General features: G+C 41.3%; 4 protein-coding genes across 7 annotated transcripts; 1 reads left to right on the forward strand and 3 right to left on the reverse strand.

Annotated features, from left to right (window-relative positions):
* Positions 1-2,648: 2,648 nt before the first annotated feature.
* Positions 2,649-39,480, reverse strand: ssh2a (slingshot protein phosphatase 2a). Of its 2 annotated transcripts, XM_030067393.1 has the most exons (15): positions 39,303-39,480; positions 35,509-35,552; positions 16,178-16,290; positions 15,453-15,517; positions 15,054-15,175; positions 14,603-14,668; positions 14,377-14,442; positions 13,517-13,711; positions 10,762-10,855; positions 8,914-9,042; positions 8,325-8,371; positions 7,691-7,837; positions 7,325-7,525; positions 6,099-7,083; positions 2,649-5,223 (listed from the first exon to the last, which is right to left on the reverse strand). In XM_030067393.1, exons 1-15 carry the CDS (start codon positions 39,363-39,365, stop codon positions 3,391-3,393), a joined length of 4,170 nt encoding a protein of 1,389 aa, XP_029923253.1. In that variant the 5' UTR covers positions 39,366-39,480; the 3' UTR covers positions 2,649-3,390. The 2 variants fall into 2 exon arrangements, with proteins under 2 accessions (XP_029923253.1, XP_029923252.1); XM_030067392.1 differs by lacking the exons at positions 35,509-35,552; positions 39,303-39,480 and adding an exon at positions 25,173-25,739.
* Positions 39,481-47,376: 7,896 nt separating this feature from the next.
* slc6a4a (solute carrier family 6 member 4a) lies at positions 47,377-69,206 on the reverse strand. 2 transcript variants are annotated; one of them, XM_030067694.1, is made up of 14 exons: positions 68,914-69,206; positions 62,580-63,494; positions 60,324-60,458; positions 58,655-58,877; positions 56,432-56,570; positions 54,875-55,009; positions 54,522-54,625; positions 53,886-54,013; positions 53,672-53,784; positions 52,778-52,909; positions 51,712-51,811; positions 51,303-51,403; positions 50,754-50,921; positions 47,377-49,286 (listed from the first exon to the last, which is right to left on the reverse strand). In XM_030067694.1, exons 2-14 carry the CDS (start codon positions 63,055-63,057, stop codon positions 49,212-49,214), a joined length of 2,031 nt encoding a protein of 676 aa, XP_029923554.1. In that variant the 5' UTR covers positions 63,058-63,494; positions 68,914-69,206; the 3' UTR covers positions 47,377-49,211. The 2 variants fall into 2 exon arrangements, with proteins under 2 accessions (XP_029923554.1, XP_029923553.1); XM_030067693.1 differs by lacking the exon at positions 68,914-69,206 and adding an exon at positions 65,915-66,127.
* A 16,205-nt stretch (positions 69,207-85,411) lies between these two features.
* blmh (bleomycin hydrolase) lies at positions 85,412-115,809 on the reverse strand. Its single transcript, XM_030067758.1, has 12 exons — positions 115,676-115,809; positions 112,759-112,956; positions 112,134-112,243; positions 110,649-110,790; positions 109,615-109,703; positions 109,431-109,523; positions 94,665-94,820; positions 94,412-94,570; positions 93,314-93,381; positions 92,256-92,373; positions 91,576-91,642; positions 85,412-85,719 (listed from the first exon to the last, which is right to left on the reverse strand). Exons 1-12 carry the CDS (start codon positions 115,683-115,685, stop codon positions 85,571-85,573), a joined length of 1,359 nt encoding a protein of 452 aa, XP_029923618.1. The 5' UTR covers positions 115,686-115,809; the 3' UTR covers positions 85,412-85,570.
* Positions 115,810-117,540: 1,731 nt separating this feature from the next.
* On the forward strand, positions 117,541-120,752 carry LOC115370791 (uncharacterized). Of its 2 annotated transcripts, none has more exons than XM_030067963.1 (5): positions 117,541-117,843; positions 118,566-118,910; positions 119,482-119,733; positions 119,916-119,944; positions 120,190-120,752. In XM_030067963.1, the coding sequence occupies exons 1-5, from the start codon at positions 117,795-117,797 to the stop codon at positions 120,286-120,288; spliced, it is 774 nt and encodes a 257-aa protein (XP_029923823.1). In that variant the 5' UTR covers positions 117,541-117,794; the 3' UTR covers positions 120,289-120,752. The 2 variants fall into 2 exon arrangements, with proteins under 2 accessions (XP_029923823.1, XP_029923824.1); XM_030067964.1 differs by having other exon boundaries at positions 119,482-119,727.
* Positions 120,753-121,896: the final 1,144 nt, after the last annotated feature.

The following is a 121,896-nucleotide window of genomic DNA, read 5'->3' on the forward strand; positions in this document are numbered from 1 at the left end:
TTGCCTGGTTGATAAGAAAAAAAGGTTCTTTTTTTACTTTTTAAAGGAAAAAAATAGCTTATTTTCTGCAGAGGAGGCAGCAAGCCATTTTTGTGGTGTGGCTGGAAAGTCAACTCAAATAATGACAATAAAAAAACACATCTTTTTGAACAGCAATGTGTTGGCGTATCTCTTGCCTTTTCATTCATGACAGTTTTGACATTTTTTTTTTGTAACTGCAGGCTGATCTTCAGTTGAGCTGAGCAGCGGCACTACGCAGTTTTCTGGAGCTGTTTTTGTCAAGGACAATGGGGGAAGACAATTATTTTCTCACATGAGAAATGGAAGTTGCAGCGTCAGTCAGTCCGTCAGTAAGACAGACAGCTCAGGGAGTAGCAGTGAGAGTTGATCTGTTTTTAGCAGCTTCCACCTCCATCATCTTCACTCTGACGTGGATTCCCAGCGCCTCAGTGGGCTCTGAGGGGGGCTTTTGCCTGCAGTTATTTTAGATTTGAGAGGAAAGGAGAAAGGACAGCTTAGAGACCCTAACCCCCATAAGAAAGCCCACTCAAACGACACTTGACGCACCAAAGCTGATGTGGTAGTAGCGCATTATTTATGTTGATGGATGGTGGTGGTGTGTGGTGTAGGGGGCTGTGAACAGGAGAAAAATGGAATATGAAATCATTTTACCTCCATATGAATCGACAGCGTGCAACTTCTCCACTGCCCGACTCTGACATTATGAATAGCATCAAGACTGTGGAAGCACCGGGCTGCAGGCGTGTGTGAAGTGAATATGTAAAGAGCCAAAGAAATAAAACAAGGTGTGTGTGTCAGAGAGAGAGTGATAAAGAAAATCAGTATGCAAGGAAGAAGGATGCCAATCTGAGCTGCCGCACCCAGAGAGAGAAATACTCACTCAAATCCCTTCTTCTCCCTCGATTGCTTTTACTCCTCGGTATTCCGCCAATTTTCCTGTTTTCACGGCTGTTCCTCTCAAACGGTTCAATTTGGTACACTGTACCAAATGTTTGGATCACCTCCCTGCTGCAGAGTGACACCCGCTTTGGCACATCCCTGTCTCGCTTGTCTGAAAGCTTAGAAACGGACTGAAGAGGATCAGCCTCAGCTCTCGCCTTGATTCACCTGGACAGTCTGTGTCACGGCAAGAGGAGATGGCTTTAATATTTTGTCCTGTCACTAGTGCTGAAACTCCAACAGAATAGGTGGTGCAAGTCATCCGTACTTCAGTTCATGGAGCACAGCTAGCCGTAACTCTGGGCAGCATCACTGACCAGGCACATGGTGCACAGGCCTCTGAGGCCCCAGCTGTTAACTGTCTGGTTATCTTGTGCGTATGTATAAATCTTAAATGCAAAGTTGATTCATTAAAAAAAAAAAAAAAAATAACACAGCCCAGACTAATCTTTTTTTGTGTTATGGAGCCCACAGACACATTTTGGTTGATCATTGCTTCAATTTCTTTAAAATTTTTGGCATTCTGTGGCAGTATGTGGGCCATTTGAAGGTGTACTGGCACGATGTCATGGAGATAGACACCAAATGGAAAAAAAAATGAAGGCAATATTAAACATTGATCTCACAGACATGGATATCTAAAAGGTTTGGATAAAGTTAGGCTAACAGCTGCACTAATTTTCTAAACTCTTAATGTTTTATTTTCCTCATGTTAAGCACCAAGCAGAATTATATTTATAACTGAGTGGGAATATTTGCATGAATGTGTCCAGAAATTATAGCAGCCGATATGAGGGAATTTTACAGTTTTAGCCAGGAAGTGTCAATTAAGATCTACTCCTTTACAATTTTTTTTTTTTTTTTGTTCTTGTTTCAAATCTTTGTAGGAAGAAAACAGACATTTTCATTTCTTTTAGGGGACATTTCAAGTTATTTACAAATGTGTTCAGTTTTGTTTGTAAAAAATAAATTGCATATTCCTTACATTATATATTCCTGCTAAGTCCCAATGGGAAGTTGCCACCTCTGAATATTCTTGAAATTGTTCAACCTTGCCTGCACTCACAGCCTTTATAGTCTTTCAGATCCCTTAATGTCATGTCTGCCCAAGTCTTTCCTTGGTTACCTTGGTCAGTCTTTTCTGTCTACCGTGTGTGTGTGCGTGTCTCACCAGGGGCCGTGGTGGCCTACATCTCAGTATTTAATTACCAACATGAAACAGTAGGTAAAATGTCAGCCTGGAAAACACTAGACTGAGCACTGCTAGGAGATTGACTGGGCTCACTGAGAGAAGAGGGGAACATTTTTGATTATAGCATTGAAGTTAGGCGATTGTTATTAGAGAGGGGTGTGTTTGGCAGCATTGATCTCAGATATCTAAGTATGCAGTGCTATCAGCTTTCAGCATTTACTTCAGGAATCAGGATGCAACCTATTTTACTGGCCATTTTCATGACAATGTCCCCAATTTGTTCACCCTCACTGTTGCCTCTTTGCCTCTCATGTTCAAAGTGTAGTTCTGTGCCTGTCCAGCAGGTGGCTGTACAGTCAGTAATATACTGCAGCTAGTACAAAATCAGGCAGTGTAACAGGTCCATAATGCTGCTCTCATTCCTCATGGTGGTCTAGGCAGAGATTATTGACCTGTACTTAAAACCTAATTCTCTGAACAATGAGCAGAAACTCACTGCAGTCAAAACAAACGCACCATATTTATTTATGGGTACAGCACAGAATAAAAAAACAATATCATCAGCTTTGTCTTGGTTTCAAAATCTGAATAAGGACATGTCTGTCCACTTGACAGTGAAACAAGCATATAGAGAGAAAGCTTGTCTCTACTGAAATCAGTGCAAAAAAATCCTCCCCAGGGTGATAATAGCTTTTAAGAAATGGGTTTTAACTAAAAGGACAAATCTACACTTTAAAAGTAAAGTAAAATTAAAGTGCATGTTTTGAGAAAGAGCCCCCAACTTCGTTGTAGTTTCAGAAAACCCTGAACAGGCAGCGAGGGCCACACACTGAAAACAAACGCACCTAAAAAAGGGACACATATAATGGTACATACTCACAGGTTCAACCATTGTTTGAACATTCATATAAGAGTACATACACACCCATACTACCATAAACACATATTTTCCATGTGATTCCAGTCGGCACACTTGCACACATTCAGTGGTTTACATGCATACACAGGCTCAGCATTCACTTGCTGCTTACAAACTATACATACACTGGAGGTTACACAGGATCTACAGTATATCCACTAATCAGTACTTAGGCATACGACATACACACTGAGACAGTCTGGGTGACTGGGCACAACACCAACACGCACAAATCAGTACACATTCATATACATCATGCCATGTCGTTCACACACTCGCACAGTTCCAGTTGTGTCCGTTCCAGTCCAGTGCAGTGAGGTTACATGGTATTGTATAGCACAGTGACAGTTCTCTGCTTTTTCTCAGCAGATGCTTTACGGGAACGCCTCAACGAGTGACCCCTACCCTGTTGATGGAGTGTTGTCATAGTGACCACGCCATTACCGCTGCCAACTGGCTCCTCCCTCTTGCCGGAGTCCTCTCCCCAACAATGATGAGGGGAAGAGGAGAAGGGGAGAGAGGGTGGTGAGGATGGGTTGTCAGGAGCCCGGCCATGATGGGACAAGCCAGTTCTTTCAGCGTGAGGGATCTGGACCAGCACCCTCTGTTTCTTCAAGGTGTCATCTGGATGAGATGGGAGTATGGAGGAGGGATCCTGGGGCTGTGACAATGGCGTCCTGTTGTGGGGCCTAAGGTCCCAGTCATTGAGGTCATTGGCTGATAGCTCCAGACAGTCCAATTTAGCCAAGGAGGCTGACCTCTTCATGAGGGAAGGGGGAGTGAGGCCCGCCTGGCGGATACGAGCTTCCAGTTCCATGGCTCTCTGCCACCCTGCTGGCTGCGGGAAACTCTTCCCCTGTCTCTCTGCGGGCCCCTGCCCCTGTTCCAGCCCTGGAGCAGCCTGTTCACTGGACTCCCCTTTCCGAGGCTCTGGCTCTGTATCCATTACCTCTCTCAACCTCTGAGGCTGCCCTGGTCCCTGAGCCTGTCTGAGATGACCTTTTTCCGATTGTTCCAGGGTCTCTCTGGTCTCCAGGCCCCCTGCCTCATGGAGAAAGGCCTGCAGCTCTCTGAGTGTCTGCTGGATCCTCTCCAGCTCCTGGCTGCCACGAGAAAGCCTGCTTTGAGCATCACAGCACGGGACATAGTCCACTTGCCTTCCCTGGGAACTAGAACCCAGCCTCTCGTCTGTGTCTGATTCCTGGACCGTCACCCCATCCAATGTCATCTGATTTGAGGAGGCCTGAGGCTGGACTTTAAACTGCTGGTTTTGACTCATAGGCTGTGAATAAGGCTGGGCAGGAAACTTGTTTGGGCTATGGAGTTGGCTCTCTCTCTGGGCCAGGGGCAAAGTATCCAGGAATGAGTCTACTAATAGACTACTAATGGCAAGGGGCCCAGATGATGTCTGGGTCTGTGTCAGTGTATGGCTATCCTCGGATGTATGCACAATTATAGGTGTAGCACCAGAGACTTGGCTGGTATTAGAGTTAGCGGATAATGAAGGGTCTGTGATGGTGTCCATGCCTGAGGAGTTGAGTCTTTGGAGTTCCCTGTGTGACCAAGTTTGCTTCTCTCTGTCTTTGGGCTTAGCATTAGCAGAAGCAGCCGCACTCACTCCCTGACTGAGTCTATCGAGTCTATTTCCTGACAAAAGCGTCTGCTCTGCAGAGTGATGAGGGGAACGAACGGGAGGATTTTCAGTGCTAGGGGAGCTCAGGGAAGTTCGGATGGGAGGATGTTCAGTGCTGGGGGAGTGTAGCGGGGATCGCTGAGGCATGGACATTTCCATTTCCTGCCTCAGCTTCTGCTCAAGCTGCTTGGTGGCCCGCCGCACTGACCCTGATGGCCAATCGCACGGCGGTGTAGAAGGAGACTGTGGGTGTGAGGGCGGAGTTAAGGAACCATGGGTGACCTCAACAGTCTCCCCATCCTCTTGCTGTTCCAGTCGAGTTGGCTGAGGGCTATGAGAGGACGGAGGGGGGGAGGAAGAGGAGGAAGTGGAGGATGTGGGAAGCGAAGAGGTAGGGTGGGATATGGATTCAATCTCAGTGACGATATGGCGCACTGATATCCCGTTGTCGTGGTGAGGGGATTGATGGGATCTGTCAGGGCTGGCTTTGTCAGCAATGTCTTCAGAATATGGAGATACCTGAGAAACAGGGAGTGAGAGACAATTGCGGACATGATTAGCATTTGGTGGTAAAAAAAAAAAAGAAAGAAAGAAAGAAAAAAAAAGTCAATTCTACACTGTAATTTGTATGTAGAATTGTCCTGCCATGATAACAGATATAACTTTAGAAACTATAACAATATTTTTGGATTATTTGACAGAAAAGGAGAAAATCAGAAGAGAGGGATGAGTGATAAGTGTTCAACCCAACTTCTCTTGCCTATACTCTCAATCTCCAGCAGGTGTCAGTACGATAACTGCTGCCAAAGAGTGTGCAGTAAATCTAATTGGCTCAGTCCATTAGCTCCCTTATAGTCCGCTGGCAGACACTGGTCAGAGTTACAATCTGATTAATTGCTCAAGATGTGTCTCTAAATGGCTTTACCAGAGACAGCTGGCTCCCACCTATTGTTATAGACTAAGGTGACAACACAGCAATGAACAACAATCCATGTAATATAGGTAAAAGCAATGCTCTGTCCTCCAAGAAGAGCTGGACAGAAGGAGCGACTGTGTGGAACAATAGACTGACTAAAAGGACCAGCTACAGTAGCTTTTAGCTGAGAAAAGCAAAGGGCAGCTGGGCTTTCATTCATGTTCATCTCCTTTGCATGCTACTCAGTGTGTTTTTGAAGCTTTGATGCCAGTACAGTAGGCTATGCAAACAATGTGACAACTTTTGCTTTGAAGAAAAAAACAAACAAACAAAAAAAAAAACATGTTACACATAGATGGATACATACATACAATTCTGCTTGCTTTGATAAAGCTATGAGGCCTTGTCCATGTAGCAAGTTATATTATCAAAGACAAAAAGTTGAAACAAAAGAAGCTGGTTGTGAATGAGTCCGTACCTGGTTCACTGCCTGACTCATTCGCTTCCCTTGCTCCTCTTCCTCCTTGGTCACTGTTTCTCCAGGGTCCTCTAGGGACAGCGACAGAGGTGCCCTCTGCTGTGTTTGTTCAGAAAGTGTCCTGGTTCTAGTGTCTTGGGCTAAGCCCAGAAATTTTTCTCTGGCACTGAAGAAGTCAATGCTGTCCGTGCTGTGGTTGGACGACCCATCAGCCTCACCACGGCTGTCAAAGGCACTTCCCGTCTGTAACTCACTGGGGTTGTTGTTGTCATCACTGGGACCCGTAGAGAGAACCAGAGGGAGAGGATTGGTAGTTAGAGGGCTGAGGGGGCTAACTTTGTTACTCACTGATTCTGACAGAGAGTGCTCTAGAGAGTCAGAGTCACTGGATCCCACAGTGAGGGGAGAAATGTCCTCGGAGCTGCTCCGCTCAACCAAATTGAGGGACAGTTCCACCGGTTTGCATTCATGCACTGAGCTTAACAGCTGTGTGGGAGGACCCAGGGAAGTGCGCGGGGGTTCGGGTGATGGGGGAAGGATGTGGAACGATGGAGGAGGGTGAGGTACACCCACAGGCAGTGTGACCGCCACCTTCTCCGAGTTATCCATCCTGTTCTCGGGGACTACAGTGGCCGCCCGGGGCCTGGGAAGGGGAGGGAGGAGGGGGTCTTCATGTTGGACACAGTCTGATTTGACCTCGTCCTCTTCCAGTGAATCAAACACACCGTTGGACTGTGTTTGCGGGTGAGAGTTGTGTGCGGAGGTTGATTTGGCATCAGAGTCCAAGGTGGACTCTTGAGGTTCAGCACCGAGAGCCTGCAGAACAGCCACACCCAGGAAGTGATGTAAGGAGGAAGAGGTGTTGTTGTTGTTGTGCGGGTCAGAGCGTCCCAGGGTGTGGGAGGCAGGCTTACACACTGGCTCAGGGCGATCTGATAGGTCACTGTCAGAGTGGGACCGCCATAGCTTATTATGCCTCTGTTTGCTGTGTAAAAAAAGACAGAAAATAAGAACTTGATTAGACTCAGAAACCCAAGAACAATATGGTGAATGCTTTTTTTTTTTTTTTTTTCGCACTTTCCTAAGAGAATTTGCATACAAGTCTGTATATAAATGTTAATTTAGGTAGCAACTGCATGTGTGCCTGTTTAGTGTTTATATGTAAGCTTGGGAAGGGAGTCAAGTTGTGTGTGCATTCTTGTAGCTGTTTGCATATCACTGCGAACCTGGCCAGCAGAATTCCCTGATACTCCTCCAACTGTTTCATAAAGGAAGGGTTTGGCTTAGTGACAGCACGTCTTTCTTTAACATAGTCAAAGGCAGTGTCCAAGTCCCAGCCGTACTCCTTCATAGCGTAGGCAATCACTGTGGAGGCTGAGCGACTCACGCCCATCTTACAGTGAACCAGACACTTAGCACCGGCTTTCCTAATGGGGGGACAGAGGAAGAGAGTGATAGCTTTTAGCTGAACGGAACTACTTTATGGCAGAGAAGACATCATGTATTATGCAGGTAAGGTCACTGATATCCTTGCAAATAGAATGCATTTACAAAATGTATGACAAATTTATGGTTCTAAAACACTTGTGTACTTGGCCTTGGTGATGAACTTGTAGGTCTCGTTCCAGTACTCCAGCAGGTTGGTGGCCTCTTCATCGTACACTCTGATGTTGTGGTATTCGAACATCCCTGGGAAGAAGTTGTCTATCTCCCTGGTCACATTCAGGATGTAACGCACTCTGAGTGAGGAGGAGGAAGAGGATTAACTCAGTGACCTTTCAATATCAATAAAACTGTCAACAATTCATATTTCAGCATGAGTTATTCAGATGCTGAGGGTCCACCCTCCAGATGTTGCTGCAAACTATGTGCTTAGTTCTATGGAAGTATCTAGTGGCTCAAATATACTGTGATGAAACCACCTACAGACACTGATTCTACTGCTGAAACAGATTTTCATTACAGCTTTGATTCACCATGCATTTACACATACATAATCAATGAATACTCTATATAAGTTCAATGCATGAATCCTTTACACTGCAATGCCTCTGCAAAGGAATGCCGCAGTGCTAACAAATTCTTTCATTTGAATGAACCTCCTCTAGCAAACACATTCAATACATCCAGAGTGATTGCTGCATAGGAGATAATTCTTGCTAGTGAAATCAGTGCCTTAGGTTTTTAGCGTAAGTGAGGTATAAATATGTGTCTGCTCTTTCTTACCCGCTGTTCTGTAGCTCCTCTAGGTTAGAGGCATTCCATTCAGAGCCCTGGAGAGAACATAGGTTCAGTCAAATCCATCCAACATGTATGAAAATGTAATGAAGGCATAAGAAAATAAAGTACGGTAAGTCAGAATATAGAAGTTAGGAAAGGGAAAGGAAGAGATGTGTTAGCATGGTTTCTGTGCATTTTTTATTTTAGTTGTCCTAGACTTTTACACTTCAGACAGTAGGCCTCTACATTTACTGCAGTCTCTCCAAGACTCAGTGATCTCAACACTCCCCCGCATGGACAAGTAATTCACAATACATTCATTCTGAACCTTTTCAAAACTTCCCGCATCATGACTGTGTTTTTCCTTGCTTTAAAAGACTTTGAAGCTTTAAAGTCTTTTTCAGACTTTTGAGACCTGTATATTATTAGGACATGTGCATGCAGTGAAATAAGGTATCTGGATTTGAAATACGTCCTAACATGTCTATTTTCTGATGACTGTGGTCAATAAGCAGGACTGCTTGACAAATCAGAGCAATGCCTTGCTTAAAGAGAGCTCCATGGCACAAGAGACCACAGGGCCATTGATTCTTACCAGATATACATGCTCAAAGATCTCAGTAGGGCTATCCATCTGTCCCAGGATGACTATCATCTCGTTGTCAATGAACTCCTTGAACTCCCTCAGGTTACACGCCATCTGCATCTCCAACTCCGTTCGAATCTAAGGATGGACAGAAACAGTTCAGAGAAACAGACCTTTGTGACTGCTGATAACAATTCTGACTAATCATTGCTTGTTTTTGGGATGTTACATGTGGCAGGTGTCATAAAACTTTATTCCTGGGTAAATATGGTTACAGATGACTTTTGCTCATAGAATGTACCAGTGAAAAATACCAGTCAAAAGTTTGGACACTCCCCATACAATGCATGTCCTGCATTATCTTAATTTGTGGAATTTCTTTTTTCATTTATGTCAATCATCTTTGTTGTGACAAGACAGGTTAGGTCCAAATAGCCCCATGTAGCAGTTGGTCATTATTTCTGGTTGTAGTTGTCCATAATATGGCAAGAACACCTTGACTTGGCAAAGACAAACAATAGCTTATCATGCAGGTCAGACAAACCTGATAATACTGAAGACTTTGTGCATGTTAGTGGCAGAAATCATCCAGTCCTGTGATGAATCCAGTTATCATGAGGATCACCACAGGAAAAGGAGACCAAGAGTTACGTCTGCTTTACTAGAGTCAGCATCCTCAAAAATTTCCAATTAAAAGCACTTCAGATTGAATGCTCCACTGAGCTCTACAAACACATCAACATCAAACGTGAAGATGAAATTGCATCAATCAGGCCTTCATGGTAGAATTGCTGCAATGACACCACTACTGAAGGAGAAAAATAAGAAGTACAGACTTGTGTGACAGGACAAAGGGACACACAGTGGACCAGTGAAAATCAGCCAGCAAATTGGTCCGATGAGTCCAAATTCGCGATTTTTGGTTCCAAACACTGAATTCATTTGATGCCTAGAGGGTGAACGGATGATGCCTGGATCTGTGAGCAGGACAATGACCCAAAGAAAATCTCCAGAGTTCTTTTTTTTGCACTTAATATTTACTTCCATAAAAAAAATGAACATACTTACAGTTATACAGACATCACATAACAAACGGAAGCAACAATCTTTTCTCTGGAGAAAAGCTGATCAACAATAACTTGCCCTTTATCTGCCCATTTTCTGGAACTGTTATCTACTTTGCCAGGTAAGAAGTCTGCAATAGCTGCTATTTTTAATGTTCTGGATAGAGAATTTAAACAGTTTAGTTGCTTTCTAATAACCAACCTTGTTACCTCCAGATTGTTTAAGAGCTAACTGACAAATAGAAGAGTGATGGAGTGCTGCATTAGATGACCTGACCTCGACAGTGACCCAATCTAAACTCAACAGAGATGGTTTCAGATAAGTTGGACCGGAGAGTGAGGGCAAAGTAGCCAACAAGTGTTCAGGATATGTGGGAACTGTAGTGAAGGCAAGCCTGTTGGAAAAGAATCCAAACTAGCTGAAAGAATGCCAAGAATGCAAAGCTGTCATCAAGGCAAAGGGTGGCTACTTTGATGAATCAAAATATAACGTAGTCTGGATTTGTTTTATACTTTTTGGTCACTGCATGATTCTATTTGGGTTATTTTGTAGTATTATTTGAAAATGTGGAAAAAGTCCAAATAAAGAAAAAAAAATCCTTCTGTGAGTCAGTGTGTCCAAACTTTTGATTGGTACTGTATAGTCAGTGTTTCCACTACATTAATGCAACAGTGGTGGTCCACTGCAGCAACAAAACTAACGTCAACTGAATTGAAAATGTCTATGTAGATAGTGTGCAGAACCTAAACCAAAATTTCACCGATCCCCATTCTGCGTGTTTGCATCCCATACCTCCTTAGATGTTACGTTCTCCAGGTCTTTCTGCATCATGATCTCTCTGAGCCGCATTTTGATTAACCGCTCTGTTCGCTCCCTTTCTGTGGGCCTGTGGACACAATAAACACAAACACCTTTGTTAAATCTCATACATTTTCACACAGGCTCCAAAGACAATTCTTGACACAAACAACCGCCTTCACAGTCACAGAAATGACACTTGCATTCTGTTCACTGATTCATTTGACTCGGCTCTCAATGAGATTACTTGTTCCCCAAAAAGAATTGGCGCTCTGTCTGATTCTCAGAAACTGGAGAGGGAACAGAAAATGTGAGAGGATTGGCCCATCAGTGATCCACAACAAAGTCCCCTCACAGAACATGCCTGTTGTTGCGCCCGGCTCAGCACAGGTCTTCTGTTTCTAATCACACTGCTGGGGGGACACATTTAGCCTTCGGACGTCATGTTGATGATAGCAGCAAGTGGCCTAATTACCTCTCTGGAGAGGAGCAGTGTGTCTCTGTCTCTCTCAATATTGTCTATTCTTTCTCTTGTTCTCTAATTTTCTGTCTTTCTGTCCTAACCAAATTCTCACTGCAGTAATACACAGGAACCTGGGCCAGCAGTCAAAAAGATGTCAGTGTGACTGGCACAGGCTTGAGTGTGTGTTGCTGTATTAGAACATTGGAAAGAGTCAGCTTGTTTATTTGGATGTCTGACATTCTACTGACCCCAAGAGGAAAAGGCCTCAGGGATGTGTGTGTGTGTGTGTGTGTGTGTGTGTGTGTGTGTGAGAGTGTGTGTGTGAGTCTGTGTGTGAGTGTATGTGTGTGTGAGCAAGATCTAGAACCTGTCCACTCTCTCCAGGAAAGCAGTGCGGATTTAGTTACCGAGACACAGCAACACTTAAACTTTGCGACATGCCTTGACATGCTCTCAGTCCAGAGATGGAGAGACAAACAGACGGTCAGGGAAACAGATGGACAAAAGAAATACTGGACAATGTTAATGAGTAACTCTGAGTCACTGATAGAGAAACAGCTTGCGGGAATTGGACACTAATAAATCCACTAGCATGAAAACATGCCAGCACCAAACCACTTCCTGTTATCTCCAACTTTCATTCAAAAGATAATACAAGAGAAATAAACATTTCAACAACCACCAGCTGTTGATATAACAATGGCATTCACCTTGTACGGGCAGACAAACACTGATTTTGTGATTGATTAATAGCAAGTGTGAGTATAACTTCAAGTTAACAAAGGGATTGGGTGTGTGTGTGTTAATCTTTCAACTCTGCATTCACTTCCAGGAATATGGCAAACCTGGTTTTTCTTGATTGCAAAGTTTAAATTTGGACTTCTACTACCTGAATACATTCACTGGCTAGCCAATTCTCTCCCTCTCTCTCTCTCTCACATACACACACACACACAAACACACACAAACACACACACACACACATACTTCCCCCCTCTCTCCTCTTCACCCGCCACCTGCTACTGTCCATCTCGGTGTTTGTCTACCTATTTGTCTGTCTGGACCCCCATTTTTCCAAAAAGTAAATCAAGCCAGTCCAAAGCTATTTCAGATGCTCCAAGCTCACTAGTGTGTGTGTGTGTGTGTGTGTGTGTGTGTGTGTGTGTGTGTACGTGGGCACGAGGTAGGGAGAAAGAGAGACGCTCCAAATAGGTAGCCAGACACATGAGAGAGCAGTGGGAAGGGGAATTTCCCTGGTAATAGTGAAGACATAAATCGAGCTGCCTGCCGCGTCCTTTGCACTTATTGCACCACCTTGTTGAACTGCTGACAAGCGCAGTAGCCTTGTTGGTGTGTACGTACTTGTGCAATTGCTCCCGTGCGTTCCAGTGTGCCTTGGTTTTTATTTGTGGGTGCTCTCTGTGGCCGGGGGAGGTTGCATTGAGCAGAGAGCCGAGGAGCTACTGCAGTAGTGGTGTGTTGCAGCTACACTATACGAGGTGTGATACAGGGGGGTTGGGCAATGTTTCTGTGAAGATGTGACTGAGCACCTTATTTCTTTTTTGTAAAGATTGTTTTGGCATTTCTGCTTTATTTGATGGTAACAATATAGTGAGACAAGAGGGGCAGGGGCCAGAGAATGGATGACATGAAGTAAAGGGCTCAGTCTGAAACCTGGGCCACTGTGGTAAGGAATTAGCCTTGATATGTGGTACGCACTCTACCAGGTGAGACACCGAGGTGCCCAAAGCACCTTATTTCTGGCCTCAAGAAAACACAGCTACATACATGAAATGCATACGGGCTTCTCAAAATCTGTGATGCAAGTGTGCATGCAGTAGTGTGCACAGAGACCTGACCAAGAAAGACAATAGTACATAAAATAATTTCAGACATGACGTAAAACACAAATAAAGACAACAATCAGAGTAAAAAGCAAAAAACGCCGAGGAAAAATACAATAATCACATAAAACATTTGAAATTAAAAAGATTCAGTGAAAGACACTAAGCTCTGGAGTGTAAGCTCATTTTGAAGCTTATTCCAAGCAGTAGGAGAAGAAAACATTTCTAGGTTGTTTATGTCATTTTAAAGCTCAGAATACTTCTAAAAGTGGTGAAAAGGAATGTGTAACCTGCAATGAATGAGTGTAACAAGTTAATTTATCAAATCCCCTCACATTCCCTCTGTAGTGCATCTCTACAAATTCCATGATATTCCAGAAATTCCACAGCCTGTGAAAACCTGGATGAGTGTGTGTTCATTTTGCCCTCCTGCCCTACTCACACATCGGTGAAGAGGACGGGTGAGTCCGCGCGGTGTGACTCAACATCCTGCATGGCATTCCACTCGTTGATGTAGAATTGGTCAGAGGAGACCCTGCTCTGGTAGTAGCTGACCCAGGTGAGGAACAGGCTACCTGGGTAGTAGTTGTGGCAGCGAGCCACCTCACATGCCTTGTGGAGTGACTGGAGGGCTGACCTGAGACAAGCACAGGGGAAAATGCATCTTTAATCAAGCAGGTAGTTCATCTAAAGGGGAAAAAGTGCCATTGTCAGAGCAGTCTGAGGTTTACTTTTCACGACGTGCTGTGCAGACTGTTTCACAACTTGTTTGCATGATCATCTTATTTGTGAAGACAAGGGTCTTCGTCTTTGGCAATTTTACTCCTACCGTTCACTTCAAGCCTCTGTATAGGGAGAGGTAAAGCTATTCTTGAAATTCTTGACAACAGTATTGAGAAGACGTGGTGCAGAGATATAACCAAAGACAGACCAAGGGATCAGAGGATGTTTAAGAGAGAGGGGGGTCAGAAGAGAAGAAAAGTGATAAAGGGACATAAAAAGAGAGGAAATGAAGACAACAGATAAGGAAATGAAGAAGCAAAAATGGTAGGAAAGACAGGGAGAGATAAGAAGAGAGTGGAAAGCGCAGAGATAACGAGCAAAGGAAGGAGAGAGGGAGGATAAGAAAAAGTGAAAAAGATACAAGGCTGAAGGTCAAAGTCTGCAGGGGCACAAGGGTACATGTAGAGTGCAATGCTACCAGTCTCTTTTTATACCTGTGGCCTTCATGCAACTTAACACATCTATAAATCCTTCACTTCACAGCAGGGACCCATCCCATATCTCTCCAACAGTACTCACCACATGGCCTGGACAGAGACTGGCTTGAAGACATGGACCCTGTTGACCGTTGACACACTGAAACCACTGTGGTGAGAGAGGCAGAAATTTCAATTTAGAAATGGAACAAGCAGCTGACAATAAATCCTATTAACAAACAAATGCCTAAATGACACCAGTATGTAGGTCAGCCCCAGGACCCCCCAGGACCAGGAAGAGGAAGCAGAAGATAGGTGTGGTGACTTACCCATCTCCATCCAAGTGAATCAGCGTGTCACTCCACAGAGGTAGAACCAGCCCCACCGTACAGGAACTGAGCAGGATAAACAACAACAAAGTCAAACAACCGCAAAGCAACACAAAGACACTGCTTCTGTTTAATAATACAGTGATGTGACAATGACACCACAAAAAGTAAAGTAAAAATAAATCATTTCATTTTAGCCACCAGGTAAAATGAAAGTTGGGCTTGCACTTAGGCCAAAACATGTTTTTTAAGCTGCAAGATATAGCTAGGCACCTTACAGGAAATGAATTACAATATAAAACACACTCCTAAACTGTACTTGAAGCTACGGAAGAGAAGCTAAAATGGAGGTTAATATTCTGCCCCTCTTTGCCGTTTGCCGTGCAGTCTGGGATTTTAAGGGAGCTAAAAACAAATTACAGGACAAGTGCACTGTTGTCATGATGCTGACCTGTCAGAGGAGCTGAAGTCAATGCCCAGCACAATGCTCTCCTCAGTGTCTTGTCTGCCGTTGGTGGAAACCACCACCATGTAGCGCGTACACTGGGCGTAGGCGCTCTCCAAACGCACAGCCTGCAAGGGAGGAGAGAAAGGAAAGGGAGAGAGGAGAGGAGAGGAGCAGGGAGTACAGAACATAGGATTGTAATTCAAAGTCTCTACACTCATTTTCCATTTAATCCCAACAAATACAAATTTGTCCAGGTGGCGCATTGTGCAAAGATATACTGACAAACAGGACAGATCGCAGGAAAAAACTAATACCACCACTACACCAGATTGCTGCCCTTTATTGTTTTGTGTGTGTGTGTGTGTGTGTGTGTGTGTGTGTGTGTGTGTGTGTGTTACTGACCAGTCTGATGGTGTCCTCTGGCCGCAGCACAGTGAACATGGTCTGAAGGTGTTGCTGGAGGTCACCTGGACACAGAGGATTTTATCATAATCCTTGAGTCTCATTATTCCTCTTGGATGACATTCATATTTTTAGCAATTAAAGTCCCATGTAAGCATGTTTTAACAAGACCCAAAAGACCACTTCCCCTGGGGCAAATGCTAAGTTTCATGTTTATGTTTCCTTCACTTCACTCCTACCTGATTTCTGACTGGCACAAAGGGGAAGGTTTTTTTCCTGAAACAATCAAATTTCTGATGGTTTTTAGGAGTTGGCATATCTTGCATCACCAAGCTGAAGAAATGAGGCTGCCATTTTCCACAAGAAGCAGCAAGGTGTACATTTCATTACTGTATCATTTTCAAATTTCATTATTATCCAAAACTTTGCACCATTTTTTGGTGTGCATTCCTTGACAGTTTTCTCTGCAACTGAGCCAGCCAGCCAGTTATATACAGCAGTGGACTGTAACTGATCTGGACCAATCCGCCTTGTGCAACAGTTCAAGTAAAGTTAACACCAGCTGTTACAGATGAGGCACAAGTGTAATGTTCACTGGGAAATACATTCTGGTATTTTTCTCCTGATCTATGGGGTTGATTCATGGGACTACAGGCTAAAAGTCAAAAACATTGGAAAGAGGCACTTGGATATGCTCTTGCTGTCATGTGTTTGTATGACTTTACCTGTGTGCTTGTTCCTGCGTTGGCTGATGCGAGGGGCAGAGTTAGGAGTGGGGCTATTACCCCTGGGGAGGAAAAGGGCAGCTCCTTTTACCGTCAGGAAGCTCTCGCTGATACTAGAAGGAACCAGAAGAAAAAATAAACAAAGAGGAAACAAAGATATCAATACAAACCTAACTAGCGTGAGACAGACAGGTACTTTAATTAACCATCCCCATTTGACGTACTTGTAGAATCGGTTATTCTTTCATGCAATTTATATAATTACATGGAAGCACTCCATGTGTGTAATCACTCACGCACACATGCAGAATGTAATATAACAAAACAAGCAGATGAGAGGGACAAGGAACAGACAAGTGCTGTCACTGGGGTGATGTCAGCCTTACAAAGCTCTATTCAGCTGGCCTGCGCCTGTCTGCCGGCTCCCCAAATCAGAGCTGACAGACCAATGTAGGCAAAACAAGATCCAAGCCCCAATGTGAACTCAGAACACAATGTTCTTGCTCCTTTACACAGCTGGATTACACACAGAGACAGAGACACACACGCACACACTCACACACATTCTCCAACAGCTGCCAATAGGGAGGAATTGAGATTGGGAGGAGACTGAGGGTCCTCGAAAGAAGACAGAGCAAGTCCCCTCCTCCACAATGTTTTGCCAGAGGAGATAAAGGCTGGCCAGAGGAGCGCTCCACACTAGGGCAGGTCATATTATGTGTGCCTCTTTTTCTCTCTGGAACACTTAATCTTATTAACTGTGACTGAGGTCACTGCAGAGAAGACGATGACACAGTACAAACTGAGGTCAGTGTTTCAACTGGACACCAAAGTATGAGTTTGCATGTGTGTGAATGATTGGGTTTTTGTTCAGTGTCTTGTGGTGGGACACTAACCCAAACCACTTATAATGCCAATAAAGCAGGCTGGAAGACCTGCTTGTGTGGCTGCTTATGACAGTGACAAGTGACAGCCACGGCATGAGGAAACCATAACCTTAATGACACCAAGATAGGGAAGAGCCTGCTGTGACTCAGGCTCTCGTAGACATGGCCACATGGATGATGGCACCCCCGCAATCACTCAGCAGTGTGGGCACAGAATGCACATGGAAACTGTCACTACTTCTGGAGAAAATGATGCATTCAAAGTACAGCCATCATGACTGGATTTCAACATCACCTCTACATTAAGGAAGAATCCATCGAGAATCATTTTAGTTAAGACAGGCAGTCAAACATGGAATATAAGAGCAATGAGCTGAGTTAATTATTAGAAAGTCTTTCTTATAGCATGGCTGCACTGGAAATTAAAAAAAAAAAAAAAAACTGGTTTCCAACTCTACAGGTCTTCATCAGAATTAAACAGGTGCCTCAGCTGGATCCTATACCGAGTAGAAGGCAAGAATTATTGTTATTAATAAAAAAACAGGTGACAGGATATTAATTCAGAAACAAACATGAATTTGAGAAACTTCTTCACTGGATGAGATAAATGGATGGATGGATAGATCAATAGATAAATGGAGTCCAGCTGAGGTATTTGTGTTCACCTCAAACCCTGATGAGGACATGTACAGGTTGAAACCATTTTTTTTTTTTTAACTTTCAGTGCAGCCATCCTATAATACAGGCTTTTTTAATAACTACCAAAGTTCCTTGCTCCTGTATTCTATTGTGTGCCTTAAGATTTATGTTTTTTTTTTGTTTTGTTTTTTTTGATGCATAAGAACAATTTTAGCTTCACAACTTTTACCACAGCCAAATGTATGGCCACAAATCAAGTGGACATGAACTTATTAGGAACAGGCATATGCAAGCATCTTAACAGCCAGCTACATGTCAGCCTTGCAGTTCAGTGGGTTTGTATAAGGCAAGATTCAAGTTTCAAGTTTGCTAGTCACTGAAACTTTTATTTCAGGTTGACTGAGCGATACTGGTTTTATGTCATTATCATGATATGAGATTATATATCGTCTAGGATTTGGTATCATAATATGGTGCTGTGGCATAAGTGTTGTGTTTTCCTGGTTTAAAAGGCTGCATTACAGTAAAAGAATACAAATTTAAGAAACTATTAAACTGTTCTAGGTGTTTTATTATTTACTTTTACCTGGCTTGATCATCATATTACTAGTGACTGCTCGCCAAAAGTCTGTTGTGAAAGCACCGAAAGCTATCCGTACAATGTTGTAACAAAACTGATAAAGATAGTTGGTCAAAGATATCCTGACATCTGATTTTGTTCGCTCTGCCCAGCCCTAATTTTATTATCTGGCTATGCCTTCTTATAATGTTGTCAATTTGTGTTTTGTTTCTTTTTGGCATTCAACAATAGACTGCTTAGTCAAAGTAAATGTCAAGAAGAGGGTTAGTGCTTGCTGCAATTTGCTCAGAACAAAATTAACTTTGAAATTTGAATAAACACTGCCAGAACAAAAAGTCTTCAGAGGAAATATTATTGGAAATACTTGACAGGCTTGTTCTGTCACACATGACTATAGTGTCTTTGTAGCCTACAGGCTCCAAAACACAGAAGAATAGAAGGATAGAAACACAAATACCGAATCTCACTGAAATATGAGGTGACTGCATCAAGCCGAGTATAACTTTTCTAATTACAGACCGAATTGGTTGGCATGCTCATTTTCACTGGATTTTAAGACTCATATCCTCTCATCCCTATCAACAGGCTGCTGGGCTACACTCAGTGAACCCAGCGTCTACAGTTCTACAGTTTCACGGTCAAGGCAAAAAAAAAAAAAAAAAAAAAAGGCCAGCACTGTCTGCCACTCAGTCTTCCTGTCATGCTCTTGTTGCCTGTAACTTCATCTCTGCATCCTCCCAGCCATCCGTCTGTCCTTCCTGAGTTTTGCTGAGACCGTGGATGTACAGAATCAGGAGGCAAAGAGACAAGAAAAAAACAAAAACATAAAAAGCGCAGACTTGTGCTGAGCTCATTTCCCACAACCCGTCCACCTTTGACCCAGCTGTTTCCTCTCACCCTCCCTTCCATCACTTCCTCTTTATATTTCTCACAACTGCAGTTCTCAACATACATTTCACTTCCCTTACACTCTCTCTTTCTACAGTAGGTCACCACCTATTCTCTTAGTTCATCACTATCTCTCTATGTTCCTTTTTTATATACATCTTAAAATGGAGATGGCACAGTGGCTCCCAAACAAAGGTCACAGTACCCCCTTAGTATCTTGAAGAGATTCATGGAGGTCTCCAGCAAAATGAGTACTGTTTCATTCAGGGAAAGCTGGCATAATGAAAGAAGGTACATGAATTAAGCTTTCTGGGTTACATATTCAATTTGTCTTCAATACACACACATTATTGCCTACCACAAAAAAAAAAAAAAAAAAAAAGATTAAGATTAAGTATCAGCTTGTGGCTCCCTGATATGAAAAGGGTTAGGCAGGTAACCACTTCACCTTGCTCAATTCACTTTAGCAGGTTCAGCAGCACCCAGACCTGCTGTATCAGTGTCTCACTACACTCTAACTAAAGCCCATGTGCTTGGCAATGACCATCTATAGCAGCGCTACTGTACAATGTCATCTGTAATATAACACTAATGGTGTCTCACATACATGTAAGGCTATGCACGTGCATGCACGCAAACACGCCTGCGCATGAACACATATATGCACAGAGATGATGGAATCTAAGCCTAGGAGTCGAAGGAGGGCTGTAAATTACTGTCAGCCGCCATGGCTAAAAATACAGTAGTCCTTTAAAAGTCTCAGCTATTGATAGACTGCATTCAGATGAGCTACCTACCTACTGTCCACCGAAGCTTCTCTTTGACAGGGCAGTGGGTACTCACTGCACAGGTATCAAAGTAAATCCTAGATGTAGCGTAATTATTAGGACTAAGGAACTCTAGGCTCTTTGTCTACAAATACAATTATCAGTGGGGAACATTTAAATTTGACCATTAGCCTACTTCTTTATTTCCTTACAAACATCACATTTTTGATTGTCATTGAATCAAAGAACTTATTATGCATTTAATATAGCCAAAGTTACTATGTCAACTAACATAATAGATCCATTTCTGTCTCTGTAATGCTAACTTGCAATAAGAGAGACTGAGAGAGACTGTTAGCCAGTAAGATGTCTTTTGCAAGTACCCAGTTGCAATATGTGCATGTTCAGCAATTATTTTGGTCCATTTCATACAAGAAACAGCCCTGAAGCCAAAAAAAGGCTCATCTATTTCTGTGCAACATTTTATGACATTACAGATAGAAATTTAAATGAGACAAGTTCTAAAAGGAAGCCTAAACAACCACAGAGGTGCCATTCTCAAACTGGCTAGATGAGTGTGGAGCAAAGGAGCAATGGACAGGGACACTAGTACAAGCTAGAAAGAGAGCATTGAGTGAGTGAGGGAGCATGCAGCTGAGTGATTGAAGGATGGGCAAAGAAGGATGGGGGATTAAGAAAGAGTGAATGTATAACAGTGGGGTGGGTCATCTTTTGGCAGGCAGCAGTCTCGGGCTCTGGGCAGAAGCGGTAGGTACTTGTTAGGGCAACAGCCACAAACACAATCATCACTATGTAAGGACCACTCCACACTGCAGGCAGATAAGTGGGTGACCCCCCTCCTCCCATCCCTGTCCATATTAGTCACTGTGAGGCTGTGAGGAGGGGAGTGGGATAAATATAGTGCCAGGCTGCATGCAGGGCACAGCCCCGCTAAGGCCTTATGAGTTCACACCACAGACAGATACGGGCCATGAGAGACACAGGGAGATTGCTGGTGTTTGTGTGCGTGGAGCAGAGCACGCCACAGTCTAACATGTCCATAGGTGCATATAAGGCCTCGCTGCTTGTGAGGCACACAAATGGAAAACGGTCAGAAACAAAAAGCAGTGACAGATCAATGAGGAAAGAGAAAGAAAGAATAGATGACATCAACTGCAAATTCAAAGCAGATTCTCAGCAAACCACAAGACATGCAAGGCATATTGACTAGGGCTGGGACCACTTAGCGCTAAATATTGATAAATCAATGATAAGCAGGTTGAGTAAGTGAAACTTATTGTTTATTGTGGTTATTATTATCATTTTGTATGAATAAATAAATCTATACACCAATTACTATTTTTAGATCATTCACAGTAATTGACAAAGATATCAGATCAGGACTCAATATCGAAGATATTCAATATTAAGTGACTCTGATTGGAGACAAAAAAGTGTAATGGGACAACCAATCAACTTTTTAAAGAAAAAAGTAGTTGCTAGGCCAAACTAGCAATAGATTTTCTATATCAGCTGGCAGGCGCATGAGTCAGTGTGTAGCCTGAGCCTGTTGACTTGTGTATGTGAGAGGGGAATTACCATAAGATCAGCTACAGCCTCCAGACCAGGGTCAGAATTAAGACTAGCACCAATGCCAGCCACCTCAGTGAACTACACATGCCTGACCCAGACTGCAGGACTATTCTGAGGAGATGGAGAGGGAAATTTCCTTCTAACTTAGAGTATACCCAAACTCTAGTCAGGGAGACAGAGTGGGGGAAGGTCAGTGTGAGATTTGAGAAAGTTGGTTCACTGGGCTGCTGGGTTTACAGCACCAAAAGTAGATAGCGAAGTGGTCCACTGTAACTTAGTTGTTCACTACAGCCTCCAGACATTAATAGTGACAAGGTTAAGGGATTCATTCCCACTGGGGCAGCCTATAACAAAAAAGGAATACAGTCTTTGCACAGCTCTTTTGCTTAGTTCAAATGTGGAAGCTCATAGGAATCCCACACAGGTCAGAAGAAATTAACTTAGCTAGCACACAGGCCGCAAGACAGCATTCCTCAATCTAGATCCCATTTCATGCAGTTTACTAAAATGAAAGACATTAATCAAACACAGCCAGTATTTACTGAATCGATTATGTGGGTTATTTGACTTTAAGTGCATCACACGCAGGCAAACACAAGCAGCGACCTATATCTGCCTTCCCTGTTCAGCTGCCAAAGTCTCTCTCTCACTCAAACACACTTCAGCTTGTCACGTTTCAAGTCTTATCACTTTTCTTTGGAAAATATGTATGAGAAACACTCACACACAAGCACAAACGGAAGAGCAAGGTTTACTGGTATTTCTAAAATTAGTAGGACAACAGTGGAGCTTTAGTGTGTTACCACAGGTAACACTTTATTCCATCAACAGCTTCAAGGCTTGTAATTACTCAAACCCTGGTTAAACATTAAGAGCCCGTCTGACATTCTGGTGAATCTAGGCGTGCACACTACAAACACAGAGACACATATGCTCATGATAAGCATACAGACACATCTGTATACACTCTAAGTACTATATATCAGTTAAAGTTAAAAGATTTTTCTGTCTGGCGTTGGAATAAGGGCTTTTGTTTGTGCATCCTGAGCACTCGAGATGGAAAAAAAGCCTGCTGTCCCAATCACGCCGCATGGCCTAGAAAACAAGGAAGTCAGAGCTTTCCCACATCTGCTGCTGTTTACCAAACCCACGTGCCTGCCAGTATGCAGTGTGTGCGTGTGTTGTGGTAATGTCTTCCCATAAAGGTTCCTTATGCAAACTCAAATTAAATACACCCTTGCTTAATAGCTGGGCCCAGCCCTAATGAAAAAAAAAAAAAAAAAAAAAAAACAACAACGAAATGCTTAGTTTACTCTATAACCTCACCACACAATCATGTATAAACCAACAAAAAACAAAGCCATCAAGAAGCAGTCTATCCTTCATTTTCTGACACCCATGAGGAGGACAATGCTCTTACAGGACAGAGACAAAGACTGACTGATTGATTGTTGTTGAAAATGCAACTAAATCCAGTACAGCCACACACAGCAAAACACAGAAATGCTGTCCAATAGGCAAACCTGACTGACTTGGCGGAAAATGCTGTGATGTTGATTTCTTTAGCTTTTGATCCATTTATGGTAGTTTTTTCACATTTGACAAAAATGCAAGGTTTTATGTGCTACTAGAATAGGCCAGCCTTTAATCCATCATTAAAGGGCAGATTTTCCTCCTAACTCCACATATCAGTGAAGTAACCTGAAATAACCCGCTGACAGAGGCTTTGCATGTCTTGTAGACCGGAAACTCCCGTCTGAGCAGGGGCCAATCAATTGAGGGAGGAGACTGCACTAGTATAAATTTCATAGTATAGTACTAGGTTACAAGGAGATCTGGTGTCATGATGCAGGGCTACAATATACCGAATTGCTTATTGAATTGCTTATTTCTGTAACTGTGAAGACCTAAAGTGGATGCAGGGCAGGCCTGTTGTTGTGGGTCTGCCTATAAGTCATAATATGTTACAATGAGCCTGCGAACTGAGACATTTTGAGCCTTAAATATTGTTTAAAAACATGACATTCCTTTTCTAGAAAGAAATTTCTCAACTTTCAAAAACATATAGGCCTACTTCACTGTTTTTTTTTTTTTTTCACCTTCAGCCAAAAGTTGTCATAATTGTTATTTGGATTGACATAAAAAAAAAAAAAAAAAAAAAAAACATCTTAACTAAAAGAAACCTGTGATCACTGTTTTGTTTTCGTTTCCCCACATATTAAAAAACAATTTTTTTTTTCCACCCAAGTTTTTCTAATTCAAATGTGATGATGCCCTATCAGTGAAACCAGTGTTGTGTATTTAAACCATGATCTGAATGCCGTCATATCGTGAAAATTTGACTCTGTACACACATACACACACACACACACACACACACACACCTGCCTTATAGAACCTTCCTTATAGCTCCTGAGAACATTATCAGTTCTCAGGAGCTATAAGGAAGTTAAAAGGCTGAGAAGTCACATGTCCACACAAACAATATCACAACCACAAATCAATAGGGGAGGGGTGGGGTCTGAATAATCACCACTGAAGCTCTGATATGGAGGTCAGGTGGGGTATGTAACCTGCTTGTCTTTGTGAACCAGTAGCTATATAGCTTTATATAGTCATTTCCATCCAACATTTGTCTGAACCTGAGGGAGAGGTAGAATGATTCACATCTCATGTAGAGCCATTATTTCTCAATATGGTCAGGAAGAAGCACAGGGATGAGTAACACCCTGCAACGTCACCAGGAAATACCACAACATTGATGTTGCAAACTGTTTCAAGTGTATCAGCTTACTGACATTGCTACAGCCAGTGTTTCAATTGTGTTATAAGAATACCACTTTCCCCCAGTATCTACCCTGAGGACTATAATAATTTAGGCCACACTTCAATTCAATAGTAACAGCAAGTTCAATGCAAGCCACAAAATATTCACTGCAAAAAAAAAAAAAAAAATGCCTTCATATCTCAGGGACAGATGTCTAGGTGCCATCAGGTGCCAAGGGAGTGCTAACAAGTTACATTCAGTTACTTCCATCTCGTTTTTGAAGGTGTGCTGATCAGTGAAATCACCTGATGAAGTGTTTTTGTTGGATTGAAAACCTGTATTCTCTTTCACTCCATGGCACCTGGTTGCCTATGACTAAGACACACACAAACACACAAAGAATATGTCTAAAGATATAGTAGGCTTCATTAAAAAAAAAAAAAAAAAAAAAAAAAAATCACCAAAGAGTAAGTTCTTTGCTAATTCAAAAACTCTATAAATTTAATTTGAAGTATATGCTTTGATCAATAAGGTGGAATATTCTATCCTTCAGTCAATTACAGTCATCATCACTAGTATAAAAAAACATGTATTGATTTCGTTTTCCACAAAAACCCTAAAAAATTAAATATTTTCTATGTAAACAATGAATTAATGTCTGACTTGTCTGTCAGCCCAAAGAAACTGGTAAAATATTTTACATAAACTCACTAAACCTTTATCTATTTAAGTGGGTTTACTCCCCACTTCACCCTGAGGGGAAATCTATTTTTGCAGCATGGGGAATGTAGGCTATGGCTTTTTAGTGGAGCATATCGAGTGGGAATTAGGTTTGAGGTTTTATTATCGAGAGGCTGTCAGTTTGTAAACTTACAGCTGGTTGATCTGATTCTGAGAAACAACCGCGTCGTCGCTGAAGTAGGGCACCATCTTCGCCCCGCAGCAGGAGCAGAAGCAGCCCGCCGATGAGCTGCCGGAGGCGGACACTGCGCCGAGGGTCATGCCGACGATGGAACCGTTCAAAGGAACCGGAGAGGGGGCTGTCAAGTGGTCTTGGTCCGTGGGAAAACTCTCACTCTCCCGCGGTCATGTGGACTCCATTGCGAGGAGCCGAATAAACACCTTCCTTCGGTGGCGTAAAAAAATAAAAAAATAAAAACAAAAACTATCCAACACTGTTCTGCAGCAACGTGTGCGTAAACTACAGTGAAGCGATATTTCCCAGTCGCACTGCTGTTTCAATCACAGAGACGTATGGTTTCATTAATGTGAACAGGCGAACCAAATCTAGCACATGATGCCCTCCTCCTCTCCCGACACCAGCGTCTGTCCAGGATCTTCCAAGAAAACGAGGGCGAGGCGAGCGCTGAATCGATTCCCCTACTGTTTTAGCCAAAAATCACATATTTCCATCCCAAGAGAAGAGTTGCTCTTTCCCATGTTCAGTATGAAGACATATGACTTCGGTCAAACTCTCGGCAGTAGAGCAGTCCTGCGAGGGGAGGGGTTTGGAGACATGTGCTTTGGGGAAACGGGGGAGCCAATGAGGACAAGAGGGAAGCACGACGACCCACACCTCTGCATCAACAAAGGCAGGGCTCCCACTTTATGTCAGATTCCATTACTTTTCCATCACTAAACTGTCGACTTTCAATCACCTATATGAACGTAACGTGTTTTCCGAGTACACAATTTTAAACACGACAGATTCAGAGGTCTAATTAAAGCTAATTATTGTTTTATTTAGGATTTATTTGGAATTTATTAGAAAATAAGAATCATGTCTGCTAAATAACTAGATAATAATGCAACCTATAAAAAATAAAATAAATATTAAATAATAAATAACCATAAAGTAAATTTAAAAATAAATTAATAATGAATTCTGTGATATTCCATGATTTGTCCCAAGGATTTATTACATCCTGTGACCAAATTCTATGATTTTCCAGGTATTCCAGGACCCACAGAACCCTGCACAGTAGCCTGTATACTACAAACAGGCAATCACAGGACATGCAGGTTTTCATTCCAACCAAACGCTGCACTAGGTGATTTCACTGCTTACTTCCTTCTATCTGGCTAAGGGTGTGCTGAGCAATAAAATTATTTGGTGCAGCCTTTAGCTGGAATGAAAACCTGCCCACAATTAGTGCTCCATGACACCTGGTTGGTGCTATAACACTTGAAGTCAGAAGTCACGCTTAGTATCCCTATAGCTGTTGAGGATTCAGAAACTGCAAGCCATGACACACAAGTGCCATGTTAAGTCATTCGGTGGCAATGCAAATGGGAAATGTCTTCAGTAATCACAACAAATATCAGGGTCAATCATTGTGGACAGTGTAAAGGACACTGTCTTCCTTGCCTTAAAAGAAGAGTAATGGTAGTGGTATGTCACTGCATTTGATAGCGGAATATAGTGAGTAATGATAAGAGTGAGACCAATGGAAAATTTGTTTTTTGTTTGGATTTTTTCAGATACTGGATATCAACACCAACAATTGCCAACAATTTATCAAGCAGTGTCCGAGATACCAAGCATGAATGTTCTAGCCCTGTAGGCCTGATGGTGGCAAATTGTTGCCCAATAGGCTGAGAAATTGCATGACTGATGGACATATGGACAGTTGGAGACCATACCAGTTTCCTACCCCATGTTCAATAATGAAGGACACTAAGCTTTTTAATGCTGCTATAAGCCAATATGTTTCATTAATCTCAGTCATTCTATATGAATATTTTTTAAGCATCAGCGGATGTCCAACAGCTGGCTGGTTGTAACTGGAACTGCACATAAGACAGTAAAGACATGAGGTTTGCCTTTGCTAATGTGAGAAACTCAACTAACCCCAGATGGGCTTTGGGCTTGGCAAAGTCAGCTCATGGAGGAGACTTTAATTGTCTCCTCTCCACCTGTCCTCTCAGAATCCACAAATGTTTGGTGTTACATAAGGAGCAATAGCAAATGAAAACCAGGCTTTACTCGTCCAGATGTCACAGACCGAGCTGCTGTAGAGGGCCAATAGGTACACAGGAAGCTTGCTCATACTCAAGAATGGCTGGGGGAAGGAGTGATCCTTCGCTAGTTCAGATATATAAAAACTCAAGACACTTCAGTCAGACTGTGAGGAGCTAATAATGCTTTGGCTGTCTTTTCTATGGGCTATTAAAACAACACTACATTGTATGGGCATATTTAGGTCTAAAGCTCTATGTAATTTGACAACAATTTGAAAAAGTACAAAAGTACAGCCCCCTCACTGCATTAAAAGCACCTTGTGGGCTATAAACAATTTAAACAAAGAAATCTATAGGTCCCTATTGTGATACAGAGCAGTTACACTCCATTATAATGCTTATGTGAGGCCAGAGTTGTATTTTGGCTACTCTCCAGTGCAGACTGGTTATCAATAAAGAGTCTTACTGAGAAACAGAACCAAGTACGATTATAAAACACACAGCTCTGGCTCAGTGTTTACAAACTGTCCCAGCCTATTGTTCTGCAGTCTGTATTGTACATTTGTGTGGTTGGACACACCTACAGTGGGCTCAAAGTATTTGGGAGGAGACAGATTTGTGTTTATACTCTGTACTCATTAATTCATTACAAATGATACTTCAAACATGAAAACGATCTTCAAAATATCTCATTTAAAACACATTTTCACCAAGATAACAGTAACATTGGATTGTTTGGCTCTGTGCTTATATCTATGTATTAGAAATGATTCATTTACTATGAGGTTGAAATAGGCTTACAGAAAGTCCATTGTATAAAAGGTATTTTCATTCCTATTGTAAAAACAAATGTTTACTTTGCTTTGTTATATGGCATGCCAAAAGATCTTCAAATAATTTATCAATAGGTTGGTGATATTTATGGACTGTATGCAAGACACTGCCACCATGTACCACATGCCACATACATCTATAGCTGCTCATCTGATGTGGATGAAAAAAAACAAAAAAAACAACCTTAAATTAAAGCTGACTGTCTGTGCTATAATCTCAGCTGCTGTCTGATCCTATATTCAAAGAGATGAAACAATTTGCGCTGTGCATGAAATAAACTCCAAACATTCATTAGCTCAAGAGAAATGTTCCAAACCAGCATGTGCAGTTAACTCTCTCTAGACTAGAGTAAAATCCTCAAGTAATCTTACTGTAGAAGCTGAAATCACCATAAACAATTATGCAAAACTGATTGTGAAGTGGAGTAAAATATTTACCTGCTGCTACGGTGAAACCCTATAGTGTTATAGTCTCCCACTGATGAGCAGTCTCCTCATATTGTATGGTATTCATGGGTTTGAGTGTGGCTTGCCTGCCAGACTTTTTAGACTGTATCATATATTACTTGTGTCAAAATAAATACATAAATAAATGACTAAATAATCACACTGTATTCTCTCACAAATATGATATCTAATACAAATATTAACTGACCAGACTGCACAGCACTGCCAAACAAACACAAAGAGGTCACACTAAGTGCAGTGTTTTTAAGAAGGTCCTCAGGTCAACAGCCAGTAACAGCTCAGCTTCCCCCACATACTGTACCAAACTTGGCTCAACACCAAGTGCAGAGTGACATCTGTTACAATGGTGTTGTCAAAGTAAGGCTACCGGTCAGTCCCCTCTTCCTTCCTCACCCTCGCTGGCCCTTTCTTTGTGTTCACAAAAGCCTCCAAGGCTGTTTCTTTACCTGGAACCTTATTTGACTTAAGATGGAGCACAAGACCTTGGACGGAGGTGACAAGGCAGACATAAAACATGTACAGCACAGAGATAGTATGGGGTTGAATGTTTTTTGTGTGTGTGTGTGTGTGTGTGTGTGTGTGTGTGTGTGCGTGCGTGCGTGCGTGTGTGTGCGCGTGTGTGTGTATCTTTTTAGTTTTTGTTTGCATGCCTACAGAAAAACACTTTAAACATGGCAAACACGTATTTTGCCTACATGAGTACAACGGGTACAGAATAAAATATTTTGGATTTTTTATGTTAGAGAGATTTGAGATTAGATATTTAATCAGCAAAACACCTCACACAACAATGTCCTGTCCTAAGGAACATGACAAACATTACATCACAAAGCAACCAGACACTTTAGGCAATGGCATAGGACACATACAAGTAAAAAAACTAATATGCACTGCAGCATGTGACTTTTTGTGTGTGTATGTCTTTGTATGTTTAACACTGGCTCCCACATGTACTCAGCTGATTACATCACAAGAGAAAACATCTGAAAGCAGACACAGACACCAATACCTGCTCTCCTTTGGTTACACTACACTTGACATCGTCTCACCTTGCTTTCGACAACTCTTGCATCACAGTGAGGCTTTCTCACACAAACACACACGCACACAGCTGCTGTAGTCATGTGGTTCTGTTTAGAGTCGTCAAATTTACCAGTGCGCAGATGAAACTTATTTGTCTTTGTAACATGAGAGGCAGTTGTTGTGATGTTTAGCTGAGCCCTGGGTGAGTTGCACAATCGTCCCATGCTCCCCTGCTCTGTCACTCTTCTGAACAGGACTTAACAGAAACAGGCAGGTCAAGGGTGTTATGGTTGCAGTGTTGTATGTTTGCAAGTGTGTACTGGTCGTAGAACCCCCTAAGTGAGCCCCACCACCCTGCTGCTTCATAGATCAGTGCATGAGGCCAGCTGTTTACCATATACTGAGCTGGAGGTGTGCTACTGTTAGCACACTATACTGCAATAAAATGCACAAAACCATTGAGATGATGCTTCCACTATTCAAAGCTTTTTTTTTTTAGAAAACATCTACCTTACAGATTGAACAATCCAGTGCACTGCAAAAAATGTCTATTATGTGGAAATAATCTTCCAAATGGATAAGAAAAACTCACTCATCTCCAATACAATTTCATCTCAATGAAGATATTTCTTGAAATATCTTGAAATTAGACTTATCACTCCACTAGGATCTACACAAACGGATTCAATAAAATTCTTGAAGCAGTTTCATTTGTATTAGAAACCAACAAAATTATCTAACCCCACAGGCAAATTTCTTAATTTATGTTAAAACATATAGGAACCAAATTCAGACTTAATAACTTGAGATAGATTTTTTTTTTTTTTTTTATACAATAGATTGCTATGTGCAGCACAAGCACACATCTGCATAGCATTAAAACGGTTAAAATGTTTGTCACTTCACTGACCAAATCACTCTAGTCTATTTCTGGAGCTAAAGCCGTGTGATGGAGTTGTAGCAGTGTCCAAAAATACCTGGCCTCAGTGACTTCAGACTAAGAGATGATGAATGCTCCTCAACATGGAAACCAAGGCAAAGGATAGTCTGAGCTTCACCACCTATAGTTCAAATGTTTGCTGACCACCTGACCCACTTGGACATGATAGGAGTACTTAACCTTGGTGAAACTGGGACCCCTATTTTAAACAACCAGATAAGACAGACAAAGACAGGCCTGTTAGCAGAAAGCATGGGTAAAGCAGCTGTACAGTGACAAAACATCTGCTGCAAGTACAAAGCAGTGGGCATAAGTGTCTGTCCTTGGCTTTAAGGTTGTCATAAAGTATTTTCTCCCACTGCCAGGTCATATACTCAACAACAGCCAATTTATTTATTTCACCTAGAGCTTTTGAATCTGTTTAGATTGAGGTCAGAAACCAACGCAGTCACTAATCTAGGCCAGGGAATGCTCCATGTTTGAAGAGCAGGTGTAGGAAGAGAGGAGGCAGGTGTGACATGCAGGCCAAGTGTAAATGACAAAGGAAAAGCCTAAGGGCTTCAACAGGCATGTCTTAACATGTGGTGACTGTGGTCAAACGGTTTGCCCTACTTTTCCTTGGCGTTCCTTACTGTGCCACATGCTTCTTGTCCTACACAGGAATAATAGTTTTGCACACTCATCATATTTGCGGTCTTGTGAACCCGCTCTGCCTGTATGCATCTGGGTCAGAGCTGAACACCAAAAAAGTCGGTAACCTGTATAGGCAACACTGCAGGTAGACACTTACCGATACCAATGAATGTGGCAGACTGATTGTCAGAATTTATGACTTCATTAGTTTGTTCCAAAGAAATGTTTTTAGTGTTGTTTCTCATGTGGTTCTTTCTGCCATGCAATATGATTCTGCAGGCCAAGAAATTAAATGTACCCTGTTCTGTTTTTTCATCAACAGCCCTCACAGCTTTCAGCTTTTCACTTTGCCTGCAGGGACTTGGAAATCTTATAGCCACATAGTGTAGGAAAGCCAGTAACTTAATACACCTAGGAATCTATAGACCAATATTCTTGGGTCTTGAAGCTACCGATTCTATACACAAGTTTGGGAACTGATCTGAATCTTCTTAACATAAACTTTGAGTTTAAGTGACAATGACTTTTGGTTAGCATAATTCTCAAGAGATAGCCTATAATTTCACAGAAACCACCCCCCAAATCAAACAATAGCATGATACGCCATGTTGCAGTCAGTCAGCATTTGAAAGGAAATGCCTTACAGTATGGAGACAATAGCAAAAGTCAGAGACTGAACTGAATATCCATCCCCTTCCTCTTCTATGCCTTCTTTCATCCGTAGTCTTTCAGTCTGCTTCTGACTAGATACAACAGACCAACACGACCCTGAGGTAACTGCAGTGGTGATTCATACAGCACTGAGGCACTCAATGAACTGCAAATCAAAAGAAAGAGTAAGGAAAGTACAGACTGATAATAACATTTCAAATGGGTCATGAACAGCATGTTTTGAAGACACTGAATTCACCATCAGTGTAGAAAGTGGGCATCACATAAAGGCTGTGACTCTGGAGTTGGATCTAAGGGCAGAAGCCACAGACAGCCTTAAACATAATCTCAACACCTATCTTTTTAAGACTTGCTTCTTCATAGTATGGCTGTTTTTTTATGAGCTGTTGGACATTTGAACTTCCCTTTGAGGATGAATAAAGTTCTATCTATCCATAAATCCATCCATCTTTCTTTAAGATTTTATTATTGCTTTTTCAATTCCTTTTCTGTAGTATATTCACTTTTGGCTTTATTATCTTCATGTATAAGCCAACTACATCATCTTGTTTTATCATTCATTGCTTATCTGTTTTTATGCATTTTATTATTTTGTTTTATGCTGTATTTTTTTCTCTAATGAAGCACACTGCACTGCTGATGACATGAAATATACTATATAAACAAACAGCGATCAGCTGATTGATTGACCACAGTTGAGTCCACAATACCAAACAAACAATGTAGCCTCAACCAATACATACTGTATCTACTTTTGATGAGGCTTGAAGCAAATCACTTCCTACACAAGATGGAGAGAAATTGGAATTTCATGGTATACCAATGTCATACTGTGAGAGATGCACTACTATTAAAACAGTTTATTGAGAAAAAAGACAGTTTCAGTCCCGTAATCTCCCTTGGCTATGATGAATCCTGAAGCGAACAAGCTGACCACAGCAGTAGGTGCGTCCCAAAATTCACCAGCCACATTCACCATATTATTAGTAGAAATAGCACAGCATCCTGAAAGAAGCTGGTTTTGTAACTCTAGAGAGAAGAAAAGTTTCTATAACACTGTCCTTGACACCCACTGTCAGTCCTGAGGCAGCAGTGTGTGGCAGAGATTCATTATTGCACTGCAGAAATGTTACACTTCATTGGTCTGGTGCAGGGAGTACAGACAGCTGTTTATGTGTGTCTGTGTGAAAGAGACATTGACAGACAGAAAGAGGGGGGGCTGACTGAGAAAGAGAAAAAGAGACAGATTAAGGGAAAAGAGAGAGAACTCAGGAGAGAGAGAGAGAGAAATTACGACACTGCAAACCAAAATCTCTCCAATGTGATACAGTGCTCACATCTTGGATCCATATGTTGAATGGGGAACATACTGTTAAATCAGACCTCCGCTCTTATGTAATATGCACTATGGGTCATTCAGCAGGGCTCTTGGCTGCACCCACTATGTATGTATATATGAATACATGTATGTGTGTGTATGTGTGTGTGCAAGCATGACTTCACCAGCTGTAGCCCTGTTGTATTACCTAACAGATAATTGGGACCACATGTCCTGCTAGGCAGTATTGGGGTGTGTAAAAGGCTTACAAGAGTGAGGTCACCATGCTTCAATTCGGCACTGTGAGATACAGCCAGAAATCTTCATCTAGAATGTTCTGTGGCTGTGTTCTACCCTGCTCTCTTCCAACTCACATCATGCAGCTGGCTGATTCTCAATGTGGGGCCCCTTACTCTAGCCCAGATGAAGTTACAGGAGATGAAACTGAAATGTAGGCAGTTAGATTTATCATAAGAGTATCTCAATGAGTGGGCTCGTTTTGGTGTGAGGAGTTTCAGTAAAACTACTGAGTTTGTGAAATTACTGACACAAAAAATAAACATATTGACTTTTTGCAAATATACAACCATCACCGTCACTATCTCCGCTAAAAAGGGAGAATTCTCTAAGAATGACCAAGAAAAAGAGTAAGGATGTAGTTGGAGGGCTGGACAACCATGCAAACACTGGCTTTGTGCGGACACTCACCTACAGATATAATTGTATTATGATGTGTATTGTTGTAAAGCATCATTACTTTGTTAATTGCACATTACAAACATCACAAACATTTGTTTTGTATGCATGTATATCATTTTACATCATGAGCTTAACATATATTGTTTTGCTAGGGTTAGTAGTGATTTACCCATGCAAGTAGAAACTTTACTGTACTAGCTAACTCAGTGGACCAAAGTCCAAGTGTATTAAGCCACCCCACCCCTCACTCCTCATCCCCTCCAGTGGTTGAAGCCCACAGCCTCCCCACGGGACAGCAGGCATTCACTCATGCCCAGTCTTGTAGTCTGACCTAGTCTTGACTGAACACAGTTGGAACATACTGTATCTGTCCAGACCCATTGTGTGGGAGGAACCACCTGCTGTATTATCCTGTTTGGACTATTCAAGAATAACATGTGGTATCATCATAAAGCCAGTTAATGCCACTAATATTAAAAGCTTGGACAAAAAAACAACTAAAAAATAAAAAATAAAAATTCAATGACAAAGCTAGACTACTGAGATTGTTCTTCAAAGTCCTGGTCTACAAAAGCCTTTACAAAGTAAGCCAAAGATGGAAAGGCCGCAGAGGCTTTGATAATCCACTCCCTGTCCAATAATTGTGTGTTAGCGTCTCCACTGGCAGTCTGTTCGTGTAACGCAGGGACAACACTACAAATGACAGAACATGTTGTGTGACAGAAGCCTTGGGTAGTCTTCTGTATGGCAAAAACAATGTTCAAAAATAGGTGGTGGTAGGCCAAAGAGAGGTCAAACACACACACACACACACACACACACACACACACACACACACACAGACGTGGGTCTATACATAGGTATAAATGCCTAGGTCTGGAGATAAAACCACCAGATATGATGTGAGTCAACCAAACAAGGGGATAATAACACCAGTGACGTCCTTGCGTTCTGTGACCACACAAACACACATGGGGCTGGGTGATATGGCCAAAACTATTACCACAATAAAAAGCATTATCTCAGTCATTACGTCACATTTAAAGACTACTATTTGGTTCTATGTGAACTCTGAAAAATCAAGAATACTAATACATGCAAGCATACGCTAATATCTTCTAATGTCTTCTAGCCACTGTGCAATGTGTGTCTCCTGACACATAACCAGACCTGTTTCTATTCTTGCAACGTGATCTGATCTGATTTTAAATTGATCAATATTTTATGGAATATTTTCTATATTTATATTAAGGAAAAATACACTGTGATCACTAGTTATTGTTTTATTTCCAGGCCCTACACACGTCAAAAACAAATACTCTGCTGTAAGTATCAGGTACTATCATGCAAATGAAGCCTGGCCTATGACATCAGCGTATAATTTCACTCACACAGTCATAACCAAATGTCAGCAAAAGTACACAGAGAGGCACAAATCATTTGCTTTCTGGATGAGAGCCGCATTACTAACAGTAGATCTATTTAAAAACAGAGTTTGGCAGTTCCAACTGTTAATACTGATGTGGAGTCCCCCCCTAGTGGCATGAATGTGGAGGTACTGTTTCACAAAAAAGGGTTACTGAATGGCTGTTCAGGGAGCAGTGATCTTCTGCCATGACATTATAGGCTGAGTGATGCTGACAAAAACAGGAAGTGGTCTCACCTCCTGGGCTGGGAGCGACGGTCGTCATCGCCACTGCCTGACTCCTAAAAAGAGAAAGAAACAGAAAGAGAGAGAGAGAGAGAGAGAGGGAGAGAGAGACTGACCTCAGAAACAAAAAAAAAGTTGGTTCACATCACTCATGAATTGATATACAAAAAAATGCAAATTCACATCAATCCAGCACCAGTCGGCTCACATTTCAGACAGAGCACATTGTATCACGTAGACGAAAGAGATGCGGTGGCTATTTGCATCACCCGCTGATCAGACTCAATTAACCTTCTGTTAAAAGAGTGCTAAATTGGCTGGCGGCTAGGGTGGCTGCATCAAGCCTTTCATCTCTGACTGAGTCACAAGTCTGGTCCTGCATGGTATTTTCACTGAAGCCCAGAATGAGGACCAAAGATAAGGCTGAAATGGACTGGGTGGCTGTACCCTCCCTTCTGACTCTCTCTCTCTCTCTCCAAAATGCAATCATCTTCCCCCACCACAGAAACCACACACACACACACACACACACACACACACACACACACACACACACACACACACACACACACACACACACACACACACACACACACACAAACACACACACTTAATCCCAGCCTATTTCAGTAATCCCTCCCTTAACTCAGGGTACTTTCTCTTTGGCACCAAGCTGCCAATCCTGGCTACTACACAGGGCCAAATTAAACACAAACACACACATATAAACACAAACAGTCACACAGAGGAGGCAGTAAACAGTGACGAAGATGATGCTGATGGTGGAAAGCAAGATGAGGCTAAGAGCTGGAAGCAGTGGACTGGGGAGGAAGGATGACGTTTTTTTCATCCATCCCAGTGTCCACTCCCACAAATCTGATTAGGCCGAGAGAGGCTAGCTGGCCGGCTGAATGACATGGTCTGAAGTCAGCAGCCTCACAGCCGGCCTAATGACATTGGAGAAGGAAATGCAGTTAAGAGAAAACATGGTGACACAGGAGAAATAGGATTCCATGCATGGAGTCAAGCTACACACTCACACCTGACAAAATGCTTAGCTGAGCAGATTTCAAAGGCAAATGTGAAACTGGGATCCCATTACACCACCACTGCACCATCATTCACACACACACACACACACACACACACACACACACACACACACACACACACACACACACACACACACGAACACACAGTACTGATGCATAGGGATTGCATACCTCCAATGTCTGCTTAAAATCAACATACCATAATAAGCTTGGCTATGGCTTAGATATAATGTACAGGCTGGTCTCCATGGTTACTGTGCCACCACATGGATGTGTAGGGAGTGGTCGTATGTCCAATGAGAACGGGGGATTTGGTGTGCTGCTAGGCAGATTACACGACCAGTGCAGGCTAGCAATCCCCAATGGCCAGCAATGCTAGCCTTATTAATTAAAGGGTCAATAATCTGACAATTATGTTTAATTTGCCAAAGCGCTAATAGATGATTTATGAGGCAGCCCTTCACTGATCAGCTGCTGTGGTGGTAACGACATGTCAGAGGTGATTCTGTCTATTTGCTGATTCTTCTTTGTGGCGGTCATTTCCAGCCCTTTGCTCCATGCACCTTTCTTGTCTCCTGCCACCCCCTCCCCAGGTTTCCTCCTTCTGTCCCCCTCTCTGTAGCTCGAGGCATCTCACAAGAGCACTCACATGGCTGGATCACATCAACATGGGTCTCATGACAAGCAGCTGGTAACCTCAGGTCCTGCACAGGGAGAGTCTGGGATCCTTTCACCAACACAAGGCTGTGAACCCTCAGGACTATGTCTCAGAAGTAGAAATCCATGCTGAAACACAGTTTGTTCAGGCTATTTCTTTATGCTAATCCTAGACAGTCTGGGGGAATTTTTGAGTGGAGATGTGTCCTAGTCTCTCTCTAAGCCAGATTCAAATCAAAGTTGTTAGCTGTAATGCCATCAAGTGACACTTCTGGAGCAGTTTTATGATGGCTCAAATTACATTCTAACCCTAAGTTACCTAAATGACATACAGGCTAATTCATGTTGTTCTGTGAGGGCAATGTCTTGAACTTTCTTCATTTTGTCAACAAACTTGGCTTGTTTGCAGCTTGTTTACTTGCTTTCCACAATGATCCTATGTGTAGTGCCATGGCTCTACAACCATGCTGACTCTTATTTTTGACATTTGCCAATCATCTCTCTTGCTAGGGATTTCGCTAATCCATTCACTATAATTTGCAAGACTGTCCCATGTGACCCTCCATGACAGACAGGCCTTGATAACTAGCTTGGACGACAGTGACTCAATGCCAAACACAGAGATTTCTTCAGATATTAAGCTATATTCGGGACAGGAGCGTTGTTGATGAACTAGGCCTAAGAACAGAATACTGCATATCACCAAAGAGGATGGAAAAAAATGGGGGAAAAAAACAGGAGCAAAGCAATTAAGGTAAGTAGCATAAGTCTACAGGAATGCACAGAAATTTGATTTTGCTGTGTATGGATGAACTTAGAGACTTTAACTTTGTTTGAGCCTGGTGCTGAATCCTCCAAAGCCCGGTCTCTTCTAACAGATGGACTAGCAACTGTCACGCCATACATACAGAGTATATGACTAAGGCCATCTTATCACAGCCTTGGTGAAAGTGTAATAGAGTATAGGTCTTATCCATGGCAGCCACCCCACCTCTGCCAGAATCCCTGTCAAGAAGTGAGGGCGACCCACCGTCATGGAGCCTTGAAGGCAGACATGGCAAGCCTCAAAGTGTCACAGGGAATAAGGGGGCTTCCCCACTGGGTCCAATAGGGTCTGACAGGCCTGTCACACTAACCCGCTTTCCAGGCAGCTCCTCTCTCCTTTCTGTCACTCCATTAACTAGTGGTAATAGTGGCTGTAATAGTGGTGGTGCTGACATTACTGGCAAATGAACTCAGCCATTAGGGCCGAAGGAAATACCGCTATCACATTGTTATCTAGACGTAAACATGCAAGATATTAATATCTCAAAAGGCAACAATATGGACGATATCAAATTTTAGGTTAGCCTATGGTAGTGATTGGTCTGTTCTGATCAGAAGTCCTACTTTTTGAAGTAACTGTATTTTCTATGCCCAGCTGGTACTATTATGCTGTTTTTTGAAGAATACTTCATTTTCAAAGCCAGTGCAAATTTAAAATTTCAAACAAGCTTGAGGCCATAGTCATGTCATATACTTTACCACTATCGAGATACTTGGCATAAATATCGAGGTATGAAATTTCGTCCATATCGTGCAGTCCTATCGGGCATAAAAAGAGTCTAGTCTTGTCTTTTCATCATTAAAACCAAATATAACTCATCTAACAAAAACTAAACGAAACACAGTTCACACAGAATAAATGCGGCAGGAAAAATAAGTTAAAAAGTCACTAGTTTAATTGCGAAATCTTCAGCAATAAAAAAGATTTGTTCCTCATTTCTGGGCAGGGCGACCGCCGCACTGATAACTTTGGGAGCTCGGGGGAAAGTGAGCTGGTTAGCAAACATAAGCTCCAACTGCTAAGTTAGTTTGTACAAAACTATCCTTGGCATGAAACCAATTCACAAAAAAAACTTTGTGGGAGACTGAAATGGGCAGATACATAAACCAGCATCACCCTGCAGGACTGTGAAAGGACTTTCCCAGCGACTGCTTCTGGCAGCAGGAGCCGCTGTGATGCTAGCAGCTAGCCACCCTGGTCTCTCCCATACACTAGGTACACATAACAGTCAAATTTGAGCCAAAATGTCAGGGCAGTTCAGGGATACTCACGGACACACAGGGGCTGGAGGTAGTGCTGGGTGTCGGCGACCGCTGAACGGTAACCAGCGCCATCCCGGCTGCTGCTGCTCAGACCTCAGTCACCTCGAAGAGACAGGAGCCGGGCTATCGGACATTATTTTGGGTAGAGACTACGCCGAGATCCTGAGGTTACTTCCCTGGCCGTTGGTTGACTGCCCACCAACGTCAGGCTGGCCTAAACATTTACAGCAACATCCGGTAGGCTTTTTCAAAATAAAACCACCTATTTCCACCAATCATCGTGTAGGCTACGTCTAGCTTCTAGTTTTTGCTGCCTTCTTGAGCAGGAGACGTAGCCTACGAACAGAATCCTTCGGCATTTAATAGTTTTAATCTAGGCCATAATTGAACATAATATTAAAAATTATGATTTGGTGTGGTTTCTGTTGTCCTTATCGCATATTTATACATACTGCATACACACACACACACACACACACACACACACACACACACACACACATATATATATATATATATATACACACACACACACACACACACACACACACACACACACATATATATATATATATATATATATATATATATATATATATTTACAAGTTTCATATTTTTATATTTCTTATTTATTTCCATATTTCTTACCATTTAAATCTTCTCCTGAGAATTTTAACAGCTGCAACTACCAAATGTGCCGTCGGGGATCAATGAAGTATTTTTGATCCTGATTTCTCAAGAACGAAAAAGTATGCGTTTTTATTTTAATTGTAAAATCGCTTGACTTCCGGTGTAATTCTGCCGGCTTCTTGTGACAGTGCTCGCCTGCCCCGCCGGCATGTGGCGCATGCGCAATGACAACCAGCTGTCAAACTGGCTTGCTGCTCGATCACCGCTGGATAGGACCCACTCATCATTCATTAATCCTGTAAAATCGGTCGAGGTAATTTAAAGGCGGTCATTTACAATTAAACTGATAATGAATCCACAAAACTGCCCTCCCAGCATATGTGTGCGTGTGTGTGTGTGTGTGTGTGTGTGTGTGTAGCGTCATGAATAATGCAATATCATGTGTTTTATGGCTGCTCCTACAAGGTTTGCTGCAGGAGGAGACCTGACCTTCCGTCTTCCCTCCCCGTGTTGTTCAATAGCCACATCTCCTGGGAGGGGAGACCTTTGGGGGTGGGGGTTAGGGATGGGAAGGCAGGGGGAGGTGCAGGACTTGATGAGAGGAAAGTCACAGAGGGGGGTTGGTGGTGCAGGTGCAGGAGGAGCCTCAGCAGAACAAGTCACAAGGTGAGATAAGGAGGGCAATGGAGGATACAAGGGAAGGGAGGAGGCAGGGCAATGAGGATGAATGATGAGAGGGATGGAGAGAGAGAGAAGGAAAATGAGGAGAAAATGTTGAGGGGCTGATTGAAGGAAGAGAGGAGGATAGTGAATGTGGGAGTGTAGGTTGAGGGTGATAAAGAGGGGTCAGTCAGGGACAAAATTGAAAGAGGTGAGGAGGCGGTGAGTGAAGTGTTATATATGGATGACTATCTCATTTAGTGAGCTCTGACCTTGGATTGGAGAGTATTCAATTACATGTAACTGGATTACAGTAATCTATTTATCAAATTTGGCAACTCCACTGGGGAAATTACAAATACTATAGGAATTGAGTGGCACTGCACAGAGAGAGCGCTGATGGCTGGAATCAATAAACAAAAGCTCCTCAGGATGCTTGGAATATTAATGGTTTTGCTTTTAGTCTGAGCTGGCATGTGAGTGACCCCTAATCTCTAACTCCAAGTTTGCTGATGGAATATGAAACCAAATGGTGGCAATAATGGGCAAAAATTGCAGTTGTAGTTCCAACAGGGACAATAGGTCATTTTATTTCAGTTTATCGCCAAGTGTCTGGTCTGCTGTTTTGCCAGTAAAAGCCAGAGGGCAATGATCAGGTGGGAATTGTATTTTTCATCAAATTTTCAATGTTTGTACAAACCATAATGCTGTTGCTACCCACTCATTCCCGCGGCAACACCTTTTCAAATTCAAATGAGGAAGAAAAGGTAAATTTGTTGGAAATTAGAGACAGACAGTTTTTACAAAATTTAGTAATAATGATTTTCCATAGTTTCAGATGATAATAATTTCTATTGAAATGGAAGTCTCTGAAGTAGGATAAAGTGTGTTCAACTTCATAGTCAATAGATTTGGGAGTCAGAGTGATTCAAAATAAGTTCAAGGTAATCAAATCTCTCATCGCAGTTTTAAGATGGTAATCAATAATCTGTGAAGGGTTCTTGATTTTGAATGTAACCATCACTTCCATGATCAAAGAAAAAATGCCTCAAGATCATCTGTACAAATATTCTCATGCCCTGCACTGTAACGCAATAATCTTAGTACTGCCAAGGCAGAAAGAAGGAGAGAGATCTGATGGATGTAAGAGGTCATGCATATCTCCGAAGGTTTAAAAAAAATATTTTAATCTGTCACATTCCACTCATGACTGGAGTGAATTCAAATGTAAGAACTCAATGATCCCTGCTCAGAGCGTTTCATTGAAAGAGAGTGTTGGATACTCGAGACAAAGGCGTGGGTGGGTTTGAGGCCGAGTCTACGAGGATACGGGCTTATTTTGACTCAGATCATTGCATTATCTGGGTCATTGCCTCCTCCTCTTCGTCCTCTTACCAACCTCCCTATTCCTCTGCAGTATTCCTTCCCCTCCTCCCTCCCGTTTTCACCCCTCTTCCCTTCATCCTCATTATCAGCCCACTCTATCGCTTTTCCCCCCTTTTTATTGATCATCCAATAAGGCAAAGTGCAAAGAGTGGGGCACAGGAGAGGAGTAAGAGAATGAGACAAAGTAAGGGAATGAAAATTAGAAAAAAGATAGAAAGCTGTTAAGACAGGGGAGAAAAGCAAAAGGAGAAAAAGAGAGAGAGAGAGCGTTTGACAGGCAGGATGGTAAAGAGCTGAGAGTAATGTGAAGGCACACAGGGAGGGAAGGTACTGTCGAGGCTGTATGGAGAAAACGGAAAATTCAGAAAGCAGAGGTTGCAAAGTGAAGAGCATGAGAGAGAGAGAGAGAGAGAGAGAGAGAGAGAGAGAGAGAGAGAGAGAGAGGATTGCAAGTTGATGGGATAGAGAAAATAAAAGGTGGAGAGAGCAAATGATAGAAATGATTGCCAATAGAGGAGTGACAGCATGATTGATGACCCCTACTCCTGCATCCTTTCCCCTCCTCCATTTCCATCCCTCCATCCCTACTCTGTGTATGTGTGTATGGGCACCAGTGTGTTTCTATTCTCTATGCATGAACCCAATTGGTTTCATTATACTCCTAATATCCTGTCTATAATGAAAGTGTTGACAAAATGTGTGTGTGTGTGTGTGTGTGTGTGTGTGTGTGTGTGTGTGTGTGTGTGTGTGTGTGTGTGTGTGTGTGTGTGTGTGTGTGTGCATCCATATGCATATGCACATATGTGTGGATACATTTCAGCTCATGCCACGGCCCGTTGACTGACACAGCTCATAAGCTGGCTTCACTCTACCTCCCAGGAGAGCTCATCTCTCTCCCCTCAAGGCTGATCTGATAAGCCATCATTCACATATTGTCCAAACCATATTAGGCCACAGCGCCACCATCACCTTTACTACACTGTTTGTAAAAAGAGCAGCTGAAGGTAGAGTCAAAGAAAGAGAGAGCGAGAGGAAGGACTACAGACAAGCTGACTGGTGACCACACTGGACAGAGAGGAAGATGATGGAGAGAGAGAGAGAGGGTGGGAGGGAGTGCAAGAGAAAACAAGATTAGGATTAGACTAGAGGATGATTCTGCTTCATCGACTTAACGTCAAGACAGAGACAATAGGACTAGAGGCAATCCTGCTCGTAATTAAAGCTCTGCTCCCCACAAGGGATTGATTTGCCAACCAGAGTGTGTGAGTATGTGTGTGTGTGTGTGAGAGAGAGAGAGAGACAGAGAGTAGGTGTGTTTGTGTGGATGTAGTATGTCACCTTAACATTTCTAAGTCAGTGGTGTCATTATTGCCCACATCATCATCAACAACATTTATAGTAGTAGTAGCAGTAGTAGTAGCAGCAGTAGTAGTAGTAGTAGTAGTAGTAATTTCATTCATTCATTCCCTCAGTCCACACCCTGATCTGTTCGCTCCTTTCTCCTCTCAGTGGAGCTCTGGTGCCCCTAGTGGTCAGTTCCTGTCAAGACAAGGTATTCTGACTAACATATGGCACCATGTAAAACCAATAGGGGGTGATATGACCCCACTATAAAGCAGCTTAGTCACAAGAACACAAAATCCACTTGATGTCAGACATATGACACACCAAGCAAGTGTTTAAGTATTTAATTATCAATTAATAAATTAATTCTTCTTTTATTGCCAGTTATGTTCTTCTGATTCTGATATCCATGTTCTTGATCATTATTATGCTGTCTTTATATTATTATTATTATTATTATTATTATTATCATTATTACTAGCAGTAGTAGTATGTATGTATGTATGTATAATCAAGTAAGGTGTAACTTCTAGTTTTTGCTGCCTTCTTGACCAGGACTTCCTGGAAGAAGAGATATTATATCTCTGGATCAATTAATCAGGCAATCAAGCATAATCATCATTAATAGTAGTAGCATTAGTAGAAGCCATATTCATCTTTTTATTTGTTCTGTACAATGCCCCATAAATATTTATTCATTTATTTATCTGTTTTTAAGCTAATAGTTTTAATCAGACAGAAATCCTTTCATTAATATCCTGCCCAAATCAAAAAGTCAAGCATCACCAGTCTGAGAGTTGTGCACTGACATTCACAGCATTCATTACAGACACAGCTGCTTACTGCATTTGGAGAAGTTAATGCTATTGCACTGGCTGTTGTGTCTCTCCCTGTCTTTGCATCACTGAGCCTCATGCGGGCTGTGTTCATGCTTGTATGTGGATGCAACACCGTTTCACCCCAGATTTTACCCTTAGAGATGGGTTGTTGATATTTTTTTCTGAATTTTCTTCACCATTACCATTCTGATCTATTTCATTATATTCTTCATACGTCATACAGGTCATCCTTTAATGGTAGATGAGCAGGGGATTCAAAGCAACTGACTGAGTGCAAAGTTCTCAGTTAACAGCAGCTTCTCTCTCTCTTTTCTCTTTTAACCACACACCTGTAATGAAAACACAACAGATGAAGGGGCTCCCAGTATCTTGGCAGCAGTGATATGAACTCAGAAGGTAGAGGAAGAGGAGAGCAGAGGAGGAAAAGGGGGAGCAGAGCTGAAAGAAAGAGAACCAGAACAGAGAGAAGGAGCAGGGGCTCCTCTGGGGAGATAAGATGGTATTCTCCCTTCGTACAAAATGAGTTCATTAGGAGAGTGAGAGACAGCCACCGCTGGGAATCAAGGCCTGAGCCTGATAAAGGGGAGGGAGCAATGGATTGGAGGAAAAAAGAGTTTCATTTCCTGTTCTTCAGAGGCAGCTGCAGTATCGCAGGATCAGCAGGGAGACTGGGCGCAGGAGGAGATGGAGAGACAGGGAGAGGACAGACGGAGCGTGGGAGAGAAGTAAATGCCAGGATTTTTCTCTCAAAAAAAGAATGACCTGCAGAAAGAAAAAAAAGTTGATGTCCAGAACTGAGGGGAGAGAGACATAGAGAGAAAGACAGTTGAAAGATAAGCCACACTCTGCTGTTCTCAGAAAGCAGAGTGTGATGTGGTGTGAGCAAATATAACAGTTACCATACAAAATCTTATGAGCTTCTACTCAAAAATGACATTGACCATAGTTCTAGAAAGGAGTTAACAAAAACAAGGATTTTTGGTTAGAAGAACATACACACAAACAAAAACACAAAGATCCCATGTCGACTCACCCAGATAATTAAAAGAAAGGAAAAAAAGGACAATATGAGAGCTGGAAAGAGAGATGAAATGAGCTGGAGGTCTTGATAGTGGGGCTGATATGGAGAGAAGCAGGCAGGCGGCTCAGGAGATGCAGAGATGACAGGTACAGCAGAGGTGTAGGGATACGCCGGCTGTGCTGCAGTGTTTAATATAGATCCATAGCGATAAGGCAGACGGAGTACACAGGATGTGTCCATCACTCAGGAGACGGGCGCTCAGAGGAAATTGCCACAATAAAACACACACACACACACACACACACACACACTCAGAGGAGCCCCTGGGCGCAGAGCTCAGGGTGTGGTTTGGAGCACATGTGTTTATATGCACAGTGCAGTTATATCAAATAGTGTCCATTTTAGCTTTGCACACCAAGGGGAATAGTCAGATGACGTGAAGACTAAGTGGAGCAACTTCTCCTTAGGCGTAAAGTATCTTTGCACTACTTTGAGATCAGTTCACACAAGTTGTGTGTGCCTATGATCATCAAACTTTTTGAAAACCAACACCGTGTGGATCTGTCTCTTTCACTCACCTGCTGTCATGTGTGTGTGTGTGTGTGTGAGAGAGAGTGTGTATATACCGTGTGTGTGCACAAGACAACAATTGCTCTCTTGTCAGCAAGGATTAATCCCACAGCCAATAACTTAAATCTGCAGCTTCATCAAACATTATTGTCCACACACACCCATACACTCACACGTTGACAGAGTCACAATAATTGTCATGACAGGTTGGGACGGCCATGATGTCACCTCTGCTGAAGCCTTTGATCACCGTGGGATGTTGTGTCAGTCTACTATTAAATTGTTCAATCAGATCCCAAACATGATCATGTCATACAATAACTTTAATTGTTTAAAGTAATTGTTTTCACATGATTATCACAATGAACATCAGAAACACTGCAAGTCAGAAATTTGTCTGTTTTAAAATGAATCATAGGCCAAACTAGAGATGGCTGATTGTGGCAATTTCATGTCGCCATAGACAGATAGATTATAGATTATACATATAGGTATAGATATAGATACTACTGCCCTTAATTATAAGCACTCTGAGGTAAATTTCAGCAGATCATTCTGCAGATAAGCACGTTGCAGGGCTGTTTTCCATGTTTTGTAATGTTGTTTCTTGAGGTAAGCTAAGGCGTGATAAAGCAACAGTTAAAAGGTGACATATTTAAAGGTCTGTAATTGCATATCAAAGCCGACATTATTCTGCATTATACGGCATTATTCAGCTGCACTTTGTCATACTTTTTCTGTGTCTTTAGTTTGGGATATGGAAAACACTCCCTCAGCCCTTCTAAATACTCCCACCACAATTTAATTTCTTTCACAGGGCCTCATATCATCTTTTTCAGATGAAGCAGCATATATGAGGCATGAGTGATTTAAAAACATTATGTAGGGGCAGAATTAGTCACATGTATCGTTACAGACAGGAGAGGCTGTGTACTTTCATGTGAAACATTCACACTCACAGTTATGGGATTCTTTCAGCATGAAGTACAGTATGTTGACTCTGAAAATGATAAAATGAATAAAAATAAAGTGGAACCTGGTTGAATGATTTGTCTAAGGCAGGGATTATCAAGTAGTTCAGGCCAGGGGCCAGTTTTGGTAAAATGACAAGGGGGCCGTTACTTGTTTCCTTTTCAAAATGTTTACATCCATACCATTTGTCCTGTTGTAATGAACATGTTATACACACCGTGATGTAAGGCACTGGCCACAATAGCAGCACAATAGCAGTAACTTCTAATGTTGGATTTAAAATGAAATGACAAAAAACACTACAAAATTGTCTGATAATCAGCAAACTGTGCAAAAATAAAGTAAAATAAAATAAATAAATAAAACAGAAAATGACCAGTAAATTAGCAAATAAAGGCTCCTAGAAGTCTGAGGGTTAAAGAGACACTCTGGGACTGCAGTTACTTCTGTACAATTCCTTTAGGATTTGATTGGCTTTTTGGGGGCCACCAAAAAATGTGGCAGGCCGCATGTGGCCCACGAGCCAGACTTTGAGTATCTATAGTCTAAAGTTAAAACATACTGTACAGAAAGACTAACTGACACACTCCTATTAGAAAATAAGAGACAACAGACACTGGAGTTTTTTTTTTTATTTCCATATATCTTTATTATATGTTATTTCATATATATTTATATATTTTTTTTTCTATACAGGCTTGTTTCTCAGTACAATCATTTACTGACATACATAGATCTTACATAAGCTTGAGAGGTACTAGAGAGGCAAAGGGGAGTTTACTTTCTTCATAGGACAGTTTGGCAGTTAACAAGACAACAGGAGGTCACAATACAGACACACACGCACACACACACATCTGAAGTACGGTTTACACACACATCACGGCATGCGCACACAGACATAAAGTGGCTGAACACCTCTACTGCACACCCATACTGACACGCAGTCACACACACACACACACACACACACACACAAACACTCACTCACTAGCTGAAGTGCATACACACACACACACATACACACACACACACAAACTTGTATGCATACACACATTCAAGCACACAGAAGAACTGAACAGACACACATTCATGGCAGGAGGAGACAGGTATTCACAGAATAGATTACACCAATACCGAACTGACTAGTAGATACGCATATACATGTACAGTACTCGCCATATTTTTATTCCTGCTCCTACATACACAGATGTGCACACACACGCACATACCGGTAAACACACATACAGTCAGATCACACACACAGGCACACATGGGCATAGAAACAACCACACAGTCACGCTGTTTTTTGGTAGAAAGTAAAGAGCAATAATGCTGATTTTCAGACATATCCATGAGAGTACGAGGACACTGATAATGTTATTAGCTCTGATCCATATTTGGTTTCTATAATTGACAGTTATGCAGTATGAACATGGTGTCACTAGGTTTGAAAAACCCCTCAGCACTACGCTTCATGGTGTGAGATTAACTACAGAAGGTCAACATGACAGCAGTGATAAATACACATTGTATATTGCAATAATAGGATGAATACACATAGTTGGTTCTGTCTATGTGACCTGTTCTTTCCACTGAACATTACAGCACTCTTTCTCACTCTCTCAGCTTGCACTCTCTCCACACACAGACACACACACGCACACATTAATGTAACCACCCAGGCAGTGCTTCACAGTGTAGGGAACCCATTGCATCTTTCCTCCAAGATGCCACCAACTACACACAGGCTGACAGTCAGCACATAATATAATGACAGCTACATTATAGAAACATCTGTAGAAACAGGAACATAACAGATATTACATATTTGGCTTCGGTAACAGATGTAAAAAGATACCTGAATTTTGCTACATATCAGAATGCATAACTTAATGACATAACATGAAAATACAACCATAAACAGTGAGATTGGATGGATATTTTATTGTGCAGATCTACTCCAACTTAAGTGTTCTGTAATTTCAGTATGAAGTAAGTATGTAGTTTTTACAGCATGTATGTTGACGAAAACGAATCACAGGTTCAGCAGTGCCTTGTGTTATATTATCTAAATGAACATTGATTGTATCATACTTTATATAACTGTATAAAATGCAGTAATACCGCATAAGCAGTCACTAAATGATTTAGATGACACTCATGATGGGTAAAGTGGGTGGAGGGATGGATTGTAGATGCTTGAGTTACTAAAACTTGGCTGTAGGCTGGCAACAAACACCATGAAACTTCTTTAAAAGTGAACCAGCAAACCAGCGTGAACTGAACACAGCTGAGCTAAACCACTTTGACCCGGTTCTGTACGTTAACTCTATGCCCTTTTATAGACTCGAGTCTGAGAAAACAAGAATTGGAGATGCATGAGACGAGGCAAAGATGGTGTAAGGTAGCCCCCTTGTCCTGTAGTTTTGCAGAATGTCCAGAAGAGGGCGTTCTAGGTAGATAGAGTGGCACCTTTGCACGGTCATGGTTCGGTCAAACTGCGTTAGTGATGATGAGGTCTCTGTGTCCTTCACTGCTGGGCACTGGAGTGATGCTCTTTAACAGGCGCTGTGAGGAAAGACAGAGACAGAGACAGACAGAGACGGAGAGGAAGGAGGAAAAGATGAGGGACAAAAAATGAGAAAATCAAAATGATACATACATGCACGTACAGTAAATAGCTTGTTAGAACATCACAGGGTCAGTGTGTACAAACCAAACAGGGGTGAGTACACCTGTCTTACATCAGCGGTTAAACAGAAGCTAATTAACTCAGTCAAGGGCGATAATACACAAAGTAAACCACTATGTAAACAGAAATGTCATTACTTTCATGATTCACATACTGGTTAGAATTTGTAATGATCTGTATCACCTAAGAAATCACCCTAAAAGGACCCAAAATTGATGACCCACCCATGTGGGCTAAGAAAACAATGGCAGTTTTTTGGACGGCCAAACACTGGGAAAAATATAATATAAGAAAACATGCATGCACATGATTTCTCTTTTATCTTGTGTTTTAATCATGTACATTTTGGTATTTATATCTATATATTGTTGCTGTTGTTGTTGTGTTCAAAGGGAAACTATTCAAAGGGATTGTGGGAACTATCCCAAACACACATGACCAACTCAAAACACTGTCTGCCACCACACAAACAAAATTGTTGTGCAATTTGTGCTCATCAGAGAGAGTGGACAAACCTTACAGATGAACAGACACACAACTGTGTCACATTGCAAAAAGACAGTCAAACATTTTGACCTGGCTTAACCTCATGTGACTTTGCTCACGCCATGTTACCTGTTAACTTTGAGACTTTTGTGTTGCATGAAATGTTCTTTACAGACTCAACAGAGGTTAAAGAATTATTAAAGAAGTGGAGAAAGAGGTACACTGGTCAAATAAAAAAAACATAGGATGCATAACTCATGAAATTGCAGATAAAACACAAAGGAAAAATAAAATAAAATAAAACAGGCAAATATACAAAAGCCTGTTCCTAAATGTATAAATGAGGTAAGTCATTTGGCCAGCTTAAGTTTCTCTGGCAAGGTGTTCCAGCACCCTGATGACAAAAACATGGCTAACTTTGGTACTAGTCTCCAATTTAACAACATGATAGCCTACACATACCATGCAGTGTGTGTGTGAGTGTATGCGCGTGTGTGTGTGTGTGCATGTGTGTGTGTGTGTGTGTGTGTGTGTGTGAGAGAGAGAGAGAGAGAGAGAGAGGGAGAGAGAGAGAGAGAGAGAGAGAGAGATGGCTAAAAGCTCTTTTTTTCTTGCTAATCTCTGGGTTGCAGCTCCTCCCTGCTCCTTTGATCCAGGCCTCTGGTCACCTGTTCACAGGAGAGGCAGACCACAGGGCTTTGAGCACAGAGACCGACTGCACATGGGAGATGGTGGGAGGACAGGCAAGCCCTCTGTTAGGAGAGCTGGCAACCAGAGCACAAAGGTCAAAAGAGGACAGACGCCCTACGAGGAGAAAAAAAAATGAGGGAAAGGGAGAAGGAAAGGAAATGCAGTACCTGTTTGAATGTGCCCTTTGCATTGAGCAGGTGGTAGACCATGTAAGTAGGCACACAGATGAAGGAGGACACGCCGATGCAGTAGCCCAGGACGGTGGTCCAGGCTGGGTAGTGGTAGTGAAACAACCTGACTTCTGGAGGGAAGGCCAGGAAACTGATAATGATGAACTGAACGAGGAGGGAAACAAACACAGAGCTGTTAGGACAAATGCCAAACATCTACATCTAACAATGTATAAAAAGTTACTAAGTAAATAACAACTACTGCTTTTTACTCTCTATCATTAATGAACATGTGTGCATGTGCATGACTGTGTGTGTGTGTGTGTGTGTGTGTGTGTGTGTGTCAGAGACCCTTTTGCCAGAGAGGCAAATGAGTCAAACATGTCTCCTTAAATATTCTCTCTTTTAGTCTTTTTTTTCCTAAATTGCTCTTTTCTGGATAACTTGAAGCCCTTGCATGTGCACATGCACGATTTTGTGTGTGTGAGTATGGGTGTATGTGTGTGTGTGTGTGTGTGTTAGTGCATGTGCATGTGTGTCCCTCACCAGTAAGAAGCAGGGGCAGATGGCCACCCAGCACACCCTCCAGAAACAACCCGGGTAGAAACCAAGCATGACCTGGACGTCATTACAGAAACGGCTGGTACCTGGAATACACAGACACACACACACACACACACACACACACATACACACACCAAGGTATTTCCAAACTGGGTCATTATCAGCGTCATACATTGGGTAAAAATAACATTCCCAAACTAATCAGAGATATTATGCAATCCCAAAGAGGGGAAATTCATCCTGATCATTTCAAAATGATGCATCTCCTCACTCGAGTGTTCGCTGTAAAACAGTTGCATGCCTGTGTTGTGAAACTGCAACTTTTTTTCACTGAGAGATTTTCCAGCACTGTTTACCATTCCCCCAAATCACCGTCATTATCAGTATTTACCGTAGAACCAGGAGACTGCAATGACTTCCAGCAGCACCACAGTGATGACCGCAGGGCCGGTGGCGTACTCCTCAAACAGCTTCACCACAAACGCACCGCCCTGGCACAGAGACAGAGGAAAGAGTGTGAGGGAGGGAGAGGAGGGGCAGAGGGAGAAGTGGGAAAAAGGCAACGTGGATTATCTCATGTATGATCTATTACTTTCCAATTATTTATAACCATTTAGAAATTACTCCTACAGTAAACTGATGGAGGAAACAGACTTGGTGTATGAGCTCTAAGGCGAGAAGCAGGCTAACGTGCTGTGCATGTTTAATGAAGCAGAGATGCATATTAATATTAATGCCAGCACTGGATCTGTAAAACTAACTTGTATTGTATTATTATTGGGTGTTGGAGAAAAGAGATTGCCTGGAATCTGATTTCAACAAGTTGCTAAGTGTAATTTATTATATTAATTTAAAAGTTGACAGATTGCAGATACCTCTGGCAAGAATGAGATATCTAGTTGGATTACTCAAAAGACATTTACCGAGAAATCTGTATTTTTTTTTTTTTTTTTTTTTGGATGGGTATGTGTGAACATCTGCATTGCAATGAAAATGATTTAATGTCTTGGACTGTGCTGAACTTTTGATGAAAAAACTGAAATACACCAAACGAGTTTTGTATTGGTGTTTTTTTTTTTTTTTTTTTTTTTAAGTTTAAATGAATCAGCCTACAGGTCTGCACCTCACTGCATCTTTACCTGATAACGGCAAAACATAGGTTTGTATACACTAAATAACATGAGGATAAATTGAAATAATGGTCAATATTATTTGCACATCATAAAAATGACACTGTTCAGATTGCAGACTGTGATTGTGGATATATTACATAGGCCTATATCCAAATTCTATCTTTGGATATACTGGATATGTCTTTGGATATACCGCAAAATTTTATAGATTTTGGAGTCTGCATAACTGAGCTTGAGTATCCTAGTAGATTGAGTTGCTGTGATTAAGGTAAGCAATGGTTTGTGATAGCTGTCACAAGCAGTCTGTGATGTGGTTGGACTTACATATGTTAGTGTAGAGAGAGCCCCCAGGTAGCAGACACACACCAGGCCGAAGACAAACCACTCGCGTCTCTTAACCAGGACATGAGGGAACTCATCCAGCATGGCTGTGATCACCCCCTCCAAACCTGCAAACTACAGAGAGGAGGCCAAACAGGGGGAGAGACATGGGAAGAAATGATGAGCAGTGAGAAAAAAAAAGAAAAAAAAGAAAAGAAACGTAGATGTGGCTGTTTAATGCAACAGCACTGTGACAGCTCCTTTGGTTAATATTGCCCATCACTGTTGCCCCTAAAATCCCGGTGTATCACATACTTTAGAGAAAGGAAGCAACATGAAGGAAGCAAATGTTAAGACTATCCAACACTACTTCAAATTCGCCGCAATATCCTCATTCAAAGAAAAGAGGAGCATAACGACGCCGGTGCTGATTCTCCACTGATTATCGGTGCATGATAAGAGCCTTACAGGTCTCTCCAGCTGGCTGCCTCAGAGTAGATAAACACCGGCTTATGGAGACAAGATCGCAGCACAACTCTGATATGAGCCTCCTATCACAGTAACTGTTATCCAAAATGGAACAGTGAGGACAAATAACACCCGACACTTTCATGAAGCCTCCATTGTAACAGGCAAATGAAAAACAAATAAAACAGGTACATTTGCATTTAGAGCAAAGCAAATATGCAGCCTCTGTTTCTAGGCTTGAGACGCGGGCAAAAAAAGAGGTGGAAACTGGGCAACGACAGATTAACAGGAGTATAACAGGTGTAGACAGACACTTGACAATACACAGAGTGTTTAACAAAAACGGGCTGTCTCACCCTTCACACTGCAGGTAGCTGGAATCAATAAAGCGAAAAAGGGGTTGCTGAGTAATTTTGGACACAAACTAACCGTGCTATCAAGACCCAACATGATGATCATGAGGAAGAAGATGATGGCAAAGAATGTGGCAGCGGGCATGTTTGCTATGGCCTCTGCGTAGATGATAAACAGCAGACTGGGACCTGAGAGAGAAAGAGAGAGAGAGGAAGAGGTGTTGGAAGAGATTTTTTTTTTATTATTTTTATTGTCCTACAGTGAAGGAGTGCTTGTGCAATGTCCTTACCTGCGTCCTTGGCCACAGTGTCCACATCTTGCTTCCTCATCTCAGCCATGTAGCCCAACACGGTGAAGATGACGAAGCCAGACAGAAAACTAGTCAGACAGTTTACTGAGCTGGTTACCAATGCATCTCTGGGAGGGAGAGGGAAAGGAGTCGGGTGAATGAGAAGAAGATGAGAGTTAGATAGGAGCTTGGTGAAAAATCACATAAGTCTCTGCAAAGTATTTCTACTCGTTATACTTGACTAGTGAACTATGCAGGCCTGCTTTGGAGCTGGTGAGGCTTATTGTTTCACAAGCATGGATTTCTAAAGCTAATATTTTTGGATTTACGCTGCTGATAGATGATACTTTATGTCAACAAAACAACACAAAACAAAACCAAACAAAAAAATACATGGATTCCAATGATTCAGCATTTTTTTTCCCCAGCAGGGTGAAAAAAACAGCATCATGGGATACTTTCCACTGAAACCCAGATTTAATTAAGCATGAGCTGCAAAAGACCTCACATCAAGCAGGACAATGTGGTGCTGTGGAGTCAGTGTTTTACAATCATTCTTTACATGCATAATAATTAAGTTTTTGTCGTAATATAATGAAATCTGATCTGTCAAAGAGGCCCTCCTTTGAATCTCACTTGTAGCAGTTGTTGTGGAACGGGTTGTAGCTGGCAAAGGCAAGGAGCACGCCGAAGCCTGGACCCAGAGAGAAGAAGATCTGAGCTGCGGCATCAATCCACACCTTGATGACAGGTGGAAAGAGAGAGCGGGCAAAGAGGGAGTAAGGGAGAGAGACAAAGAGAAATGTAAGTTAAGGGAGTGGGTAAGAAATTGAGAAATAGTGCAAGGTGGAAGGAGGAGGTATGTCAGGACAAGAGGGGGCATCATGAATCATATATACTTGTGTGTATAAAGGTAATAGCAATCTCAGTGGTGTTTAGAACAGGGAGGGGCTGAAGAATGCCTTGCTAAATTCGACTGGATGACTCACTGTAGTGCTGAGCAGCTTCTCCCAGTCAGGTTTGAGATAGAAGACCACGCCCCTCCAGGCCCCTGGCAGAGTGGCTCCACGGATGAGCAACACGAGGAGGACCAGGTAGGGAAAGGTAGCAGTCACCCACACCACCTGATGAGGAGAACGAGGGAACACGCATAGATTTCAGGGCAAATCCACAATTCCCTACTATTTATTTTGACAATATCTTGCAAATGGGTTAACACTGTGGTCTTTCCGCACATATCACTTTATGGTGCTGTGATGTTTTTACTTATAGATGAGTGGCACTGTGACAACCAGATAAAACACTATAGCTCAACCACAGATAGAGCACCATATAGGTATTAATGACAACCCTGCCTGTCCTTTCATTGATTCATCTGTTCCTTCACCTTTTTCTCTCTTTCTCTCTCTCTCCTCTAACTTTCAGATTCAAAAATCCCCCTCATGATCTACTGTATCTTCCCATTCACTTTTGCCTCCATCGCACTGATCATTTCATAAGAATAGATACAGCCACACTGATGTACAATGCAATAAACTGCCCATTCTGCTCTACCCCCAAAGTTAATGCTATGATAGGATTAGATGATCCTCATGAGAAAATTGAGTTGTTGCAGCAGCAAACAGTAACACAGCAGGGAAGACAGAAACTTAACCATAAAACAAAGTGTAGTCAAGCACTGCAAAAACGCAAAATCTTACCAAGATTATTTGTCTTATTTCAAGTCAAAAATGTCTTATTTCAAGTCAAAATATCTCATTACACTTAAAATAAGACATGATCACCTCAGAAGTAAATTGTTTTTAGACAATTTTCACTTCTTTCAAGTGAAAATTCACTTGAAAGAAGTGAAAATTTGCTTGTTTCCTTGGCAAAATTTGCCAGTGGAAAAAGTGAAAATTCACTTGAAATAAGTGAAAATTAGCTAGAAACAAGAAACAAATTTTGCCAATGAAACAAGCAAATTTTCACTTGAAACAAGAGACAATTGTCTAAAAACAAGTAACTTCTGAGGTGATCACAACTTATTTTAAGTCTAATGAGATATTTTGACTAGGAATAAGACATTTTTGACTTGAAATAAGACAAATAATCTTGGTAAGATTTTGAGTTTTTGCAGTGAGAACATAGAGAACTGGGGTCATATAATCATATGCAACTAACAGTCTCAATATGTCTTCAACAGAGTGCATGCATGAGAAATTTGGGGAAAAATACAGAATGCAACATTTTTAAGATGTGTGCTGTTACTCAGTTTTTTCCTCACTCTGTGAGCTAGCTTCCAAATACGAGTCTTGTATGTGAAAGTTTTAGGTGCTCTCACCCTCAAACCTCAGCAGCACTGAGCACTGTCTATAATGTGGCTCTTACAAGTGACCTTTTCCCAATTGAATCTGTCTGCCTATCTGGCTTGTCAACCCATGATGGTGAAGGTGGAGGGCTGACAGAAGAGCCACCAACCACCTGTCTCTCTCCCTTTCTTCAGCTATGCATCATCTGCCCTCTGGGTGACCCCCTGTCAGCCACGTATTCAGCCCCTCAGTTACCTTTCCAGACGTCTTCACTCCCTTCCAGATGCTGAAGTAGACGATGGTGAAGATGAAGAGCAGGCAGAGGGCCAGCTGCCAGCTGACAGAGCCCAGCTGGTGCAGACCTGAGGAGAGGTGGACCTGCAACACCTGGCGACTGGTCGACGGGTCAAAAGAGGATGAGAAGAATGAGTGAGCAAAGAAAGATGGGTAAATGAGAAACAAAAGAGACAGGAGAAGGAAAGAAAACGTGGAATAGAGAGAAAGGCAGGAGGGAGTTGTGGGAAGGAGCAAAAATGAGAGCAAGTATGGAAAGGGAGTAGGAAACATCAGTAAGGGAATAGGAGATAGAAAAGAGAGAGAAAAGCGGAAAGTGATGTATGGAGAGGGAAAGAGAGAAGGAAGGGAAGGGATATGGAGAGGGAGAGAGTAAAAAGTGATAGAAATGATTGGAAAAAGGGACAAAGGAGATGAGGTGGAGATGCAGAGAAGTGGGGAAGAAAAGAAAAGAGAGGAAGGGAGGATTTAGGCAAAAGTGGGGGAAAGGGATAAAGAGGAGATACGGAAAGGAAGATAGATAAAGATAAAGGAGGGAAGCAAAAGTGGAAGAGGCAAAAGAAAATAAAAATTGAGGGGATACGGGAGAGAGCAGAGAAAGAACAGGGCAGAAGGGGAAAAAATGGAGGAGCAGAAAATAAGTCATCTTTTATTATTCAATATGTAAGCCACAGAACCTGATCCCTTAACACACACACACACACACACACACAAGCACACACTCACAAGCACACAGATAGATTATATCAGCTGTAATGAAAGAGTATTTCACTTGGGGAAAAAATGACAAAAAGAACAGACCCAAAAGAAGAGAGGGCATTTACTGACTTGTGGAAATCAGAGCTGGCTAATGGCTAAAACGGCGAAAGAAAAAAGCAAACAAGTGAAACGAACAGGGAGGTTAACGTCTGGTCGCAGGTTAAGCACACAGAATAAAAACGAGACATGATTTATGTTAAAAACAGGAAATTCTGGCGCCAGACCGCGTTGAGGAATTTGTTACTTTTATACCTATGCTAGGAAAAGTCAGCGATGGATAGACCCCGAATCTGTCTCAGTAGATGTGACAGAGAGGCACCATCTAGTAAACAGCTGATAAGACTGAGCCAGTAGACCTTTAGGGTGCAGGAAGAGACACTCCCTCTCAGGAAGAACAAAGGCGTTGTTCTGTGTGACAGAGCTGAGGTTTTAAGAGAAAAAGAAAAAAAAAAGAGCTGTAAAGCTGGCCTACCTGTCTCTGTTAACCTCTCTGTCTGCCTCTCTCCCTGTCTCTCTGTCCTGCCTTAATAGTTTCACCACGCAGTATTTTATCTGTCCTAGCAATCATTTTGTCAGTCAAGCTTCTTATTTCCAACCCCACATGCACCTCGTTCTACACCTCGACCTGCTCCTCTCTCCCACTTAAAGGGATAGTTCATTTAATGTGACTTGAGGGTGCTTTCAGCCAAAAACAGAGAAACACAGCATGTCTGTTTCAATAGACAGGTGCATGAGAGAAGATCAAAAGCCTTAAATGTACCACTGCAAGTCAGACAGTGTGCGAGAGCTCATTTGAAATGTTTAGTCAGTGCATTGGGTATTTGAAATATGGAAAGAGAGTTCAGTGGTAAATACTAGTGGAAGTCAATGTGATTGAGGACCACATGCTTTGAGACAAGCCTGGTTCACAGCGTTTACAATCACAAATAATGGCATCATGTGTTATTTTTTGATTTGTCTGATTTATCTCGATAGCATGTTGAAATGTTTGAAACAAGACACTGCCCAAATTTTCAACTTCAACCTGATGTTTGCCCAAAAAGTATCTGTCTGGTCCAACAAAAACCTGAAAGACTTGGCATGCTCTCCCTGTTTTTGCATGTACGTTAGGTTAACGCTCCTGCTGCTGACCTTGACTGAGGAACTGGAACTGGAACCGCTCCTACTGCGGCTGCGCACTGCTCCTTGTACTTAGAATCGGTCAAATGCAGTGGATGAATTTTTCCACTGAATCAATAAAGTGCAAACTTAACCTTCTGCCTGCAGTATCTCCAAAATCAAAACTAATGGAGAGAGAGGATATTGTGGCACATCAGTCAGACTTCAGTGTGTTTGCTCTCTGGAACTGCTCCTCCTTCCTCATTTGACCCCGGCCTCTTGTCTAGCTCTCCCTTGCCCTTCTACATCCAACTTACATGCACTTACGTATAGAACTCCTCGGCAGGAGAGGTGGAGGAGTTGGACCAGGAGATGTTGTGGTCGGTGGACATGTAGCGGTTACAGTTGACTGTGTTCCAGCTGTTGGTGCAGGTGGTCCAGGGCAGGGTGCTCCGGAACGACGACAGCAGGTAGTACAGGGCCCAGGCCATGATGGTGTTGTAGTAGAAGGCTATGTAGAGGGCGATGATGCAGATGGCAAAGCCGATGCCTGAATGAGACAGAAAGGAAGAGGGATCAGAGCATGATGGGGTGTAAAAGGAGAACAGAGACGTGTTAAACTTTTGCACAATTTTTAATAAAGACAGAGAGAAGATATTATACAGAGAGATGAGTAAGGACTGTTTAATTTGCACGGCATAGCAGACAAAAATATTGTGTGAGTGAAGAAAAATCTATCTTGGCGAAGTTAAGCTGTTTCTTGGTTTCTCTGTATCTGTTTCAGTTTATCACACACACACATGCACACACACACACACACACACGCCCTGCTTGGTCTGTCAATGCTCACACCCAGCTGCCCTGCCTCTCTGTCCTTGTCTCTATGCGTCTGCTCTGTGTTCTGTTGACTTTTTGGTCAACAGTGTGATCTATAACTTCATCCAAAAAATTCACCCACGATCAGAGTAAACACGGCCACAATAGGATAAAAAAAAAAAAAATTACGCATATATTTTGGTTGATAGGCTCACTAGTATTTGAAGAGAGAGAGAGAGAGAGAGAGGGAGAAAGCAATATTAGTCCAGCGAGCCAGACAGAGAATGAAGAAAGGGAGCAGAAGTAGCAAGAACAAGCATTTTTCAAAGGTTTTGAATCACTGCAAGCATGAGCTGTTCTTCATCACATAGTCATCATCCTGCAACATAACTGTGCATAAAAAATATTAGGCTGATAGACCCAGCAATTTATACGTGTAGCTGCAGACAGACACAGACATACACGACCAAACACATGATCTCCTCCAGGCTAGTAGTGCCACTAGTATCGAGAAAATAACTCTTGATTCATGACTAGTTGATTAGCACTGGAACAAGTGGGATTATCCCTCTGGCAGATGTTTAACTTATATGAGAAGCAAGAATTTATCATTGAATTTCAGACTAAATGCCTGGTTACGATGGAGATTTTTGAAGCGAGAGAACTTGAGCCGCTTGATCATAAGCTCCCCTCTCCACAGTTTGTCGAAACATCAGCGTTAATGGAAGTGAATCCAAGGAGTGCGAGACACCACTCAATCACTCGCCGTCTACCTCTGTGAGGATAAATTCAAATTCCCGTTGGGTAAGTGGGTGACATTTCCAAACAACAACAATTTACATACTATCACATTTCTAAGCAGCTGGCATTTGGCCTGGAAATGTGACAATTTCCATAACAGAGAGTCAGAACATCACACTGGATCTACAAGAAGATGGAGATGCTCTTCAAGGGAACTGTACTGCCAGGGTCGCGGAGGTTAAAGTAGCTGTCTCTCAGGCTTTCACTCCTCTGGGCTGCCTGTCCACCTGACACTGTCCTTCTTCGTCAGAAAGTCTTCTCTGCTCTCCTGTACTGTAAAGTTCCTGTCGGTGTGAGGGCTCTTTCCTATACCATCGCTCTGAACTCACCGTTCTCTCTACTTCCTTGGTCCTCTATTGCCTCTCCTCTCGTCTCTTACCTTTGAAAATGGGGCAGATGTGTTTCCAGATGGAGATGCAGCCACTGCGGTGGAACTGGCCGAGTGCCAGCTCCATGTAGAATAGAGGCACACCTCCGAACACCGCCATCAACAGGTAGGGCAGCAGAAAGGCACCTGGAGAGACAGAGAGAGAGAGAGAGAGAGAGAGAGAGGAAAAGTGGAGAGGAGAGACAGAGAACAGATGAGGGGTGCATATGGAGGGCAAGGGGGTTAAGGAGGGAGAGAGAAACAGAGGGTGGAATAGAGGATGAAGAGAGGAGAGAATGAGAGCGCAGGGAGTAATTGGAAGAGAGGAACAGAGCAGAGTTAAAAGAAAAGTATAAAACCAATGACACCCGTGAGAAACATCACTAATTCACACTCCATCTGTAATCTCGGTAGTCCTCTACAATAAACATTCAATTGCACTCCAAAAATCATAATGTGAATGGCTGTAAATGTTTTCTTTTGTTGCTTTCTTTTGACTGTGTGTTTCACTGTGGGCTGCATGATATGGTAAAAAAAAAAAAAAAAAAAAAAAAAAAATCATATTTAGACAAATATTGTGATTGCGATACTATTTGTGATTTTAGTGGGAGTGATCACATTTGCATCATAATTTTCATTTTAATTGGGAAAAAAGTCATGTTTTTTACGTCTTGAGAATATGATTTGAAGAACAGGGAGTCTCAGTAGCTCCACAACACTCAACAATAAGGTATAATGTCACATTTAACCTTTATCAAAAAATTGCAGGTGCTGTGATTTACATATTGCACTCCATATTGCGATTTCGATAGATTTTTTAATTAACTGTGCAGCACCAACTGTCTGTCTTTGTTGCCGTCTGTTGTCTTCACCATTGAAAATGAGGGTTTTCAATATGTTTGAATGGTTTAAATAAATGTTCCATTAATCAGTCAATCAATTAGAATATTACATGTACCATAGCTTTTGTGTCGTCTTATAACTGCACAATCCACTAAAAAACAGTTTTCTGATTTGAATTACACATGTGAATTCTACAACAAATTCAGACTACTGTGATGTTTGCTTTGCATTTTCTAAGTAAGGAAACAGAAACTGTGAGCTCCTTCTTCTACTCTGTGATATGTAAAAATGCAGGAGTGATGAAAGGAGAATTAAAGGCCAAACGCTGAGGAGCTGACGAGCAGCAGGACGGCGTCCAGATCCTTGGACCCTCAAGCCCGACGCTCTGGCTTTCATAAATCACCTCTTTCTCTTTGTTTCTTTCTCTCCATCGACTACAGCTTTATTTTGTATGTGTGCACATTTGTTTGTGTGCGTGCATGTGGGAGGGTTTGTGTGTGTGCATGCGTGCTTGCGTCTCTCTTTGTGACATGAAAGCAAAGATAAGGGTTGATTGAGCAGCTGCCTGGGAGACAGGTTATTAAGCAAGGAGAAAGAGACTGAAGGCGTTCTCATAAAAACCACAATTAATACTGTTGCCTCTATCAAGTGTCTCCCAGTCCCCATCTATGCCTCGCTCCCCGAGACACACACAGAACACAGGAAATTGCAAAGATTTTATTATTGCAAATTCAATAAAAGTGGAAAGGGAGGCCCTGTTTGCCGCTAGGTGAGGATTGTGTAGTATCTGAGCACAGACGGCAGAGACAACACAGACTTTGTAAAAACACACCCTATGAACCTTTGCTTTTTATGCCTTAGGTTACACAAGAGATGAACTCAAACAAGTATTAATAGCGCACGCTGACATTTGGTGTTGACCTCATAGGTCTGTGCCCTCTTCAGTTAGGAGGTTTGTAATGCAGACAGTCAGCCCCATTTTCCATCTGATTTTATGGTGTCCTAGCTTTACGGTCAGCACGGAAAGACTCACACAGGGCATTATGACTGTAATTTCAATTGAGTGCAGTGTACGTGATGAATTAATTCTGCATGTGTGTCTATAATGATTATTATGAATGATAAGCTGCAATACAATTCTAACCATGCAGAAACATTTTACGCACTCTAATCCTGGCAATCCTCTTTACTGTAGCATGGATGTCATATGTGACAGAGTGCCTACTTCAGGGGAGAATTAAATGCCATGTTGCTGTCCCTGAGCTCACCTTTTCCTGAGAACTGAAATTACGGTGAAAGAGTTTATCTGGGTGAGGAACCAGGTAATTTCAGCCATACGCATCTACTAGTCTCTCCACCGCCTTCACCTCCCTCTCTCACCCTCTCTCACAGTTTCTCTCCTCCACACAGCCTCTGGTACCTCACCTCCTCCATTCTGGTAGCAGATGTAGGGGAAGCGCCATACGTTTCCCAGGTCCACAGCATAGCCAATCACAGACAGCAGGAAGTCCATCTTCTTACTCCAGGTCTCCCTGGGTCTCTCCAGGCTGGTTTGCTGGACCACTAGAGTCCTGAGGCCCCCTAGTGGCATGGAGGACCCAGTGCCACCTCCAGCGCCAGGGGCCGTACCCCCAGAGCTAGCGCCAGTCCCGGGCCCCTCCGTGGAGCTCTGAGGGGCGGACGTGGTGAAGCCGTTGGACACCTGCTGACCAGAACTGGAGGTCAAAGACTTGGGTCCTTTATCTGCTAGGCCATCAGCCAGCATCAGTCTACCATTCTCCTGCTGTGTCACCTCCTCTTCTCCCTCTACCTCCTCTTCCTCTCTCCCTTTGTCCCTCTCTCCCTCATTCTCTCCTCTGTCCATTTTCATCATGGTCGTCAGCATCATTTCTTTTGTGTCCATGGTGCTGTGTTGGTGTTAGTGTTGGCGGGGCGGTTGGGGTGGAGGGAGGTTCTCAGAGGGAAGAGGGAGGGAATGTGGCGCTGCTGTGTGGTGTGGTGTCCATCAGGGGAACAGAAGGCTCAGGAGAAGGTGGGAATGGTGCTGAGACAGTTTAACGACAGGCTGGGAAAAAACTGGGACACGTCCTACCGCGACAGGAGAGCTGGGCAGCGGGAGACTGAGGTAGTGCAAGACAGTGGGGCCAGCTGGATAAGATGAGCAGCACACAAAATATGATGGAGTCCAATGGAGCAGGACGGGATAGAGGCAGACCAGGATAGCGCAAGTCGGGATGGGACGTGGCCCGCAGAGAAGTTACAGGAAGAGGTTCTTGAATCTTCTCCGCGACCTCCTCCTTCTCTGAGACACACAGTGATGGGACTGTGGTGTAGGACAGGCTGCATCACACAAAAGAAAAAAGTACAAATAAGTTGCAGACAAAGACATAGTGTGCTTTTAAATTTTCAAGGGGAACCTACAACCAAAAAAAAACCCACACATGCCACAAGACCATACAAAACTGATCCACGGTGTTGGGCCTCACCACGCGTTTTAACACTTACATTTTGAATCAACAGGTAAAATCTCCTTAGGATGAACGGAGAAAAGAGACGCTGCAGGAGACTCTCCAACAATTTTTTTTTTCTACATATAACTACGGAGATTCTCCTGGAACTTGAACATTTATTTACCTTTTCCACATTTACCTTTAAATTAATACTTCTTCACAGTTGCATAATCTCGGTTCTTTATCAAATACTGAACATGAATTCATGAATTCAGCCTAGAAGTAGACATGCAAAGAATAGCAGATACAGGTAACTTTGATTAATGTATAAAACAAGCAGCAGGAACACGTGGAAACCAAATATCAAGATGAAAGATACAACAGCTAAATATAAACAGCATAGCAGTATTGTTCTAGAGTTGTTTAATGAAGTGGAAAAAGTAAATACATAAAATAAAATAAAATTCCAGTTCTTTTATAGATGCCCTGAATGATACTCTTTAAGTATGTATTTTTATATCCTACCAAATATATAATGTAGTAATCATAACTCCTGTTTTCAAACAGAGTCTACAACTCATTTTATGTTAATTTTTATTTATATATTCATTTTTACATTTAAAGAGAGAACATATTTGTCTAGCATATGATTCATTTTTAGTAAACTGAGAAACTGCATGTGCATACAGGGAAAACCTTTGAGCAAACACATGAAGAAGAAATTTCCGTCTCAGTAGCATATATTTGTGAGACATGGATAAAGTTTGTTTCAAAATTAATATCATTCGAAAAATGCTTTTTTTTTCACTATTTTGCATTTTTAAAAAAGTGTTAATATTAAACCCTGGAGTGAGTATTGACCACAAATTACACTATGCATTCAGTCTTTTAATATGCAATTGATTTTTCACAAGTATTACCTTGAAAATCCAAAACACGATCACATGAGAACCTGCTCAGATTGAGAGAACTGTTTGAAATTGGATTAGGCTGTTTATATGTGTTTGCCTCAACTGAATGCCAGAATGCAGGGAGAGTTGATTTACACAGAATTCCATTATCTTAATTAAGAACGACTGTCCAGCAATTGTGCATGGCTGTCTCACTGGCACACAGACGTCCATCCATCTAACACTGCAGCCCTCACCAAGACCCCATCATGCACTTGGAAGCACAGTGAGACAGTAAACGTTGTGAGAGGCCAGTCTTCCACTCTTTACAAACCTTTAACACTTGACTTAGTCCACTTTGACATTAGTGCACTGTGCTTCTTCCAGTCTGACCAAAATAATTTGAAATGCTTTATAAGTATGAACTACAACCCAGATTATAAATTGAACAGGAGCAACTAGAGAGAAACGTGAAGGAAAACTGCATTTTGCATTTACCAGAAAAAACAAAAGAAAAACGATATGCCATTGTCTAAACTGTATGCCACAGTTTGCTCAGTGCTCAGGGTTATCCAGAGCACACATTGTATCAGCTGTCACACCGCTTCCCAAAAGAAGTCAAGAAAGACAAACAATGACAAATTTTTTGGTTTGAGGAAATACTAAACTGGACCTGTACGTAACGTATATAGGCTGAAAATATAAATGTACAGGAACATTACATCAGTGAAGGGAAAAGTAACGTCTGCACACTTTGCCCAAAGCCACAAATTTTATTAGAGATGTTTCGATCTGAACTGATCCTGTTCTGATGTTTTGATTGAAGCGTGTCTAATAAAATTTGTAGAGCAAAGTGTGCAGGCGTTACTTTTTCCTTCGCTGAGAGTTTTTTGGTAGCCTTGCACCTATTGTGCGTGATGTGCGTATAATTACTCTTTCTACAGAAACATTACATCAACTTACACAAATCATTCCAAAAGAAGAGTCTGAAAACTGGCAACAGATTATTTCTTTCTATGCCTTTATTCCTAAACCCCATACTACCTAAGATATTGTTGTATACACCTTAAAGTCTCTAGTCATTACTGTAGTTTTTTTTCCCCACCGTTCCACTAAACAGACTTAGATAAAGAGAGGGTGATAACATCAAGATTACAAGGAAGACAACCTGAGAGGGTAGAAGCGAGAAAAACATCAAAGCCATTATGTATCATCCAAAATGAGAAATCTGCCTCATTAGTGTCATCTTCCTGAACTCTGCTTCACGAGGAAAGACTTAACATCAAGCCGACAATTCTTCAAATGCCACATCAATGTGATATTTTGTGTGAAAATTAATTAGAATGAACAGCAAATTCAAAAATTGAAGCAAAAAGCACAGAAGTTGTTTGTCCATACGCACATGCATCTAATACATTACCTTTAGGGCTGGAGAATGAGGACAATAGGCAGCTGTCAGATGTGCTGGGATACCCAACAGTGGCTAAAACACTCGCAAACAGCAGCAGCAGCAAGTTCTATGCCAAACTTAAATGATCCCATGGTATTGCGAAAACTTGCCAGAGAAACAGCATGCACTAGCACATCAGGACACCGTGTTTGCCCACTGAGCTCCCAAACCTCTCTAATTTCTCTCTCTTTCTCTCTCTCTCTCTCTCTCACTCTCCCTCCCTGTTGTCCTTCTCTCACTGACTCGTACGCACACACACTTACACACATGCCACACAGAGAGACGCACAGCCACGCAGATATGCACAGATGGATGTGTGTGCTCAGACTGAATACACTCAGAAACACGCACGTGTGCCTGCATGCAAACATGGACATTCATACTTTGAACTTTTATCTGATTCATACACACACATTATGTTTATGACAAAACTCTCATTAAAGCACACACACTTTGACACACACACTCACATACACACACACGCTGTAGACCACGCGAGTCCTACCATTGAGCAGTTCTTTGGCAGTGTCGGGCTCTGTGTCAGGGCGCTACTCACTACCTACTGTCTGCCCCCCTCTCTCTCTCACACACAAACACATATACAAATACACGCATGCACATGCATGCCAATACACACACACAACACACACACACACACACACACACACACACACACACACACACACACACACACACACACACACACACACACACACACACACACACATACACACACATTCAGTTGCTGCCTGGATGAGTTCTTTCTGTCTGTTTTTTTCCCATTTTCTCTTCAATTCTTTATTTCTTCACATTGCTCTTTGTCTCTCTTTCAATCTTGATTTCTCCAATTTTTCTATCCTCCTCTAATTTTTAACTTTTTTCTCATGTCGTCTTGCGTGTCGGCAGTGGAGAGCTCAGACTTTTGACAACTATCCTGTTCTTTATCTTATCATTTAGTTATTTGAATAATTTGCATCTAGAAGCGTTCATTTCAGATGTTTAAGGACAACGTATTTGCAAATCTTTTTTTTTTTTTTTTTTTTAAAAAAAAAACACTGGCATTTGGACAAAAATATTCTTTGATAAATTTACCATTGCATGATGAGAAAATTAGTAGCAGTTACCTATGTGAATTCAGACTTTAGTATGCAGCATTGGTGGTGCAGAACTAATTTCTCAAAACAATACAAAGAGCCTGATGCCTGGAGGATTGGGCTTCATAATGTCAAATCACTGGCTTGATTCCCTGGATCATCTTGCTCACTGTTCTCAGTGCAAGCCTGTGGTAATTCTGGGCAACTCCCAGGTCTGAGTGTGTAGCCATCCCTGCCTCTGTGCTTACTCCCACAGGTTATTGCTGTAAATAAGAAGGAGCTCTTTGTCAGGTTGCCTGGTTAAAAAAGCCTTTAAAAAATACAGTTTGCTTAAGTTGTTATAATGTACCATAACAACACAGTGAAACAGCTACCGGCAGTTCATTGATCAACAAACCTGTCTGCCAAATAGTCAGTATATTCTTTCAGTGTAACTTAGGAATCACTATAGAAACTTACAAAAACACAATAAAAGCTGCCCACAACTTGATGACTCCATCCATACATCACACGCACAGACAAATACAGCCAATCATCATATACACACATTTATGTACAAAATGTTATTCTCTCAACTATTACCACATTGTATAACCAAATTGACCACAACCCTTACAGTTGAATATAAGTCATCTATTTCAATTATAAAATGCTAAATTAGTATATAAACCATTTTTAACATAAAAGATTGACAGAATCTTCTGATCATGAACAGTATTTCAGATTATCTGGGCTTTCTCCTCTGAAATCCCCAAGAAATCCCACAGGGCGCCTGCTCAGTGTATCTTTTACTCTAAAACAAAAAAAACTCTCATAAAGCTATAAGCTCTGAGTCAGCCTTACTAACCTAGCTGTTTTGACACAGACTTTACACATTCTGGGGTACGGACCTCAGGATTTTTATTTTTTTTTTAAAGAAAGAATAACATGCTTATCACAGTCTGCTTTGGCAGCACTCATGGGTTTTTCTGAAGAATTTTGGACTCTTGACAGCTATAATCCTCACTTTCAGCTCTACTGGCCAAGTTTCCCCTCTTTCTGTCTGATTACAATGCCTGTCTGAAGCACCTGACAGAGAGCACACTGAGCACAAGAAAGACAGCTGGAAAAAGAACTATATTATATATAATAATGAATATTTTATATTTGACAAACACTGGCGAGCGTAAAAGGCCAATGCTGACAGAAAAGTTTTTTTTTTTTTAAAGTTAAATAAACAGAGAAGAATCGGTCCAAATGTAGGGTCTCTTTATCATACTTGCTGTAGGGAATATAAATAAGCAAAGTCCAGTGGGAGATGGTAGAAAATGAGCAATAGATAGGAGTGTGTGTGTGTGTGTGTGTGTGTGTGTGTGTCAGTGCTCGTGTGCATGCAATATAAATACTGTGTGTATGTGTGTGAGTGTGATTTTATGTAGACAGGAATATACTGGAATGGGAATATACTGCAGACAGACAGGGAGATATGGGGTCTAGTCCCTTTGGGGAAGTGAACACCCATGAAAAGCACTTCCACTAACAAAACAATCTTTGCTGTGCAAACTACATAATTAGGCACCCTTGGGTGTATCTGTTAAATAGACAAAATAACAAGGATGTTTGGTGTTTTATTGAATTAATTATTATGTCATTGTGAGAAAAAAAAAAAAAAAATACAACCGAGGAAAGATATTCTGTTGCTTAAACTCTTGAGCAACTGGTCTTCTATTCATAGTCAGCATTCCTTTATGTTGTTATAGCAACCTCAAATTATATTAAATTAATTGATTTAATTGCAAGCACTTAATTTTAATTTATTGTAAACAAATTTAAATAACATGTGGGCATGGCAAAAAAAAGAGGCAAAAGGAGATAATTAAAACTTAATCATCTTACCACAACCAAGCTCTTGGGGCAGGATGGTGGCCTTGTAGTTAGAGATTGTCCTTCAACTGGAGAATCCAGGTTCAGTCCCCGTTGTCAGCAAGCACCCACCAGACTGACGCATCTTGGAGCAGCACACTGAGTCCCCACTAACTCCTGGGGTGCTGCTGTGTAGCAGATCCTGACCACTGGACTCCTTAAAATAGGAAAGTTCAAAAGAATTTCCTCATGTGGATCAAGAAAATATCCCACAATTTATTATTTCCCGACTGACAATAACAACAGTCAGTGTGGTATTTTCTTCTGTTCTTCTGCACCACTTGACAGCATACAGTAATTTCTTTTTTTGCTCAATCTGCTCTCTAGTATACACAGTCAGTGTGGGCCACTGACTCCCATGCCCACCTGAAACCATGCCAATCTGAGGTCTGGTTAATTGAAAGATAAACAGTGCAGGCAGACATGGGAGGAGGAAACCATTTAGCACATTAGGTTGCTCTCCTAAATTGCTGCCACATCTGCACAAACAATACTTAACTAGCCTGCACAACCTGTTGTACTTAGAGGAAACTAATTACAGCAGAAAAAAGATTTTGGATGAGACTGATAAGCAGACGTCTGAAATAGTAAATTGTCCCTTTGCCATTCTGTGGTTTCACAAGAGAGTGGCAAATGTTTAAGGGGTGGGCAGTAGCAGTGGCTCATGGTGAAGTACCCTATATTCCCAGGTCCCCCTACATTGGCATTTTTCCAAACTGAATAATTGTTCCCTCTGTATTTTTTTTCTAAAAAATTGAAAATAGCCTCATGTTTCCCACAAACCTTGTCTCCCTCAACAGTTAAATGAATTATGTCAGTACCTTTGTAACATAGACAGAAATGCAGTCTGATTTGAAGAAACAATACAGTCAATTGATGAATTGATTTGATGAGTTCACTTGGAGATTATGGATAATTCAGACATCTTTACTGATAATCTGGACAGTGCAAGACGTCAGAGGTGATGGAATAAAGGATGGGACACTTACATGGCATTACGTTTATGATCAAAGTCATGTATGTGGCTAATGTTAATGCCAGCACTGTTGCCAACTCTTTTATCCATCCATCTATCCATAATCTGTTGCTTATCTGTTCTCTAGCTGTTATTTGTCCGTCTGTTCCACAGTGGCAAAGGAGAGGGGCGAGAGCTCCACACACTGTATAGATAGCTCCCAGCTCTATGAAATACATATTAAAAATGACCAAGAATACATCAAGACAACAATGCAGTAGGCTAGCATAGAAACAGAGGCAGGGAGCAAACACCAATACAGATACAAGTACATGGCCTCCTCATTGTGTTAACAAATACATAATTTTCTTGGTCTAACTTAACGGATCAAATGGTGTATTGTGTATTGTGTAACACTTACAGTGTAGACTCACGTATGTGATGTAATTATGGTCAATATGAAAACAATCTTAACTTATCTAACTTTTTACACATGTTGTATGAACTCACTTTGATAGCATTGTCTTTCTAAAAAAATCTGTTTTTTTGATATTGCTCTTTGCTCTCTGTAACACAACTTCCTGTTGCCTTAAACACTGTATGGATGTATTTGACACAGAGCACTATTAACCACAGTTTTTCTTTTATAAAGGCCTGTAAGGTGAATTGTTTGTACCTGACAAGTTTCGGCTACCTTGCTTCTGCAGCCTTCATCAGAGGTGTCATGTGATGTTGGTGTGATGTCTTCTGTAATGTGTTATATGGATTTTGCCATCCCACCTGAAGTGATGGGATGGCGGTCACACCAACATCACGTGACACCTCTGATGAAGGCTGCAGAAGCAAGGTAGCCGAAACTTGTCAGGTACAAACAATTCACCTTACAGGCCTTTATAAAAGAAAAACTGTGGTTAACATTAATTTGTAGGCCAAAAGAACCTTTTTAATATATGACACAGAGCACTGTCCTGATTGTTTGATCTGGATGTGGACAGTGTCATCTCATCAGGTAGACTGATACCTGTCAAAACCTGTGGCTAGTCAGAGGTTATATATAGGACTAAGCCTTAGTCCTATATATAACAGACCCCTTAGGGGACTAACAGACCCCTTAGTCACTAAGGGGTCTGTTACTGTGTGTTACTGTTGCCTGATGAAGATATCCTCTAAGATTCTTCTAAATCAACTTCTTTTGGCCCTGCACCTGTAGTACGTTTTGGTGAAAGTACACACTTCTCTCCTCTGTAGCAGGCTGAGGAGGGCAGTCTGGATGTCCTTTTGTGGTCATATCTACCAGCTCCTCCTGGGGGACACCAGGGTGTTCAACAGGTCATCTTCTTGATTGACCTGACAGATTTCCAGAATCTCTTTGAGCCTGACCAAGAGTACGTCTCCATGGCCTCTTCAAACTTGTCCCACACCAACTTGTCCACACCTTTTCTTCCCTGCTGGTCCATCCCTGCTGAGTCATACACAAAAGGCCTCCTTCTTCAACTTGACAGCCTCCCTCACTGTTGATGTCCGCCATTGAGTTCTTGAGTTGCTGCCACGACCACAGGCATCACAGGCACAAACAACCACAGCTCCAAGCTGCCGCCTCAACAGTGGAGACTTTGAACAGGATCCAATCAGAAAACACATGCCCAGCCAAACCCGGGATGCAGGAGAAAGTTCTCTAGATGTGACCCTTCAGACAGGGTCCTTCCCCCAGGCATTCCTAGTTCACCCTCATTACATGTTTAGGGTTTACCAGGTCATTGCCACTGTGAGATTTGAAGTCTCCCAGTAGAAATGGTGCCTTATCCAGAACCACACTCAGAATCTCAAAGAAGAAAATGTACTCCAAACAGCTGTTCAGTTCACATTAACAATCAGACTAACAACAATCAGAGCCTGTGACCCCATAGAAATTCTATCAACGCAGAGCTGACTTTCCTGTTCAAATCAACATAGCAAGATGGTGTGAGCAGCAGCCACTTTTATGTGAACTGTTGCTTTTGGAAAGACCAGTGGCCATTGTAGCGGCTTACTTCCGCACTCCAATTGGAGGAAATTATGTTTATTCACTATTTTCAGCGGTTCTCAAGAAATTGTGACACACTTTACTGCACTATATGTGAGCTGTCACTGTGGCAACTAACCACAAACCCCATTTTAATCTGAACTAGCCAAATGACCACAGTAAACAGTTCCATAACCGTTCATCTCCATTCAAGTTCTGTGGGAGACCCTCTTGTTGCAAATTGATCTCAGGTGAGGAGCCAGACTAAGAGCCATTCAGAAGCATCTGTAGAGAAACTCAATGGGCAGTGAGGCACCTTGCTTAGATTAGGGAGACCAGGGCTCTTGATGGAGCCAGGCCTAAGAGGCGAGTGCCTGGTCAAACCTTTTTACAGCATTCAGCTGGCTCAAACCAAGCGAAAGACCCTGGTTGAACTCTGGCCCCCTACTTGAAGGACAACATAACTACTGGATCACCCGACTACTCTCTAGTCCAGACACAGTTAAAGTTCTTAAACAGAAATAATCCCATGACCTTTTCACAGTTCACTACAAAACTGGAAGCTGCATCATGTGATTCAGTTGGCTGCACCAGGATCCCAAAGTTGAGAAACTATTCACGTTTATTTCTTACTTTTTCATTTTTTAATGCAAATTCTCTGTTACATGTTACTTTATTTTTTACTATCATATGCCCAGCATCGTCATGTCATGTTCTAATGTTTTTGTTTCTGTTTTATGTATCCACTTGACCACATGAATTTCCTCTTGAGGATAATGAAGTTAAGCTGGCTCTGAGGTCTTTAGTTGGGTAAGACAGAAAGATGACTTTTGGCACCCTGACAGCAAGGTTATTATGTGTGTATATATATATATATGTGTGTGTGTGTGTGTGTGTGTGTGTGTGTTTGTGAGAGAGAGAGAGAGAGAGAGAGAGAGAGAGAGAGAGTGTGTGAGAGAAAAAGACATGTTTATGTTGTGTTTTAACTTATGGTTTTGTGTTTTAACAGTGTATGCAACCCTGTTGCTAGGTAGATGTTTAAATAAATGTAACTGAGTGTTATGACTTGTTATACACTTTCTTTGCAGAGGTAACTGAAATGATTTATGAATTCTCAGGTTTAATAGAAATGTCTTGCTGAAGAAAATATTTATTAAACACAAAAATACAGGGTATCAATTACTACACAAGATGATACTAAAATTATAAAAATACCCCCCCCCCCCCCCCCCCCCCCCCCCACCAGAGTTATGCCTGCAGCTTGCTTTAGAGTAGTAAGTCTTTCATATTGTCAAATGAGTATGATGAGAAATCAGACACAGTGTACATATTACAAAAAAAAAAACAACAAAAAAAAAACAAAAAATACATTTCATAGTGTAAAGGAACATCGCTGGTACAAATTTTGACATTTTATATTTAACGTGGTGTATACAATGTTTAAACAGCCATCACAATATTTTACCTGATGCTTGGTCTAAAACCGGATAATGACCAAAAATTCCCTATCCATCATCTATTCCCATTTGAGAAACCTTTCCCAAAAACAATTTCAACTGTCTTGAAGCAAAGTGCACCATCTCAAATTTGAAATGTTATCGCTTGTCTTACATCATCATTAGTTGTGTTGGTAGACTATTAAAGTTTTTCTTGTCATAAATTACGCTACTATTAACCATCAATCAAAGGATGAGATGAATTGTTGAAATGTTAATGCATTTGAGTTTAGACTGTGAACACATTTTTATTGCCCTGGCGAGCTTTATTTTATTATCTTTCACACATAGCATGGATGCAGAAAAAATCATCTACATCATGCAAGTGAACACAACAGATGAGGCTTTTACATTTAGGGTGTTTAATATCTCGACTCCATGTAATTTGACTCCAGTGGTGAGAGTCAGAGTCAAGTTCAGAAAAGCCAGAGTTGCACACCTCTATCTAGTCTCTCAAACTGTGATGATGAATGATGAATGAAAAATAAGATCAATCTGTGTCATATTACAGTCAAGGGAATGAATACAACACTGTCTCCCCTCCTCATGCCAAGGCCATCCCAGGGAGAATTTCTCTTCACGCAAAACAAACTTTGGACTTTGGGCATCATCATCAGTCTCAAACCTTACTTTTGCAATTCTCTTTTTCCTCCAAAATGTTCTGTATTTATTGACAAGGTTGCTTCCTCTGCGGGAAAGATGTTTGGACAGACAGACACTTGCCCCTTTTCCACCAGAAAAAACCTGGTGCTAGTTCGGAGCTGGTGCTAGAGCCGGTGCTTAACTGGTGCCAACGAAGAACCGGTTTGCTTTTCCACCGGTCAAGAGCAAAGTGGAGCCAAGTCAGAGCCACGTCATGACGTCTTCGGAAAACGTGATGACGGGTGCGCGAGACGCTCGCTCAGAATCACAATAACCATCATGAATGAATGAATGAATGATACTTTATTAATCCGTTGCAGGAAATTACATTGTCACGGCAGCTTCATCACTTCAACACACATAAAACTGCACACTCATACTATACAGCGGCTGCAGCGTCTCTGTCTCTGTCCGCCCGTCCTGTCCTGAAGCCGGTCGGGATGATGTTGGTGAGCCGCGTCTCAGTCAAGCATATAATGCTGCTTTCCCGACACAGTTTCTGGCCCCGGGTGGAGCAGGATCTGGATTTATTAGCGATGCAAATACTGCTTGTGTCTTTACAAGCCAACATTTCAATACAGAGGCGAAAAAAACAATTATTGCCGGCTACCTGTCGGATTCGCGATCGGAACGAATGACAGCGATGTTTAGTTATAAAATGGGTGCTTCTCATCCTTAAATGTAATTTGCTGAACCGCGTTCCATGCCGTTGTAAAATCAGTATAACCCGCGGCTTCTCGGGGCTTATTGTTTATGTTTATAGCGTTCGCAGTTCCTGTTTTGTTTTGTAACCCTGCCCACCGATGACGCGGTGGGCCGCGTCATCGGTTCTTTCTCTGGCTCCTGTTTAGCCCCTGCTCGGAGTCGGTGCTTGCCTAGCACCAGTTTGGAACCAGTTTGGCACCAGTTTGGCCCCAGCTCGGGCGGTGGAAAACCAAAAAACTGGTGCTAAGTCAGGCACCGGCTCCGAACCAGCCCTGGTGGAAAAGGGGTAACTGAGATGGCCCACACCATTATGTACATCCAGTATGTTATGTTATGTATTGCAGATGTTTTTGTTATAATGACATTTCATATGACATTGTTTAAAAAGATCCTCTAGATGACCGTCCAAGATGCAGAAGTCTAAATGTTCACTTTTAACCTGATGCTATCATGTCTATTATAATAGTATTATTTAATGCATGTACATAAAACACCAGGATTGCCAGGATATTACCTCAAGCTCAAGAAAACATCAGTTTGATGCCACTTTCTATGCTGCATACACTAGATTTCATATCATAAAGGGTTTTGTCAGCCTGAATATGTAACTCTTTTCTGCATATTGGTAATCAAAGTGATATTTGCTTACTAATGCATTACACAGATTTAATTTGCATGATGACATCCATTATCTGGAGGAAAAAAAAGTCACAATTTAAAAAGGATTTTCATACATCTGTTGATTAAACGGACGACTCAAATACGTCACTAAGTTGGCATTACATTTTATGTGTTTTGCCACTACTCGTTACATAACTGGGCAACAATATTTAAATCAACAAAAGAAGTAATAAAGACTGCAAGCATCCAACTTGGATCAGACAATACTGACAACAGAGGGTGAAAACAGAAAATTACATGATGAATATCACTTCATGCTTCAGTTATTCCCATATGACTATGTTAACAGTGACATAAAAACAGTACACACAACATAACCCTAACCCACCCACACTGCACACACACACACACGCGCACACCTGCTCTCACAAATGTATTTGAGACCCTCGTTGGATGCTAGGTCTCTTGGGTGTATCACTGATGAGAAAAGGTAATATAATTATCCCATTCCCTTTCAATATGCAAGTGTGTGTGTGTGTGTGTGTGTGTGTGTGTGTGAGAGAGAGAGAGAGAGAGAGAGAGAGAGAGAGAGAGAGAGAGAGAGAGAGAGAGAGAGAGAGAGAGAGAGAGAGAGAGAGAAGTAGACACAGGAAGAGTTTGTAGTTGGTTTATTTCATTAATTGTTCATTTTTCTCAATTGCTTTGGCAACACAAAATTTCATAATCCAGCCAATAAAGCTCATTTTGAATTTGACAGTGACACGGCAAGAATGAACTGAAGGTGACAGTTTAATGCCTCTAATTACAACCACTCTCCTGACGTGTTGGAAGACTAATCTCTATCTGACCTCACTGCGTTTTTGCCACTCTCTTCTCTGTCTCTGCTCCTCTCTGACTCTCCATATTACTCTCCACAAAATGTATCTCTTCCGTTAATCTTTCTCACGTTATTTCCAGTTTATTTTGCTGGGCATCTTTCCCTGCACACAAATTTCCTCCTCTTCTACTGATTCCACTCAGTCGACTGAGGTCAGTTTACTCTGAAAGTACATTAGAAACACTGAACTACATTAACATAATAATCAGATTCACATAATAATCACAGAACTGTCAATATCAGTAGACTGGATATAGACACTTTACAGCGGCAAAATGAAGTTTTTTAAATCAGGTTTTAAAACTGACAGAAAAATTACTCTCTGAATTGACTGGATTGAAATTAGTTGACCATACTCACCATCGTATCTCATTCAGTTTTATCAATATCTACTACTATCTGTCATTTATTCCATTAAATCCCACAGTCATCTTACAGCATCCACTCGCCTTAAAGTTAAATGCTTGAAGAGAGCTTTACTATGACATATGCCTTCATGCTTGCTCCTGCCACTGAACTCAATTGTGTTTGAGCTCCCATATGACAGTAACAGCAATCTCCATCATCCATCAAAGACAGAAATGCTACCAGGGCCAAACCTGCCATGGGCCAGCGCCCTCCAGCTTCACTAAAGGGAACTGCACTCACTCAGGCTGTCGGCAGTGCACACAACACATCAAGCCACAACACAGCCAAGGCAGGATTACAGGCTGTTATTTTTCTGTTTGTGATGACGACGAGGGATCAAATACGATGAGGGCGGATATTGTAAACAAATAATACCCGGCTCATTCATGGAAAACAAGTTCAAAGTTCAGCTGCAGTCACCTTTTAAAAAATTATTACAAAAAACTAGTGTCCAGTGTGAAAAAGCTAGGACTGTGACAGACCACAGGAGGCTCAAAAACCACACACAGACACACACAGACACACACACACAGACACACACACACAGACACACACACACACACACACACACACACACACACACACATTTCTCCAGTTTGTCTATTAGGATTTTCCTTACAAGACAAAACCTTAACTTGTTAAACTGTCCTTTAACTTGCTACGTCTCCATCCAGCTCTCAATTGAATTGACTAATAATAAATAAACTGAAAAAAAAAAAAAAAAAAAAATCACAGTAACTGCAATGCAATTTGGGTGCTCTTTTTCATTAGCTGGGTTAGGGTGAAAAAACAGGCCGCTTGAGCACAGACACTCTGCAAAATTCATCGGCTTGTTATTGTTCTTTGGTGTCACATGATGTTGGCTGTATTTCTTGCTGTCCAGTTTTCTGGGCAAACTAATGGCCATACAGAGAGAGACCCCTTCACAGAGTCTGTGAGAACTATTTCCCAGGCAGCCTTTGACTGCACACATTGCTACATCATTATTTATTTGACGAATGACTCATTGCTATTAATCTCATGAATACAACCTGATTATCAGGGTGTGGGTCTGCCCTACAGTCTACAAGCTATTTTCACTCCCAAGTGTTTTCAGTGAGGAAAATGTTCAGCTCTCTGCAGAGTGTTTGTATTTAAAAGTTACAAAAGTCACAAAGGAATGACCTGTTGGTAGCTGAGCGTTAAGGTTTGCGGGAATCAGTCAATGTTGCTTAATCATACCTCTGTAGTTTTGTGCTTTGGTTAATTAGCATCTGTTAAAATCTTTGCCCGTTGTCTCTGTGTGTGCGTGTGTGTGTAAGCACGCGTACCTACATGTACTGTAGGTATGGAATTACAGGTGACTATGTGTAGACTGTCACTTGCATGTTTGTATTTGATGCAACAAAGCAGGTGTTTCCTTATGTGAAACTGTTTCATCTCATTATCTCTGGGTTTGTCTTGTAACACGACTGACACGACTACTGCATTGTTGCTGATGAGCTACAGATGACTGTAGGACCTGACCTGTAAATTTTGCAGATATTGGGATCAGAACAAGTGTTGCCAATGGCAACACTTGAAATCTAAACTGAAATCTAATAAGGTTACTTGATAGGCAAATTGTCACCTTATCACTAGACAGAGAGAGAATTGCCACTTGCTTGCTTTTTCATTTCATTTTTTTAAATGCAAATCAAAAATTCATTTAAAAAAAATCCTTTTTTTTTTTTTTTTTTTTTTTTTTTTTTTAATTATTTTACTTATCTATGGATCTATATCTGAATCCCTGAATCTGAATGTTTCTATTTTAGTGTTAACAACAAATCTGAAAGGTTGTAACAGGACTGCTTGGTCAAATCCCTTGAGGACAGGGAAATGATGAGGCTGAATGATATTTTTTTAAAAAGCTACAGTAAGCATAACTTCTAGAGATGGTTTAGATACAGGCATACAGATAAGTCTTTGGAGTAAACAGTAGCTGTGCATTAGCATTCCTGGTGATACACCTGCTAGTAATGAAATGATGGGATGTAAAAACACAGACAGCATGGTCTTACCTTGGTATATTTAGCAGGAGAGCCTTGGTTGTCCATGGATTGTCTGGTCACCGACTGATGTCCAACACATCAGTGATCAGCGCAGCCTAAGCCCAATCACACAAATCACACATGCCTGGGCTTACTACAGGCCCTACTCTGCTCTGCCTGGCTTAAGACACAAATACACACACTCAAGCATGCGTTCACCTACTTACACACACACACACACACACACACAGACACGGGCTGAGTTTGCAAGGGACAGGAATCCTTGCCCCTAATCCAGGACTCCTTGGTGCATATTTATAAGCAGAGGAAATGAGTAAGACACACACACACACACACACACACAGGGATAAGTAGCGCTACTACCAGTCTGCCTCATGGTCTAACTAACCCATTTACATCCACCTGCAACCTACTGGGCCAAAGGCAGCCTGCCAAGCGCAGTCAGTCTACTTAGCCTCATTGTGTTTCAGAGTGTGTGTGTGTGTGTGTGTGTGTGTGTGTGAAGGGAAAGATCGAGTAAGAGACAGGTATAAAAAGTGAGAATCAGATAACACTGTCATACTAACAGTAACCTGCTATCACTGCGTCTTACTTGTCTTTCTATTTCTGCCTCTGCATCTCTGTCTGCCTGTCTCTCTCTCATTCACTCGCACACACACACACACACACACACACACACACACACACACACACACACGCACATGCACACACAGTGTACAGTCTCTCATTCTTGGGAAAAGCCAGTGTGTGAGTGCTGAATGTCATTCCAATCAGCATCAGTTGAAGTACTAGGCTAATCCTTATTGCAGCACACTCAAATCCACACTCACATACAAACATATGTGCACGTTTAGGTGTTGCACGTGCGCACGCCCGCACGCGCGCGCACACACACACACAAAGTAGAGTAGAGGGAAGAAAGGAAAAAGAGAGAAATAATGACAGCAGGTGTAGCCTACTATGAATAATCCTGTGAGGTTCGGGCTAATTCCTTTCGTGGAAGGAAAACAGCTGGACATGGAAACTATCATGAGACTCAACTTTGGCGTGAGGACAGGGCAGCGGCTCAGACATGATCACGAGGGCGCAATTCTGCTTTATTCTGCGTCCATGCCTTAATAGGTGTTCATTGAAAGACACTGCAGGCTGTTGGAGGATTAGAATCACAAGTTTGGTGTCATCACTTGATCTGAAAACAAAATACGATTCCTCTAAAGCAGCTTGTACAGTATGCACTTACAGAAATCCAAAAATTTAGCCACAACTGATTAATTCAGCAGCTCCTGGACGTGCAAATTTATTTACTTATTTTTCGGTGGTTGTGGATTGGGCACCTTGCCAGGCTGTCTTTAGCTACAATGTAGCCTACACTAGCTTAAAATGATGCATAGTTTTCATAATTTTATCAGTTTAATGAAATGAAAGTTGGGAGTTTGATGATTAAAGACATTAGAAACATTATCTGTTCAGTTAGACTGACCTGGAATCACCTGCAGGAAATTATGGGCATCCAGGCTTTGACTCCTCTGGACTGGAGCCTCGAGTCACCGTGCGCTTCCATTCAAAAATTTGATGATAAAAAGGATAGCATCTGCGCTCACTTCTGATTGGCAGAGTGACGTGTTCTATTAAATAAATAAGTAAATAAATAATTAAAATATGCACCCACACAACCGTTGAGGCCTTTTTTTAATGGTAACGGCAACCCCCCAAAAATCACCACTAACTTGCTTGACACAAAAATACTTTAACCCAGTAGTTCCTGGGTGGGCAGGCTTTTATTTTAACAGGTTTTGTTTAACCCTCTGAACAAAAAGAAAGAAAGAAAGAAAGAAAGAAAGAAATAATGTATATATGGGGTATTATTCTTTTTATTTATTTTTTATTTTTTTGTCAAGAATCTCCACTTTGCAATTTTTATTAAACATTCTTGAAAAAAATTAAAAAGAACTGAATGAATTTTCTTCAGAGGGTTGAATAATACATTTCAAAATAAAAGCACGGGATGCTTAAATATAAGGCTAATATAAGGCTAAGATTTTATTATCATTATCATTAATTAAAACTGACAATGTTCTTTTAATGTTGCATTGTGTTGTAGCCTGTTGTTAAGCCTTGTGTGTTGTTTATATAAAAAATAACATTGAAAATGAAAGATGTATTGAGCATCTGACAGCAACAAGCCACTAGACACTGTGATAGGCCTCCTTAACAACATAAGAGGCTCTTTTGGTTTTCATGGTGGGAACCAAGGCTTGCCATTCTACAACAGCAACGCGTGGCAGCTCCAGCACACTGAGCGCCAACTCAGAAAGCAGAGACACAGTTGTGAATTTACGCTAAGAAGGGGCTAAGAAAACATCTCAAAATAGTCAAGATGAAAAGCAAACACAGGCCCACAACTGTGATGGATAACAGGACCCAAATGAAACAGAAAGGTGGAAAATGGAAAGACAAACCAAAAAAAATGTCATAAAATCCTTTTCCCTGAAAGATTTACAGCTTGAAGGCTACACAAGTCAGTGTAGTAACAACAGAACTGCTCCATACAGGAAATGTATATAGTTTTGCGGGGAGTCATTGTGATAAGAGCCTCTGAGCCGTGAGGTGATTAACAGTTCCTGAAGGCTCACTGGGGTCTGAGGTCTGGCTGCTCAACCTGCACATCATCTCTGTCCAGTGTAAATAAGCCTCAGCTCCTGCGCCTTTCACACCGCTGCAATTTTCATCCAAGTACGATTCGGTACCAGATTCTGAGAAGAATCTTGAGCAACAAGATCAAGTAATTTGCTGGAATTTGACAAGAGTGTGATGAGCATAAAAGGATTCCCCAAAATCTATACAGAGATGCATAGAGTGGTCTGTGCAGGTAGTGTGCCTTTTCATCACAACTCCAATTGCTCCTTACCCATAAACATTTCCCAGAAACTTTCACTCAAAAATTCATGTGTGTTTCTAGAGCGATATGGCTCAGGACCGAGGTCATATAGCCCAACTGGCCCAAGCGAAAAAAAAAAAAAAAACAACAACTCTGATTTATAATTATTACCAAAGACAGTCCTGTGAAATCATCTCCCTCCTTACACAGATTATGAAACAGGAGATTTGCCAGTTAAACCCTAGATTGAGTACTCCTCTCTCTAAATCAAAGCCAGATGAAAGAAAATAACATTCCTTAGAGGGAGGATTTCTGAGAAGGAGACAGTTGGGTCTGTCATCAATAAGCTTCGTATCGTGTGGCTACTGGTTTGCCCATCTCGGAGGAAAGGAGCCGGGAGCAGATGGAGAGTCCCAGCCACAGGGGGCAGGATGGAGGAGGTGACGAGGAGAGGACAACATCAGTGACAGAAGGCATCTCCTCCGTGCTCGGCCACACAGCACAGAGAGTACAGAGACTGAGTGAAGATGACGTGATGAAGGCCAAAGGGAGGGTTCGAACCCCTGCCATAGTGAGCACCTCGCACCCTGCAAGGTCATGTTCACAGTGGTGGAATGGGCGACTCCAAGTTCAGGATTATAATAATCACAGTAATCCCCATGTCCGTACCACCCTGCTATTGTATTCCAACCATGGCCAAAATTTGTCTCCCGGTGACCTCTTGCACAACACTTTTATTCATAATCCTTCAACTGAAAAGAAGCTGAAAGCTTCAAAATTATGTCTGCTGGCATCAGGGAGTTGAATTGAATGAACTCTTTCTAAGAAAAGTTTGCACAAAATTTAATATACATTTTTGGTCCAATAAACGTTTTCAAGCACTAAGTGTTGCAGGAAAGTACTATTTATTTGGCCCTGCGCTGAGAGCTTTTGGTAGAAACATGGTGTTTTCGGCTAGATGATGACATCTGCTGTTATTATAAGTTTTTTTGATGCTACATTCATTCCTGTTTTCAGATAAAATTTAGGCAGATAGGATTTTCTTGGGATTTTTCTCTGCTTGTAAGTATGAGAGCTAAGTGAGGTACAATAAGCATTTTCCAAGCAGGTAAGTATAAAACAATGTATTTGGTTCAGTGTTTAAGAGTTTTGTAACATTAGAAATGTTGAAGAACTTGACAAAAAGTAAATCTAAATTTAACCCTCCTATTATGTTTGGGGTCAATTTGACCCCAATCAATGTTTAACGTCTCTAAATAAATGCTTAACATCATTTTTTTTGCTTCATATTTTATGACTTTTCCTAATTTAATGGATACTATCTTGTAATCATGAAATTCACATGATGATATGTTTTCAGTGTCCTGTACGCATTTTGTACGCATCGGTGGTGTTTGGGGTCAATTTGACCCCAGGCTGTTTTAGCTGTAAAAACACCATTTTACACACATTTGTTTTGGTTTTTTTGATGATACTGAGGTCACTATAACATGCAATTTGATATTCTTCATAAAACTTCCCTCTGCTTTAGGGCCCTAACCTAACATAACCATACCTGAAGTAGTACGGGAACCACTGACATGGGTGGATATGGGGGGAGATATTGGGGAGGGGAAAACATAATACCTACAAGAACTTCGATATTTCCCGTGCTGTGAGGGTGGGGAAATATGGTTCCCATGAGGACATGAGGATAGTTCCCACCACATGGGGGAGGAGCAAACATATAAATGCTTGCACAGCAGCCTTCTAAATCATTTCTCTTGTTGCTCTGTGTACTCTCACTTTATGCTCTCTCTCAGTTGAACATGAACGGGAAGCAAAGGTTTTCTGCCAGTGAGGTTTTGTCACAGCTCTTTGACAGTGAAGTGACACAGAGGAGAATGTGTCAGAGACAGAGGATCATGTTGAGGAGGACCCTGGTTATGAGGCATCCTCTGATGAGAATGAAACCCTCAGTTCTGACCCTCCTGTTGTCTCTCAACCACCAGCAGACACGTTACCTTCCAAAAATGGAGAGGTATCATGGTCCCTCTCCCCACATGAACAACAGGGTAGACTCAGTGCTGCTAATGTCATCAAAATGGTTCCAGGCCCCAGCAGATACGCTGTCAACCATGTCCGAGACATAAAATCAGCATTTGAGCCCTTTGTAACACCATAAGTTGGAAAGGAAATACTTGTGATGACAAACTTAGAGGGGAGGTGTGTATGGGGACAGTTGGAAAGACTTGGATGTGACCCATTTGCAGGCCTACATTGGGTTACTCACTCAGAAGTTGTGTTTCTTTTTCCTGGGGTCAAATTGACCCCGAACATAAGGCATGTTACTATCCTTGATAATAGAAATTGATTTTCTTTCCAAATGTTACAAATAACAGAAATCTGTTCTTAGAAATATTATTAAGCCATTAAAACACCAAAAATATATTTCTTTCCAATTTTAGGTCAATCAATGAGATTTTATGGTGATTTGCATATTTTTCCATAGTCACGTAATAGGAATACTGGATGTATAAGTGGGGGTGGGGGGGAGTTATGTTTTATTTAAAGGACTATTTAGGTAGTCAACAAAGAAACATAAAGTACCTGACACAAAAACTTTGGTAAAATTTTTAATTATAATAATTTTGTTGAGGTTTAAACTGCTGGGGTCAAATTGACCCCAAACATAAGGGGTGTTAGTAAAATTTGAACATAACAGGAGGGTTAAAACCACTTACAGACTGATATTTGCAAAACTGAATTTAACCTTTTAAAGATATTTTAAGGATGTACAGATACCTTGTTGAAGCTACCACATATTGAAAATACCCACGTCTCTGCTTCAATTAGCAGTTTCATCAGCTCCATCTTGTCTTGTCTCTTTGACACTTTGGCCCGCATCCCCACACACTCTTCTGATAAAAGCCGTCATGCCTCCAATCCACATTCAGCTTGTGCATGATCTCCATCCCACAAGCAAATCCGCCCTCTTGGATGCTGAACGGGCATGTCCTGATTTAGTAGGAATGCTTGAGAGGGTGAATGGCAATTACTCAGCCAACTGGCCAACTGCTGGGAGATCAGAGGTCAACCTTTCCCTACCAGGAATGTTTTAAAGCAGGAAGGGTCGGAACGTCACTGTAGGGTACATTAACGGGAGGCACAAGGGTTTTCATCTGGCTCGCTGCGCAGCAAGTCGACATTAGCTCTGTATAGAAGAGGGTATTGTTGAAGTTTGACTCTTTCCTGCTTTTAACATTCCTCAATAGCCTGTCAGCGGTGACAAAAACGAAGATATGAAAACAAATAGGTGGATGTGTGCACCCACATGCCCATACATACATATGTACATCCTTCAGGCTGACCTTGGGTTGCTCACGCAAAGAGGAAAGGATGGGGAGGCCGTGTGTTATTGTAGTTTGTGGGGGTGTTTTTCTAAGGGTAAATCACATCACACTGCCGTTCTGCCGGTGTCCAAGAGGATAGGCCGGTGAAAGAGTTGGGGCTCAAGTGCAGGAAATGAACTTAGACTAACCTGACAAAAAACTTCAGCATGCACAAGGGTAGGCAGCATAAAACAGCAGTGCTAGTACCCTTTTATTTGTTCGGTATACAACTCATATCCACTGTTCAGTCTGTTTTAGTATTTACTCTTGCCTGTGTTGCTGTGTTTTCAGTGAAACTGCCCCCACTGATTGGGCTGATATTACCTTTTAATAAAAAAAAGTGCCAGATTTAGTGCCAGAGGTCCATTATAGCATTTGAGTAAAATGTGTATGAAAACACAAAAATAAGGCTACTCTGCTGAAAATGTGCAGCAGTGTGCATTCTAATCATGGGAGGAAATGAAGAAAGACGAGAGACAAAGGTAGTCCAGTAAAAAAAGAAACAAAAACTTTTATTATGTTGTCTAGAAGAACAGGCTGTTTGGAGGAGGGTGTGAAGGTATTACTGGACAGGTAAAACCAGCCGAGGGCACGGGGCGGAGTCAAATAGACCAGGGGGTGGTGCTGGAACCCGGGCTCCTGTAGTTATGCCAGGGCTCCCATTGGGTCCCATGCAGGAAGTACGACGGGCTCCTGCTGCATCACCTCCAAGACATCACTGGGGAGGTACTTCTTGTCTACCACCACCTCGTAGACGTATTCAGAGAACCAGTCATCGGTCATGATCAGGTAACCTAAAAAGACGGACAGGAAAGACTCAGTACAGACACACATGGTGGAACATTTCCCGCTGTTGACTCAACAGAACAGGGCACTGTAAAACAAATAAAAATCACATTTGAAAATCAGTCATATTCAGGGCTGAGCCATGACATCCATGTGCCAGATGGTAGCCACAAAAAATCCTGGTAATGAGTGGGATCACAAAGGTCTGCTTTGTAAATCAGGCACGGATTCATGTAGAAAAAAATCCGGCATTAAATCCTAATATAAAGGATGCACTGATTGGCCAATGACCAGATAATTTGTTTAGCAAGTCAACAACCACATGTTCTTAATTTTTTCTCTTTGTAGACATACACTACATGTTATACTTCATTTAGCAATTTAATCTAAGTTTCATTTATTTATGAGGGGTGACAGGTATTTGTTATGGAGACAATTGTTAAGTGTTTTAGTTTTACTTGGAAAGGACCTTGGGACAAATCTTACTACTGCCTTTCCTCTGTAACTTTTGTGCAGCTGTGGTGCTTTGAGTGATAATTCTAGCTTTAGCCCCTATCTGTTGCTGTTTGGGCCAAAAGTATGTTTCATACTGATGTTATACTGCTACAAATGTTCTTAATCATAATATAATCACTATAAAAACAGACAATACTTTTTTTTGTTTTTATAGTTAATAGTAAGATGCAATTACAATGTTTATTCTAACTTCGCATTTTCTCTTGCAGTGGTGGTTAATTTCCTTGCCATGGCGGCGCACAAGTTAGGCTTGAAGAAGATAATCAGCAATCAGATAGTTAAAAAAAAACAACAACAACAACAGCAACAACAGCACATGCATCCAACCAATACTACTGCTTGATGCACATCTTAGAAGTTTTTCTACAGAGCACCAAAATACATTGTGGACATTGTTACAATGTGCTATTTCTAAATAGTGATGACAACTGGATTTATAAAGGAGTCAAGAAAAGATCAAGATTAAAATAAATAAATAAAGGTAAATTGCTCTTAACATGTACTGCACATCAAATGATAAATAAGAAGAGATGAAAGGATAAATAAACCCATTGGTCTGAACACATAAATGTCAAAAACACTACAGCCCTCTGACTGTAGGGAAAAAAATTCCAGCTTCAGATGCTGTGATTTTTTTCTCAAAATACCAGAGGTCCTGCCTCGAACTATTTGTTTCTTTATTGAGACAGCATGATTTAGGAATAAAAGGCCAAATCCAAGCCAGTGGTTGGCTGTGGGCCCTAATCACAACACAATCTCATAGCATACCATGCGTGATTTAAAATCACGTCATGTCATTCATTACAACCATTACCATATTGCTTCTTTCACTGAAGAGGGAGGGGTCGGGCTCGCTGCTAATAACACACTAACAAAATGGTCAAACATAATTTGTGTTTTAGAGTGCACGCCTACGTTTCTCTGAAAAGTGCTCTTTATCAGCGCCCTGGGCCCTCAAGTCCTTTGTTTCAAGAGGCAGGAGCGAGCAGACAGACAGGGACGCCCACTCTTGATGGTTCACACTCCCCCACCCTGCAGTACACAGTCAACACTTCTGCCATCGCCTCTGCACACCCACCCTGATAAGACTAAACAGTGGCCGCACCGTGAACGCACTGTTTCGCAGAGACTGTGTGTGTGCGTGTGCGTGTGTGTGTGTGTGGTCATGGCAGGTCACTGTGGCTAAGTCTGGGGTGGTTATGAAAGTGTGCCTTGACCTAACACAAAGGGAAGAGGTGTTATGGTAGCCTAATCTTTTTTGGAATCAGAATGTGGCCCCATGCTGACTTAATTAATCAAAAGGAAACGTGTGCTGAGCACAAAGAACAAAAGCTGCGTAAGAAGAACAAAGCAGCTCACGCCTAATATTGTACTGACACACATGGAGAGTTGAAAGAGAACTGGGAGTGAGACTGAAGCCTCCCGTTTGTTATGCCTCAGTTTTGTGTAACAAAGATGTCCACCAGATCTTAAAGAGAATTCACACTCTTTTTTCTGCTCTTTCGCCCTGCTGCCACCTCACTCTGTCTCTTCCTTCCCCCTTCACGTGTCCAGAATTGAGTAAACGAGAGCATCCCTCCCGCTGACAAGTTGACCTATCGATGACGTCACGGCAACCGCAAGAACGTGCTGCAGCTCAAAATAATGTACCAAGGAGGGTGTGTCTGTGTGTGTCTGTGTGTGTGTGTTCTTCCAAGAATACAATTGTTAAATGGCGTGTTGCCTGGTTCTCTGTGTGGTATGCATGTGTGTGTGTTCATGCTTTCTTCCCGTAAGTCGCGTGTTGGGTGGCATGGCGGTACATGTGTGCGCGTGCGTGTAGTGTCATTATTTGTCTTCAGGGATAGGCCAACTATCCTCCCTAAAAACTTCTTACTTTACAGGACGAGTGGCCGTCCACCACACGAGGCAATGACAGAGTTGTGAAGACGCGAGCCAAGCAGACAACAAGACCCTGGAAGGTCATATAAATCTCTCAAATTTAAGAACAAACAAGCGTTAAAATTTTTTTTATCAGTCTAAAATTATCTAAAATTAACAGAAGCCACTGAATGTCTGATAAGGGTGTAAAAGCATTATAAATTCTGCCTATTCAGCTGAATCGATCTGATCTGATAAAAAAAAAAAAAAAAAAAAAAAAAAAGAATGGAACCAGTGTTTTCTGACTTTGGCCTGAACTGATATGAAATGTTTTCAGTTGGTTCGTTTACAATGGACCTTTTCACAGCAGCCATGCTGTCATGAATTAGCAGGATAAACACAGATATTACTAACAATATTATTAAGGATTCAATTACATGGACCAAGATGGAATAGAACATTCATTCAAGTTATTAGAAACACCTGTGTTTATCCTGTTATATGTTAAAATAAAATAAATTGTGCATTTAATAAAATAAAAAAAAAAAAAAAAAAAAACTGACAGAATAATATTGCAACTTTTAGGTCACTTTTTAAAAAATAAATATTTACTTATTTTTATTTAACAAATAATGTTAAAATAATTCTTCTGTGGATTTTCACATTTCCAAAGAAAACGGGCAGTTTTTCGTTGCTGCACGTTTCTTAAAACGTGTACATTTTTGTTTGATTTGATCAAACTGTTTGCTGTTGATTCAAATTGCTGCTTACAAACTTAAAACAAATTGGATAATTTCAAAACATCATGAATCAAACTGAATCACCAAAGACTCACAGCCCTGATGTCTAGTGATATAAGGACATTACATATGATAGCACAACTGCATGAGGACGTATGCATACAAAAAGAGTGACAATTTAAATGGGGTATAATGAGGTTTACCTAAAAAATAATGGCAGTGACTGATTTAACAGTAGTAGTACACTTAATATCTTTTCTTACTAAGAACCTGCATGTTCACTAGTGTGCATTTAACCCTAACCCTTTTTTTTCTGCTGACATCCACATTTGAATGTCCTGGTAGACAAACACACTTCAAATCCATACATTTAACTGTTCGAGGGATTCCTGTTGGTTGGAAATAACGCGACTTCTCTCTCATCATGCCAGAAAGCTCAAACAAAACTCATGACAACTGTTAAGAGGCCGCCTCGGACTCGTAAGCGTCTAATCAAAGTGAAGCAAAATATCTCCAAGCACGTTGCCCAATATTTGTCCAAAGCGGCGTAAAAGTATGAGCTGTGCAGCGAGCGGAGCCATAACAGCGACGGTGTTGAGACTTCAAGATGGTGGGAGCGAAAGTTAAAACTCTCATGAGAGACTCTTCTGGGTTGAGAGTGAAAATTACGGGGCCTGAAGGGAGAGTTTAAACCTTACAACACACTTCTCTCCCGCTCTCTCTGGTCCGCGGCCATAACAAGTCTTCGTCAAACTTCCTTTGTTACCTTCTTTGCGTCTACTCCTTTCACACTGGTTCTTTTTCGACCAGCATCACTTTTTCATCTCTCTGTTTCATCTCTCTCCAGTCTCCTGCGTGTCCTCTTTTTTTTCTCCCTCACCCTGTCTCTTTTTCCACTCTGCATTTGTCAAACAAACAAAGCCCCCGGATCCCCAAGTCCGCTCCTCGAACTTTTGTTTTCAAGAGCTTTATTAATTTGGCCATGGATGGATTTGAGGCCCTGGCCTTCCCCATCTGCCGGTGTTTATGGAATAAGATATGCGTGAAACACATTTGATTTGGCTGAGACGTTTTCACTTGTTTTTCCAACAGCCACTAAAGCTTGTGGGTTCTAGCAAGTCTTGTGAGTGAGTGTATGTGTGTACGCGGGTGTGTGTGTGTGAGTGTGTACTGCCAGATAACGCACGGCTGGCCTGATATAGTCTCTTATAATATGTAGTGGAATGTCAAGCAGGGAGATGGAAAGCGATGCAGAGGAGAGGGGGAAAGACGGAGCGACAGGAGGGATAAAAACAGTGAGACACAGCGAGAGGGAGGGGAAGTGTGCGGCATGAATACGTCTGAGTGAAGATAGGAGGGAGGCTGGTGGTGGGGTCAGAGGAAGAGATGAAAGGATATTAGGTATAACAGAGCAGAAGTCTGAGGCAGAGGTGTGTAGGGAAGCCACTGTGTCTGGGTCTGCCGCGTAAAAATACACTCAGATTATTCAAATTTTACCAAGACTCACTATTGGAACTGATGTTTTTGCATTCTTTATAGTAAAGCTGAAACAATCCTCCAGTAAGTCCAGTAATCAATTAGTCAATGGACAGAAAATTAATTGACTATAATTTTCATAATCGATTAATCAAGTATTTCATCTTTTTTTGTCATCTTTCAAGTGAAAATTTGCTAGTTTTACCTTAGAAATGCATGAAATGCAAATGAACAACTTCTACAACACAATCATCTTTATTCACATGCGCTGAAACAAAAATTGACAGTTTGAGCTCTGGGAACTTGTGACAGGCATTTGTCATTAGTTTTAATATTTAATATCCTAGTAATTGGTTTGATTTGATTAATCAGCTACCTGAATAACAATCAATAAATTAAAAAAAAAAAAAAAAAAAAAAAAAAAAAAAATCAACAGATTACTGCAGCCCTAGTTATTGGTAACTATCCCAGGACTAAATTCAGATCCATTTTGATTATGGTGTAAAAATGAGTAAATAAATACAAAGTTTACTACTCTTGCTGAAAAAAACAAACAAATAAACAAAAAAACACAGCCAGGAATGAAACAAACTCAAGTGGAAGTTTCCAACAGACACAAAGCATTGTGCAATTTTAAGTCGAGCAGTCAAACTCCTCACTTACAAGCCAGCCTAATGCTAAGGTAATTCCATAACTAGGTTTATGTAAGTGGTTGAAATTGAATACACGAAGAGGGCCTGAGGGGTGTGTGCTTGTGTGCGCGCATGCACGTGTGTCAGTGTTTACATACTTGTGCATGGAACAGGACATAGCCAATTATAAGTTCATAAGGCAGCAACACAGGGGAGCATCTCTGTCTAATCCCGTTCTTAACTTAATTCAACAGACACAAACAGGAAGAAGATGGATTATTTATGGGACGTGGAGTTGTGAGAAAGATCTGACTGAATCAGACATCAGTATGAAAGAATGCATATTTTAGGGACCTGCCCATGATGAAAGAGTGTTTTAAATATTGATTTTGTTTTTCAGCCAACTTAAGTCAATAAGCGAATACATCCAGCGCCATAATGTTAAAACATCACATGAAAGTGCTTCAGAGTCAACATAGCATACTCCTTTGTGACTGAACATTGACTTGATTCAATTCAGTCCAATTTCTTCTGATGTACTGCAATAAATCTCATCCGTTTGATACTACAAGCACGATTTTTGTGAATCTATGCAAAGTTTCTATGCAAATGTGTGTGGTGTGTCTGTGTCTAAGGTCACCTTTGTTCCCACGGTCGTCTCCCCAGGAGTTTTCCACCCTCCACTTCTCATAACCTTCCTTCCCCTCCTGAGAGATAAAGACAGAGAGAAAGAGGAGGAAATGATGGAGGGATAAGAAAAAAAAAACACAAAAATCAGAGCGAGGAGGAACTGTCCTGACAGCTGGGTTTAGTTACAAAGAGGAAATTCACGGCACTTTGAAAAACTGCAGCCGATTAAAGCAGGGTAAACACACAGCATGGCTTTGATGCAAAAAACACCGGGAACTGTGAATGTGTCTACATGTATACTCACCAGTCTGTGTGTGAGAACCCGTTTGCACGAGTTGACTGTACAACATTGGCCTACAGCTATAAATTATTTTGGTAATCATATATTCTACCAATTACCAGATAAGAAATGCTTTGTGTTTTATTAAACAGCAATACTAAATATTAAATAAAAAATTCAAAAAACAAGTATACCCGGTGGTTGATAACACTGTTTGTAGTTGCTATAGGCTCCAAAGTTTCTCTAAAGTGTGTTCTGGATGAGCCTTTGAATTGAGGATTTTGTGTAACTGAATTGAATTACTCAAGGAATCGTTTCAGCACATAGTACACAGACATGTTATTCCAAGTGTGTATGGAGTGTGTGTGTGTGTGTGTGTGTGTGTGTATGTGTGTGCATGTGTGGTGTACCTTGTCCGTGACAGCAGTGAGGATCATAGCGTGAGTCATGAGAGAGTCTCCATATATCAGTCTCTCTGCCTTAGAAAGGTTCTTCACTGAAATCCCGAACACTAGCTCATGGTTGAACCTGCACACGAGTACATACACACACACACACACACACACACACACACACACACACACACACACACACAAAATCACATTACACTGCGTCCTCTGATGAAAAAAGAAGCTGTCATCAAACTGCCCTTTATCCCACTTAGATACCGACTATATCAAGAGGAAGGGCAAACACATGACTGTGTGTTTTGGGCTTAGCAGTTGATTCCCCCAGGGAGGAAGCAACACCTCATGAGAACAGCTGAGATCTGGTCGTGTCATGTGAGGCTGGTTTCACCCGCACAGATGCTGTTGAGGCAACGGATCAGGCAAAAGTGGCGCCAAATAGAGATGGGCCAATTAACTGGTAAACAACTGGAATTTTTGGATAGTCATTTTAGTCATTCTGCATTTTAGACAGGTGACCAGCCTCCAGGCAGTGAACTTTCTCTGATATTACACTCTGTTGAAACATAGCATGTGAACAGTTTGGATAAAAATGTGTTGCATTTCATTTCATCTGTTACTGATGAAAAACATTCATTGTCCAGAACCTCTCTGTATTCAGATGTCTTTTCAGAAAAATGACTTGATACCAAGTTTCAGTAAACTGAACTATTTGAAGTATGACTTAATAGCTGTGTGCAGATCCAATCTATAACAGGCCGGGTGCTGGATAAATGATGGATAAGTGGTTCAAAGGAATATTCTGGACTGGAGCTCCTTTCTAAAGGTGTTCTGATGCAAAGTTTTGAGCTGAAGGTCTTTTTCAGCTGAAACCATTTTCAGCTTAAATAAAGTGTATGTAACCTGTGTGAGAATATGTGAGAATATTGTTTGGTGTAATTCTTAGCTCATGACTTACAGCTTCATTAGGAACAGGTAGACTGCTCATGTTTGCTGTCTTTCTATCTACGTATAGCAGAACAGGTCAAAAGTGTTCAGGTCTATGTGTGAATTATACTCACACGTTCATGTCATTGATGCCCAGTTTGCTGTGGAAATGTTTCCCGACGTCACAACCGAACCACACAGCCTAGGAGGGGAAAGAAAAATAGTAGTTGTTTTCAGAATTGTTAACCTCACACAGCCAGCTGATCTCACAAGATCACTTCTGTTTGACTTGAGAAACTATGTGGGCACACTCTAACTAGAGCGTCACTGGTAGCCACCAAACAACCAGACCCTGCGTCCTTTAGACAACACCAACAGCGGGAAGTGACAGTGTACCAAATACAAAAACAGAAAGAGTAGGACAACAACATTTTCAGCTTTCACAAACTATGCACTGACATAACAACCATCTAGCAATGTGTTCACAGAAATGCTTCCTTGCTTTAACCATTATAGTTACTGATGTTTAGAGTTGGGATCGATCCAATATCAATATCAGGCGCTGATATGGACATAATTCACTCATTGGATGTCATACTGACATTACTGATTTACATAACAATATGCGACAGATGTGCACACATAATGCCGGCTGTAGTATTTCTACAATATTTATGTATTAAATCAACAACTGTCTCCTCAGCAGACCATAAGCCAAGTTGTAGCTAGTAAACACAGATCTTTTCTTCTTTGGCTGTGTCTTTCCGGATCTATTGTGCTAATTATGGTAAAGCACCACAATGGGGTATGCCATTATTGCAGTCTAACTAGAAAATTCTGGTCATGTCTGGATGATAACCTTAGATTTGCAAAACTATCACACCTGCTCTTGTATTGTAACGGGCTGGATATATATACACATATCGAAATTCAGATATCAGAATTGAATCAGGACTGAAAAACAGTGTATTAGTGCATCTCTAACACTATTTGTTAATTAATCAGTGTTCTCATATTATAAATATGGTTTGTTTGTAGCTGATGAAATCAGCACTGTGTTTTCGTAAATGCCCATGCATTTTTGTATTTTTATTTTCGTACTTCTGTAAGTGCCAAGCGATCGCTGCAAACTTAATCAGGGCATGGCAGTAGGAGGCTACCTCTTAACATGATCTGAACACATGCATGCTCGGTCAAAGGTACACATCCACGTCCACTTCCTCACAGCCTACCTCTCCCTCTTTGATGGAGTCAGCTGCAGCCTGTTTGAGCAGCTGGATGGGCTGGTTGTTGTACAGAGTGCTGCGGCCTCCGACCATGTTCCCCAGGAACTCAACACTGTACAACTTCCCATAAGGGTTCTGAGGTCGAGGGTCGTTCACAAGGCAGATCTGAGGATATAGAATTACAATATTAGCTCAAACAATGTACAGCTCTCCACAGAGGACCGGAAGCAAAGAGTCCACCCAGCAGTGACTGACAGACCTTGTCCTGGATGTTGTAGAGGGGTTTGACGTGCTCCCTGTAGAACTCCTGAGGGGTGAGGGGTCCCATGCGGTGGAAGTTCTTGTCCTTGTCTCTGTACTCCCAGCAGATAGTCTCAGGAGGGCTGCCCAGACACACACTGGCTACTCGGAACACCTGCACAGGACACACATGTCCAACATATGACTTGACTTTTCAGCGTGACTTTGGTAGACTGATATGTGCTGCTCCAGAGATTCAGTTCAAAGCTTTTTAAAATACTACTATATCACAAAATGTAACCTTTCTAAGCTATATTCAGGATTTCCTTGAGTATCAAAAGCACAAACAATAAACTGATTTTTTAAAAAAAGTGAAAAAAATAGATTCAATCCAATAAATCATTATGTGAAAAAAAAAAAAAAAAAGTTAGCAGTGGCGTGACCATGAGTTGAAAAAAAGCAACTAGACCATTATGCACCTGGTTGATTGTCGGACACGCTTCCTCTTTTATCTTTTAAGGTGGTGATCACATTGCAATTATGGAAAGTGTTAGTGTCAAAATGTAATGCTGCGCTTGGGCAGCTATATCCGGTTACTGGGTAACAAGTAGCTGTGCACTTGAACCTGAGCTTCCTCTCGAGACAAAGCTGATATACTATAGCTTCCACCTGAAACAAGTTTAATCCAATGCAATGCTGTCAGGTCAGATCAAATTTGGATTTCTAGGGCCAACCCTGTCCAGAGTCCAGCAATTACAGATTGGGGTTATGTGTATAAGAAAAATACATTTTTGTGAGGAAGAGACTTCTATGGCACCATTTCACCTCAACCAAAAAAGCCACCATGAGTCAAACTGAACAGCAGTCACAGCTCTTTTCCGTAGCCTACCGAAACTTTGTCTTGCAAATTCAAATTTCCAGTCATATTCTAGATGAGGTTAGAGATATCCTCAAATGTCATCTCTGTGCCTTCTTCCACTCATCCATCATTGTCTGGATCTTTCTTTTTCTGTCCTTACAGTTTTCCTCAAACATCTCTACAGTACATCTCTCCTTCTCATCTATTCAAATCCTTCTGGAGAACCATTTCCACCCCACACCATTTTCCCCCTCGCTCTCTCCCTTCATGTGTGTCTTCCTGTGGTGCTGAAGTTCAGACTGAGTTCCTGTGGGCTAAGCTGCGTTGTTTGGACTGGGCCTACTCTCAATCCGGCCCTACTAACCTCCAATACCACTATCTCAGGAATTTCCCTCTTGCTTTTTATTTCTTCTATGACTCCCAGAGCTCGGCAGTGTAAACGTGCAGATGCTTTTCCTATCAAATATGATATATGGGGCAAAGAAATTGAGAGAACTCAGCACAACTCATTATTAGTGGCAGAAGTTGGCTAGACAGTGGGGCTGGGTGATATGGACAAATCAAATATCACAATATTTCTGACTGAAAACCTCAGTAACAATTGTGATGATGTTGTAGGGATGAGTGTTGGTGCTTTCATATACATATTAAAACAATCAGATTTTTGATTAACAGTCATTAGTGATGTGGATATGTTGACCAAGTAGATAGAGGCAAACAACAGAATGGCTAGAACAATCTAACATGTCCAGAAATTGCATCTCTTTACTGTAATGCAGCCTTTAAAATCGGGAAAAGACATCACTGATGCCGTATCATAATATTACAAGAAAAATCCCAGACAATATCTAGTTTTATATGAACATATTGATATAATAGTGATATACTGCCCAGCCCTACTAGACAGTATTCCACTGATTGAAATAAAGGCAGCTGAATGCTTTAAGTGCCCACTACATCAGGAGTATTTCTACCACTGCATCTATCAATGGCGACACATCACTCACGTATATGTTAGTAGTATCACAGTGGATGAATTTCCCAGACCACCACATACGATTTTCACTGATTCACTTTTGGCAAAGTGAATCAAGAGCTATGGATTATGCTGTGTATATGTAACTGTTTCAGGAAAGATATGTAAATTTGACATTTTACATGTAAAAATGATGGCTTGAGATGCACAAAACAATACGTATAAAGCTCCATTGTATTTGGGAGATGGTAGAGAGGTGGACTGGAAACCTCACCAAATCACACATAAATCATCTGGGAAAGTGGGAAAATATCTTTTTGTATTTTGATGTAACCATTCCTTTAAACTCCTGTCTAGCTGAATATAGAACTAAAGAGGGCTTATTATCAGCCCAGTCTGCTCTGGAAAAGGGCTTCAGGGGAAATAAGGGGGCCATAGAAGCAGCTTCTCACCTTTAGTCAACAGACATTAAAAGTCCTTCTGACATTTCTGGGCTCAGGGTAGCAGCCTCGACTCTGAGCCTTCTGAGCCCACCTTACGATGCACTGTACACTGTTCTCACCTCCAACACACATTTGATACATATACATAAGCACAGTCAACAAAGGCATCAACCTCTGCTCTCCCAAAACCGCTTCCTGTGAATCTGACTGTTTTGTTTAGACTGCACTGCGGGCGAGACTAAATGCCCATCCCCTTGTCTTGTCTGTGTTTGCTCAGATGCCCTCAGCACACCGACAACACCTCTCTTACCCCCTTGACCCCCGCCCTTGCTCTTCATTCCTCCTCTTTGTCTCTCCTCTCCAAGAAAAACCCTGCTCTTCCTGCTGCCTTTGAAGTGTCGCTCTCCTCTGCACCACTCCTCTCTCTATTTCTCTTTCCACATGTCTTGAACTTAAGATGTGAGCATCCTCCTTCATGCCAATTCACCCGTGTACCCGCTCCACCCCTGGCAGGTTAAATAAACTAGGTGTCAGGAGAAGGCTGAGCTGACAGGGAACATCGGCCACAGTGACGCCAGAACAGGGTCAATATTGAAACACCTGCCTTCTCACTGACAGACAGACATGACAGACAGGGAAGGGGTGGCGAAGACAGACAGAGAGAGAGAGAGAGAGAGAGAGAGAGAGAGAAAGGCATGAGGGATGAAGAAAGGAGGCTGACAGAAGCAGAGACAGACAGAAAACAAGCAAGTGAACAAGGAAAGATGATAAAACAATAATAATAATAATAATGATAATAATAATAATAATAACGTGAACAAAGCGATAACACTGAGTGAGGACTGAATTTTTCTCCAAAACAGCAACTCATATATTTTGGGGAAAAAACACGCCTGAGCTCACAAAATGATTGGTTTGAAAGCAGAGTTATTACAGAGTTTTTTATATTTATTTCATTTTTAATTTTTGTTTTCAATTCAGTTTAGTTTCACACAGTCTGCAGCATGGATTTGCTGGCTTGCTTATTTTATTTTATTTTTTTTTTAAGTTTAGTTTTCATTAGTTTCAGCATTAATTTTAGTTTTATTTAATCATATATTTTGATAATAATATGATAATTTTCTAAAGTCTCGTTTTGGCTTAGTTTTTTTATTTTATTTCTGTTAACTAAAATATTTTTTTCAAATGTAGTTTTAGTTTTTAATTGTTTTAGTTAACTGTAATAACCCTGCTTGAAATTCAAAATCATTTCAGAAAACCATTCAACTTATTAGCCGGTTTATTTGGATTCCAAACATCACATAAGTTTGCTCAGGATGCCACCATAAAATGTTGACTGAATTAAATGTAAATCTGTTATGGGTAAAATCTCCAAAATACTGATCATCACTTACATGGCATTACACAGCACCTTTTTTTTTTTTTTTTTTTTTTTATCCAACACAGAATTAGTATTTTTGTTGTTTATCAACATTATTATATACCAAATAACACTGAATAGAAAGAGATGTGTACGACGATATACTTCATATTATTCACATCTAATACTGTATTTGCTGTAGCATTGGGTATTTTTGAGATTCTTTGTCTTTTTTTTGTTTTGTTTCGTTTGATAGTTTGTTTGTTTTTTTATTTGGAGATTATGTCATTGACCACGTTTACATGCACACCATATTCCTGTAATATTGGGAATATCCTCAATATTTGGGTTGCGCACGAGTCATGTAAACACGTACTGAACCCGATTAAGGTCATATTCCAGTTGGAGAATATTCAGAATAAGATCCCTGGCATATGCCTGTTCTACCCAGAATATTGTGCCATGTAAACACCTTAATCGGAAAATGCCCCGTACCAGAATATTCAGTTACGTCTGCGAATATTCAGTTCATCAGCTAATGAAAGACTTAAATATCATGGAGTATATCGATGAGAGAAAACACAGAAATAGCGACAGCTTTTTCCTCTTCTTCTGTATTTCCGGCAGACCAGACGCCTAAAGGGGTATTGCTGCCCCCCGCAGGTTGAGACCTTCCCTATCATGACAAAACAACGAAAATTGCATTTTTCATGCCATGGGTCCTTTAAATAAGCGCGTGGAATATACCGAAACACGGGAATATGCCAAGTAATATGCATAATATTCCAGTTACTGCAGCGCATATAAACACCTTATTCGGAATATTACCTTAACCAGAATATTGACTCGAATCGGAATATGGTGTGCATGTAAACGTACTCATTATGTCATTTTTCTTTGGTGGAGGGATGTCACCTTCTGTCCAATGTGGTTTAACATGTTATGGGGAAAAAAAATTATATGCAGAGTTAAAGAGTTACTTGAGTGCTAGAAGCCATATCACAAGAGCAGCTGTCGCATTTCTCAGAGGGCAGATTTCTCAGTTTTAAATTAAACTTAGCCTTTCCCTCTACTTCTTCTTTTTCTGTTTATTCCTCAGTCTATCTCTTTATCCATCGCCCTGTGTCTCTCTTTCAGAAGATGGACAGTCACCATTCAGGCCAGACCATATGCACAGTGCCTTTGTGTGTGTCTTGCGGGGATTTACGGTCGTGGGACAGCGGTACAGTGCCAGACAGTGTGTGTGTTTTTGTCACTTGAGTCGAAAATAGCATGCATTTCAAAGGATCCTTTTTTTCAATTTTGCATAGTGCACCTTTAATAAGCAGTTTAGTGCAGCTTTCTGGCCACCACATCTGTCCCCAGCACAATACAGCCTATACCGAGACCCCTTATCGGAGATCTGCTCTCGGGTCAGCTGTTATTGGCAATAACAGGAAGCAAAAGAGGAGACAAGACGACAGGTGGTAGTTGGAAGGGAAATTAAATCCCTACTTTAAAGTAATGTGTGTGTCCATACACCCACATGTTTATCCGTACACACACACACACTCTCATACAAATAACTGAACTCAGTTGTGTACAGATCTGTAGATGGTACATATGCTTCTCCAGCCAGCCAGCCACATGCTGAAGCGGGGCTGGGTACAGGTGACAGAGCATACAATTTGTTGTATTAAAGACAGACAATACGTCTGTGGAAACTCTTACTACCCATTAGCATGTTTACATGACTCTGTATAGAGAACTGCTGGCAGTTAGCGTGATTCTACTTGCATGTTTGTACTTCTGTTAGCATTCAGGCTTGTGGACATAGCAGGTTGCGTGTCTTGCCATAAACAACAAGCTAACTTTCTGCACATTATTGTAGCTAACCACGGCTAATGTTTGATGGCATCTGCACTCCGATGTTGAAGATCTCATCTGCGTGTTTGTCTGCGTGTTTATTTTTTTTTTGGCTTCCCAAATAAACAAAACAAATCATCTAGTGTTAGGAGTGAAACTAACATGAACAAAACAAGACAACAGCAATATTCTAGAGGACCGTTGGATACAAAAAGGTCAAGAAGAAATAATCCTCCCTCCATCAAAAACTATGGTCAGAGTGCCACTGAGCAAGGTACCTATCCTTCAGCTTCTCCAGTGGAGCTGCAAAGTGTCTGTTGGTACAAGAGTGTGGTGGTGCTGGGCAGCCTCTGGTATGTATATTTATATAGCTCCCCCTTCCCTTCAGTTATTGGCTCAGACTGTTTAAGCTCTTGAGTCAACTTCCCGGACTAAAAACAACTGAAATAGTGATTTTCCTTGCCTTTGTCACATGTACAGTCACGACTGGGCAAACAGAGCTAGGAACTCTACAGAAATAAGGCCTATAGTACTCTCACAACATGGACTATCAAACTTGTGTGAAGTTTGTAAAAAGTAGCCAAGACGGTCTTGATCCAGTGCAGCAGCATGTGCACCTGTCACAGACTAACACCTTTGTTCAGGAAAAATACTAGTGGCAAGTCTGTACGCCGATTTTACTGTGCATTGCAGTGCAAAAACAGTTTCTATCAGTGTTATTATCAACTTCTTCAGATGAGTGCTGCTGCTTTCTTTTGATGACCACAGATGCCCGCTTATACCAATCTATTTAGTATTGAATGTAAAAGGAGCACTGAAAACAGCAGGGGCATGTTACTCGCACAATCTGCATGTCAGTCACTGCAGAGCTTCAAAATTTTCTCTAACTCATCTGCATATCCTCCTTAATCACTGGTATAGATTTAATAAGATAAATCAATAAGGGATAATTGTTTTTCCCTAGATTCATCTCATCAGGGCACTTCATGAAAACAGTAAGTGTCCCTAATATTTTGTGCATTTAGTGTGTAAATGTGTGAAGATTAAGGCAAAACATTACAAGTTTGTGTGTGTATGTGTGTGTGTGAAGTGAATTTTGTTTTAGCATAAATAGCAATTTTGATTTCAACAGCTAAAACCATGATAATGCTGGTTAAATGGAGAACTCTGCTAAGGAGACTAAAATTCAGATTTGATGCCTGCCCTCCCCTAGTTAATGTTAAACCAAAAGAAAGTGCACACCTCATTGCTACTCTAAATTGAGTTCAGAGACATTGTCAAGAAGCTGGCCTTGTGTGTGTGTGTGTGTGTGTAAGCAAATGACAGCATGCAAACAGTTTGAGTGAAAAAGAACTCAGTTTTGATTGAAACTTTCATGTTCTGTAAACACAGAACACATGTGGCCATTGTTAAATTATAACAACGGCGCAAAATACAAGAAACGTGAACGCACACGTACAAAGCAGTTAGCCTTAGCGCTGGCAATCAAACTATCCATTGTTGCTCTAATCCTAACAATGACACAGATACAGAAACCCACCCACATCAAACAACTAATGGACTGAGCCAATAGCTAACGCTGAGCCTACTCTCTAAACTCGCATATCCCTCTGTGGGTTTGATGTCTGTCTCGTAAATTAAACCTGTCTTAAGGATCACTCTCCATGTGTTCGGAGCCAAGACCAGAGCCGCACATGGTGTTTCTGATTCCATGACGCAATGGAGCATGGAAGGGGTACAGTTGCAGTGTGAGGGATACCAGCTGTGTGTGTGCGTGCATTGAGTATTGTACATGTATACACACGCACAGTTACCCTTGAAAGTTCCTCTATTTGCGTGTGTACGTGTTGTGTACGTGTCTGTGTAAGTGATAGGAGAGGACCAGGGACGCACAGCAGATACAGCATGAAAGAGAAAGCCTGTCTTTGAACCCTAACGAAGCAGGCCTCTCCACCTCCAAACCACATATGGATCCTGTCATCCTAACAGCCGCAATGAAGAGAAACTGTCAAAGTATGGTAGGCTAGTTTGTGTCTGGTTACCGTGGGTACAGCTCAAAATGCGTTAAGCTTCTTCAAGGCGATCACTGAGATGCACTTGGTTTGTGCCAATGTGCATGACCGGTGTTAACAAAGAATCGACTCCAAACACGCAAAGGCATCTGTTTAAATCAAGCGCAACCACGGGTACAGTAAGTGGAAGCAGAGACGATGACCCCGGTTGCCTGTCATGGAGAGTGTGTGTGGAGCTGGCGTGACGAAGACCAGGGCAGAGTCCCAACCACCGTGTGGGGAGGGTGGACAGCATCATCTCCATACACACCAAAGTGGGACTGACACGGCACTTTGATCCCGGGAAACACAAGTGCACGCATGGACGCAAACACACATGAGAGCACGTAGGGGCTCAACTGCTTCACCACGTCTTAAAAGTCTGTGCAGTGCAACTGTGCGCCCACTGTCAGTCCAGAAACTGTCAATCCGGACAGACGGTGGAGAGCAAATAGACAAACACACAGACAGACGTACATGCCATGCTCATCCCTGTGAAATCACCACAGTTAGTGTTTAAACTAGTGTTAATACGGTCAAAGAATTTTTGGACGAAAGACAGTTGTTGACTTCTGTGTTTTCCATGACAATGACAAAACAATGATGTTAACGAAAACAAAAATTAAGCCAACTGTTTTAAATTTATCCCCTGATGAAAATTGACAGCACGAAAATGTCAGAGGTAGACTAACAGACGAGTACAAATAAACATAAATTGGCCCACCTTTCACCATCAAGTCCGACAACCTAACAGACAACTAAACTGCTCTCATGGGAAGTGCGACAACATAGTATCCCTCTTGTAAATTTATAACCATAGCGACAATGCAGCTTTAATGGTCAACCCAGGAAGAAAATAATGTTTTCAAGCTTTTAATTTCCTCCCTAGGGAATACCAAGAGCGTCCAATTTCCTGATTTGACACATTAAACACCATTTTGGCAAAATTTTATAGATGATACTCCATATCATACTGCCATCCCAATCCTGTGAAGGCACCATGAAGCTGCGCCACAAACTATCCAGCTACAGAAACATTGAAGTGAAAAGAAGAGTCGCTGCTATGGAAACGATACACTATCTCATCAAGTGTCACTGGTGTAAACTGGCAGGTTTCAGAACTTGGCAGATCAGATGTACAGACTCTGTTTTGCAAGCAGTTGCAAGTTTCAAACACAAAGTTATTCAACTCATCTGGTTGGTGTAAACTCATCTGTAACGTACTGAAGCTCTAACAATCACATCAGTGAAGAAGAAAGCATTTCATCATGTTTACACCATAATGCAACATTAAGGTGATGAATCTTCTTCTTTTTTTTTTTAAATTTTTATAACTTTTTTAGTATAGTATCTGACTAAATAATGACTGACGAAGATTAGTTTAAGTGCTGCTGACTAAAACTTGACTTAGGCTAATGTAAAATTGTTAAAATCTGACTAAAACAAAAAAACGTATTTCAAGACATGACTGTAAATTATGACTGTCTAAATTAGCACTGATTTATACCTTATCTAGACAAACATCGGTATTCTGATAAAATAGCACTGTAATAACATATTCCTAAAAAACACTGTCATAACCAGCAGTGCAATGCCTGCCTGACAAGCTTTAGACGGTGTCCCTTGTGAGTTCATTACAGCCATTAGATGTTGCCATCATTAATTAACTCCCAGTCAGCTAAATTAGCCTAGCTAATCATAGAAATCTAATTTACAGAGCTAATTTGTTAGTTGTTCATCAACAGCTGGACACAAATCATTACAAAGCAGCCTCAGAACAGTCATTTCTGCCATGGCTATGGTCTTTACAAAGCTACTACTGAACACAGTAAAAGGCAGTTAGGGATAACAGAGCTTACAATCAGTCTAAGAGATATATTACAAATAAAATGTTTGGTTCCAAGAGGAATATCAAAGCTTAAAAAAAAAAAAAAAAAAAACAGTTGCCAAAAATTCACCTCACAGAAACATTTCATATCATGATTTCATTTCTTGTCGGTGAGCATGGAAAAGAAGAATGATGAAGAATGTTGTGTTACAAGAGTACATCAGGCCTCATTTGCCATTCTCAGTTGACTCGGAATGACTTATCAATCTTGCTGTCTGCAACTCATCAATCAAATATTAACAAATGTGATTGAAGCAACATGCTGTTCACACCTGTTATCAAGTCTTGCTGTATCTCAGACATCAGTTGCAGAATCCTGTATTGGCTCAGATTCATGTGAAAAGGTTCACTGTTGAGCAAACATCACCCTTTCCTGGTTTGGTTTGTCAAATAGGCTAGTGATCAACAGAGCGAGCATAAACACAGTTAGGTCCATAAGAATTTGGCCTGTGACACAATAGTACAGTGCATACAACTCATAATTTTGCCCTTGTGCACCACCACAGTGGATTTGAAATGGAGTCATGAAGATGGCATTGAAGAGCAGACTTTCAACTTTAATTTTACGGGTTGAACAACAATATGGCATTAACCGTTTAGCAATTACAACCAGCTTTGTACATTGTAACCCCATCTTCAGAGACTCAAAAGTAATTGGACTCTTGACGAAAAAGCAGTTCCATGGCCGGGTGTGGCATTTTCCCTCGTTATTCCATGACAAATTAAGAAAATAAAAAGGTCTGGAGTTTATTTCAAGTGTTTACATTTGCATTTGGTAGCTGTTTATCAGAGCCCTTCAAATGTGATCAAAAGAAGTGGCTATGCAGGTGAAGGAGGCCAACATCAGGCTCAAATAGCAAAAGCATTGGTAAGCTCAGCAAGACCAAAAGGCCTGGAAGACCACAGAAGACATCTAAGACATGACCAAAGAATTCTTTCCTTGGTGAGGAAAAACCCATTCACAAGGTCTAGTGAAGTCAAAAACACCCATGAGGAGGTAGGTGTATCATTGCCCAAACCTACAGTCAAGAGACATTTGCGAGAAAATAAATACAGAGGGTATACAGCAAGGTGCAAACCACTGGTGTCACTCAAGAACAGGAAGGCCAGATTACAAAAAAAAACCCAAAACAAAACACTGAAAAAGCCTGCCCAATTCTGGAACAGGGTTCTTTGGACAGATGAAACAAAGATTAACTTGTACCAGAGTGATGGGAAGAGAAAAAGGAACAGCTCATGACCCAAAGTATAGTACATCATCTGTCCAGCATGGTGGACGCAGTGTTATGGCATGGGCATGTATGGCTGCCAGTGGAACTGGCCCACCAGTGTTTATTAGGCCCGAGCTCTCCATCGGAGAGAGGGCCTATTGTTGATGATGTGACTGCTGATGGTAGTAGCAGGATGAATTCTGATGTTTATAGGGCTATACTACCTGCTTGGAGTCAACCAAACGCCACAAAACTGACAGGACGGCGTTTCACAGTGCAGATGGACAATGACACAAAACCCAAGAGTTAACGAAAACAAAGAAGTAGAATTTTCTTCATAGGCCAGGTAACACCTCAAACCTCAAACTCAGAGTTTGGTGACACTAGTGAGCCAGTTCCACTGGCAGTCAGACATGCCCATGCCATAACACTGCCTACCACAGTTCACTGCTGTTGCATTAATGCCTCTACCACTGCTGTCCTCGCTGACCTGCTTCCTCCTCACTTCTTTCACAAGAGATCTCTGAATGACCTGATGGACGCCTTGGTTTAATAAAGATATCGGCATGCCAAAGCAGGTATGTAGGAGATTAGAACAAAACAGGCACAAAACTAGACTAGAAGTCTTCAGCCTCACTTGGCATGATAGCCTGGTAGACTATAAACTACAAACTCTCCACAGTCAAATCAATTTACAAATTGAAGATTATTCACTGGTGTAGAGATTAATCAGGCTGTTCACCCTCTAAATCAATTTGATTCTCTTTAGGCATGCTTTCCAAATTGGTGCACCCTGTCAAACCAGCATTCTGACTCCTTGACCCCCCTCCCTGTTAAACTTTACATAGAGCTCTTCCCAGTCCCCGGACCAATAATGCCCCATCTTCTAAATTTGCCAGTAAAATCTGATGTTTTACCACCTCTGCAAAATGGCAGAGGTAATAAAAGAGTCACATTTTGTCTCAACTACTGTAATGTTCAGTACTCTTGCCTGCCTGCCTCTAGTAATAAAAGTCTTCAGCTGGAACTACTGCCAGAATCAGGACCAGAACAAGGAACTTTGACCATATTATACCTGTCCTAGCTTCCCTTCATTGGCTCCCAATTCATGCCAATTTGTTAAGCATTAACAAATTAAGGATTGGGCTTAAGCATGGAGCTCTGGGACATTTACCCCCATTAACCCAAACTCAATGCTTGCTGGTGGTGGCTTCAGTGGACGAGCATTCCAACTGATTTAATCTCGCATGGCTGTGCTACTCACGGCTAATCGGGTTTCCAATAACACATGCATACACTTACTTACTCATTGTCTGTGCCTCTCTCTCCCTCTCTTTCACACACACACACACACACACACACACACACACACACACACACACACACACACACAGTCCTAAACATCTCATCCCGTCCCCCCTCAACCTCATCATCCCTCCCCTTCATCCCCCTCGTCCTGGCTGCTGCAGGGGGTTTGTGGCTGGTCATCGTCCTGTGCTGCTATGGCTGTGTCGCCTGCCTCGACTGATGCCCCCTACTGCTTTTGTTGTCTTTATTTTTTCTGATAGTGTGTTTTCTTTTGTATTATGACTGCACTGTTTATAATTTTCCCACTGGGTCGGCACCTATAGCACATCTGTCCGGCCATGAAGGCCTCTATGTCGTCCTTCTAAAGATTGTTTCCCTTTTACCCTATAAGTACTAAGTCAGGAGGTGTTGTCTGGTTTTGTTTGTTGTGTACTTCTGGGCCTGTAAAAACCTTTGAGACTGTAGAAAAACAGTAATCTGGGCACTAAACAAACTTGAACTTGAAGCTTCACTCTTCGTCGGGTGGAAGATATCTCAATCATGATATACCATAGAATAGAATAGAATAGAATAGATCTTCGTCCACCAGGGTGGAAATGTATTCAGCTCACCAAACACAAGAAACAACAACATAAAGACAGACACGCACTGAGCAAAAAAAAAAAACAAAGACAAGCCACATTACACAACAAATCATATCAATGTCTGGTGGCGCAAATCTCATCAGTCACTATTGTGTTGGCTAGAGACGGGAGTGACGTGCATGCAGCGAGACACAGACACCAACCTCTCACACACATAGAGGAGAAAGGTTTAGTAACAGTGTTAAGTCAGTGCTGTGCAAGATGGCATGTTGACTCTTGTGCTGACAATTCTTTAACAGTGGCAATGATGTGTCCCTGAACGATTTTGCTCTCCCTTTCCCTAGCTGTTCTCTTGACACGACAGAACCCTCCATCACCACTGACCGTGGCAGAGTTGTGTTTCACAAAACAAACCACTTCCAGGTGGACAAACAAACAGACTGACAGCCCTCTGCCCCCCACCCTGCCCTACGTGCAGTGGGTGCAGCCTTTACTGTTGCACAACCTATGTTTTTGTGTGTGCGCTAGTGTGTGTGTGTGTGTGTGTGTGTGTGTGTGTGTGTGTGTGTGTTGACGGCTGGGCGTCCATGCTAGAGGTGCTGTGAGATACTGGGTTGTTTAAACAAGCAGATACCCTGCAGCACAATACAATCAAACAGCTCTCAACAAAGGCTGCTTAACCAGACCCCTTTACTGTATGTAACATTCTCAATGGGAGACTGATTGACTGACTGGCCCCACACACACACACATACACACTCCATAACACACACAGGAAGTATGCATACGCACCTAGTGTAAGCTGGCAAAGCCACAAAAAACAGACACAGTGGACACAATATGTTATGTTGCTGTACGCATGCATGAACATGCACAGAGAAGGCCACTGACAATACCACGTGTTGTATGTGTATGAGTGTGTGTGTATATGTGTGTGTCTATAAATGCACATGGTCACATTTTTCTTTAGCGTGCTTTGTGTTATGTTATTGTTTTGGAGGTGAAACTGTCAGCCAGATGCTCTGTGATAAGGATCTTGTTTGTGGAACAGTCTATCTTCAGCTTTGTGAGATATGAGACTGCGCGCACTGAATATTTTATTCATTTCTTTTAAGTACACTCTAGTCCACAAACACACGCATACACACATGCACTCACGCTCACACATTAATACACACACATTACAGCATCTCAAGCTGTCATCAGGGTGCACTATACAACATATCATTTCAGTACACATTTTTAAACCTAGGCACTGTTATGTAATATTTCCTCAAAGTGATATGCTCAAGGAGGAAAAAAATGTGGGTGACTTATGGAATTGAAAGGCATATGTTGGATGTTTTGTAACTTATTGTGCTGAGGGGAAACTGACCTTAAGGAAAGAAGAACAAAAGGAATGAAGAATGGTTATGTACTAAAACCTTTGAAGCAAATTAGTTTCAGACAATTTTGCTGTGAAATGGGAATGGGCTGAAAATCAACAAATGGGAAATCATCACAGCAAGCTAGCATTTATGTCAAATTTCACTCATACATTATTAATAGTGTCAGTGCATCTTTGTAGAATATACCACCTAAGCTTCATGAATTAAATCTATAATCCACCCAAAAATTATCATTTCATCCTTTTCAGTATAACAACCTCATAGTCTAGTGTACCATCCTTCTCTACAGCTGAAACTGTACTGTGTGCTACACTGCATGAATGCACATAGTTAAAAAAAACACTAAAGGGAAAACATTCAAGTGATATGTGTAGTCTGGTCTCTTTCGTCAGCTGGACATATGGTTCTTTTGTTCTTTATGTGTCAGTGTGTCTTGTGTGTATTGTGTTACCATGCGAATTGAGTATGCCTCTGCACTGATGCCAAAAAGACACAATTCCTGTGCCTTTAATGTCCTTGTAAAATAAAGTTATTCTGATATTTAATAATAATGAAGTGTGTTGTATAAAACTGAAAACTGTTTTAAGGACAGGAGCTTGACTGACCAGCCGAAGGAACCCTCCAAGTGTTATTAAATAGCTCCCTCTTCTGGTGAAAATATAACAATTTGCCAAGTTAAAAAAATTAGACAAAAAGGGATAAACTGTGTGCACACATCTGAATACAAGAATACCTTTGTGAGCCAGTGCTCTTTCAAATTCATTCTCTGCATCTCAAAAATTGCCACAGAAACAAAATAGAAATGCAATGAACATTCAAACACGCCCCACATGCATAAAAGAGTCTACAGGAAAAAGTGGTGTCAGTCTCACCTCCTCTATCATGGTGTCCATGGCATCAGACAGTTCAGCTTTAGTAGAGTCACTGGCTACCATGTTCCTCAGTCGTAGGCAGTATTCTCTCAGCTGTAACCCACAGTCAGACACACACAACAGTCAGCACTACTTTATTGACTGAGGAAGCTTGAGCAAGTCAGCAGTATCGATGTGCACACACCTTGTGATTGAGGATGTCGTTCATTCTGCGTGAGGCCTCCGAGCTGTGCGACTCTGGGAAACATTTCTTTGGGATAACGCCATATTTTTCTGCAGATGGGGCAGCATAAAAAAATGTTTTATAAGCCAGTAAGACAAGTCTGATCTTCCCTAGCTTGTTTTGATGTGGTTATGAGGAGGAAGCTCTGTGGTTTATGGTGCAATATGTAAATTATAAAAAGAATGTCCTGCAAGGCCAAACTCTTACTTTCACTGGGTGCTAGTCAAGCACAGGAAATTCTGATTGCTTAAGTAAAAAAAAACAAAACAAAACAAAAAAAAAAACCTGCCGCACACCAACAAAGCTCATGAGCCACTTGATCAATATATTATTTATCTCTACTTACTTTCAATATGATCAAGTGGGTCTAGAGCTCTGTTTACTGATGTCAGCATTATGTAAAACTGTATTGAGTGAGTGAGGACCCTTCACTCAACTGAAAAAAGTGGAAAAAGCACATAATTGAATGGTTAATCTACATGGCTCTCATTGCCAGCATGACAGCACAGTACGGCCCGACTATATGCAAACTGACAAGCAACAAAATCTGTTCTCATTCAACTTCTATGGCAAGTGACTAATTTGCTGCATAAAGCATGCTGGGATACCTGGCTATGTGGACCAAGCTGGTGATGTAATAAGAGGGCAGGAATTTTAAAAATGTACAACCTGGAAATGACAAAGTGAGACTTGTGAAACTTTTGTCATAGTCGATAACCTATCCGTGTATTTTTTTTTTTCAGCAAATCTCTTAGTTACACTAATATACTGTTCATGTGAAGCAGCCATTTCATGTTGGTTTTGGTGATTTTTAAAGTAAAAACACTCACTTGAGGGGGGGGGTGGTAGAGAAGGAAGGAAAAACAAGTCAACACGCCCACAAACAACTGACATTGGTTATTATATAATTCAATGTAAATTTTTATGGCACTTTGGGAGGAAAAAAAAAACTTTTAAAGCCTGGCATAACATTGGGGATTAGGGTAAGAACTGACCAATAAGGTTCACCAGCATGTCCCACTGTCCACCGTCATTGGTTGGATTGGAAAGCAGGAACTGGACCAGACGCCCGTCCACTGGCTCGTTCCTCTGGGCTGTTTCCACACAGGCCTGAAGGAAGTAGTAACAACGCTCAATCTGCAGTAAAAAGAGGAAGAGAAGGGGGAGATATGGTGAGAACTGGGATCATCCTCCTCTTCTTGGCTGTAACAGCAGCTTTGTGGCTGGTCTTCATCCTGTGGTGCTGCTGCTACCGCCTACCTCGGGCAAGGCTTCCTGACGCTTTTGTCGTCTTATCTTGTCTGCTAACATGTTTTCCTTTGCATTAAGACTCTATTGTTCGTAATTTGCGCACAGGGTCAACACCTATTTCCTACCTGTCTGGCCATGAAGGGGTCTCCTCTTTCTGTGGCCCTTCTAAAGCTTTCTTATATGAACTGACATGATTGTATCAAGTGATAACACTTAAATGGCCCAAATGTGAGTCAGACACTGACAAATAATAGCCCATTGCTGCATGTAACAAAACACAACACACACTATATGACAGGAAAACAACACACAACAACACACACAAACACACACACATACAGTGTCCATGCTACAACACATAAAACAGCTGCCAGATTGTTAGAAAAATAATATATCAAACATCCAAACACAGGAACCACACAACCATATCACACTTGACATGTTTGTGGCCAATCAGCCAACTCCACAAGTGTTTCTTAACCACAAGCAAAAGCATCATTGTCCCTTTCTGAAAGCTTACAAAGACTAAAAAATAACTTCAATTATTTACTGTTTACATGTTCTAAAATATTTGTACAATGGAGAAACACAAAAGTCTCGATACAACTTTGTTGATTTCCTACAGGAAAATTAATTCCAGAATGGGAAAAAAGACTACATAATCAGATGAAGATGCCTACCCCAAAACATAAGAAGTTTCATTTAAAATATATGTGTCAAAAAACCTGAAACCATACAAGTGCCACACTACATCAGATCTGATTTTCTCTGATCTTTCTCTGATTTTCAGAAGCCAAGTTCTCCTGCCATGTGCCCACAAATGCAAGATTTCTGCATAGGTGATGAATCACAAAGTTACACTTAAAATTATGTGAATAGTGTGAATGTGATTATATATTCAAGATAAATGAAATGGTATCTTGCAAAAAAAATGGTCATTAATATGTACTGTCCTTTTTAAATAAATAAATAAAATTAATAAAAATAAAAAATTTGAACAAAATCCAGAGAGAGTATTTCAATGTTATAGTGATATGATAAATGCAACAAGCACAAAAATAAATGAGAAATTAATTAAAAAGGCATAAAATTTACAGCAAAAAATATAATCTTCCAGACATTCTTATCATTAATATACTAGAGAAAAAGAGAAAACAGCAAACATGAATGTGAATGATGAATGAGATGATGGTACAGATCAGGTGTGTGGCTCGAGCTTTACATCTTACCTTGTCCCAGAAAAAGAGATAGGACTGACTGAACTCAAACTCTTCTATGTTAAACTTCTTCATGAAGGGAAGTCGCATGACATTGAGGCACGAGAAGATCCAACATCTCCCTGCAAATGAAGAGAATGCATTAGCCAAATTTCTGACAAGCATGCAGGCAAGTGAAGGATTACCGCGTGTTTCTACAGACAAAACAAAGAAAGGCTGTTTTTGGCCTTTAGATCGTGTGAGAGGTGGCATGTCAGAGGCACAACCATCACTTCATTGAGAGGAAATACGAGCAAAATGCAGCTGGTAAATCCTGAACCCTGTGGCACAGAATCCATTTTTCCCAGATTCCCTGGCACAAGATGAATTCATTAACATAATCAACCACTTCCTGCTTCCTGGTTTTTTCAAAACCTTTTTTTTTTTGCTATCTGTCCAGCAAAGGCGGCTGTATCTTGCACCCATTGTATTTTGACTTCCGGGATTACACCTTTTGCACAGCATTTTGAAAAATTCTACCTATCTGGCTATGTTGCACAAAGGAAGGTAGTTTCTACCTGATTTCAGTGTGGCTTTCCCTCTGCAAGATAAGACTATGACTGTGAATATCGCTGAACAGGACAGTGCTGGGTCCTACCTGAGTTTTTCTGGTTGGTGATGGGCTTGCCCTCTGTGGGGATGGAATGCTGGAAGATGTGCACCGTGTCCTGGACAGTCTGCCGGTGCAGACACACCTCCAGCGGGTCAATGCAGGTGGACACATTCTGGGCCAGCAGGTAGCGAGGCTCGGCACGCAGCCGCTTGATAAAGGTGGTTACTTTCTCCTGACTCAAGCCTGGAAGCACACGTGAAGAGAAAGAAACAGACAAAGATGCAGAGAAGGAAAGATGGAAGGAAGGGAGAAGAAGAAGAAGAAGATGAGAACATTAGCTTGAGTTATGAGAGCTTTCAAAGCTGAACAGGCTAAGACAGAAAACTGCAACCAACATGAGACTTCCTGTACTCAGAGGAATTCCCCAATGTCCCAGTTCCCTTGAGTCTCCTGTGCACTTTAGGCTTATTCACTTCCCACTTAAGATGTGATTTATGAGCACTTGTATGCGCTCATATGTCACAATGATGCCTGGAAAACAGCAGATCAATAGTCATAAACTGACAACAGATGCTTTCGTGACTACTGCAACTGTATGATGCATCATTCCTCCCCACCATCCAATATGTACATCACAGGAGGAATAGCCTACATAGAACATCCAGCCCAATAAGAGACAGTTACAGTCTGAAAAAGAATGAATGATAGATTTGAGGAGAGAGAGGCAGAGGAAGTAAAGAAGGAAGGAGGCGAAGATGCTTGCCAACAGTACTATAACTGGGCACAGGAGGAGAAGAGGGCTGAGCTCCATCAGTGAAAGGAACCCACTGGAAGCTTATCCACTCCAACTCCATAGGGGGGAAAGTGGGGGTGCACACACACGCACACTGACAGAATCAAATTGGCATTGGTGTGCGGTTTGTAGCTCCATCAAATAATAGTGCACAGCAATTAAACATTGGGAGGGACATTGCCTAGTCATGCATGCTGCCTACAATTTGACCCCTCTCTCTCGCCTCCATTCTGTTATTTTCCATTGACAGAAAGTTGAAATGCACTGACCACTACACATTAGGACAGTGTCAAACTTGATTAACTGTCAAGCCCATATTCTCAGTGGAAAGCAGGAAGAAAAAAAAACAGAGCAAGCCTGAGGCAGGGAATATTTTAAGTGGCGTCTTGCATGGGATACGGCGCCAGCATGACACTGCTTTGCTTGTAGCACAACAGTTGTTGTTGTTTTTTTTTGACACTGATGAGTATGGGCAGAATTTGAAGAGGAGTACAAATGGATCATACATTTACCTAGATCTGAACAAAGCATTAACCTGCAACTTCAAAAACCACAGCAGTACAGACAAACACCACACAAGAGGGGTGTGCATCACAGGACACTGAGCCAAAAGCAGTTGATTGGTCAGGCTCTGTTTCTCTCTCATGTACAAAGTATGAAGGCATGAATGGTGAGGACAGAAAGCATCACACTGGCTTTCTATGGACTGGGGCCAAGTACATGGCAGCTAGGGTGACTTGCAAATTTACACATCAGCAGTTACACAACTGGCTTTTTTATTAGCTAAGCACTTTATTACGTCGTTATGTTGTGCATGGTCCAACCCACAACTGTGGACACACACTAGACCTGGTGCACATCTGTATCCTGCTTAATACAGTTTTCCAAAGCTACTATTATACCTCACAAGCATAAAGTACAGTTCTGCGTTCTTGATATGCACACTTTTCAATCATTCTCCTCACTTTTTTTTTTTAACACTGTTATACAATTGGTCATTTATAATACTAAGAATGCACATGTTGTTGCTGTTTTTAATCACTTATTATTATCGATCCTGGACATGGTTGTGCCTATCAATACTAAACTCAAGTCCCTGTTTCTTCTGTTTTTAACTTGTGTGTATATGCATGCGTTTAGCTCTTGCAACTGTTCTGTAATGTTGCTTTTGTTCTGCTGCTGTTGTTTGGAAATTTCTCACTGTGTTAACCGCTAAGTGTTTATTGCTCTATTTAAAATTAAAAAAAAATAAATAAATAAATAAATAAAAAAAATCATCATCATCATTATTATTATTATTATTATTATTATTATTGTTGTTGTTGTTGTTGTTGTTGTTGTTGTTGTTGTCATCGTTATTATTAAGCCTATCAAGCCTGAAACCTAAAAGTGGAGCCTGAGTGGACATTTACTATAGCTGACTAAAACACACAATCTGAACAATGTTCATTATAATGAGACTATCAAGATCGTAAGGTTATATAGGAAAGTTATGTGCTACAAAGGAAGACGTTTGGCTTACATAATCACACAACTCACATAGCTTGGTCTGAGACTCTAAGTCATAAAATCTAGGTTAGCCGAGAGCTGTGAAGGCTGACAAATGATTATCGTTAACTGACGTGGATTCAAAACGACGAGCTCAAATGACTTGTGCGGTCAAGGGTCACACAACAGTGGGAAAAAAAACCCTGGCCAAGTTCCTGAAAAACGGAGGAAGCCATTGTGCTTTCACCTCAAAGCTATATGTTGCAACACAGTGGGGGAAAAAGAAAAGATCACGCTAAAATGAGTCACTTTGATTTCAAGACTTTGACAGCTGTGAAGAGGAATTTCCAGTTCCATTCTCAAAGAGCTAAACAGGCTAAGTGGTGCCGATTCCCAGTTACTGTAGACCACACAAAGCTTCTCGCTTGAGACAAACCACGTATAAACTTGACTATTTTTAACAGCTGACATGTCACTACCATGCCGCCAAGCTGCTGCCATGAACTGTCAACCAAGCTGTGAAAATGACACCGCATCATGCTAGCAAGCTGACATGCTAACGCTAAGGATGCTAAGTTAGCCTGCCGCCGGCGAGCTAAAAACAAATACAGATTGCGCTCGGCTTGCTGGAGAAAAGAGACGAGCGGGAATGAAACAAAGCCAAAGTGGCATTCAACGTACCGGTGTCCATGTTTCCAAAGAGGGTTGGCGAGCGTTTTCTGTTTTCCTGAAAAGTTACCGGCTCTTTGTTTATCTCATTCGCCGACCGTCAGTCAGTGTGATCCGTGTCAAAACCCTGTGGAGTGATGCTGTTGCACTTCCGGTTATACTCTTCAAAATAAAATCCTTATATGTTGCAACTTTTTTTTTTTTTTTTTTTTTTTTTTGGAGTTAAGCCAAAGAACCAAGATCGAAAAAGAGAATATAGTGAACGAAATCGCTATAAATAAAATAAAATAAAATAAACCCTTTTACCCTAATGTTAATGTTTGTTTGTTATTTTCATTTTTGACTTATTTTGAAGGCAAGTCTTGTATTGTAGCGTTACTGAAGCTGCTGTCAGTCAGTCAAGTGGTCAAATGAGCATTATGGGCGGAAACAGGATATGGAAAATTCAAATTATTACAGGTTAAGTTGAGTTGAGTTATGTCGCAAAAATAATGAATAATATTGTTCAGTCCCCCACTGATGTAGCTGGTAACATAAACACGTCAAATCATACTGTAATCAGTATTATTTATTTATTAATTTATTTGAACTGTGTCAATGCAAATTTGCATAACAACATTTTGCTGGTTTACACAAGCACGAGGCTGATGATCTCTACTGCTATTTTTCGACTCCCATGCCTAGTAGAGCTTTTTAAAAATGAGCATTAAAAATGGAGTGCAATGGTGGAGTAACATGTCAAAATAAATTCAGATATATAGACTCTCTCTCTCTCTCTCTCTCTCTCACTCTCTCTCTCTCTCTCACACACACACACACACACACACACACACACACACACACACACACGTATAACACTATAAAGCCTGAACTATGAAAGAATTGGCAGTAATTTCCAATTTTTCGAAACTGAACCCTTTATTTAGTCCTATAACAAAATGAAAAAAAAAAGTCTTTGCACGATTTTTCTGTTGTGTCATATACGATAGTAGTACTTGAAGTGCCAATGGTATGGTCCAGGGTGAACTTGGGAAGTGTCCAAATGTATACAACAGTATTTTGGTCAAGTACTGATTAAACTGAAACGGAATGTGTTATTTGGTAACGTGTATCATATATGATGCAAATGGCTTTATAGGGATAATATATATACATTGGACATTGAAAAAGAGAATGAAAACTGCATCATAGTTTAGAAAAATGCATGCAAATATTATAGACAAAGGTTACAGATTCTCCAATGTTTTCATGCTAGGGAAACTGATACTTAATTGAACAGAATATAGTCCCAACAATCCACATATCGAAAGTTGTTTTGTTGGGAGGTAACAGTAAGCACTTTTATAAATTTTCATAATATGATCATCAAAATTATTCCTCATTTGAAAATGTACAGCTGTATTCTGCCAGGGAAAATCTTTCCACATGTTGCTACACGCTGTAATACTTTCTAACCGCACCCACAATGCAGAATATCCAGAAACTCCGTAGCCTTCCTGGCAGTCATTTCAACCAATCAGTAGTCTACAAAATGCATGTATCTGGAAGAAATATAAACAAAAGCATGCAAGCGAGCACAAAAAAACAAGGGAATATATACATTTTCTAATCTAGTCAAGTACACTTTTTTGGTTGTTCTCTTATTCGTAATGACTGTGGAATATTGTAAAATGAAACTACCTCCCTTCCTTACGGGAAGTTCATATTTCCACTTATGAGGTCATTGCGAAATTTTGAAAGATGTGGTTTTGTTTTTTCCCGACTATGAGTTATTATGTAGGCTTAGTAGTGTATGTGTGTGCGCCTGTGTGTGTGTGCCTGTGTGTGTGTGTGTGTGTGTGTGTGTGTGTTGCTTCCTTCCTTGCCTCCATCTGGACTGCTGCTGTGACAGGATAGCGGAAAGCCTTTCACTCTGTGGGAAAAAAAAAAAGACTTTAAAAGAGGAAAAGAAAGTGAGAGAAACAGCGAGCTGCTGAGTTTGAACGGCTGAAGAGTTTGAACCCGCACTGGTGTTGCCCAGGAAAGCTCCACTGTACTTCATTGTCTCGGTTGCTGTCTTGAAAAGCCATGACAAAGGCTTAAACTGCTTTAAAAAGAGATCAGTGATGAAAACCAACCAACATTAACAGACATGCATGGCTTTCTCTTTATTGCCTTCAGCTGCCTCTGGATTCTTCCTGGTAAGTAAAATCTATGACGTATTTATAAACGTGCTCTCATTCAGGATTTCAGTTCATGATTTTGACTCTGGCCTCATTTGAAATCCCATTAAATGTCTCAGATCCTTGGAAACTTGAATGTGGCCTTTCATATAAAAACTGTGTGTGCGGTTCAGCATACTCGGGTGGCCATACTGTGTGGAGCTGGAGCTGGAGTGATGCAAACTGTTTTATGCAAACTGTCCTCTTCTGAAATCGAGATGAAGCCATGAACATAATTCCAAAACATAAAAAAATTTGTTTCAGTGTCAAAAAAAATGTGCTATATTATATTCTGGAAGAAACTGTTTTTGTCCATCTCTCTATAGTTTCAGGCTAAATAATATATTGTTGTGTAAAATCAATCTGTGAACAATAATTATAATAACAATAATCATGAATAGTCTGTATTGTGTTTTATATAGCTTGGGTAAAATCTGTTGTTTTTAAGTGCATGTTGCTCATTTAGGTTATGTCAGCCAGTGTGATCAAGGCATGTGGATGGTTTCCTTGATTACACTGTCAGATCCTGAAATCATCTAACTGGATTCATAAGTGCAGAAAACACAATATAATTGAAAATGTCATTACTAGATTCTAAGATTTGGCATACCTTTTTTAAAAAAAAAAAGACATGTATCTTGTTCCACTCTTTTTGTTTTTGCTGAGACTTAACACACAATAAGCCGGTGTTCCTCTTTCAGGTGTACATAGTAAAGAATGTTATCAGACGGTGCTGGCAAGACGTTATACATATTATGTACCAGAGGGGGGCAGTCAGTCACTGTCCTGTGTGGTGCAGCACTGTGGAGAAGAGGACTGGACGGGGGAGTGGGTCTGGAGAAACTCATCAGAGGTTGATGTCAGCATCTTAAAACCCACTCTGAGGCACCATCTGTCCAATGAGACTCTCTCAGCCAATAAAACCCATCTGTCTCTCAAACTGATGAGAGTCAACCAATCAGACGAGGGTTATTATGGATGCAAAGTCACATGGGGTAATGGGGCCAGAGACCAGGGACATATGACATACGTGAACATCACCTCAGGTAAAATCATATAAACAACAGTCATGTTTGTTAAGGAAATTCATACTTTCATAAGCAAATCAGCATTAAATTGGTCAAAAAGCCATGACATTCACAGTCATAAATTCTCATTAATGTTTGAAATTACTGTTTTTTTTTTTTGTTTGTTTTTTTTAATGTTTACATATGGTGTGATTGCAAAGTCCCTTTTACACTAGCCATTATTCCAAAGTCCTAAAAACACACAGTGATAAGTCTCCAGTATGAGTCTCTAATTTGGGAAAAAGATGCATGAGATTAGGTTAATGTAACACAGTGTGTGGTTAGCGCAGTTAGTGTTATGGCTACTGTAATCATTATGTAAAAAATTGCATGTACTTTCTGTGCAAGCATGTGTGTGAGTGTATGTGTTGGTGTGTGCTTGTGTGTGGTTTTGTGTCTGCAAATCTACACTCATTATGCAAGACTGCATAATAAGGATTGTACATTGAATGTCCTTTTAAGCAGTCAAACTGCATGTGTTTATATAATTTATATTCTATCTCAAATTTGTCCAAACTCTCTCTCTTACTCCTTTGCCCTCATCACCCAGCTGTGCCCTCTGAGAGAAGCATACTGATCAGGGTCTTGGTCTGTGTGGGTGCCTCTCTTTGTTTTCCTGTTATTCTGGGATTGGCTCGTTGTTTGAGTTCAGAGGTCAAACCACAGTCACTTCCCATGACTCTGCCCACAAATCAACCACAGCCGAAACCGCGAGCCGCATGCAGATCACAACCACGCTCAGGTCCAAAGCCTCCACCTCGACGTCCACGACCACAAAAACAGAGCTCTTCTGCTGGTAAAGGTCTGTCTTGTGCTCAGCTAGTATGGCTGTAAACACTGTAAACATGCTGCATAAATAGTGCTTATCTGCATATAACTCACATATAAATTAATATTGGCTTTGTTGCTGGTGCGATGTGTAAGAAAAAAGACATTTTTTCTAGTCGTATATGTTATCATTTTTTGTTTTTCTTTCATTTACAGCTACCCCCAAGTCCAAGCAACCTAAAGAGGTGAGGCAACTCTGATTAATGCTTTATGAATATCCTGTTTCAGCACAGGCTGCCCTTTGCAGTGCCCTCAACACTGTGTTTCCTCAAGCTAGTCTTGAACTTGTCTTTCTGTTAATGCAAACAGTCCTTTCCTGAGAAGGCAGATTGAAAAATGAACATGAATTATGGATTGTGACCTGCAGTGTTTTCAGTAATTCTGTGTTTCTCTGACTTTACATTAACTTTAGTTCGCCATTGTGTTGCAGCTAGTGTATGCAGCTCTTTCCCAGGATGCTCTGGAGCAGCAGCGAGCCACTAGAGAGCCTCCACAGGCTACTGTCTACTCATCACTCCAGTTCTCTTGACTGCGAGCAATGCAACGTGGAGGAGAGACACTGGATAAATTATGTGATGTTTTTGCAAGGAGTAATTTCTTTTTATGTGATACTGACTGATCTTTGAGAAAGAAACTTATCTTTTTGTCTCCATGAGAAATCCTACACGCAGAAGACAAACATTTCTTCGGACTACATATCAAAGTGGAAGTAGTGTGTTTGTGTATCTTAAAGCAAAAAGAAGCACATAAAAGTCCTTATGGTGTTTTGCATAACTCACAGGAAGCAGATGGTAGCAGCTACACAGAGAGGAATCTCATGACTTTGACTGTGATTTCAAGTAATGCTGATTCTAAAGAAATTATTAGATTTTTTAAAAATTTTATTTTAGCAATAAAAATGGTGATGTAAATTTAAGGCTACATTGGTTTGTTTGGACAAATTAACAACTTTCAGCATGTATATGCATTTAACACACACACACACACACACACATATGTATGTATGCTGTCTCTGCAATAATATGGACACCAATTAAAAAAATCACCTGAGATTTTAAAACAGGGAGAAACAAATAAATGACACAAAATACAACATTTTATTTCAGAATAAATTCTCAATGGCACATTACATAACGAAATATACATATACATATCTAGACTTCTTTTAAATTATTATATTTCCTTTAATCATTTCATCTTAATAATTAGCGTACTCTGCAGTTACATTATTTTACATGACATCAATGCAAAAGAAGTTGTAATTTAATAAATTAAGCATATTAACAGAGAAAAGGCTGCAGGGCATTTTAGGCGATACCCGCTACAAACTAAAAGACCTCTGACTTTATGCCTCTGCCTGGATTCATCTCCTTCCCTGCTTCCCTTCCTTGAGGTAATCACTGATCTATGATAACAAAACGGGTGTAAGAGTGTATTCATTTACACATCTGTTTCGAGTCCAGTTAGATCGGATTGGTTCTTCTCAAGTTCTCAAGGGAAGTCAGGTGAAGAGCATCTAAACAGTCTCTTGGCCAACTCTGAGTTTCACACAACAGCACTTCACTCACTAGGAAACCGCCTTCCCAGCAACAGAAAGGCTTCTCTGTACAGTTATAGTACATCGACATTCTCCTAAAGACCAGCCGGCTTCATTATTTGGTCACATAGGAAAGACATCTGCTTGTCTTTAAGCTTTTATTTGCTGAATGCACTCAAACTATGCTCTACTAACTCTTGCTTGTATAGCTTGGAGGTTAATATAATGGTACAGCTGAGAACTAGAGTACGACCTGTTGTGCTTCTTAGCGACTGGCTTTGAAATCGACTTCTAACAGACCTTGAAATAACAAGTAACAAAGCGTGAAATCAATATTAGAAAATAAGCTCCAAAGTTCACATTCAAAGTATTTTGGCCGACAATGTAATTTCATTTTTACTGGAAAAAAAAAATTTTTCAAGTCATCCGTTCACATGCCGGGTCATAAAAACAGCTGAACTATTGAAACCTCAAACGTTCTGCTGAACATAAGCACAACGTACACTAAGCTAGCAAGCTTCAATGGGAGGTATCAGTAGGTGAAATGTTTTCAGTAAGTGCAACGTCTATTTTCAGCGAATGTGGGTGCTGACCGACTAC

The sequence above is a fragment of the Myripristis murdjan genome, chromosome 13 (assembly GCF_902150065.1).
Source record: "Myripristis murdjan chromosome 13, fMyrMur1.1, whole genome shotgun sequence".
NCBI classification, from domain to species: Eukaryota; Metazoa; Chordata; class Actinopteri; order Holocentriformes; family Holocentridae; genus Myripristis; species Myripristis murdjan.

Excerpts from the sequence above, each read along its gene's own strand:
- ssh2a (XM_030067392.1), bottom strand. The coding sequence starts at position 25,300 with ATGACCCTCGGCGCAGTGTCCGCCTCCGGCAGCTCATCGGCGGGCTGC. Across the intron at positions 14,669-15,053 it reads GACTTCAGCTCCTCTGACAG|TTCCTGTACGGTGGGGCTGG; the intron begins GTCAGCATCATG and ends TATCCTGCTCAG. Across the intron at positions 7,838-8,324 it reads GAGGAGCTACAGAACAGCGG|AGTGCGTTACATCCTGAATG; the intron begins GTAAGAAAGAGC and ends CTCCTCACTCAG.
- slc6a4a (XM_030067694.1), bottom strand. The coding sequence starts at position 63,057 with ATGGACACAAAAGAAATGATGCTGACGACCATGATGAAAATGGACAGA. Across the intron at positions 52,910-53,671 it reads TGTTGGGTCTTGATAGCACG|TTTGCAGGTTTGGAGGGGGT; the intron begins GTTAGTTTGTGT and ends TCCTCTCTGTAG. Across the intron at positions 50,922-51,302 it reads TCTGCCCCTGCTTCTTACTG|TTCATCATTATCAGTTTCCT; the intron begins GTGAGGGACACA and ends CTCCTCGTTCAG.
- blmh (XM_030067758.1), bottom strand. Across the intron at positions 110,791-112,133 it reads ATCTCTTTTTCTGGGACAAG|ATTGAGCGTTGTTACTACTT; the intron begins GTAAGATGTAAA and ends TTTTTACTGCAG. Across the intron at positions 92,374-93,313 it reads GGCATCAATGACATGAACGT|GTTCAACCATGAGCTAGTGT; the intron begins GTGAGTATAATT and ends ACTCGTGTGCAG.
- LOC115370791 (XM_030067963.1), top strand. The coding sequence starts at position 117,795 with ATGCATGGCTTTCTCTTTATTGCCTTCAGCTGCCTCTGGATTCTTCCT. Across the intron at positions 118,911-119,481 it reads ATACGTGAACATCACCTCAG|CTGTGCCCTCTGAGAGAAGC; the intron begins GTAAAATCATAT and ends CTCATCACCCAG. Across the intron at positions 119,734-119,915 it reads GAGCTCTTCTGCTGGTAAAG|CTACCCCCAAGTCCAAGCAA; the intron begins GTCTGTCTTGTG and ends TTTCATTTACAG.